Below are 119,574 nucleotides of genomic sequence, written 5' to 3' on the forward strand. Positions count from 1 at the left end.
GCATGTGAAGCTAGAAATGATGATTGGGTCAAATGTTTTTTTAAAAAAAAGTAATGTCTTGTGGAAATTCGGTAGGTACCTATTATTCCGACTTAACAATGCTCATATTAATTATTCATAATAGTCAAAATACCATATATACCAAATAATTATTGAAAAATAAAAATTACATAGATAATCACACTATTAAAAGTTGTAAATAATTCTCCTTCCATTTCAGAATACGAGTTATATTCCACAACAATCTCATGGGTACCAAAAAGAAATGAATAACTCATTAGAATTGTCAAAGAATTAATTTATTTTCTATCACTACTTCTGTTAAGTGTACTCGTATTAGCCAATCCAAAAACAAAATCATTAATTCACTAACCATCTCCTAATCATGACTTATGTTTTAGACCCCATTGAACATCATGTTTGAAATCACTTATAAACACATTTTATATAAGCTGAGACAAAATTTATCTCACATACTTACCTCGTATTTCGTAAATCATGATTGAAAAGCTACTTATATACTTTATTAGATAAAACCATTCTCACATATTTATTTGGTACATCATAAAATTATTTCTCTATAATTAACTCAAAGGGGGGCAAATATACCATATTTAATCAATCATAACCAAAAAAAGTCTTCTCACCCAATGTGCAATAGCTTTCTCTCTCTATATATAATGTATATATATAAAGAGAGATGCAGTGGAAATGTGTGAGAGGGTATAAGGGGAATAGAGCACATGGAGAATGTGAAAAGATGCATATGAAAAGGGAAGAGGCAAAGTTGCATTCAGAAAAAGGATGACAATAAGACACCCAGAGACGAGAGTAGGAAGCAAAGTAGGTACACCAATTTGCTTGTGATTCCCGTTGAACCCGCCTCAATTTATGTTTCTTCAATCATTTATACTTAAATAATATTCCTTATCACTCCTACAATTTCCTCAATTTATTTTCACACATTAATTAAAGCATTCAACTCTACACATATGTGTGCATATTATCTTATAATTAGTGCTCCGAAAATATACTCCTCTGATCCTATTTATAGAGCAGAGAGAGAATATATTTTTTTATTCTATTTATAGGGCATTGAGAGAATTTTTTTTTTGTATGGATGTACAATTTTACCCATCATTTGTTACTGTGTTAACTTTGTTTACATGAGGTATAATGTATAGTAAATTGAGATAAAGTTGGAAAATTATTAAATTTTAAATTAGAGTTAATGAAATTTAAGATTTTTCTTAATCTGTGTGAGACATACTGAAAGTGCCTTATGAATAAAACCATATGAGTATATGAGAAGGTCAATACAATCTTTAGTCTTTAAAATTTAAACTCGTTTTGATTTTGATATCTGAAATCCCAAACCAGTGTTTTTTGTCCTTATAAATTTACTCTATCTATAAACGTTTGTCCCTACAAGTTAAACGATTTTGAATATTACTGATATGAAGATCATTAGTTTCGACGATGTGGCCTATTACTGAGTAAAATAAGCTAACATCTTAGTAGTCACCTTAATAGTTTATGTGGATATATGGCATCCTTATCCTATTGTTTGATGTTTCTAGTTAATTAATAAGTTTTGTTGCTCTTTGTGCATTGTGTTTTGGAGCTCTTGCTCTATATTTTCATATACCCACATAAAGTAAAAGGATACTAAATTATTTTACTTATTCATCAGGTCACATTATCGAAATTGATGGTTTTTGTGTCATATTAGCAATATTTAACACCATTTAACTTACGAGAACTTTATAGACAGAGCAAATTTTAAAGATTAAAAACACTAGTTTTAAATTTCGGTGATCAAAATTAAAATGAACTCAAATTTTAAAATTTAAAAATTATATTAATAACCCTATTTAAAAGAATATATGCCAACTAAAGGTCGATAAATATCTAAAACAAAGGAAAGTGTTATCTAGTTAGTAACCGCAGAGTTATGTCTATGTCATGTGATGCAATGTATAGATATTTGTATTGTTGCATTCAAGAAAACTTTATTGTATTAATGTACGCAAGAAATTTGCATATTAACCCTTTCTATTATTTTTCATGTTTAGACTATTTTGATTAATTACATAAAATAGTTAAACTTAAAAAAAAAATTTGTTTTTTAAAATACTATGGTGGTGGGAAGGCGACAATCCTGAAAATGAAATGGCGAGAGCCGCAAGACATTGCACGTGGTAAGATTTCGCAGGAATTATGTTATTATCAACAGCTGGGCACCAATGCAATTATGACCTGTAAACCATGAACTTGAAAGTTCAAACTGTTAAATTCATAACTGCTACGAAAAGGTCTCTGTCTTCTTCATTTTCATGGGTCCATCATCGATCTACACTCTTCTCTTATTATTTTAATTATGATGATGATGATGGTGATCATTATTATTTTACGTAATTAATTAAATAACAATTTTCATAAGTTGAGTTGTCTCAACACATATCACTATCCAAAAATGATCCACAAATTAAAAAAGCAAACTACATTTTCACTTTATTCAACATGGATATAATCTCTTCTGGGTTTGTTTTGTCCTTTCCAATCATCATAACTAACTTGGATTATCTATCTATTATCTGCTAATGGGGTTCCTCCACGTCAACCGTTGTTGTGGCACTCTCACATACGTTTGTGAGTTCATTTGTAAGAGCATGAATGATCTTTGCGTCCTAACCTAAGCTGCAAGATAATATTTTGTGTACGTGCATGTGTTTGTGTGTAAAGAGAAAGAAAGAGATTTGTGTCTATCAGATATGTTTGTGATTATACATATTGACACAACTTTTTTTCATATGAATGATTAATATCCGTACAGGATAATGCAAGAATTCCATATTCTTGTTGAATTCTAAGATGTTTTTTTGGTCAAAGCTGGGCTTGGATTGCTTGTCAAGGAAAACAGATATTTTATTTTAATATTCTTTTGGTCCTAAATATAAAACCTATTTTTAGTGTAATTTGTATTATAAAACGGGTTCTATATTTAGGACCGGAGGAGTAATATTTTTGAGGAATTTTAAATACAATGTTGAATATGTTTGATCAATGTAACATTGCATCGGCCTTCAAAATTGTGTGGTGATTTGTTTTTTTACTTTTTATGCATGAGATATTTTTCTTCTTAGTTTTGAGTATCTCCCAATGAATTATTATTAATAATGATTCTTTAATGTGAATATTTCTAAAGTGGTTTAAGGATTGAGTAAAATAAATACTTCCCAATCCTTATTATAACATACTCCTCTGGTACTATTTATAGGGTAGAGAGATAACACATTTTTTGGTCCTATTTATAGGGTATTGAAAGAAATTTTTGGTATTGATGTACAATTTTACCCCTCATTTATTATTGTGTTGACTTTGTTTAGATGAAGTATAATATATATTAAATAGGGATAAAGTTGAAAAATTATTATATTTTAAATGAGAGTTAATGAAGTTTAAGATTTTTCTTAATCTATGTGAAACATGCTGGAAGTTTCTTATAAATAGAACCAGAGGAGTAAATATATAAAAATTGATCTCATATAAATAAACATGATAATAAAATTTAAATAAAGATAAATTAAAAAATATAATTTAAAATCATATATATGATACTTATATACTTGAAGATGAAATAGCAACGAGAACAAAATCAATAATGGAGCATGGTTAAGATTGTCAAAAGCTCCTCACATGGTTTTAGGTAAGGACAAGGATATGATCATTGTGCATGAACCCAAAAGAAAAAAGGAATATCTTTTTGCAAATGTAACATTGACTATATATTAGTTACCTTTGTTGTTTCACCTAAACAATAAAGTATTCCTGAAGACTAACTTTATTTTATCTCCATTTTTTTTTTGTGAAGAAAATCTTGCCTAGATCCTTGTATTTGCATATTTTCATTCATGATTGTCTTATTTTATGTAATTTTCCAAACCAAAGGCGCCAAGCCAAATGCCAGCCAAATCAATTTGTCAATATTTCAACGAATATTTCTTAGGTTTGGTCATAGACAGCTCATTCATATAAAAAATACTCCTTCGGTCCTTAATATAAGATCTATTTAATTAATTTGATTAGATTAGAGAAGTTAGGTAACTTAGTTAATTATAAGAAATGTAACACATTTTTCTTAGAATACCATAAGCATCTTTCTTAATACTTCCTCTTCTTCTTCTACTTGATTATGGTTGAGAGAGTATCCATAGGGTTAATTTAGATAAAACTGATAAATATGAGAAATGGATATTATATTTAGGACCAAAACCAACTCAACAATTGGGTCATATATTAAGGACTGGAGGAGTACAAAATTATTGGGGGGTGACTTGGAAATTCCAAAAAAAAAAAAAGGAAAGGAAAAAAAAGAGGGTAAACGTTAGTACTATATACCATACATTTTCAGGGGAAACATTGTTCTGAGTCACACCAAAAGAAACTTTCACTTGCTTTATGATACACATTTGTATGTATTATTAAACAAAGAAAGAGAGAAGGATAAAATTGAAAGAATATATTGATCAGCATCATAATCACATCACAGTAATAACAACAAAGAAACTAAAACAAGTCCCAAAAGTCACTTTGCTTCTTTTCTGTTTAGTCTGTTTGGAGTTTCTTCTCCTGCAATTGAAGAACCAACCTCACTAAATGGTATATACCATCAGCATGGAGACGGAGCAAACCTCAGAGTGTTATGAAACAAATCAAATTCCCACAAATGATTTTGCTGCATAATATTTCCAATGATTGAAACACCAGGCCAGTCGATTCCAACAATCCCAATGCACTTCTGTTCTGGATTCACATCGATCACATAGCTCTTCACTGGTGGCTCAAACCTTGCACCACCTTCAAAGTGAAAAGCCAGTCTAGGCACTAAACTCTCATTGAACCCCTTTGTACTGTAACAATACTCAAATGGTTCAAATGCCTTCATTTTCTTTAACCGATCCAAAGGTTTCACCAGAGCCTCTATGACAGATAGATAAGCAGGCATGGTTAGAAGTGTCAAGGATGTGCCTGAATCAAGTATGACTCCTCCATTAGCATTGAAATCCCAAATCATTTGTGGGATTCTCAGAAGCTGGTCTCCCATGGAGATGCCTACCATATTTAGACCATAATTTGAACCGATTACTACAAGTGGGGTTGTGTGGATTTCTCTCAGGAGGCTTGCTTTTGTAATTACTGTGCCAAAAGTGAGGAAATTTGAAACATTTCTGTGGCTCAGATGGTCAACTAAGCAGTATGAGAACTTGCCTCCGTATTGTGAAGCAGCTGTGGAAACAAATGAATCTTCCGAAAGACCTAACCCTAATAAGCCATCAATGTCCTTGCTGACCGTTGGACCATCAACGACAGATCTTGTGCACCCAATAGCCATGTTCTTCAGTTTGCCTTTTCTCCCATCTGTGAGGCCTACTGTGAAAGTGTCTCTGCCAAATAATCCCATTACTCCTGACCCATCAAGGTAGCTGTACAGCATAAGATCAAGAAGACAGGTCAATATGGTTGCAGAGTAGGATATATTGATTGAAAAACTAGAATGGGTTTCTAGTTAGAGCCTATAAGGTTCATTAATAGCAGAGTATTGCCCATAAGGTTATGTTATGTTTCTGGGTTTGGTGCAGAAATTTGCGTCATGTGAAGCTCACCTACTTGCATTAACTAGCATTTATAACCATTGCTTGAATGCTGGAAAGAATGGTTGCTATGCTATCTGTTTGATAAAGGTCATAGCACAACATTATCTGCAATAATGCTACATGCACATATTGCGGATGTTCCACATGAATCATAGAGCACTTTGTCAATATTGATCATGATGTGTGAATAAGTAAAGCAAAGCTTATAAATACACTAACGCCTTTCAGAAGTATAAATGCACTTTTGTTTCTAGGACATCTATATGGGCTAGCATAGGTTATGAATGATGCTAGTAAACATCACCTTCAATTAAAAAAAAAAAAACAAACTCAAAACGCCAGAAGGACAAAAAGGACTTGTTCCAACTATTTTTGGCTAGCTTTTATATCTGGACTTGGCTACTTAATTTAAACAAGGACATCCCCTCCTAACAGTCGTCGTCTGTCTCCCTCCCCCACAAAACTTTTTCAAAATCTGAGACACAGAAAGACACAATTAATTGGCCACAAAACTTGTTGCAGATTGTATTTCAGAACAATCCCATCAATCTGTTTACTGTAAAAATCGAAACTTGGCCACGAAAATTCATACCTGTAGTCATATAGGCATGGAGCAGAAGTATTAGGACAAGTCCGTAGAGAACTCAGATGGCTGAGATCAGCCTTGCATTCCAGAGATGAACAAGTCACTGGTCGAAAAGTACGAGAACGATGAGGAGAAAACACCCTCCTTCGGCTAGGAGATTTTCTCTTACGACGTGAGGTGAAATTTTGTGGCTTGTAATTGCAGTTAAACCATGTGAGATCGCTTCCTGTATCTGCAATAAGCCAGAATCTCTGAGATGGTGTCCCAACTTTAACTTGCACAAAATACACTCCAGCTCCTAAATCTCTCCCCCCGTGCATTGGCATGTCAAAAGTTTCCCAAGCCTTCCTCCTTGTGTGGCGAATCATGTCTCTGCGAGCAAGCTCTTTGACGCGTTCGAACCTATCAAGACTCTGTTTTCTGCCATGGAACTGAACTCGAGGGTCGTCCCTGTAAATCAACTCAAGCTTCAATGTAGCTGAAGCTTGGTCCTTTAAGCCATGAGCAATGATGGGTAAGAAGAGGAAGAAGCAGATGGGGATGAATGAAATCGGAGGAATCCAGCTCATAGTAGTCGTCTTCTTCCTCTGCTTCATGATGATGCCTTCTTTTTTCTTGTTTTGTGTGTTCTGATTCAGCAGATGAAATGGAAGAAGCTGAATGGGATTGAAGAAGGGACAGAGAGAGGAGGAAGGAGGATATAAAAGAAAATCTGGAGAAAAAAGGAGGCTAAAAATAGTGACCTTCTTCAACTGGTTTCAGTTTTACAGAAGGGTCCATCTTAATTTGGTTGGAAGTTATGACAAGAAAGAAAGACAGATCACAATCTGATATACATCTCTCTATATATATATTGGAAAAAATGTTGCTGCCAGTGAAGAGAAACTAAACTGTGAAAGGAAATATTTTGCCGAGAAATTTTTTTATTCATATAAAATATAAAATTCATGCTAATAATTAAGTTGTGGTGTATTATTATGCAGTCTGTGGGGTCCACCTAGTTTATTTTTTGTAAGTTGGATAAAATATTTTTTTCAGGAATAATTTAATTAATTAGTTAGCTAAAAATTTACGTGAATTTGTGCCCCCCACTTCTGATGTCAAATTTGTCCATTACCTCTCCTACAATTATTTTAGTCCTGACTGATTTGGAGGCTTCTATTCTCTCCCCCACTTTCCAAATATTATTTTGAATTAATATAATTTTTTCTCTTTCAAATTTATTATTATTTTATTTTTTATCCTTCGAATTTCAAATTATAAGTTTTGGTATCCCAAAAAATTTTTATTTAAAATATTAATCCTTATAATTTAATAAAAATTTAGATCTTTTTGCTTTTTAAGAGATCAAAACTTATGATTTAAAACTTAAGAGACTAAAATCAAAATGATAACAAACTTGATGAACCAAAAATTATCTCAACCCTGCTATTTCTGTTATTTTAGGTGTGTTCCTGTTAGTACTACCATGCCGACATCTATGATCTATCTCTTTCTCACATGACTTACCTTCCAAAATTCAACCTCCATATTATCGTTATTATTAAGTTAAATTATACATAGCCCTTTAAATTTTGAGTTATGGTGCAGGTAACTTTCCTAATCCTTTTTTACAATAAACCCCCTCTTATTTATACATACAACTTTCAATACAATTAACTTTGCATGTATCCAAATTAATTATCTAATTCTTATGTTAAGGACTAGAGGTAGTATTAAGTTTTAAACGTTAAAAGATTATTTGTTCATGATTCATGATTTGTGCTATTTAACCTTATTATGATCAACATCGTGGTTATAAGTATTTCATGTTATAATCTATTTTCAATTATTCAAGGAGGCATGATCTATTATGGACTGAGAAAATAATTGCGGAATAAGGGGGAATTTGAGTCATGCTAAAAATTTTAAATAGATTACATTTATTTTTTTTAATTAACGGATTACATTTACTGTTAATTAGGTAGCTAATCCTAATTAAGAAAATTTTAAACTGTTACGAAAAATTTTCAGTATACAAAATTACAAACATAACTTATAGGGTATATCATGATTCATGAAGCAATTTACTTAATTTTCCAGGAAAGCAATTATTTTCAACTCATAAGTAAAGTTTATCAAACCTGCAATTCAAAGTTGGAGAAGTTCAATAAAGTATCATATACTGCGCTGGCAAAAAAAAAAAATTCATGCACTTCACAAGGTGTCTCCATAAACTTAAAAAATCCAAACTCAATTAGTCTCGTCTACTTTGGCCAAAAAAAAAATTAGTCTCGTCTACTAATGGATGAGTTAAATTACCAAGTGGGCGAACGGAGTTCAAATCTTACCTTATTAAAAAAAAAAAAAATCCCTAAAAAGAGGTATCTTTGAGGGTATTTGGATGGCGTAAAAAGTGTTTTTTCAAAACTTTTTTTTAAATCAAGACAAATTCTTCTATATATTTACTTCGTGTATCATAAAATTATTTTTAAACATACGGTTTGATTTTCATGTAAATATCTTTTTGATGACAGAACTTAAATCCAGAAAAAGTACTAAAAACGACAGGTGACCGGTTATAAAAACAAACTTAAAACTTCAAAGAAATTTTGCATCGAATTTTAAACTAAAAAAATTCATTTGCATGTGACTCGAAATTAAGGAAAATTACGTATAATTTAGACATATAAATTAGAAAGGGCTGGCAAAAAAAATCTAAATCAGGAAGGTTTCATTTTTTTTTTTTAATTTTGTGGGTGGAATAATTTTAAGAATACTGAATACATCCAATAAAAGCGTCATGAATGAAACAGTACTGACAAAATTAATAATTGAATTTTTTATTAAAAATTTATTCCTCACTTGAATGCCCCACATTTTCTTGCCTCATGTCCCACATGGATGTATACACTAATTAATTTCCAAGAAATTAGCGTGGAGGTGGTCAGTGTAAATAGCGCGTTAATATTTTAAATTTTAATGAAAAAGATATGAATTAATTAAGTATTTTACCAAAATGGGGTTAGAAAAAAATGAAAAATAAGACAGTTTGTTGACTTCTCAAAAATTGCCAGCTGGCTGTAAGTGAGTGGTTGACAAAAGATATTACGCGTTAATATATAATATAACCTTAGTTTATTCATAGTTGAAGCTGCACACTACTTTTTTCGGTGAACACTTTATTATATGCCATAACCTTTTATCCGTGAAGTTTACTCTTGAATCTTTTCTCTATCTAATTAATATTTATACGGTATTTTATTTTTAAATCATGCAGGTCTCATCTTTTTCTGAAAATATATAGGATTTCTCAAATAAAACAAGCTATATTTAATCTTAGTTTTAATTAAAATCAACATGTTTTTTTATTGATAACCAGTAATAGCTAGGTCTGGCAGAAAATATTTGATTTCTCTAGAATGTGAGCCTTAGAATCTGATAGATAAAGTACTCCTCTTGTCCGATTTATAAGACAGAGAGAGAAGATATCTTTTTGTCCTATTTATAAGGTACTGAGAGATAAAGTATTCTTTTTGTCCGAATTAATAAAGTTTAAAGTTTTTCTTGGTTTGTGTAAAACATATTAGAAGTGATTTATAAAAAAGACTAGAGGAATAAGCAATAATACTCACATCTAACCAAATAACATCGAGTGTGGCATAATCATATAGATATATATATATATATAGATTAATTTTGGGACTTAATATGTTGTGGTAAAAATTGCCTATCACATATTTTTCGTGTGAGATATTTCTTGCGGGGACTAAAAAAATTTTGTTAAATTATTGTCTTAAAAATTTGAAATATTTGTCAATTTTCTTCATTCTGATCAACTCAATTTTACACATGTATGTGGTTTATGATATTGAATAATACATATTATTATATACTACTTTCATATTAATATAAAATTTACTTTGTAACATAATTTGCACTGTAAAACAGATCTTATATTAATAATCGAAGGTAGTATTTTTTTTAGATGTGTTATAATTAACAATATGGAGTAGGAAAAAATTTAGATCGAATTAGTTATGGTTAAATTTATAGTTGAATTGACAGTTGAAGAAATATATTTTAACAATTACTAATGATAAAATAATAAGTATTCATCGGTGGTAAATTTATAAGTGCGCATGTTTATTTTAACAACAAACAATAACAAAATAATAAATGTCCATATGAAAATTCACAAATACTAATTTACATTGTAAGAACTTGTACAAAAAATTACATGTGTTTGTAGGCAAATTCACAAGTGTGTTTACACATTTTAATAATTAATAATAGTGAAATAACAAATGTGATTAAAGAACTTGACCTAAATTTTACCTTCTATATAATATTATTTTCATTCTGTTCACAGTCGGTTATGTGTTAAAAATGATATTGACATTACAGATTTTATACACTAATCACATGCGTTGGCCACAGCTGAGTGCCCAACCATTAAGGTTTTTAATTAATATGATCGGATTAAATTAACATAGTACCTCCGGTCCTTAATATAAGATCTTGTTTGATTTTTATTTTGGTCTTAAATATAAGATTCTAATCTACTTGGTCTCTCATATTTATTTCTTTTTTAAGGTAGCCTTTTTAATAATGGTAGTTCTAGCCAATACACTTGATTAGCAAGGACATTTTAGGAAATACAACACCTATTTATAACAAATAACTAACTTAACTTATTTTCTTAATTTATTCAAATTAGTTAACTAGTTCTTATATTTAGGACCGGATATAGTATTACATATGAAGCATCGGGGTTGAAATAAGAACCGCGTCGAAATTAAGAAAACAAAGTCAAACTAGAAGAAAAACAATGTAAAATAGAATCAACACCACATATTTAGGGGATGCCCACTAATAATAATAAAACTTGCAGAGCATTTCATGGAGGTCGTTGAAGTTGAGCAATTATTATTGATGTTTTAATATTAAATATTAATTAATTAATTCTGTTCTTCACTAAGCAAATATGTTCTTGAGCTGTCACTAAGAATTCAAACACAATCTAAAGGAATATTTGCTGTGGCAGCTGAGGTTATGTATGAATTATCAAGTATAACTCTTCCAACTTTTATTTATTTATATATATAAATTTTTAATTAAGGTTAGGTGGTAAGAAATATTGTTATGAATCCTCTAATACTCGTGTGAATTAAGCAAATTGTCATTAATTATTTCTGTGATTACTTGAACCTCCATATGAATTATCTGGCTTTTACTTGCAGAACTGATTTAGGTACACATATGTATCACTGTTCTACAATTTTCGTAGGTGGGAATTATCTAAAATTGAATTAGTTGTCAATATTTTGAAGTGAAAGTATATAAGGAATAATGTTATAAATTCTTTAATCCCGACACTAGTAATGGTGTAATTTTGAATTGAATGTAAATAAATTAAATTTGTTTTTTACGGTGATATAATAAATAAGTTAGAATAACATTTTTTTTATGATCTTTATATATTATTGCATTTTGAATTCAAGCTTTTTAATAGCAAACAACCTAATATTTTAGAGTTACATTTGACACTTTGCAATGCAGATGCATTCTATTGATTTAGGTGCTTAGTTGGCATAATAAAATAATTTAATATAATTTTGATTACAGCATATATCATATTAGCTAAGATAATACTCTGTTTTTAAAAAAAAAATTTAACAATTATAAACTCTGGGGAGGGGACCCACACATCACAGTATCATTACATATAACTGCTGCTTTGTAATTTGGATTAATGTTCAGGTGAATCAATATATGGATATCTGTACTTTTCATGAATCAACATTTAGACATGCATGCATCTCTTTCATTTTTTAAAACTTTTATATAGAGTTGAAAAGATTATAATCATCGTTTAATTACATCAATTTCCATTATATATAATGATATCTCTCACAAAATTATTTTGTGCACTTACACACATTTGTACTTAAGCCATTCTATTGGTATTTAATTAAGCAAAACCTAAGTCATTCATAACATTTAGAGCCATTAATGCTCATTTGTTATCTCCATTTGAACATATAAATTTGAGATAGAAAGAGAGGATTTTTGTATATGCTATCTTCGGTCCTTAATATAAGAGGTAATTTAACTTTTAATTTGGTCCTAAATTTGATATTTCAATCTATTTTATCTTTCATATTTATCTATTTTTTTTAAAAATAATCATTGTAGTAATTGCATATGTTAAAGGTTATGTCAAATTGTATTTTTAGCTAATACACATAATTAGTATGGATATTCTTAGAAAAATAACTTTAGCTTATTACAAATAACTAATTTAACTAATTTTTTTAAATATCTTCAAATTAGTCAATTAAGTTTTATAATATAATTAAGTGCATGTAAACGTACAAATGTATCAACCCAAGCTTAAAGGTGGAACTTCATCCAAATCACTACCATTGGAACAACTAGTGGTTGACAGGAAGAGAGGATCTAGTGGATCTAGCCAGATGCAGAGCCCTTACTTTTCTTTGATCTAGAGATTATGCTATTGACTGAAATGGGAAGTTTAATTTTCTGCGAAAATGATAGTGAACTTTCCTTCCTATCGTAGCTTGACTTTTGCTACCATAAGCATGTCTTGTACGTACTCACTATGAATAAAATTCAATGCCTCAATTTCAAATTACATCCAACAACTATTTTGTACTTGTGGCTTTTAACTACTTCGTCAAAATTAATATATATATATATATATATAAATTTAAAGTATATTACTTTTCATTTTCCCCTCTGATAAATAATATTTTAAGTACTCATCTTATTTATAAGTTACTTTCAGTATGTTTCATCAAAATCAATAAAAACCTTAAACTTTATTAACTTTTGATTTAAATTTAATATTTTTTTCAACTTAACCTATATTTAATATTCTAACAAAATAATAATATATGCAATAATAAGTAAATGATACAATAGTGCATCTATAACTATTTGATGATATGCCTCATAAATAGAAGGAAAAATTAATTTTCTAGTCCCTATATTTTTCACTAATTTGTAACTCAATCCTTATACTTTGACTCGGTGTAGCTCAATCCTTGTAATTTTGACTCGGTTGTAACTCAGTACCTAAAGTTTGACTCGTTGAAACTCGGTCTATATTCTTTTAATCATTTTAAATAAATTAAATTTTTTTTCACGGTCATATAATAAATAAGTTAGAATAACATTTATTTATTATCTTTATATATTATTGCATTTTGAATTCTAGCTTTTTAATAGCAAACAACCTAATATTTTAGAGTTACATTTGACACTTTGTAATGTACATGCATTCTATTGATTTAGGTGCTTAGTTAGAATAATAAAATAACTTAATATAATTTTGATTACAGCATATATCACATTAGCCAAGATCATACTCTTTTTTTTTTTTTAATTTAACAATTATAAACTCTGGGGAGGGGACCCACACATCACAGTATCATTACATATAACTACTGCTTTGTATTTGGATTAATGTTTACTTGAATCAATATATGGATATCTATAATTTTCGTGAATCAACATTTAGACATGTATCTCTTTCTTTTTTTTTTTGAAAACTTTTATATAGAGCTGAAAAGACTATAATCAGCGTTCAATTACATCAATTTCCATTATATATAATGATATCTCTCACAAAATTATTTTGTGCAATTACACACATTTGTTCTTAAGCCATTGTATTGGCATCTAATTGAGCAAGATCTGACTCATTCATAAGATTTAGAACCATTAATGCTTATTTGTTATCTCCATTTGAATATATAAATCTGAGATGGAAAGGGGGGATTTTTTTAGCATATAGTGCCTCTTACCTCCTGTTCTTAATATAAGAATTGGTTTGATTTTTAATTTAATCCTAAATATAAGATCCTAATCTACTTTATCTTTTATATATATCCGTTTTTTGTAAAATAATCCTTATAGTAATTGCACATATTAAAAGTTTTATCAAATAATAGTTTTAGCTAATACATATGATTAGTAAAGGTATTTTAAGAAAGATAACCCTTATTTATTACAAATAACTAATTCAACAAATTTTTTTAATCTTTCCAAATTAGTCGACTGAGTCTTATAATATAATTAAGTGCATGTAAATATACAAATATATCAACGCCAAGTTTAAAGTTGGGACTTCAGCCAAATCATTACCATTGGAACAACTAGGGGTTGACAGGAAGTGGGGACGTAGTGGATCTAGCTAGATGCAAAGCCCCTACTTTTCTTTGATCTAGAGATTATGCTAATGACTAAAATAGGAAGTTTAATTTTCTGCGAAAATGGTAAGTGAAATTTCCTTCCTATCATTGCTTGCCTTTTGTTACCATAAGCATGTCTTGTACGTACTCACTTTATGAATAAAATTCAATGCCCTTCATTTCAAATTACACACAACGAGTATATATTTTGTACTTGTGGCTTTTAACTACTTCATCAAAATTAATGTATATTAATTTAAACTGATTTATTTTTCATTTTCACCTCTAACAAACAGTATTTTAATTATTTATCTTATTTATAAGTTACTTTTAGTATGTTTACTAAAATCAATTAAAAACTTATATCTTATTAACTTTTGACTTAAATTTAATATTTTTTCAACTTAACCTCTATTTAATATTTTAACAAATAATAATATATGCCATAATAAGTAAATGATACAATGGTGCATCCATAACTATTTGATGATATGATTTATAAATAGAACCTAGAAAGTATTTTTAGGTCATATTAGATTGTGGTTGGGACAGGATATATATAATATAACTCATAAAACTTTGTATTAAGAGATGAGAAATGACTTATATTGAAGATTACAGGCATGTTTGGAATAACTTATAAATAATTCTTTAATCAGGATTTACAAAATATGAGATAAATATATGAGAAGATGCTTATGTAAAACATACTTATAAGTATTTTTAAATGCTATCTCAAACATGTTCTTCTACAAAATGTCTGTTTATAGGCGGTATATGTATATGTATTGAGATCGGGTTACTCTTGAGTAAAATAATTGAAAGTAGTTTTTCTTTTAAAGTTACGGAAAAACAAAAAGAAAGTAGCCATTTTGCAACACGGATCCGAACATATCCAAAGTCGTCATCACTCTTCAACCCCATCTCAAAACGTTTTTAATTTATTGAGTTTAGGTTAATATATGATTATATATAAAATTTACAACACCCTAGATATATATATATATATATATAAATGAGTCTCTTTATGATTTATTTTTCAAATTTTATATAATATCCATAGAAAAGTGTCTGTCTACTTTTGGCTGTATTGGTTTTTAAGCAAGTTGGTGCCTGCGTTTCTTAAATGTATATATACATTGCACATTTGTAAGGAGACCTAAATAAATGTATTGACGGCAAAAATGTGACGTTATAGCAAATGTCAAATTAATTATTATTTTAACACAAAAATTAAGTGGAATGAATTAATTTTTCACTCTAATTAATATATTTTGACTTCAATGGTATCAAAATGATCACTTTACCTAGTTTAACTAGTTTTTTTAATCTTTTCAAATTAATCAACTCGGTCTTATAATACTACTCGGGTACTAAATATAAGAGCTAGTTGACTAATTTGAGGATATTAAGAAAATAAGTTAAGTTAGTTATTTGTAATAAATAGATATTATCTTTTCTAAAATATCCTTGTTAATCAAGTGTATTGACTAAAACTACCATTATTAGAAGGATTATTTTAGGAAAAAATAGATAAATATGAAAGACAAAGTAAATTAAGGTCTTATATTTAGAACCAAAATAAAAGTCAAATAAAGTCTTATATTAAAAACATCAAATATTATAATTAAGTGCATGTAAATATACAAATTACAAACATATCAACGCGGAGTTTGAAGTGGGGACTTCATCCAAGTCACTACTGGTGGAACAACTAGTGGTTGACCGGAGTGGTTGACCGGAAGAGAGGATGTAGTGGAGCTAGCTGGATGCACAGCCCCTACTTTTCTTTGATCTCGAGATTATGCTAATGACTAAAACAGGAAGTTTAATTTCTGCGAAAACTATAGTGAAATTTCCTTCTTATCATTGCTTGACTTTTGTTACCGTAAGCATGTCTTGCGCGTGCTCACTTTATGAATAAAATTCAATGCCCTTCATTTCAAATTAGATCCAACAACTATATATTTTGCACTTGTGGCTTTTAACTAGGAAAAAATAACAGTAAAATACCCTTAAAATTACTAAATGACAAATTAAGATACGTGAATTTTAAAATCTCAATTCAAGTTCCAAATACCATTTTGGAATTTTCAAATCTTGTAAAATAGCAACATTGTCCTTACTGTCGGTGACTACTTCTATATAATTATTGACTACTCTATTTTAACTATTAACTACTTTTGTTTTCAAAGTTCCAGTGACTACTTTTATATAACTATTGACTACATAAGAGTAGTAAATCACATTACCAGAGTAGTCAGTAGCTTAACAAGAGTAATCATTAGAGTTTAAAAGTAAATATAGCTAATAGCTAAAAAAGAGTAATCAGTATATAAGAAAGAGTCGTCACCAGAGCTCTGGTAATCGGTCAACGGAGTTCCGGTCACATGTCGTCAGAGTTTAAAAATAAATGTAGTCAATAGCTAAAAAAAATAGTCAATACATAAGAAAGAGTAATCACTAGAGCTCCGACGATAGGTCACCGAAGTTTCAATGATCAGTCAACGGAGCTTCGGTGGTTGGTTACCGACAGGGTCACTGGTGTTAGAGCTCCAGTGGCCAGAATTGCGGAGGTGACAGTATTTAAAAAAAAAAAGGTCAAAAAAATAGTAAGGGCATTTATGTAATTTTACAAGATTTAAAAATTATAAAAAAGTACCTGAGGTCTGAATTGGGATTTTAAAATTCAGATACCTTCATTTGTCATTTAGTATTTTTTGAGGGTATTTTAGTGTCTTTTTTCCTTTTAACTACTTCATCAAAATTAATATATATTAATTTAAACTGCATTATTTTTCATTTTCACCTCTAACAGTATTTTTAAGTAAGTTATTTTTAGTATGTCTCACCAAAATCAATAAAAGACCTTAATCCTTATTAACTTATGGCTTAAATTTAATTTTTTTTTCAACTTAACCTCTATTTAATATTCTAACAAAATAATAATATATGCAATAATAAGTAAATGATACAATAATGCATCCATAACTATTTAATGATATGACTTATAAATAGAACCTAAAAAGTATTTTTAGGTTATATTAGATTGTGGTTAAGAGAGGACATATATATATATATGTATAATATAACTCATCAAGTGCTGTATTAAAAGATGAGAAATGACTTATATTAAAGATTATAAGCTTGTTTGGAATAGCTTATAAATAGCTTTTTAATCATAATTTACATAATACAAGATGAGTATGTAAAAAAAGTTTTGTCTCGACTTACGTGAAATGTATTTATACGTGTTTTTAAATTTTATCTCAAACGTGTTCTTCTACAAAATGTCTGTATATAGGCGGCATATGTATATGTATTGAGATCGGGTTAGTCTTGATGATTAAAATAATTGAAATTAGTTTTTCTTCTAAAATTACCGGGGAAAAAAAAAAAGTAGCCATTTTTCAACATGGATCCGAACGTATCCAAAGTCGTCGTCACTCTTCAACCCCTCTCAAACGTTTTTAATTTATTGAGTTTAGGTTAATAGATGATTATATATAAAATTTACAACACCCTATATATATATATGAGTCTCTTTATGATTTAATTTTCAAATTTTATATAATATCCATAGAAAAGTGTCTGTCTCCTTTTGGCTGCATTGGTTTTTAAGCAAGTTGGTGCCTGCGTTTCTTAAAATGTATATATACACTGCACATTTGTAAGGAGACCTAAATAAATGTGTTGACAGCAAAAATGTGATGTTATAGCAAATGTCAAATTAATTATTTTTTTCACACAAAAATTAAGTGGAATGAATTAATTTTTCACTCTAATTAATATATTTTGGCTTCAACGGTATCAAAATGATCATTTTATAATAATCTTAGCAGTATTTGGCTTAAGCGACTAGATAGTTGTTCTTCTTAAATAAGGTTTATAAGTTTGAATTGGATGCTTGATTCTTTAATATTAGGAAATATGAAGGTTTTATTCTTATTTTCTTTATGGTCGTACTACCTCCGACCCTAATTATAAAATATTGTTTGTAATCTACAAACGAGGTCTTGATTACAAGGCCTTATAATTAGGATTGATTACAAACGAGATTTTATAATTAGGACCAGAGTTAGTATTAATTTTGATTTAAATGGCTAAAATAAATTAATAATATGAATTATTCACATAAAGGGTGCATTTTTTTAATTAAAAAATGTTGTAAATATTTTGTTGAATTTCAGAAAGGGTTGGGGGCGGTGAGATCCAAGTATAGGAGATCTTGAATTCTAATGTGTGGGATGAATTAATGATAAGACAAAAAATATTCATTAATTAATTTCCGGTTAAAAAAATTTCAATCTATTTTAAAATAGAGAGATAAGTGCGTGAGGCACATAGTTGGGGTTGAAGAAACAGGGAAAAGCACATGGGAGTGTGAAGCCATGATGATGATAATCATTATTTTTTATTCTTTTGACCTTAATATTTTATTTTAATGTGCCAATATTATTGCTTGTGTACAAATAATAAATAAATAAATATATATAGACATTATATACAAATATGTTGTTTGTGGCGTGCAAGCAAGGGACTTCTCAGAAACATTCTTTTGTGTTGAATGCTTCAAAGGGATGATCATACGAATATAAAGAAACTTCTAAAGTCCATCAGATTCGCTTCATTCTTAAGAAACTTAATTTTATATATATATATATATCCTCTTTTTATTCAATGGCAGGTGGATTTTAATTTTGTTATTTGCTTATTTCATTTGAATTAATTGGATTATAAATGAAGAAAATTGTTTGCACCAAATATTTATTTATAAACATGGAAATATATCATGATTTGGATATTTAGATTATCCATATGTAAGTTAATATAGGAGTTAGGTATTGCAAAGATAAAAAAATTAGTTAAATTTGTTATTTATTAAGAGTCGTTTTGATTTCTCTAAAACATCATTTTTAATCATCTGCAATTGAGACACATAGTAGATTGATATCTTATATTTATGATCAAAATAAATTTTCTCATTAATACTTATATTTAAGATGGGAGAGAGTATAAGATACTACTTCGGTCCTAAATATGAGACTCCTTTTATAGTGTAAATTACACTATAAAAGGAATCTTATATTTAGAACTGGAGGAGTGGGATTTAATTGTTATTCATTATCATGTCTAATTGATATTGAAATTGAATTTTTAATGCTTTTTACTCACGAGTGGGCAACATTATGCTCTTAAGTTAGCATAAAGTTTCTGTCCCAAAAAATAAAAGGGTAGTATAAAGTTTATAAAGATTTTTTTTTTCCAATATATGTTTTAAGTATTGCGTGGAGTGATTATTAATGATATGCTTAAGCACTTATATTTTGTTTGATTTATATACCGATCTTAAAGATAAGATCATAATTTTATTTCACTCATGAAACCAAGAAAATGAAAAAAGAAAGAAAGAAAGAAATGCCTTGAACTGAAAAATTAGATATTATATAATTAAACTGTTTTCTAATCTAGTGGAATAATCATGGAAAAAAATAAATAATTGAATTATATATATATTAATAATTGTCTTTCTAGCTGGCTGTATATGGCTTGATGATTGATAGGAATCTAATTTACGACTTTCGAGTTCTGATTTCAATTTTAACAACATGCATTAGATTCGGGCAAAATAGGAATATTCTTAGATTTCTTTTTTCTCACTTTATTTTGAATTTATAATTTAATGAATAATTGGCAACAGCGTTTGGTCAAATATGTCTCGCACGTTGTGCAAGGGAAGTTGCTTCCGTGTTTTGCAATGTTTGTTTCCACTCAACAGCTTTGAGTGTGTTGTGTGGTCAAAAAAAGCAAGTAAATTGTATGATACTCCAAAGCACAAAAGAGAATTAAAATTAAAATTAAAATCCTGTATATAATAAAGGTAAAATTTGAAGATTAATGAATGAATTATATGTAAATCTAAAAGATAGTAAATTTTTCAAAATTTTTTTTTTGTTTCGGTACGAAATCACAATTTAGAAATATTTTGTTACAAAGAGTATTTAATCTTTTTTATTTGTTTGTACTCTGATAATAAAATATCATAATATCGTGAGAATAGGGATCAGAATATGATGAATCCCTCCGCATTGCTTGTAGGCCCATTCGGCCACCAATCTCTTAGGCCCACATTGATCCATGCAATATTTCTTATTTCTCAAACCTAAATATGCATAATGTTAACATGATAAAGTATATTTTTAGTCCTTTAGTCCTTTAACTTTAAAAAATAAATTTTTAGTTCTTTAATCCTAAAAAATGATTATATTGAACTTTTGAATGTTGATAAAACATTACTAACTGCTAATATATTAAATTTAATATTCAAAACAATCATACTACCTCTAGTCCTAATTATAAGAGTTAGTTGACTAATTTGAGGAGATTAAAAAAGTAAATCGAGTTAGTTATTTGTCCTAAATAGGTGTTGTCTTTTCTAAAATATCCTTACAAATCAAGTTTATTGACTAGAACTTTTATTATTAGAAGAGTTACTTTGGAAAAAAATGTATAAATATAAAAGACAAAATGGATTGGAATCTTATATTTAGGACCAAAATAAAAGTCAAACAGAGTCTTATATTAAGAACCGGACGTAGTAATTATTACAAAAAATCATCATTTAAGATCAATAATTTTAGAGTTAAAGGACTAAAAATATACTTTTTAACGTTAAGAGATCAAATTAAAATGTTACATAGAGTTAAAGGACCAAATATATACCTTAGCTATCTTAACATTATATTTAGGACCGGAAAAGTATCTAACTATGGGACCCAAATATGGTTCAAACTAGTCATGGATTTGTTGGGCCTTGTAGCTCAAAAAATATCAAGATCTTCCTTAAAGCTTTTTTTTTAAACGAAAGTGCAAATTATTTAAAAAAAATTTAATGAATACGTAAGTTAATAAGAAAAATTAATCAGAGACTCAGGTTTTATTGGTCTGACTGACAGGTTTTCCACCAACTTACTTTTTTCCCGGTTTGCATCGGATTGGGCTCGTATCTGCAAATCTAGATATGTCAATCTTTTTTTTTTTTTTTTGCCATCCTAGATATGGTCAATCTACTAATATAGACATCTAATATTCACTCTTATTTATTACTATTAAATGTTACCGAATTCTTAATAAGTAAATTATAAAATACTACCTGCAATCCTATTTATAAGACGTTATTTAGAGACAACCAATAGGGTTTTATAATTAGGATGGGAGGTGATATAATATTTCAACTCATTGTCACCCACGCCCCGGTGCTAGCTGCTAATGCCATCAAAAGAAAGAAACCTGATGATACAGAATGAAGAAGTCATTGAAAATATATTGTGAACCGAAGAAGTCACAAAAATAAAATGCCTTATCTCACAGTATTTGACATTTTCTCCTCTTCTTTAACAAGTAGCTTTCCCTCCACAAAATCACAGCACGCTATTGGAACCCCAAGCTGCTTTTGCAGTTTCCTCACAACAAACACTTCTGGCTCTTCACATATTGAAAGCACAGTACCAGACCTCCCAAGCCGCCCTGTCCTGCCAGCTCGGTGTGCATAGTGAATTGAGTCTGTGGGTAAGTCCAAATTAACCACAAGATCACATTCCTCTATATCCAATCCCCGTGCCGATAATTCATTGGTCACCAGCACTCTCACCTCACCATTCTTGAACTTTTTCAGAGTTGTTGACCTAGCAAGTTTCCCAAGATCCCCGTGTAACTCTGCAGCTTTCATCCCACGTGCCTCTAGCTTGAAGACAACATCCTTAAGTTGCTTAATATGGTTCATGAAAGCTATAACAAATTTGGCGTCCAGTGCATGAATACACCTTCTCAAAGTATCAACTTTATGCTGTAACTTCGTGACACAATAGTAATGTTTTAATGCAGGAGGTAGACTCTCTGCTGCCTGCGTAAGGGTAGTAGAGTTAGAATTTGAGGCAGGCGCAGATCCTGATAAATTGACAGGTTTGGAAGGAGAAATGGTTTCAAGCAGGCCGACTTTATTGGCTTGGACAAGAAGGGGATCATGCGCCCAGCTCCGGGCTGCCCTGACAACAGAAAATGGAACAGTTGCAGACACCATAATTGTTTGACGCTCAGCACGTCTAGGAACCGTACTATTTTGTGCTCGTGGTTCAGCTCCTGATCTTCTCCCCACATGTTCTAGTATCCGGTGCATGTCCTCCCGAAAGTTAAATGACAGGAGTTCATCAACTTCATCTAGGACCAGATAACGACAGCCGTGGGTGTGAAGTTTCCCAGCTGCACTGAGCTCTGCTATTCTACCGGGTGTGCCAACAACAATGGCAGGTTTATTTTTCTTGAGAGCTTCTTCCTGCCTGGATCTGTTCGCACCTCCCACAAGCTGTTGAACCACCTTTTTGTTAGCAAGTCCAAGTATCTTCTCAAACTCCCTCACTATCTGCATACCCAGCTCCCTAGAGGGAGCAACAACCACAGCCTCTATTCCCGTTTTCTTCCCACGTTCACCATCACTGTTACCTTCAGAAGTTTTGTTCCTCAAAGGGCCAACGTTAGATAGTATGGGAAGAAGATAAGCCAATGTTTTCCCTGATCCTGTGTAAGATTGAATTATGACGTCATGATTATTCAAGATTGTAGGAATTGCTGCAGACTGCACTTCAGTTGGACTCTTAAAACCTTCATTTTCCAATCTCTCGAGCAGCAAATGAGGGAGGCCAAGTTCAGAAAAAGACTTAGCGGCAAATGGAGCAGATTCTATCTGCTGCTTCTTTGTGGCTCCAACTGCTTTAATTTTATTGATACCAATGGTCTTCGCTCTGCCCTTTGAGGCTAAAGAGGAGGTACCCAATTGCTTCAGTTTATTGACTTTGTTATTCTTCCTAGTTTCATTTTCATTATTCAAATCGATGCTTAAGGGAGTAAGGGGAGCATGCTGGGGCTCTAGCTGACTTAGAGAACGGACACAGCTATGCAAACAAGAAGTACTAGAATTGGGCAAGAACCTTCGCAAGGGCAATGTCTCTCCAGCTAGCAGAACCAACCGTGCAGAGAACAACACAGGCATTACTTTCTTTATGAATTATATCGTCTCGGTTCTTAACGTAGAAGAACAAGAATATGGCTTCCAACAGCCTTGAAAAGAAAAATCCCACCTCAAGCTGCTACATCAAGCAAGAATGAACAGAGAGAATTAGATATTGTATTAAGAAAATACCCTTCAATAAGAGATAAATTGAGAAACTATGCCTTTCATTGGCACTATTTACATAAACAAAACTAATACTCCTCCGGTCCTAAATATCAGACCCATTTTGTAGTGTAATTTACACTACAAAATGGGTTTTGTATTTAGGATCGGAGGGAGTAAATCATCATGATTCAAGAAAATCAATAGCATAAAATAACTCGGATAATCATACATTGACAAATATTAATCTTTCAAAACCCAACAACAAAGGAAACATTGTGATAGAGTCAACCCTTTTAGCCAGACCTATAAAAGGAAAGTCAAGAGACATTAAAGATAGTTGACTGAGGCGTAGGGTGGCTATAGACTGTGGCAACTTAGTAGGTCTCTTTTGGTTAACTTTTACCGTTGCTTATATTAGGAGAAAAGCTTTCTTAGGGGGATACGAGGTTTTCTTTTTTGGAGTGTGATACACTTGTGAGGACTGGTGCTCCCGGGGGCCAGTTGGACCTTGCTTAGGCTTGGTTGGTTCTTCATTTCGATTGCTGTGTTTGTATTAGGGAATAGGATTTTGATCTGAATCATTGAGATTCCATTGTAACACTGATTCAGTTATTTTGTCATTAATATCAAAATCTCAGTCTTTCCCTACTTCCTTGTGTTGTTTCTCTATTGTTCTGCTCGGTCATTGGGCTATATTTTCTGGGTCCTATCATTCTGGTATCAGAGCGGTGTGATCCAGGGGCAGCGGTGATGGAGAATGAGGTGCAAGAGTTGAAAGAAACAGTAGCTAACCTGTCCAAACGGGTAGACGACTTGACTAGAGGAATGAATCTCATCCGAGAGGTAGTGCTGAGGATAGAAGCAGCAAACAAAACCAAAATGAAGCCAGCCTCTGAATCCCATGTTCGCGAAACAGGGGAATCACCTTCTGAGGATGACACAGCAAGCATAGCTGGCGGAGAGAGGGATATGAGGAGACATAGGAAGTTAGAGCTACCACTCTTTGCGGGAGAAGATCCCCTCGGCTGGTTTTTCCGAGTTGAACGATACTTCAACGTCAACTCCATAGCCGAGAGTGATAAGTTGGAGGCAGCCATAGTGTGTCTCGAAGGAAAGGCACTAAATTGGTACCAGTGGGTCGAAACACGAGCTCCTATCCGAAGCTGGTCAGAGTTCAAGAATGAGTTGGTGCAACGGTTTCACTCGGCACACAAGGGGGGAGTATACGAGATGCTTTTCTCAGTGAAGCAAGAACGAACAGTCCTCGAGTATGTGGAGGAATTCGAACGGCACGCGGCTCAACTGAAAGATGCGTCTGAGGAGTGCCTGATAGGTGCTTTTCGAAACGGACTGAAGGTAGAGATTAGGGCTGAGCTCCGCTTAACCCACGCTGCTACGTTGAGGGAGATCATGGAGTGGGCAATGTGTATCGAGGAGAAGAACACGATTCTGGAGGACGAGAGAGTGTCCAGGGCAAACCGGACCCAACGGTTTACTAATGGGCCCAAGCAGGGAGCGGCCCAAACTCATTTCTCCAGAGTAACCCATGTGCCAGACACTGCTAGAGGAGTCACCACGGTATCTACGGCCACGGAAAACACGAAGAAGCCAAAATACCGAGTAGGAGATGCCAGAACGAGCTACAGTGCTACGGGTTCAGCAGCAAGCAAAAAGAGTAGCTCTTTTCGGCGCCTTCCTGATTCAGAAATTGCAAGGAGAAGAGAGCAAGGATTGTGCTTCAAATGTGGCGAAAATTACAGTCCTACCCATATTTGCAGAAACAAGCAATTGCAAGTAATGATTATCGATTCTGAAGAAATCTTCAAGGAGGCATTACAAGAATTTGAGACCGAGGAAGAAGAAGCTGGGAAGGAAGAACGGGCATCTGCAATGGAGTTGTCCATGAACTCGATTGCAGGATTGAATAGCAACCATACGATGAAGGTGAGAGGGAAGATGGGCTCCCAAGAGTTAGTGGTGCTAATCGACAGCGGAGCCACACATAATTTCATCTCGGAAGACTTCCTGATCCAAAATGAGCTACCCACTGAAGAGGTCTCAACTTACACAATAACCGTGGGGGACGGCTATAACTTCAGACGCAACTTGAGATGCTCAGATGTGAAGATGACTATACAAGGTATTGAGTTAAACCAAACTTTCTACCCTTTTCCCTTGGGAGGTGTAGACGCAATGCTGGGAGTGGAATGGCTGAAATCCTTAGGGGAGGTCAGGATGAATTGGAGCCAATTAACAATGAAAATTGGCAACAGGGACAACCAGGTTTGTATAAGAGGAGACCCTACGCTGACTAAGGCCCAAGTCTCTCTAAAAGCTCTATTCAGAACAGTTCAAAAGCAAGGAGAGGCGTTCTTAATTGAATATAACGGGTTGTTAGGAGAAGACTATGGGGACATACCGACACAGATACCTGAAATTCAATCCCTACTGAATACGCATACCTTGGTCTGCAAACCTATGATAGGATTGCCTCCTTCCCGTTTTAGAGACCATGCCATAGTCATCAAGCACGGTGAACAGCCCCCTAACATTAGACCTTACCGATATCCTCATGCTCAAAAAAATGAGATAGAAAACCTGGTGAAAGACATGCTGAAGGCAGGAATTATACAGCCCAGTCAGAGCCCATACTCAAGCCCGGTATTGCTGGTTAGAAAGAAGGATGGAAGTTGGCGATTTTGTGTTGACTATAGAGCCCTAAACAAGATCACTGTACCTGATAAATTTCCTATTCCTGCTATTGACGAGCTGCTGGATGAGCTTAAGGGAGCTACAGTGTTTACCAAGTTGGATCTTAAATCCGGGTACCATCAAATCAGAATCAAAGCAGGAGATGAGTTCAAGACAGCTTTTCGTACACATGAAGGGCACTACGAGTTCAAGGTCATGCCATTTGGATTAACCAATGCCCCATCAACCTTCCAAGCACTAATGAATGAGGTATTTCGAGATTATTTGAGAAAATTTGTGCTTGTATTTTTTGATGATATATTAGTGTATAGTAGTGATTTTTCCACTCACCTCAAGCATCTGGAAGTTGTTTTATCTGTTTTGGAAAAGAACCAGTTAGTGATCAATTTAAAGAAATGTACTTTTGCACAACCAAAAGTGGAGTATCTAGGCCATATTATATCCCAGGAGGGGGTGCAAGCTGATCCCAGTAAAATAGACAGCATGGTGCAATGGCCAAAGCCCCGAAACATCAAACAATTGAGGGGATTTTTGGGTCTTACCGGATACTACAGGAGATTTGTCAAGAATTACGGCAAAATTGCTAGCCCTCTCACTGATCTGTTGAAAAAAGATGCTTTCAAATGGTCAGAAGCTGCTAGTGAAGCCTTTGAGCAGCTTAAAACAGCAATGACAACGCTGCCTGTGTTAGCACTACCAGACTTTTCAGATCCATTTGAACTAGAAACTGACGCGTCGGGGACTGGAATAGGAGCCGTGTTGATGCAGAAGGGCAGACCAGTTGCTTACTTCAGTCAGAAGTTATCCCCCAGAGCTCAAAACTGCTCGGTGTATGAGAGGGAACTTATGGCTATCGTTTTGGCTGTCAAAAAATGGCGCCATTACCTGTGGGGGCAGAAGTTCACCATCCGAACTGACCAGAAAGCCTTGAAATTCTTGCTGGAACAGCGAATAGTAGAGGAGAATCAGCAACACTGGGTCTCTAAACTCATGGGATTCAAGTTTGAAATCATGTACAAACCCGGCAAGGAGAATCGAGCAGCCGATGCCCTCTCAAGAAAAGAAGAAGTTGCTGCTATGTGTGGGATGTCCTGGTGGCAGCAAGATGATGTGGAAGAATGGGCAAGCGAAGTGCAGGCTGATCCTAAGCTTAATCATGTGATGCAGCAATTAGTCACCAACACTGGAAAAGTTGATGGTTATAGCCTCAAAAATGGATGCTTACATTACAAAGGGCGTCTAGTGCTCCCTAAGACTTCTACAAGGATTCCATTATTACTAAAGGAATTCCATAACTCTCCGGTTGGTGGGCATTCAGGATCTTTACGGACCTACAAAAGGCTATCCAATGTGGTTTATTGGGAAGGCATGAAGAAGGACATCCAACACTATGTTTCTTGCTGTGATGTCTGCCAAAAGAACAAATACCAGACCTTGTCTCCTGCTGGATTGTTACAGCCACTTCCCATCCCTCAGCAAGTGTGGGAAGACATTAGTATGGACTTCATCACAGGGCTTCCTAAAGCTAAAAGATTTGACACTGTTCTTGTGGTTGTGGATCGGCTCACAAAATATGCCCACTTCTTAGCACTTTCACATCCTTTCACTGCTAAGGACATTGCTGAGAAATTCATACATGAGATTGTCAAGCTACATGGGTTTCCCAAAACTATAGTATCAGATAGAGATCGAATCTTCATAAGTCAATTCTGGAGGGAGTTGTTCAAGCAAGCTGGAACTCAGTTATGCCTCAGCTCGGCCTACCATCCTGAAAGTGATGGCCAAACTGAAGTGTTGAACCGAGGATTGGAGACATATCTACGCTATTTTGTGAATGAAAAACCTAATCAGTGGCTCAATTGGCTGTCATGGGCAGAGTATTGGTACAATACTTCATATCACAGCGCAGCAGGGATGACTCCATTCAAGGCCGTCTATGGGAGAGAACCACCAACCTTCTTTAAGCTGAATGAGGAGCCATCTCCTATTGAAGCAGTCAATGAACAAATTCGAGAAAGAAATCATATCCTCACGGTCCTAAAGGAAAATCTTAACAAAGCTCAGGTGCAAATGAAGGAGCAAGCCAATAAGCATCGCCGGGATATCCAATTGGAAGTAGGTGACTTCGTTTATGTGAAGATTAAGCCATACCGGTTGAAAACACTGGCAAAAAGACTCAATGAGAAGCTTAGCCCACGTTTTTATGGCCCTTTTCAGATAATTGAAGAGGTGGGAAAGGTTGCCTACAAACTGGAACTTCCTCCCACAGCAAGAGTTCACCCAGTTTTTCATGTTTCTCAGCTTAAAAAATCTGTAAACTCTGCTGATGTATCTCCTACTATTCCCTCAGCCTTGTCAAACACATGGGAGCTCCAAGTACAACCTCAAGATATTTATAAGGCACGCAAGCTCACAAACGGTAATTTAGAGGTGCTGGTCAAGTGGCGGGATCTACCAGAATTTGAGAATTCCTGGGAAGAGGCAGAAACTATCTCAAAGCAATTTCCAGATTTTCCCCTTGAGGACAAGGTGAAGCTTCTAGGGGAGGGTGATGATAGAGTCAACCCTTTTAGCCAGACCTATAAAAGGAAAGTCAAGAGACATTAAAGATAGTTGACTGAGGCGTAGGGTGGCTATAGACTGTGGCAACTTAGTAGGTCTCTTTTGGTTAACTTTTACCGTTGCTTATATTAGGAGAAAAGCTTTCTTAAGGGGATACGAGGTTTTCTTTTTTGGAGTGTGATACACTTGTGAGGACTGGTGCTCCCGGGGGCCAGTTGGACCTTGCTTAGGCTTGGTTGGTTCTTCATTTCGATTGCTGTGTTTGTATTAGGGAATAGGATTTTGATCTGAATCATTGAGATTCCATTGTAACACTGATTCAGTTATTTTGTCATTAATATCAAAATCTCAGTCTTTCCCTACTTCCTTGTGTTGTTTCTCTATTGTTCTGCTCGGTCATTGGGCTATATTTTCTGGGTCCTATCACATTGTAAATCAACAGTCTTAATTCACATCTGCCTCACAAGCGACCTTCCCAAATAGGTTCATAGCTCAACCAATACAGGTAAAAATACATAAAATATAACCTTAATTCTCAATCCCTATATGAAGAATATCTTAGTCAGTGTTTTCTTCCAAATAGTCATATTATTATTTGATGTCCCAAAAGTCTCACACTAATTGATTATTTCCAAGATATTTTTTGGTGAATACAAGATTGATCAAACTCATTAATGATGAAATTGCAGTTTGAACCATTTAATATATAATCAGTGGCAACTATACATACGTGTGTGAATGTATAAACATATGACGATGTTAACTTGAGGAAAAAAATTCCTTTCCTAAGATGTAAAAGAAAAACAGGTCTTGGTTTCTTACCATATGCTGCTCTAGTTTAAGCTCTCAAGCCTCACATTATATTTGTTTAGGAATAAAACTCCTAATTTAATTTAGAAAACCATCCCTTCCTTCTATGCTTATCACTGCAGTCTTTAATCACTCTTACAGTCTTCAAACTCCTTTCACCACCTACTACCTCTCAATACTCTCCTCCACTCCTGTATTCAACATCTTCAAATGTTCTTCTTTTTAAATTACATTAGCATGTCATATACTGAACTAATTATCCCAATTTCAGTTTCCTTACAAGTTAAAACTTTTCAATGTTAGATGACCTCTAAAGTTGATTATTTTGGAGCCACATCCGTTATTTGCTGACTTTTACTCTCAACTACATATACCAAAATAATTTAGCACAAGTACTCACAAGCCATTTCAATACATTTCCAAACGGTTACAAGACTAGATTCAGAGCCAACTTAAGTTGAAAAATTTAAAACAAAGCAAGAACAACCACGGAGTTAACAGATGACGCAGGAAACAATTTCATAACCAGGTTGAACCAATCAATCTCACCGGATTTTGGGAGTAAACAACAAGTCAATCTCACCAAATTTTGGGAGTAAACAAAGCCCTAGGGTTCAAACCTTCTTCACTACTTGAACAACCACGCAGGGCTGACAACGGTGGACAGAGTCCGACAAAGTGCGGGAATAAAGCTCATTGATGCCATATTCAACTCATGAAGTGTAATTCTTTCTATCTAACCCAACACCGCATAGGATAGAATGATAGTAACTTCCCCAAAGCGACAACTATTTAAACAGAAAAGCATGAAGATTTTCACACAATCATTTACCTTCAACTCAAATATAGGCCCAAAATCAAAGCAGCAGGCATTGAACTGGGTAAAAAGATATGCCCGGAAGCTGTCGAGGAGACCGACGAACAACGACGGAATGGAGCGGAGGGTCCGTCGGAGGGACAGATGGAGAACGACAAAGTAGCCGAACGACACTCCACCGTGGTTGCCGGCTGGGTAGGAAAGGATTGCAGGAAATCTAAAGTAGATATTTATTCATCGTATATCATTTTCCCAAAGGTTAAAAGCAAAGGGAAACTGGCAGGAAGAGCAAAACTCGAGCGTGACCAAAAACCGAATCAAATCAAATTTAATTTTGATTACTCCTCCGGTCCTTAATATAGGATCCAATTGTTAAGTTGGTTTTACTCCTAAATATAAGACTCATTTATCATATTTATCAATTTTCTCTAAAGTACACCTATGATACTCTCTCAACCATAATCAAGTAGAAGAGGGAGATGAGGTATTAAGAAAGATGATTATGGTATTTTAGGAAAAAACATGTCACATTTTTTATAATTAACTAACTTACCTAACTTCCTTTATCTAATCAAATTAGTTAAATGGGTCTTATATTAAGGACCGGAAGAGTATTTGGATTTAGTTATTTCAGTTTTTGTTATATATTCAATTCGATTTCAGTGTTCGGTTAGGCTGGTAAAACAAAAATTTGGTTATAACTGAAAAACTAAAATGAATATATTATACATTTATATTTAATAAATATTATTTTAATAAATCTATATATGGGTATATGTATGATTATAATAAATATTATTATAATAAATTATATTAATAGTAAAATATTTATTAATTAATAGCTGTAATTGTGTCTCATTATTATTTTTAATTTAAAATTATTTTTCACATTTATATATTTCGGTTAATCAGTTAACCGAGCTTAAATATTTTAGTTAATTTGGTTTTGATTAGTTTGATTAATCAGTTTTGATTCAGTCTTTAAAATTTATTTTATTCGTTTATTTCGGTTATCACCGAAAAACCGAATACTCACCATTAGAAACTGTAATTTTACCTTTAACCCTACTGCTGTAAAGTCTCCCTGTAGAGTATGTGGCGATATATATGTGTCTGTTTTATATTTTTCTAATAAATAGCTGATCCATTATTTATTTTTCCAAATATATTAGGTATACATTAGTTTTATTGGTTAGTAGTAATAATTTAACCCAGATGAAACAAATTTTGTGAAGGTTAAAACCATTATACTATCTCCGGTCTTTAATATAAGATTTCATTTAGTTTTTATTTTGGTTCTAAATATAAGATTTTAATTTACTTTGTCTTTCATATTTATTCATTTTTTAAGATAGTCTTTCCAATAATAGTAGTCCTAATCAATGAACTTGATTAGTAGGGATATTTTAAGAAAGATAATACTTATTTGTTACAAATAACTAACGTAACTAATTTTTTTAATTTACTCAAATTAACTAACTAGTTTTTATATTTAAGATTGGAAGTAGTAACAGTTACCTTCTCAAATTCTGTCATGTCATTGAAACGAAAATGGAGAACTTCTTACGGAGATTTTCTTACTAATAAGAGAGTGCATGAGATTATTTCAAAAAAAAAAAAGAGTGTGCATGAGATTAGCTCCTAGAGTGGATTGGACTTTCAAGATATGGATGGAAGCTTTGTATAATACTATCTCCATTTTTTACTATAAAAATTAATTTGATATTTAATTTGATTTTAGATATAAGACTCTAATTCACTTTATCTCTTATATTTATTTATTTTTTCAAAATATTTTTTGTAATAGTCACACATGTTAAATATTTTATTATATGGTAGTTCTAGTTATACATCATTAGTAAAGATAATATCTATCTATTACAAATAATTAACTTGATTAATTTTTTTAATCTACTCAAAATAGTTAACTGATTCTTATATTAAGAATAGGAGGCAGAAATATATAAGGCACTGCAATAATCAGACATCTCTGATTCGGGACATCGGACACAGGGTTAGGGAAAATTCAAGCATTTTCTTTTGAAGGGAGTGGCAAATTTAACTTCATTTTATGTGTAGAAAAACTAACGAATATGCCCTTTTTTTAGCATAGATATCTCGTAGTTTTGATAGTAATTTTTGCATCTTTGATCTGCCTCTATTTTTTTGCTAGAAGAGTCGATTGACTTCTCATGTTATAAGCTTATTTCTTTATGCTTGTCTCTTTGAGTAGTCAATGTACTGCTATTCAGTTTAGAATAAAAAGGAATGACAATTGTTTGGGACACTTGTTTCTGTAAATAAATTTTGATTGAGTAGGGTGGATTGAATCGGCTTTTAGGAATTGGCATAGAAGGAGCCTAATCACATGGTGCTAGTATTGAGATTGCAATTCCAAATAATTAGTATATGTAGAACTTAATATTAGAGCTAATTGACTAATTTAAATAGATTGAAGAAGTTTGTTAAATTAAATATTTGTAATAAATAGGTTTGTCTTTCTTAGAATATCACTACTAATCATATGTTTTGGTTAGAACTACCATTTAATGAAATCTTTAATATGTGCAATTGCTATAAGATTACTTTAGAAAAAATGAATAAATATAAGAGATAAAGTGAATTAGGTTTTATATTTAAAACCAAATTAAATGTTAAACTAACTTTTATATTAAAGATCAGAACTAATAGATAAGAAGAAGCTAGTTGGAGTAATATAACAAATGTGGTCACTTTATTTCATGTTTGTCTGCTCTATCCAAATTAGTGTCTTTCTCATGTAAGGATATGAAACCACATTAGGCCTTCTTAGAATGATTAAAGTATAAATTTATTCGGAAAGTTTTTACTTATGAGTTGAGCATTTGAAGATTTTTTTGAAATGCAAATTTATTCATGAAAATTTAGAATTGTAACAATATTCATCTCCTATCATTAAAAAATTAGCATTAATCATTAACGCTTTTAGTGGTATGGGATAACATTGTTATGATTTTAAACTTTCAGAACAGACTAGCATTCACAAAAACTTTTGAATGCACAATATTCTTGAGTGAAAACTTTCTAGATAAACTTTCACCTCAACTCTTTTTAAAATTGATTATGCATTCTCAATTACAAATTGAAATTTGCGAAAACTAATATTTGTTATTCACATTGTTGCCCATCGCTTTCATAGCTTATAACTTTCGTATTTTTCAGTCCATTTTATCATGCCATCTCTTTGTTTTTACACCGGAATTCCCCTTAAACAATAATTTCTTGTCTTGAATCACATATATGTTTTAGTTTAATTATTAGAATAATTTCGTTTCTCATAAAAATGAAAGCTAACAATTTTGTGTACATCTTTCATTAGTTTTAGGACCTGTTTGGCAAATTACACAAATCATGGTTTTTGGATCCAAACCACAGTTTGGGGCAAAAATTTGCTAAACAGGAAGAAAAATCAACAAACTATGGTTTCGGGCTCAACACTATAGTTTTAGAGGAAGTGAATCTATTCTGTTTCTAGCTTAAATTGGGGAGTAAGATTGTGCCTGTCAGAATCTATTCTAACGGCATATGATTTTTACACCATTCAACTATTCATTCCTTGTTTTCATTTTTAAAATCTTTCAAGCAAATTAATATTTTTTTTGTTAGCAAAAAAAATCATTTTTATATAAATATATTTAATCTTATATTTTATAAATATATATACATCTCAATTATTTATTAATTATATTATCTTATATATTATTAATTATGTGGGTAAAAAATATATTATCAACAATTTTATTTTTTCAAATTAACATATTATAAAATGTATCTTCTATGTAATCATCATATTAACTTATATAATTTTTAGTAATTTATATATATAAAATAATTCTGATAATAATTATTCAAACACTCTCACTTTATTAAAATTATTTTTTCATAAAATCTATTTTCTAAAAATTATTCTCCAAACACTCTCTTAATCTGTTTAAAAAATTGCGAGCCCAATTTTGGACCCGAAAACACCTGAGCCCAAAACGGGAAAAAATCTACATGGTGAGATGGGTATATTCGTCATTTACTAAACTAGGGTTTCGTACGTTCTATCTGCAGAACGTGGAGAAGCTCTAAAGCCCTCGGCATTACGGCCTTCTAGTTTTGTGCTGCACCTTCAACTTGAGAGTTGTGCATCTCAAACACAAGAGAGCTCCACGGTAGTTCTCCTGCTCGCAACCATGGCTACCACCACAACTGCCGCCGCTGCTCCTCCGCGTCAGCTCTCCCAGAAGGAAGCTGATATCCAGATGATGTTGGCCGCCGAGGTCCACCTCGGTACCAAGAACTGCAACTTCCAAATGGAACGATATGTGTTCAAGCGCCGCAACGACGGTTAGTGTTGAACTCCCAAATATCTCAATACATCAGTTTATGAGATGGAGCATTTTAATTACAGATTTTTTTTTTACTGAAATTTCATTATTGATATTCGAGCGTATATGTTTCAGAGTGCCACATGTGTTGATGAATTCATAAAATTTCCTTGTATCCATGCATCGATAGTTTGCAATCGGGTTCCAAGTGGGTTCTGTTATGTATTTACTCTCGTGACACCTATGTTGCATTTGAATTTTATATATTTAATGTCTCAGTGTCGCCGTCAATATTTGAGCTTCTTTTCACCTTTTGGTAGGATTAAAATATTTTTGCGGTGGGGTGCTCCGAAAATATTTTGCCTAGTCTCTTCACTGCCTGAACAATTTTTTTGTCGTTTTTTTCCTCATTGTACTCTGGGAATTACGTTCTCATTGGTGCAGAAAGAAAGAAAGAAATAGTGAGTAAGAGGGTTCTTAAGCAGGCCATATGCCTCTATAAATTTATTGAAAAACCAAGGTTCTGTACCTCTGGATAATCAAAACATGTTTTCGTTATTCTTAATATTCAGTTAACCATAAGAACTCTTCTATAGGTATTTAAAGATAAATACTATTTTTTTCGGGAAATGTGAATTAATGGATTGGCAAGGACCTGGGGAGTGGGAACAACTTAATGAGGTAGTAGTGTGATAGTTTACTTGAATTTCAATGTTTCATGATTTTGAAGTTCAAATTTATTTCATCTCAAGAATTTCAATTTTAATGTAGTATTATGATATGATGTAATAGTTTGTGGCAGGTTGCATGCTTTTGTCTGTTACTTTGTTGATTTTGGTTATTTTGATAATCAGGGATCTACATCATTAATCTTGGAAAAACATGGGAGAAGCTTCAGCTTGCTGCCAGGGTTATTGTTGCCACTGAGAACCCTCAAGATATCATTGTTCAGTCTGCTAGGCCTTATGGTCAGAGAGCCGTTCTCAAGTTTGCTCAATACACTGGGGCCCATGCACTTGCCGGGAGACACACTCCTGGTACATTCACAAATCAGCTCCAAACCTCTTACAGTGAGCCTCGCCTTCTAATTCTAACTGATCCAAGAACGGACCATCAGGTCATTAATTCTCCATGTGAATTGTTGAGATGTCATATTTTCGTGAATAGGTTAAACTTCTAATCGGAGTTGATCTTCTTATTATGCTCACATTTTTCTTTTGGTACTGGTTTATGTGCAGCCCATCAAGGAAGCTGCCCTTGGAAATATTCCAACCATTGCCTTTTGTGACACTGATTCCCCTATGCGATATGTTGACATTGGGATTCCTGCCAATAACAAGGGGAAACATAGCATTGGTTGTCTCTTTTGGCTTTTAGCAAGGATGGTGCTGCAGATGCGTGGTACTATTCGTCCAGGGCTTAAGTGGGATGTGATGGTAGAGTATTTGCTGCTTTTATTAGGACCTATTTAGAAGGGATGCAGCTCTGTTTGCAAGTTTCTTTCAAATTCTTGGTGGTCTCAAATTTTCTATTATGCAGGTGGATTTATTCTTCTATAGGGAACCTGAGGAAGCCAAGCAACTAGAGGAAGAGGAGGCGCTTGCTGTCCAAAATTATGCCGCTGCAGATTTTGGTGCCGGTATTGGTGCCATTGCTGATGGCCAGTGGCCTGTTGCAGCTGATCAATCATGGACTGAACCAGTAGCACAACCTATTCCAGCAGTTCCTGGTGTCAGCTGGACCTCAGAAGCTGCAGGTAAATCTTTATAGTTGATTAAAGTTGGCTCCTTACTCATGTTATGTTAAATTTAATGTGTGCTTACTATGATTATTTTAGATTAAATCTATCTTTACCCCCTTCCATGATAGTTGGCCCTGCAAATGTGGTAGTTTATTGATATATGGCCATAACAGTCACAGTGGACTCTCATTGTCTTCACTTTCGTTTAATACTATGCATCTGATAGAGAATTTCTGTTTTAAATTAAATTACGGTGCACATGTGCGTGTTCTATTGTTTAAGGGTCATGAATTCGCATTTGCTGAACCAATTTCTTATTGCAGTAGGGAATTGGGGTGAAGCCGTCCCACCTCCACAAGCACCTGTTTCCGGAGTCGAGAATATTCCTGCTAGCGGCTGGGATTAACTTCATACATAAGTTTTGATTGTCCTTTTTTTGTTTTTGTTTTTTGGGTAGGGAAGGTAACGTTTTGTGGTGCGTCACTTGTCTTAGTCTTAGTGATACACGTGACATTCTCTATTTACAAAATTTATTTTTCTAGGCTGATATAAATGTTGGATGATGGCTTTAGTTCACATAAAACGACGTGCTGAGTATTTTTGTTTATTATTTTCTCGGAAATAAGATTAGAGTAGAAGTTGGTTTTGCATTTCCTGATCACGCGTAACTAAATATTTCAAGTTGTGTTTTGTCCTTCCCAATTCTGCACCATATCACTTAGGAGTTAGATTTGTTATTGATAGGCACCTCTTAAAAAGTTTTGATCAAATCGCGGTCGTATTTTTATTTTTAAAATATTTACAAGTTTCACAAAACAAAAATCACGATTTAACTCAGATGTAAATTTTAAAGCAGCAAAAGGAGAGGGCCATTAAGATCCCATCACCCTTTTGTGACGTTCTTTAGCAAGCCATTCACCTGCTAATTTCGGATTCCTGGGGGTCCAATGAATAATCTAACAGCTATTGTCCACAAATAAACCTTGATTCTCAGCAGTAGTTCTATTTAGGACATTGATGTCCAAAATTAAGCATAAGGCGCCTACAGGTGGCGTTGACTACGCGTCCACGAAGAGAAACAGGATTCCAATTTTATCTCTGAAAATGATGCCAATGACAGAGAATGTCCCTCAAATGGAAAGCACTTTAAGATATCTTCTGGGGGTCTCCAATTGGCACTTCTGGCTACATCGTGCTTCGATTATGGTCACAACTCACAACCATCATTCTCCAGCCATTCGTCAATGGGCCCAAATTCAGTTCGCACATCCATAGCATATTTCAGAAGATATCAAGCAGGGCCTCATTTGAGTTTTAGGAAAAGGATTTTGATGTCAATAAGACCAAAAAAAGCAATCCAGGATAAAAGAAACAACATCATAAAAGGAGAGACCGTTTTGCATCTTGTTGGTACTCCGTAGATTACGGCATTCAATGCACATGAGAGTATAGCTACAAATATTTGTCCAAAAAAAAAGAGAGTATAGCTACATATAAACCATGAAGATGGCAAAAGAACAAGACAATAAAATATTCCTCAGTAAAGGACTTGGTTTCTTCATGAAGCACGTTCAAAAGGAGTAAAAAATGTTGACTAGTATGTCATGATTAAGCTGGCTTAAACTGCTGTCTAAAGAAATATAGAACCATTGGACTCTCCAATGCAAGACTCGCATTCTTTTTCAATATCACCTTCCATAGAATGAGAAAGCTTCAGTCTAGAGCTTCTTCAACGCTGCTTTTAAGTGTGGTTGAAGACCTACTGTATTGGTAGCCATCTGAACTTCATAACAAAGATTGCCATCAACCAGCTGGAACAGTCGTCTTATCTCCATAACCTGTGCGGGATGAGAAAAGATTTGGTATAATTTGCATCATATGAAGGGGGAGAGGAGGGGATATATTTCTGCCCTAAAGTTCCCACTACTATAACTAGCTAAGGCTGATGGCAATCTAATAGTCAATCTAATCTAAGAGAGCATGTGTGTGTGTGTGTGTGTGTGGGTAAAGCCATATGTTAACGTCAGCATGGTTGGATAGTATCTTCCTGCTCAAATAGTAAAGTTCAACACAGAATTATGACACGCTCAAGAAAAACAGAATTATTATATGCTTTTCTGACATATTTGTTGTACCAAACTTCGGTAACTGGTTTATATTTACAGTGAAATCTAAGTTGTAACCGTCACCTTTTTTATCACAAGGGGAAAAACTTGCAAAATATAAGAGATGCAAACTATGCATGAATGAACAGGAATCACTTGCATTGTTGTATTTTTGAGAGTCCAATTTTATTACCTTAGAAGCATTCCCCACTGTCTCACTTTGAAGCTCTATCACCTTGTCCTTTGCATTATATGTCCCTTTCTGGATGACACATGCGAGGGACATATCAGAAGCAAAAAAAAAATACAACAGAACTAAAAAAAAAAAAGATAATAGAAAAATCTTATTTCTAGGATAATTAAGCAATAGTTAAGGCTTTTATGTGGATATAACGGTAGAAAACCAGCCAGCAGGTAGAAAGCAATGTATCAAAATAATTATTGCAAAGCACCTTCGGCAACCAGGAGCATGCTGGTAGTGCGTAATGGAACTTCCGAAGTGTAGATATATGGGAAAATCATACCTAGGTTATTTGACAAGGTAGGAATTAATTCAAACATTAGGCTGCGTCTGATACATGGAAAAAGGATCTAACCAAAGAAAAAACAATTTAAAGCAGAGCCAAAAATGGAATCAAGTGGCTTTCTTGAAAAGAAAGCTTCCCATATTTATGAAATGGAGCTTCTTAGTTTTCATTCTCTCTGTTTTGTTTCTGGTACCAAAAGCCCTTCTATACCGCGAATATTTGTCAAATATTTAACTTGAGCAATCTCCCAGCGTATCGTGAGGCGAGTGTGCCAATTTAATATTTGCATGAGTATTCTTGTGCTGGTTCAGCCAGTATAGACCCACTAATTAATATTAGTCAAACATGATTCAAAACATTCAAGTTCAAACTTGTTAATGTAATTAATTAATCATTTTAATTTCTGTTTCACTCATCTGTGAATGCTCTGCTCACAGATGACGTGGCAGCCTAGGCCTACACAAAAATTCATCATCGCGCACCAGTTAAATACTAAAACTAAAAGTAGAGACAAGTATGAAATAAAGCAGGCAATTTGTCGAACAGTTTATCGGCAACAGACGAATGTAAAAAGGTAAAAATCTCTGTATGGATGTTAAAGCACTCTCATCAATAACAAGACACAGTACCTGAACTTCAACAAGGCCAGTGCTTTGCGCAATCACAACTTCAATAGCACCATCAGGCTTTGGACGCCAGTATCCACTCTCGGCGTGCATTGGCTCGCCAGAGTTGAGTTTCCAAGTCTTCTGGGTATACCCAATGACGGGCTTGTCTCATCTCGTACACAACAAAGAAAAACCCAAGTCAATTCTTCAATTAAAAACAAAATTGTAATCTTCGTCCCCGAGTTTTCACAGATTCAAAACCAAACCCATGAAAAATCCAAGGAAAAAAAAAATCATATAACCGGTTATTTTTTGTATAGGATACCTTATTCCCAGAATGGGAAAACTGAAGTTCTTCGCCATAAGAGAATGAATTTATGGTAGGGAAGCCGCCTTCTCCCTGGCCTCTCCATGAGCCCAGAAGGTAGGAAAGTGGTTCCACTGCTGGGTGCAACACTGGCGGTTCCGGTGGCGGACCTGGTGAGCCCTTGGCTGCTTCCATTTGCTCTGAGAATATTTTTCTGACTGTTGCTCTGTCTTCCTGAGTTTACAAAGCAGGGAAATGAAGATGTCTGCTTTTGCTTTAGGAAGTGCTTGAAAAATGCTGCGCCCCTCTTTACTTTTATTTTAATTTTAAATATAAGATTTTAATTAATTTTATTTTTTATACTTATCTATTTTTTAAGGTAGTTCTTATATTAATAATAATTCTAGTCAATATAATTAATTAACAAGAATATTTTAAGAAAGACAATACTCACTAATTATAGAATCAATTAAAAAAATATTTTTATATAAATTGACACAAAATTTATCTTAAAAATTCAAACACCCCTAAAAGAGTTGCTATGGCGTTCACAACAATTATGTGGACAATGGTGAGATAATAGGGATTAGTGTCCTGAAAATGGATGGGTTGCTATTTACATATAATTTTAATATTTTTTTAATAGCTACTATCTTCAGTCCTAATTATAAGACCTCATTTGTAAATTATAAATGATGTCTTATAATTAGGATCAAAGCTAATAAGATATAATTTTACATATGCTCTTTTGTAATTATTACATGGTCGTAGTAGTTTGTTAACATATTTTTTAACTAGGAAGACATACGCTAGTGCTAAAAAAAAAAACTAGGAAGACATACGCTAATAATTTTTTTTTGGGGTAAAAAAGATACTAATAGTTTGAAGTTATACACAAGATCAAATATATAACCTCTCCTTTACAAAAGCATTCATGTCATATATTACACAATCATTAGCTTGTTAATATGCTATTTGAGATTACAATATGCTAAATTGGATCCATACAAGAAATCCAGCCCGCAAAAGCGTTACTTCCCTGAAGTTACAATACTTTTGGATTTACTAATTAAAAGTACAAGAAATTAGGGGTGTTCAAGAAGGATCCGTCACGGTCGGCCCGTTCCGGTCCCGGTCTTATTGGGACAGGACGAGACACGGGATGGGGTCGTCCCGTCCCGGTCCTTTTTTTATTTTATTTTTTATTTTTTATCCCATTTATATAATATTATTTTTTTCATATTTTTTTAAGATTTGAGACTATTGTATGGAATTATGGATATATTTATTTAGAGTTTTTATATTTGTTAATGATTTGAGATTATTGATGATTAGAATTTTTAGCAAGTTTTTATTGTGTTAAAAGCTTTTATTTGGAGTTTTTAATGATTATTATATGTAATATTTTGAGTTTTTGTTTAAGAGTGCCCAAACAAATAAAAAAAATAAAAAGATGTTTTTATAAGTTTTAAGCCAAAAAAACATAATTAAAAAAATCAGATTTTATTTAAAAAATTTAAAAAAATTTTTAAAAAAATTTAAAAAAAAAAGAGGTTCGGGACGTCCTGGTCCCGTTCCGACCGGAACCAGGACAACCCCGGGACGGGCCGGGACACGGGACAGATTTTCTATCCCGTTACTGTTTATCGGGACGGAACTGGGACGAACCTGTCTCGGTTCCGATCCGTCCCATGAACAGCCCTACAAGAAATCACATAAAGCTGGATTTGAACGTAGACTTTAGATAGATAACTACCAATCTTACGTAAGTTTTATGTTTCACTTTTGTTTATGTTTATTGCAATCGCAAGTGTATTAGGAAACTGTCTCCAATTCGTAGGTGATGAACATTCCAAACTTCAATTACACAACATGCAATTAAACGAATAACTCCCGCCACAATACCTAAGTTGATATTTGCTTGAACCAAAGTGATCAAATTCAAAATTTGTGGTTATTGATTCTTGTACACTCTTCCGATTCTTAATATAGGACTTAATTGTTGAATTAGTTTTGATCCTAGATATAATACCCAATTCTCATAGTTATCAATTTTCTCTAAATTACCCATATGGATACTCCTTCAATCATAATCAAGTAGAAGAGGGAGATAATGTATTAAAAAAAATGATTATGGTGTTTTAGGAAAAATGTGTCATTTTTCTTATAATTAACTAGCTTAACTAATTTTTTTAATCTAATCAAATTAATTAAATGGGTTTTATATTGAGGATAAAAAAAGTACCATCTCTAGAATTCATTTAAATTCTAAAGTATTCCGATTACTATTTTCAAAGAGACAACTTGTATTTCTCTAAGTTAATTATAAACTACTTCTAGGGACTTGTAAATTTCATTAACACATTTAAACTAATTTAGGCCATATTTGTTATTACGGTTGAAATTACTTATAAATATATTTTACATAAGCCGATACAAAACTCTTTTCATGCATTTAGTTCATATTCTGTAAATTACGATAAAAAAATTACTCACAAACTATGCGAACCAATTATTTTATTTTTATTTTTATTTTTTTTATGGACCTGACAAGAAGGCGTTCGCCTCGACTGTGGACTAGTCTCCTCCGTTTTGCTTCCCAGAGTCACTGGCTCAATTCCGAAGGGGCCTCCGCTGTCCCGGAACCATAATACCACCCCATAGGCCACGAGCCGACGACTACGACAAGAACAGCACACCGAACTCAGGTTAGTCGTTCATTCTCTTATCCTTCACCATCAACCTGGGAATCGAATTACTTTGCTTCTTACTTCACATTTCATCTCCATTTTCGCGTATTAGTTTGAAATTCCCTCTCGAATATATTGGAAAATTTGAATTGAGAAAACGCTTGTTCGATGATAAACCTGCAGAATTCACATATTATGAATCAATGTCCAGCTCGGTTAGGTTTCCTGATTGCGGGTCTCTATGGGCTTGCTTCTAATAATTACAAAAAATGTTTGCTTTTTCTTTGTTTGGATGTGGGAATTTATTGGCTCCGAATTTGTAGGGAAATGTTCTCACTTTGCTCTTTATGCGTAAATCTATATAGTAATTTTCCCCTGGTACGTGGATAAGGGCGAGGATGAACAAAGGTGGACCGGCGGGTGGAGGAGTATTGGGGGGTGGGATTGGAGGTGGTGCAGGAAGGGGGCCGACTGCTGCAGCGGCTGCAGCTGCTGCTCAGAAGCAAAAGACTTTGGTGCAAAGGGTAGAAGGTGACATCGCCAATATTGTGGATAATTTCAGCCACCTTGTTAATGTTGCTAGGGTATGTTTGATTACATTCTGCATTTTCACAGCTTTTGTCTCTTATTAAGTCACCCTTGCATTTTGGAAAATTTATGATTGTGAATATTTTTCTTTCTCAAGGTTCTCCATAGATAGGGCTTTGAATTCATTTGATACAATTGTTGATATTGACACACCTGGTCCTCTTGGTTTACTAATGTTGACCTCATAAAAGGAGTTTTTGTAACTATTGGGAATTGTGAATGTATTCGTGTGTGATTGAATGATTGGTCATTTCCCAATGACGTGAGCTGCAGTCTTGGAATCTTAGTTTTTTCCCTCCCAATCACTTCCTAGTATCCTGTGCGCTAAATTTCATCTGTGTGGTCAATTCATGCAATATTTCATTCCTGCAGGTAAATGATCCACCAGTTAGAAATTCACAGGAAGCTTTTATGATGGAAATGCGTGCTGCCAGAATGGTAGGATTGAAATTCTGACTATTTTATTCTTCTGTGCAACCATGGAGTGCCTTTCCTTTCCAAGCAATATGCATCATTGTTTTAACGATTGTTGGGGGCAAAAACCATCTATCATTTTCTTACTTTTGTATTAGAAGTGCCAAGGAGTGTATGCACCCTGAAACTGTAAGCATATATCTCACATATTATAATCAAGTGCCATTATGTTCCATGTTGTAAATTCATAATCGAACTATGGATAGCAATCCAATACGTGTGTGTATGTCTTATTTATATTCAGTACTTTCTGAAACGGAAGTCTTAGTGGTAACATCTTGATCATATGGTTTAAGTTTGTTTGGCAGTTTGACAGTATTAGTGCTAGCTTTTCTAACTTAAGGTCTGATTCTTCCCTCACCGTGTTTCTCTTCTTGCATTGGTCAACGACCCAGGTCCAAGCAGCTGATTCCCTTCTTAAATTGGTGTCAGAGCTGAAGCAGACAGCAATTTTTTCAGGATTTGCTTCTCTAAATGACCATGTTGAGCAAAGAGTGGTTGAATTTAACCAATTAGCGGAAAAGACAGACAGAATGTTATCTAGAATTGGAGAAGAAGCTGCCGCTAGCCTTAAAGAGCTTGAGTCTCATTATTCTTCTTCTACGCAGAAGAATATTGATGCCACGGAACCATGACTGTTATTCTGTTCATCCACCTAGCACTCCTATCTTAGTGAAGAATACTTTCAAGCGCATAAATAGATGAGTTTTCCAGCTTTCAGAGTTCATACAAGTTTCCTTCGTTTGAATTACTGGAATTTAGGACTAGGTTGAAGAAATTGGTATCTCATTTCTGATGTGTACAATGTATGGTAGATCGTGTCACATGGAATGAGGAACAAAATTTAGTCTTGTACACCATGTTTAATCAAGAAACATAATAGTTTGTACCCCAATTCTTTAAGTTATTTTGCTGTATCAAATTTCAATTTCCAAGCAATTAATAATTAGTCTCATACCAATTAGGTTGTTTCTCATTTTCAGACATGATCGATGCTGAGCCCAATTCGAATAGAAGTTTAGGTAATGAAGAAAAATGAAATCAAGATGCTGGCTGATGTCCGCTCGCCTAGTAATGTAAAACCAAAAAAAAAAAAAAATTCAAAGTAATTTAGATCATTAGCAATAACAGATAGATTGTCTATAATACTGCTGGAAAGACAACGACGAGAGACGATGGCTGTAAAGAAAAGTATATTCGTACATATTCTAATATAATCTCACACTCACTGTGACTTTTTCTTGAAATATATAATTGTATGAATGTTGAAAAGGCAAATAATGAAAATGACGATACTGAAATATCAATAAAGAAAGGAAATATTGATATAAATTCTTACTATTTTTTTTTTAAAAAGGTTTTGCTCATCTAAGTTTAAAAGGATCAGCCTAACTTATCCAAAAAGATAAAAGGGATGATATTTTTTTTTAATTTCTTTTTCTGCTTGTAGCCTTGACCTTCTTCTTTTGTGATTAATAGATATACAGTTTCTATTAAAAAAAAATCCACTAACACTACGCACTTATTAATCTATAGGCACGGATGATCTAAATGCGAATAAGTTCCTTATGGGGTCTCTGAAGATTTTTCCTTTCAAAATATTTTTGGCATTTTGCTTTGATGCCTCTGCCAGTGTGCCTATGATGATTATCATATATTTTGTTTCCAGTGAAAATTCTCTCCAACCTACTCGGCAAAACATATCCAGAAAAGATCGTAACTTATAATATCAATCTCATACATTTCATACAATAGCCACCAAGCGGGATATAGATATAGAGTATGGACATTGCAAAGCCAAGATAGGAGAAGAAGTCGAAGATGGAAAAAGATGGAAACGTGGGGGAGTGAAAGATTTGGCTACGTGGAAGTTAGAGCATTTTTTGTGGTTAAAATAGGAATTAAGCCATTATTTCAGAGAATAAGACGCTTATCCATTCGTCTTCTCAGAAATGACCATTTTTTCTCTCTATCTCTCCTTATTTTTGTTTCTGGTTAAAGACTATCTGTTGATCTCAAAACAAAAGTTGATGATCCAACAATTTTTTTGTTTGATATTTCTGTAATAAGTTATGGTTTTTTCTAGTTGTGGTTCTGCTTCCATATTCTTCCCTTTCGCTTCAAAAAATTCCTCAAAAGAACTCTCAATCGTGTTTCTTATGATGCAATCAAGAAACCTGCTCATTTTCCATACCCTCATATGTCATTTCCTCCCTAACCATTAATCAATAGCCTTCTTCACATTTTAACCTTTATCTTTGGCTTCAATTAACGCTTCTCTCTGACTTATTTTTCTTTCTCCAATTCAAAAAGGCTCTTGGTAATTCAAAGCCTGAGCAGTGATCAGGTTGCTGTCATTTTGAGTTCAGGTCTGTCCTAATTTCTCTAAATTCTGTTTCTCACCCGGTGATTCTATCTTGTCCTTCTTACATCAATATCTTTTTTTCCTTTTTTTTTTTTTTAAATTTGTGTATCTTAAGACTTTGAGTTGAAAGTTTCCTTTCCTAAAAATCTTAATGATCTGATTTGCATTCTATCAGTGTAATGCATTTGGAGTTTTTCTTTCAATTAACAACTTTTGGTTGACTTCCAAATATCCATTTCCTATATGTCATTAATAATTCACATGTCTTTGTGTTGATATACATTGACCATAGCACTCCTATTTGCCTGCGTCAGATTTTATTACATGCTCGCCATGAATTGAATTTTCAGTTCTTGCCGTCCTTGACATTTTGATTTGTGCTGTGCATGATCAACAATAAGGACTTTCTTTTTGCCTTTTAATGTGTTTTTTCTTTTTTATTCTTTCGTACATCTTCTATCCTGACAAGAAATTCATGTGCATTAGTCCATGGATACAATACACGCATTCACAATAATTATAGTTGCTTTGCTCATTTGAATCTTCTGAAATGCCATACAAGGGCCCCACCTCAATAAGACCACATTTGTAGAGGTGGGACCCACCCTCTTCCTTTCTTTTAATATTTGAACAGGAGTGAATTATTTCAAGATGTGCAGAGGACTTAGATATCTTATTTATTATGCCTAGTTAAGAATTTTCAATATTTTTACGTACATTTTTCTTTTTCTGCAGAGAATTTCTTGAGGGCTGGTTTATTTGAGGTAAGGGCAGCTACCATGTCTCTTTATTTCAACACAAACATCACCTACTCAAGAACAAAAATATTTCATTAATTAATGGATGCTTGCTTCATTTTGACCAAGGAACTGTTTAATGCATAACTTTCACAGCCATTTTTTGGAGAGAGATTGAAAGAATATATAGTTGGGGGGGGGGGAGAGAGTGAGTGAATTCTAACATACTTCACTCTTGTGTGTTACACTTTTTTGTGAATTTATGGTATCTGCTATTACATAGAAATTAGGTTGGCAAAAAAAAAATTACATTGAAATTAGAATCACAATCTATATATGGCTTCACTTTGGTACCTAAGACATTTTTGCCTGAGAAGATTATTTTAATAGATATTGAAAGAGACTGAACAGTTATTTTAAACTATTAAGCTGTGGCTTTTCATATGGGGTTCTGTTTTGAGATTTTCCCATGTTTTCCACAACTAGTTGTAAACTTTCTTTCTGATACAATTTCTTCCTTGTACTAAGATGAAAGACGATTTGCCAGTGGGTTATCAGATTGATACAGCATGTGGCTCCCCAAGGCATCTCAAAAAGCCAAACCAGGCCGCAAAAAAGACATCTGAATTCCAGAAATTAGAACTACCCACCAAGAAGATGATGTCTGCAAATCCTGATCCTCAAGCTACCCCATCTACAGTAACCACAGGAATCACCAGGGGCTTTCCTTCGCCCTCAAGAACCAATAACCATGGCCATGGCAGTGGAAACAGCTCTCGTAGTGACAGTTTAGAAAGCACAAGTGCGCCCATTAAGCCACATACTGGTGGTGATGTAAGGTGGGATGCCATTAACATGGTTTCTAGAGGAGCCCATCTTGATCTCAGCCATTTTCGGCTTCTCAAGCGAATTGGCTATGGGGATATTGGGAGTGTGTACCTTGTAGAACTCAGAAAAACTAAGACTTACTTTGCCATGAAAGTGATGAACAAGGCAGCTCTTATAAGTAGGAACAAACTACTAAGAGCACAGACAGAGAGGGAGATTCTTCAACTTCTTGACCACCCTTTCTTACCCACTCTGTATTCTTACTTTGAAACTGATAAGTTCTATTGTTTGGTCATGGAGTTCTGCAGTGGAGGTAACCTTCACTCTCTTCGACAGAAGCAGCCAAACCAGCATTTCACAGAAGAAGCAGCACGGTTAGTGAGTAATCTAATTTCATGGTTTCTTAATCAACATATATTTAACTAAGATTTTCAAGTTAATTCGATCTGCGAAAAAATTACCAGATCAGATCAATCATTAAAAGACACGTAACTATATAAACCTTAGCAGTCAAAAACTTCTCACATGTTTGAATCTCCTTTTATACCTTGTTCGCTTTTTTCTTGAAAAGGGCGCCTCTATTACGATAATATAGGTTGATAACCAGTCCACAATTGAATCTGATATACCGTAAAAGAAAATGGGGAAAAAAACAATAGAAGAGATTATTTCCTTAGTTACTCTGATTGTGAAATAACGTGTCTGTTGCCAAGAAGAAGTAGTAGTAGTAGTTCCATGGTATCTTAGATTGTTGGTGAAATCTGTTGATTTGAATTTGATTTCTTTCTTATATTCATCCTCTTATCCAGGGTTCCACAGCATTTTTCTTTCAACTTCCGAAGGGGACTTGTGTCCAAGATTTCCTCAACTTTTCCATTTTTCTGCCTCCTTCTTTGTACACGTTTACCACAGTAAATCAACCATTTTTTTTTAAAAAATATATATATTTGTACTCTTTTGTCCTCTCCCTTTATTTTCCTATTTTGTGTTGTAAAAATATGAGAATAAGAATACATCACAAGTAACTTTCATACGTTGGGCACAACTAGTTAATCTCACGTCTTCATGACTGTAACAAAGTTGACCATCTCTGTTAATCTTCACAAAAGCAAAATTTCTATTTAATTTAAATGATTTATGGCAGCAATTTGATTCTGCTTTCTGATATTAGACTGTAAAAGCAATCTAAGAACTCTGTGTTTGCATTCTCATGTTAGGTTTTATGCTTCAGAGATATTGTTAGCTCTTGAGTACCTGCATATGCTTGGCATAGTGTACAGAGACTTGAAGCCAGAGAATGTTTTAGTCAGAGATGAAGGCCATATAATGCTCTCAGATTTTGACCTATCCCTTCGCTGCTCAGTCAATCCTACACTCATCAAGTCTTCATCTGCACATGTAAGTGGTAGCAATGGCAGTAGTGGTGGGTCTGGGGCCATTTTGGATGACCAGCAAGCAGTGCAGAGTAGTGTGCAATCATCAACTTTCTTCCCGCGCATTTTACCATCAAAGAAAAACCGAAAATCAAAGTCAGATTTCGGCCTCATAAATGGAGGAGCCCTCCCTGAATTCATGGCAGAGCCTTCAGATGTGAGGTCAATGTCCTTTGTAGGGACACATGAATACCTTGCACCTGAAATCATCCGAGGAGAAGGTCATGGCAGTGCAGTAGATTGGTGGACTTTTGGGATCTTCTTGTATGAGCTTTTACATGGGACAACGCCCTTCAAAGGCGCTGGAAATAGAGCTACACTTTTCAATGTTGTAGGACAGCCCTTAAGGTTCCCAGACACTCCCCAGGTAAGTGCTGCAGCAAAAGACCTTATCAAAGGATTGCTAGTGAAGGAACCTCCAAAGCGCATTGCATATATAAGGGGTGCCACAGAAATAAAACAGCACCCATTTTTTGAGGGAGTGAACTGGGCTCTAGTTAGAAGTGCCCTGCCTCCTCATATACCAGATCCTGTAGATTTTACCAAGTATGCTAGCAACGAATCAGCAGAAGCAGCAGACAAGGTGATGGATATAGCAAAAGATAAAAACGGCCCACATGCTCCAGCTGATTCTTCTTACATGGATTTTGAGTATTTTTAACAGAAAAGTAGTCCTATTTTTACAAAGAACGGTACTGTACAAAAGTGTCATCTCCTTTTCTCCCCATAAGAAAGAGTGAAGGAGGAGAACCTGAGTAAACAATGACTGCATGCATATAGATTTGTAAATTTCATCCAAATTATTGTTTATCCTTTTAAGTTTCCTTTAGTTTTAGGTCTTCAGCATGTGTTTTGAACATGAAGGATTGAATTTTTGGATGAGTATTATCCCTACGGAGACTGTAACATATGACATGAGTTCCTGTGATCGAGACCAAAGTAATATGGAAAGCTTGATCTTACATTGGGTATTATGAAGTGTTATTTGGTGTATTTTAATGGATTCATTCTCCTATCTCAACATTTAACTTTTAAGGTTGAGTTCTCCCACCCGCATGAGTGTCCACCATCTTAAAGCTATCGATACTTTCAAATGAGCTAAATCAGGATGCAAAAGATGAACCCTAATATTTCCTTTATTTTTTTTGCCACAGTCCAAAATTGAGTACATATTTAATGTTTAAATAGGTGCTCAGGAACCGGACTGCCTTTGTGCTAAAATATCCCATGGAGAAAGAATTTCAGACGAATACATCTTCCACAAACAAATTTTCTATTTCTCCTACTTTTACCATATTCTACACTGACATGGAGAAAGAGATAAATACACAATTTAAAAGCAGTTTTACAAATATAACTTGTATGCATTAATTTTCCTTTTAAGAAATGTGATGTCAAGGTTAGATATCATAAAACAGGGAACTTTGCATTATATATGACCAGAAAGTTTATTACACAAGACTCCATCACTGAGTCAATTTAATTCTCAGATAGATTAAATAGTCTGTCATTGATCATCACATTCCCCAGTTACCATGATATGGGAGATGAACCAATAGGTAAAATACCAGGTAAAACTAAAGAAAAGGCTTTTCCCACATATAAACCTCTCCTGATCTGAGACCGGAATTGTTGGAAATCTCAGCCAACATCTAGCCTGAACTTTACAGTTTTGCTTTTGTATATAGTCTGGTTCTCAGCTCTCCAGCTACGGCATCAATGAACTCTTCAGTATTCAAATACTGGGACCTAGAAACCCTACAAAAAAGAGAAGTATATGTAATCTGTAACTGTGATTAAGCAGAAGCTAATATTTACCACCCCCCCCCCCCCCCAAAAAAAAAAAAAACAAAACCACTGGCTCCAGTTACTTTGGCCCATGAACAAGAAGCGCAAGATCCTTTGTCATCTTTCCCAATTCAACGGTTCCAATGCAAGCTGCTTCAAGTTTCTCGGTGAAGTCCAACAATCTGGCATTTCCATCCAACTTTGCCCTGAGAAAATCAATTTTCTTTAGATTTTTCATCCCATCTCGGGAAGGAGTCAACATTTTTTTTGTTTTTGGGAGGGAACGGGGAAGCAGCTAGGACAAAAAGAATTGATTAGCTTTTAATAGTTACCTGTGTGCAAGGCCTCGTGACCAAGCAAAAATGGATGCTATACTATTTGTACTAGTTTCACCTCCCTTCTGATGAACCCTGTAATGACGGGTAACAGTGCCATGGGCTGCTTCTGCTTCAATAGTTTTTCCATCTGGGCAAACCTATAACCAAATGTAGCATCTCAAGCTTCTATTTTAGAGGCATAACAGAAGGAAGAAAGAAAAGAAGAAACAAAGAAAGGATAAATCTGAAAGGAAGGAATACTGCAAAGGGTATGGAAAGAGATACCAGTACTGATGTCATCAAGCCCAAAGAACCAAATCCTGTTCAAGGAAACAATTGCTCGGATCAAATTATTAATCAGATTACTTGATCAGGAATTTCTGAAAGCCTTTTCCCTCCCGTGAATTAATTAAAACCCACAAAACTTTCAAGGACCCATAACTAAGCAAAGTTCTCAACTGCATGTAGGTATACACCTTGGGCTAAGAAATCACTCTGGACATCCCCATCATAATTCTTGCAGGCCCATACATAACCTCCATCGCTTTTAAGAGCATATGCCACCATATCATCAATGAGACGATGTTCATACCTAAAAGCCAAAAATATGTATTAAAATATAACTTATCAAGAAGTTTTTGATAAGCAGGACAAGAAAATTATCTGACCATATCCCTGCAGCTTTGAACTTGGAACTCCATTGACTGTCATAGACTTCCTGGAAAATGTCCTTGAATCTTCACAGAAGCAAAGAGAGAAGAAAAGTTAATGGAAGGAATGTGTGACTCCACTTTATCCACACCTCTCCCTCTTAGATTTAGGCCTCCACTAAAGTTATAACACTTATAACCCAAAGATAAAACAAAGAAGTATGATTGGGAGGGAAGTGCTTAAAATAATTTAAACATCTAAAATTACAATCGTATCTCATTTATTCTTCATGAGAAATAAAATACAAAGAAGGAAGATGGACCACAAACATACCAGCATACCTTCCATCATATTTCTTGAGGATCGTATTTTTAGTGCTAAGATAAAGTGGCCACTTCTTCTGGTAAGCAATATTCATTGAAGCCTCAGCAAAAGCTCGAATGGACTGTTTCCAGACCAGATACATTATAGTTATAAATGAAGTCCCATGTTATTTCAAAGACGAAAATAAAAAGAAGCACCACCCCTATGGCCATATGCAAACCTCATCAGTGTTATACATGGACAAAGCTATGCCTCCAGCACCAGTAAATTCATAGACCTCTAACTCATTTGTTTCATGATGTCCATTGGGTACTGTGAAAGTACAGATGAACTTCATAAGATGCTTGTCAAGTGGGGATTAAGAAAGTTGACAATTGTATCAAAATTGAACTGTCAACTAGAATCAGAATTTACCAAACACCAACTTTAGCTTTCCCTTCCCTTTTATTACTGTATCAGTTGCTCGGTACTGATCCCCAAATGCATGCCTTCCAATGCAGATGGGCTTTGTCCAACCTAAAAGACATATGGATTGTAATCCCCAGATACCATCGTAAAGTACAATTCGCATAGGAAGTTTTAGTCATTTACGGACCTGAAACAAGACGAGGGATGTTTCTGCAGATAATTGGCTCTCTGAAAACTGTGCCTGTAGGGTCAAATGTTCCCCAGGGACTCAGCTAATAATTCAGTATATATAGCAAGATTACAAGAAGCATTAGAAAGATTAGTTACCATTTAAAATGTTCCGAATTGTACCATTAGGACTCTTCCACATTTGCTTTAAGTTAAATTCCTTGACACGAGCTTCATCTACGAAAAGCAAATCCCTTGCATGAGAAATTCATTTATGCAAGAAGTTATAATTTCACAGATATGGTAATAGAAACACTTGCACCATTCCATATAAAGTTAATTACAGATACCTGGGGTTATTGTAGCACATTTGATTGCCACATTATACCTGCAAAAAAGAAAAAAAGAATTGCAAGGTAAAATTAGGAAGCTTCAACAGGCAGGGTGGCTTAATTTGGAAAAACAAAAAAACAGAAATTAACATAGCTCCACATCTTCCCAAATAATTTGAAAGACATAAAATTCAAAACTCAAATAAATTCAACTTAACTAGGTTGATATCTGAACCAAATACATCCGCCAACCATACACTACATAGAGTCATAGATACAATTTAGTGCATGCTTCCTTTCTATGTAATCTCACATGTTTCTTCTTCAAACAATTCAATCTTCTAAAATGTAGTGCCTACTGTCAAGCATAACTATAATATCTTATTTGACTTTAAAATAATCTCAACCAATAACAGATTCAGATCTAAGCAAAGCATCCCCATTTGTTTACTTTCTATATCTTCTCACTGTATAGTTTAATGACCTCCGTACCTCCAGAATAATTTCTGTGAAGACAATATTTCTTATAAACTTGCCTTCTGACAGGAAACTATTATGACAAGGTATAAGCAGCCGACATATCACAACAGTAGGAGGATAAGGAAATCAGCAAATATCAGAGACCAAGTAGAAAGAGTAGCATTGATCACAACAGTCAAATGACGTACACTCAAGAGTGAAAATAAGCAAAGAAATGCCCAAGAATGAGAGTACATACTTGAGAGTAGCTTCAGCACTTTCAACAGTAACTCTATCATTAGTAGCATCACGATGAGGAAGGCCCAGGTCAAAATACTTAATTTCCAACTCCAGATAAGGGAAAATAAGCTGCAAAAAGAACAAGGGAGAGAGGAAAAATGCATCTACTATTCAAGAGAAAAGAAAGGAGCCTGACTATTTCATGAAGACAATGGAAAATATAACTACCTTGTCTTTTATCATTTTCCAAATTACCCGTGTCATTTCATCTCCTACACGTGTCAAAAAGGATGTTTAATCACAGATAGAAAGTAGAAACATGATGTTTTCTTAGCACCTATTCAACTACAATGACATAACAATAACAAGCTCGATGTTAGTATTGGCCGTCTATAAAGTTTCAGAAATCAATGATTCAATTCAAGCACAGTAAGCTTCAAGAGAATTCAGAAGACGTAAGTTTTTTGACTGGCACTGAGAGGTTCATTAAGAAAACAGCATGCCAAAGTTTTATAGGAAAATGAAATTGGATAAGTTGACAGCTATCCTCCACTAGACACAGCTATGCAGATCATTCGGCTGTGCATGACCATTTAAATTTCCATATAAGAACTTTCATAGTAATTGCTAAGATTTTTGGTTATGAACCATAAATCCCAAGAACTCGAGAGCCCAACCTCATATAAAAGAAATATAGATTTTATAAACAATTATGCTTTTAAGTTTTGATATAAACATTAAACGGAGATCCCCATATTCTATAAATCCATAACACTCGCACCACAGAAGGAAATGCATCAGGCATATTACGTTCAATTAATGAAACCCAGTCTGCCCAAGTGCCTTGTTTAGAATGAACTCTGTTTCTGCATGTTCTACGATGTTGGATTCAGAAAACATATAAAATGTCATTATGACAAATGCAAGTATGGCAGAACTTGGCCAGAAAATAGTCACAGTAGAAGATAATATCAACAGTTTGCTCAGTCAAAGCAAAGACAAGCAGCGCCCATAATCATGTGAATGACAAATTTATTTGTACAGGTTGGTTGATCCCTCCTCATTGATTTTAAGTACCAAATCACTGGTTAGTCATAATGAACAGAAAGCAGATAAGCAGCAGCCAACGTAATGAACAATTATGCAGCACTGGTGCTTTGTAAACGTAGCGCGAACATGTCTGAGGTATGTTTTACTCGTAGCACATTACACTTCAAATTACAAGAAAAATACTCTATTCTTTTAAGCTTCAACGCCTATATTTTGCTATCTCCCAAAATGGGCAGGGAAATGGAGGAGCTGAAGAATTGAGGCCATCAGTATCTTTTAAAAGGCAAACTATTTAAGCTCTTCACGTTTAAACTATTCGCAGGAGAACTAAAAACCTCATCACGTTTTGGCATCTTTGCTGCTTATAATTCAAATTTCGAGCTTCGTATGGATGAAGCCTACCCAAAAGTTGTTGTTTTGCACAAAATCTTCCCAATGAAAAGCAGAACACCAGAACTTCAAAGGATCAAAACCCATTAGAATTCAATTCCCAATAATAAATTAAAGAACACACTTCTATTGTCACAGCTAATTTATCACTAATTATATGAAAGCAGCATTTCGATCATCATCAGTGACCACATGTACAAAATCAGAGAAATGTCAAAGTGAAAGATGCTTTCTCTTACCGTCCATTTCAACGATGGGGTTGTCCACCCTTATCTTCTGAAACGCCATTCCTATTGCTGCAATTTTCTTAAGGGTAAAAACAAACTGCAGATGAACACAGCAAGGAAACAGCGATGGGAATTAAAGAAAATAAACCCCCGTTTAGTTAGTGCCTTCTTGCCGTCTTCCCCGGCTGATCGAAGCACACGACAAAAGATCTGATCACTTCGTTTTCGGTTTGGCTGAAATACCAAAAGTGTCAATGTTCTTGTTTTTTTTTAATTGAGGTCCCAAAAAAAATTTCCCGATTATTGTCTATCAATTTGACAGTTAATTTAGTTATTCAATGTGTTACGTTGCTGTAAATTTAGCAAAATTGGCAGTATCCAATATGCCATGTTACATAATTAACATGTTTTAGATTTTAGCTTTTCTTTGAAATTTTATAATGGTTATCTAAGTTTTTTTTTAAATAATCAGAATTTAAATAAATGTTTTGTAATGAAAAAGTAAAAAAAAAAAAAAACAGAGAGCTGATTTTGTAGTTTATGATGATGACCGGTGATGAGGATTATTACTTAGAGGATGTTTGAGTAACCTCGGAATCACTTTTCAGAAGCACTTTTTCGTAAATTAAGACAAACTCCTTCATATATTTACTGTTATATCATAAAAGCACTTCTGAAGCCATGATTTTGTTTTTACACAAACACTTTTTTAGATTTAATAGATTCTTGTGTGGTGTGGACCACTAGTAATAGAGTATATGCAATTTTGTAATTTCAAATTTCTTTTTTAACTGAAAGAAATAATATTATATTATACAAAATATTAACGGCACAACAAAAGATATAAGCACTAATCAACTGAGAAAGAGTAAAGATCAAACACAAGATGCAAGACGGAGCAAAAAGACAGCAGAAAATAAAGCAAACTGAAATACCACTCATGCATGTAATTTCAAGTTACATTGTAGCTTTCCAAGCTGAAATAATGCTCATGTACTTTTTTTTTCACTGTAGTAATTTTTTTACCAAGGTAATTGCGACAATTTTATACTATGTTCAGTTCTTAATATAAAATCTAGTTGACTAATTTGGGAGATAGAGATTGAAAAAGTTATTAAATTACTTCAAAGTATTATATTTATTGTTTGGGTTAATATATATTTGGTCTTACCATTCACGTAATGGGATTTACAAAAAACCAGCAGGCATATGACAGCAGTTACGTTACGTAATTGCTTGCCAGTTTTCTAATTTCCGCCTCATCTTTCCGCTTGGTTTACTCCCTCTCTCACCACAAATCCTCTTTCCCACAACCCAAAACCCACCAAATCAACAATCTCTACAGAATGGTGATGCGAAGGATTTAGTTTCGTCAACTGAGGGGGTTCGGTTTCGTGGAGTGGGAGGATTGGTTTCATCGAGTAGAGGGATTCGGTTTCACTGAGGGGAGGGATTAGTTTCACCGAGTAGATGGATTGGTTTCGCCAAGGGGGGCAGTTTCTCTTTCGCCGAGTGGGGGGATTGCTTTCGCTGGGAGGAGGCGAACACAATAAGGGCAATTCAGTCTTTAGGCCAAAAATTAAAATTCAGATTGGTACCTGATGCCTTCTTTGTCATTTTGCTTATTCAGGTCCCTTGGGTGTCTTTTGGAATTCAAGTGATATTTTAGTGTCATTTTCCCAATTTTATAATGGTTATCTAAGTTTTTTTAAAAATAATCAGAATTTAAATAAATGTTTGTAATGAAAAAGTCAAAAAAAAAAAAAACAGAGAGCTGATTTGTAGTTTTTGATGATGACCGGTGATGAGGATTATTACTTAGAGGATGTTTGAGTAACTCGAAATCACTTTCCAAAAGCACTTTTCGTAAATTAAGACAAACTCCTCCACATATTTACTTCGTATATCATAAAAGCACTTCTGAAACATGATTTTGTTTACACAAACACTTTTTTAGATTTTTAATAGATTCTTGTGTGGTGTGGACCACTAGTAATAGAGTATATGCAATTTCTTGTAATTTCAAATTTCTTTTTTAATGAAAGAAATATTATATTTATACAAAATATTAATGGCAACAAAAGATATAAGCACTAATCGACTGAGAAAGAGTAAAGATCCAACACAAGATGAAAGACGGAGCAAAAAGACAGCAGAAAATAAAGCAAACTGAAATACCACTCATGCATGTAATTTCAAGTTACATTGTAGCTTTTCCAAGCTGAAATAATACTCGTACATTTTTTTTTCACTGCAGTAATTTTTTTACCAAGGTAACTGCGACAATTTTATACTATGTTCAGTTCTTAATACAAAATCTAGTGACTAATTTAGATATGGAGATTGAAAAAGTTATTAAATTACTTCAAAGTATTTATTTATTGTTTGGGTTAATATAATGTTGGTCCTTATAGTTATGTTCATTTTGGTTTTGGTCTCTATACTTTCAAGTAATAGGTTTTGGTCCCTCAAGTTTTATTCCATTTATAACGTTAGTCCCTATAGTTTAATGAGGATCTAAACAGTGTTAAGTTTGCAAATGTGTCACTAACACTATTTATTATACTGACATGGCGTGCTAACTAAGTAAGATGACTGGATATGTGATTTTAATTTTATATATATATATAAATATATATATATATATATAAAAGCCATCATCTTCTTCGCGTAATGGGGCTTCTCACTGCGCACCATTGATCATTGTCATCATCTCGCTTTTTTCTTGTAGGGTTGTAATAACTTGAGGAGCCAAGTGTCAGCTCAATCTCAAACTCATACATGATCTCTACCTCATCATTGGTTGATTCTGCAGTGTGCTCCTCCACTGTCCTGTTCAAGATCAAATCTACTTTCAGGCTTTTTATATGCATCTTTTGATGATTAGTGATGTAACATGAACTACTTGATTACTCAATCTCTAAATGATCAATAATTTAAAGGGCAAAATTTAGAAAGACAAGTACTTGCTCCATGAGCCACCTTTGTTTTTTGTTCAAAAAACAGAGATTAACATAGCCATGAACCTGAAAGTTGCAAGCCTAAAGATCTTTGCAATGGCAGAGCAATTGGACCTTGTGGTCCTCGTATTCTTCAATTCTATTTATTTTTCTCAATAATATTACTCTTATAAATTAATAATGACTTAGATAAGATATCTATGTCCCGCGCGATTTGGCTTTCCTAATTGATTGATTTTTTCGAGAGTTAGTTGACATATATTTCATATAAAATACTCCTCCGGTCTTTAATATAGGATCCAATTCTTGAGTTGGTTTTGGTCCTAAATATAAGACCCATTTCTCATATTTATCAATTTTCTCTAAATTACTCTTGTGGATACTCCCTCAACCATAATCAAATAGAAGAGGGAGAGGGAGTAGTAATAAGAAAGATGATTATGGTGTTTTAGGAAAAATGTGTCATTTTTCTTATAATTAACTAACTTACCTAACTTCCTTAATCTAATCAAATTAGTTAAATGGGTCTTATATTAAGGACCGGAGGAGTAATAAATTTCAAACAAATTCTGCAACCTCTTCGCCTCTAACCCACAAAAAACGCCTCATATGAACATATAATTTCAAAACATGGTGATCTCTTCAAAGCATAAACATCCTTCACCCCTTTTGACTTCCCTCCCCAAGTAACCAATTCTTTTCCACGTCTGCTCTCTTCTCTATTTTGGCTTCCCCTTTTATAAGTGAGCCAATGAAGGAGGGCTGAGGAGTCACGGGGGATCATCTTCTTCATCAAGAGGAGGGAGAGAAAGCTGGGAAGAGCTAGACAGAGACACCGTTGACTAGAATGAATCCTCTTCTTCACTGAAGGTTTGATGACATGATCTGTGGAGGGCACCGTCGAAAGAGTGAGTTTTAATCAGGAGAGGAGGGGAAAACACCATTAGAGGTAGCAAAGGAAATGCTTAATGCAATTTTGATGATGACGCTGATGCACAGTGAGAAGAAGATGATGACTTTTTTTTTTTAATAATTAAAATCACATATCAGTCATCTTGCTTGGTCAGCATGCCATGCCAGTAGAATAAACGGTGTTAATAACACATCAGCAAACTTAACACTATTTAGGTTCTTATTAAACTATAGGGACTAACCTTATAAACGGAATAAAACTTGAGGAACCAAAACCAATTGCTTGAAAGTATAGGGATCAAAACCAAAATGAATACAAACTATAAGAACCAAACATTATATTAACCCTTATTGTTTTTTCAAATTAATTTGCCTCACTTATAAATTGATATATAATCTAATAAATTGTATAAGTATTTTAGAGAAATAATAAAAATATGTTATAATTAAGTAATTTAATAATTTTTTTAAATTAATTAATGACTTCTTATAAGGTAGTGTTGAGTATTAGGAAATTATAATTAGTATTGTGAAGTCCAATAAAAACAATAGCTTTTTCAACATGATCACATTAGTTGATTTAACCTTATTCAAAAGAAAAATATTGAGTCATTTTTACTTAATCCAATTGTAATTTGTAAATATTAATCTTATGTTCGTTTTTTCAAATAAAAGTTTGGAAATAATGTTGAAATTTTATTTTCATAGAGAGCAATGATGTGCCATATTAGCTTAGTCTCTATTGAATTTTTAGAGGAAAGGCCTAGCATAATATGAGGATGATATATACTATACAGTCAGATAGATGGAATTTATCTAAATTTTTTTGAAACTTGTGAATGTAATTTATACTTTTACTGGTTTATATATGTGTGTGTGAAATTTATCTCAAGACAAAATATACTTTATTTCATTTTAATTCTAAACTTCCTGACCAAACTAATTTCATCATTTTGCTAACAAAATAATTCTGATCAACTTAAATACATGTGTTATTTTTGTATTCGTGCATGTTTAAATAAAATATATTTGTCTTTTTTTTTTGCCAACATTTGTCTGTTTGGATAAATTGAAGAAGCAAAAAATTAAAATCAAATTAAAGTTTATATTTTAAAATAAAATAATTTTAATAAATATTCTTACTTGACCAAATGACAACGAAAAATATCACAGGCTTACTCAAATCCCTCTAGCCAAGTCACTGGTCGTCTTCCTCTACTTGCCAATAGCAAAAACGTCTGAGCAAGCTTAGCTTCTTCACTTTCACTCTGTTTCGCAGTCTCTCACATCGCACCTGGCCTTCCCCACTTCTTCCTTCCTGCAATGGCAGAGAAGCTCTCTGTGCCTCTACTTCTTCCAAATCCACCGCCATCCAGGCCTCTCTTCCCCAGTCATCCTCAATTTCATCCCACGTCACCCTCGCCTCCTCCAACACCGCCAATGACTCCTCGTCTCCAAGACCTCCTTTTGAACAACAATGATTCCACTTCTTCGCAACACCAACACAATAATGCTCGCCACCCAGATGAGCCAACCAGAACACGAAGCCGAAGCCGCATCGGCAAGTCCTTTGACTCCAACCGCGGCAAGCCTTGGTCGAACCATCGACTTTCAGCTCAAGGTGAGCGAATTCTCCAAATCTTAATTGACCCATCATTTGATTCCGAGCAATTGGATGAAACTTTGCGTCAATTTTTTGGTTCTGGTGGGGGCTCACTGTCTTCAGATATATTGGGCATAATTAAAGGTTTAGGGTTCAACAATAAACTTGACTTGGCATTGAGTGTTTTTGAATGGGTTCGTAAAAGGGAAGATTATGTCACGCTTTTGACTGGTTCTTCAACTGCTGTGATTGTCAACCTTCTCGGTAAAGCGGGTCGGGTTTCATCTGCTGCCTCTTTGCTTCACAATCTGCAAATAAATGGGGTTGAAATAGATGTCTATGCTTATACTTCTTTAATAACGGCTTATGCTAATAATGGGAGGTATAGGGAGGCTGTGATGGTGTTCAACAAGATGGAAGAAGAGGGGTGTACCCCTACTTTAATTACTTACAATGTGATTTTGAATGTTTATGGAAAAATGGGCATGCCTTGGAGTAAGATTATAGCGCTTGTTGAGGGTATGAAAGTAAATGGGGTTGCCCCGGATTTGTACACTTACAATACACTAATAAGTTGTTGTCGCCGGGGTTCTTTGTACAAAGAAGCCGTTGAACTTTTTGAGGAGATGAAATTACATGGATTTACACCTGACAAGGTTACATACAATGCATTGTTGGATGTTTATGGTAAGTCCTGGCGGCCTAAGGAGGCCATGGAGGTTCTGAAAGAGATGGAGAGTAATGGATTTCCCCCTAGCATTATAACTTACAATTCATTGGTATCTGCTTGTGCTAAAGGTGGGTTGTTGCGGGAAGCAACAATGCTTAAAAACCAAATGATGGAGAAAGGGATCAAACCTGATGTTTTCACCTATACCACCCTTTTGTCCGGATTTGAGAAGGCTGGCAAAGATGATTTTGCAATGGAGGTTTTTAAAGAAATGACAGTAATGGGTTGTAAACCTAATATATGTACATTCAATGCTCTTATTAAGATGTATGGCAACCGAGGAAAATTTGAAGAAATGATGAATGTTTTTGAAGAGATCAAGTTGTGCAGATGTTCCCCTGATATTGTTACTTGGAACACACTTTTAGCTGTATTTGGGCAGAATGGAATGGATTCTGAAGTATCAGGGGTTTTTAAAGAAATGAAGAGAGAGAGCAGATTTGTGCCTGAGAGGGACACTTTCAACACCTTAATCAGTGCATACAGCAGGTGTGGTTCCTTTGACCAGGCAATGGCCATTTACAAGAGAATGTTGGAAGCTGGAGTGACTCCGGATCTTTCAACCTATAATGCTGTTTTAGCAGCATTGGCACGAGGGGGGCTTTGGGAACAGTCAGAGAAAATCCTTGCAGAAATGAAGGGCGGTAGGTGTAAGCCTAATGAGCTATCATACTCTTCTTTGCTTCATGCATATGCCAATGGCAAGGAGATTGAGAAGATGAAAGCTTTTGCTGAGGAGATATACTGTAGTTCAGTTGAAAAGCATGCTGTGCTTTTGAAGACCCTTGTACTAGTAAATAGCAAGATGGACCTCCTGATGGAAACAGAGCGAGCTTTTATGGAGCTACGGAGAAGAGGGGTTTCACCTGACATAACTACTCTGAATGCGATGCTATCAATATATGGAAGGAAGCAGTTGGTGGCCAAAACCAATGAAATTTTGAACTTCATGTATGAGAGTGGATTTACTCCAAGCTTGACTACTTATAATAGTTTGATGTATATGTATAGCCGTTCGGGGAACTTCCAAAAGTCAGAGGAAGTCTTGAGGGAAATTCTGGGGAAAGGGATCAAGCCTGATATAATTTCATACAATACAGTTATTTATGCGTACTGTAGAAATGGTAGGATGGGGGATGCTTCACGGATACTATCTGAAATGAAAGATAATGGCCTTCTTCCTGATGTTGTAACGTACAACACTTTTGTTGCAACTTATGCTGCTAATTCTATGTTTGTGGAGGCGATTGATGTGGTTCGATACATGATCAAGCAAGGGTGTAAGCCAAACCAGAGTACTTACAACTCTATAGTTGATGGATATCGTAAGCTCAATCAACTGGACGAAGCTGACAATTTCGTTAAGAATCTCAGGGACCTTGATGCTCACATTTCAAAGGATGAAGAAGGCAGGTTATTGGAGCGGATTGGAAGGAAACGGTTGTAACTTGTTTGATGATTCTCCTGTGCTTCATGGCAATGCTTCTGTAGCTGCTAGTGGTCACATGTTCTTCCATGTGGTGTAGTATTCAGGGTTCAAATGTAATCCTGAACTTTGTCCAAAAGCCACACATAATTGCTTTACTTCGTCCAATAAAGACATAACATGTAGAGAGATTTTTTTTTTGTTTGAAAATACTATTGAGTTGTAAAAGATCTCTCCTTGTCATGTTTTTATTAAGGAATCTTGTAGCAAACGTGTGGAAGCCGCTCCTAAGTTTCCTGATTGAGCTCATAGGAAAGATCAGTAATACGTCTGATGGTGATGATGCAGAGATGGTGTGGATGTACAGGAACATGAAATTCCAAAGGAAGTGGGGTGGATGGTGAGATTTTGTTGTGATGATATATAATATTGTATAATTATTTACTTTTTAGCAACGAAATCAAAATCTCTCCGTGCAGTTAAACTTCTCTTGTTCTTTGATAAGAGCACTTCTGATGATATTTTGTAATCAATGTATCTAATTTGAAATATGATTTTGTATGATCTTGATGTAACTATCTTTTTGCACCTCCAAAGAAGTATGGCTTTTCCTTTCTCTTAGTTCCTTGAATGTCTAATTACATTTTTGCAGGATGCTTCGTTAGAATATGAATTCAAGTTTATCCTTGAAAAAGCGAGATTGAACTTGTCCATAATGCAATCAAATATCTATTTTATTTCTTCTTACATTGAATAGTTTAAAGAGAAGCAATCTGTAATTTGTAATGATAAAAAATTAAAGATGTAGCGCCCACAAATGTAAAGAGACTTAAATAGCTATTCTTTATTTATAACATATTTTCTGGAATTTTTTATTTTGAAAATATGTCTTGAAATTTACGTAGCGTTGTATTATTTACTCCCTCTGGTGTTTTTATTATAACTATATGTAAGACCTTTTTTAAAAGAATTTTTTTCTCTTTTATAAGATCTTATAATAATTTCAATGAGCATTAAATATTTTTTCCCATATCTGCCTATATTCAATAAGGGTAGTGAGAAGCCGGCCAAAATTGTGCATTTAGCTTTCCAGATAGAGGGGACCTAACGAGTGAAAGGCGGACCATGTTCTTGATGCATTCCACCTTCTCTGGTCTTCCTCCGTCACTGATCTCTTCGGTCTCATCAGGCCGTCACAGAAATCCTATTATTCACCATCAACTTCCCCAACATCGTCTCAGAAACCCCAACGCTTCTACCTTCAAAGTTACTTGTTTTGCGGCTCTATCATTCGATGACATCGTTCAATTAACCCATAACAAGGTGCCCCATTTCGACATTCAATCGTCAACCCTTATACATGTTACGGGTTTATCTCAATTTTCACGTTTTGTCAGTTTCACTCCTTTTTTGTTTTGATCTGATTTATGTCGCTGAAATTGTAAGTATCTGCTACGAAGGTTCTGATTGCAGCTGGTGCTTCTGCGGCAATTGGGCAGATTTCGAAGCCCTTTACCTGTGCGTTTCTATATCGGAAAGAGTTTGATATCAAGGCGTTTATTCAGGCTGGAGGGTTTCCATCAACACATTCATCCGTACGACTCTGAACCCCTATCCTCTGGATTAGAGATAATTATACAAGCAGCAGCTATCCTACAATCAAAGAAACAAAGTATAGGGGAGACTTTTTCTTAAGCAACGCCGAAATCTTAAAGAGAGAACAAAAATCTCTGAAATATTGCGTGAACTAGTTTTATTTCTACGAAGTAATGAATGGACGAACTAGGTTTTGTTCATATGACATGCTACACTTTTTTATGTTCAACATCTTTGAATTGCTTTACAAGATGATCATGTGATAGTAGGGATAGTTTTTTTTTTAATTGTTTTTTATTACCTAGCCTGCTCTTTGTTTTCTGCGTTATCCTAGGATTATTTGATAAACAGAATGGAAATTAGTAAAAGGGCAAGTAAAATGAGAAAATAATTTTGTGCACGAAAAACATTTAAAGTCCTCAAATAAAAGCAGTATTAGAACTATTGTTGATTAGTACTAATAGTAACACTATAACACACATATTATTTCATGGCTTTTTTCATGTGTAAAGGACAGGAAATCTCCTTCCCTTATGCCCCATTTGATTGCAATAAAGAGAAACTATTTCCTTTTTCTTGCGCAGAAGATGAGCTAAGCAATTTTTATTATACTTCAGTTGTTGTTACTCAACAATAATTATTCTTTTTTTTTTTTGTGATAATAATTATTCCTTTTTGTTACCTTCCAGGAGCACAGGAAATATTTTTATCCACAAATAACGAATTTTCATTTCATTCCATGTGGCAAATAAACCCTAACTTACCCAATGGATAGAGGGTCGAAACTCTTAAAAGTAGCTTAGCTCAGAACATGGCAAAAGCTTTGGCTATGGATTCTGGCCCATGGCTGGCTGAACGAACTATTCTGTAACTCTCTTGAGAGAGAGAAGGCCAGCTTAAAGCTTTGAAAATTCACTTTTCTCAGGCCCCTAGTCATAAAAGACCAATGCTCACTGAAAAGACCAAGTCTGAGGCTAAATAGGCGCATAACAAATCAAGAATTTTTTTATTAGTTTGCCCTAAAAGGTATATACTTGTCATATTTCAAAACAGAAAATTCTGATAGCAAAAACCTAATAAAAACTATACCTGAGTTTTGTTGTTATCCAAGTTTTATCTACATCACTTGAATGGTTGATTATTAATGATCCTGTTGGGGCTTTGGGTTTCAGAGTCAATCTCACAAAGTTATTTGCATTTTCCTGTGGTAGGCGACAGTGGCTTCTGCAACATTCCTTGGTCTTAATAGGTAAGAAGATTGGTTATGTTGTGCCTGCTAGGTGTTTGGTTCATTGCAACTTTCTCTGTTTTATGTATTCTCTTGAACTTCAAGAATCAAGCATAGAATTGTATAGGGAAGTTTATTTTATTGGGGGTTTATTCTAATTATATAATTTTGAAATGCAGAGGCTTCTCTGATCCCCTTTTTGGTTTATCAGTTGTGTATGCTGCCCTCATTATGTATGATGCTCAGGTATGTTATTCTTTTGTCAAATTTATGTCAAAATTCTTGTGTATTTACGCAGGACTTGAGAATTTTAAGTATCGTTTGATAGTTACCAACGAGCAATCGAACTATTTGATGTTGATTTCTGACTGAGATGGTGCAAATGATCACATTTCAATGGGATTTCCTTTTGTAATTTTACTCTCTTTATGCAAGGTGCTATAGATATTGCGGGAAAAACGTTATATCATGAACTCTCTATCTTTTGAGCTTGTGTGTTGTGATAGATCAAAGAGGAATTTTATCCCTTATTCATGTACTTTGACCTTTGAGTTCGCCATATTATGAACTTAAAGTACATAGAAAACTTCATAGCAAGGAGATAGAATTTGATTAAAAAAATGTAAAAACAAAATTCTTTGTTCTTGGAAGATTGGAATTGGGGCATTATTGTTTCAATTTGCCATGCCAGAAATGTTGTCGTAGGTGGATTCCAGCTTGCTACTAAAGCGGTGAACTTTGAAATCAATTCTGAAACGTGTGATTTGATTGAAACTTTCCAGTCTGGTTCAGATGAATGAAAGACATAGAAAAGAACATTTCTTTCCAGGACAATTTCTGTAGGCCGAACTGATATCATGGAGATTGAGGAGGCGTCATATGATATTAATAGGTTGGTGTTGCATGTCTGGGAAATGGGGGAAAAAAATTCTACTGTCTCTTGCTGTAGGGTTATATCTTCCTTTGGAACCTTTGTTGTTTTAACCCAAGTAGTTAGTTTAGTGATAGATAAGTAGAAACGAGTATCTGTCATGTGATTACATGTACATTCTCTCGTTTGAATCATAGCTTTGCCAACATCTTGGGACCATAATGCAAGAAAATTTATTGTGAATTACCCAGCCATGATATTGATGACTTGCTTCCCCTAGGCTGGAGGGGTAAATCAATTGAAGTTCACACAAGCTGGCTTTATCACCGCTTGACCACAATGTAGAAATATACTTTGTTCTTGGTTAGCAATGCTAATTGTATAACTAACATCCAAGGAAAGAGTATTTCATAAACAAAGCAAGCCATATCCTGCATGTGTCACGCTGGTGGTAGACACCACATTGCATTTAAAAACATTGAAGCAGTGCATATTTTATCATCTCTTGGTGTCCTCATTATGCCTTTCTCGTATCCATGTCAATATTTGTGCTTCCTAGAATGTTGAGTGTGGCTTTGGATTTTGCAGGGGTGTGTAAGGAGAGAAGTAGGGAATCATGCCAAGGTATTGAACAAACTACTCCAGATGCTAGAAAATTCGGTAGATTCCAAAGATAGAGATGATAGGTTGATCAATTCCCAGCTAGGAACATCAACTTCTATGAATGGAACAAGCCTAGACAAGTTCCTTGTTCCCAAGAAGCCAATTCCTTGGAACACAAACAAGGAATACATCGGTGTTGGTCGAATCTGACAGATTTTTCTGTTAGAACATAATTATCCTCATATTAGAAATATCATTGAGGTACTGTTAAGCACTAAATATGTGTATTTCTCACAACAAAAAATTTAAACATTGGTTCGTCACGTTTTGTAGGATTAGCCCTTTTCGCTAGACTCAACTACCATTGGTCTTTTCAATGATTTTTTATTGTTAAGGTATGCTTTTTTTTTTTTTGCTTGTAATTTGGTCTTTTTGCAGAATAGTTTTTTTTGAAGTGCTGTTAACTTTCAAAAACCCAATGAAATAAACAATAACCCTCTCGTTTTATTTATAAATCACTTTTAATATATTTCACATAGACTTAAAAAAAACCTTAAACTTTATTAACTCTTATTTAAAATTCAATAATTTTCCAACCTTTTTTTTTAACAAAAGAGATATATTAAATAACAGAAATATTTACGAGAGTATTACAGAAAGGCCTTTAAGAGACGAGAATTACAAAAGGAGCAGAAGTCAAAAGATGCAATTCATTGTTGTTTCTGAACTCTTGCACATGTGATCGGCTAACGCAATAACTTCATTCACAACACGGTGGGATTGGAAATCTTCCTGGTTGAAAAGTTTTCTATTACGAGTTGACCAAAACTTCCAGCATAGTAGTCCAAAGAAGACGCTCCACGATTTACCAGTCTCCTTAGTAGCAAGGTTATCTTGAAGCCACTCTGTAAAAGGCCTTGACATAAATTGTTGTAAACGTTCATGGGGAATGATGAGGCTCCAGCACATAGAAGCATGAACACATTTACGTAGCACATGGTCCAGGTCTTCTAATCCATCAGCACAGAGTTCAATTATACCATCATGGGTCATTTGCATACGTGCACGTTCAACGTTGGTCAACAGTTTGTTACTTAGCATCGGCCAGAGACAAGATTAGATCCTTTGAGGACCCAGCCATTTCCAAGCAAGATTCCAAAGGGATTGTTGAGCATCCCAGTTTATCTCCATGATTAGCTTATAGGCAAATTTGACTATAAATTCATCTTTGTTGTCGGGGCTCCAAAAGCATTTGTCCACAGTGATGGATTGGCTTGGAGGTTGCATGTTTCTAATTTTAGTGAGAACAGTGCGGGGTAGATTTGATTCAAAGGCTGCCCACTCCCAGCTGTCATCTAGGGTGACAAAATTGCTCAAAGGCTTGTGCAGATCATTTGCTGTTAGGGGAGTGTAGGACAGGTTGCATAAGGGTCCTAAGTCTTGGATCCAATTGTTAGACCAAAATCTAATCCGTGTACTATCTCCTATTTTCCACTGCAGACCAATATTCACATCTTCCATAACTGAAGCTAAGTTTCGCCAAAGGTGAGAAGTGTTCCTTATTATAAGGGGTTGATCCGAGGTATTTGGCCAGGCATATTTATGCCTAAGGACTTGAACCCAGAAAAGGCTAAGTTGATTAACAAGTGCATAGGCTAATTTCATAAAAAAGCTGAGTTTTGACCCTGTAGATCCTTCACACCACATCCTCCACAATCCTTTGGTTGACAAATTGTTTCCCATTTTACTAGATGCATACTTTTGTATTGCTCAGTGGATCCCCAAATAAAGCTACGAGTTATAGACTACAGTCTTGAACACAATGAAAATGGTAGTCTAGTGGATTGCATGGCATACAAGGGAATTGTGCTTAGCACAGATTGTGCAAGTGTGATTCTTCCAGCTAGGGACAAAGATCTCGCCTTCCAGTCAGAGAGTTTTGCCCTCACCTGTTCCTCAATATAGTGATAAGTATCTTTGGTGACCCTCTTGTGGAGGATAGGAACCCCTAGGTACCTGCCCAAATTGTTAGTTTTCCTAAAGTTTAACTGGCTGTTGATGGAATTTGCAGCTTGGTTATTGACATTTTTAGAGAAATAGATACAAATCTTTGTGGGACTAACTCTGTGGCCCGAATGACAGCAGAAATTGTCCAAAACCCTCTTAATTAGAGGTGCTTGCGAGGGAGTAGTTGAGCTGAAAAGGACTAAGTCATCTGTGAAGAAAAGGTGAGAAACAGTAGGCCCTTTTTTCCCATTCAGATCGATTGCCAATTTCCTTTATCAACTTCAGTGTGAATGTTTTGAGATAATCGTTCCATGTACAAGACAAAGATGTAGGGGGAGAGGGGATCACCTTGGCGAATTCCCCTTTGAGGTGAGAAAGAGGCAGAGGCCTTCTTGTTCCAGAGAACTGGCATCGAGGAGGTGGTAATACACTTCATTATTAAGCATCTAAGCTTGGTTGGAAACCCTGCTATCTTCATCGTATCATTAATAAAACCCCATTGAAGTCTGTCAAAAGCCTTTTCTAGATCAACCTTAATTGCCATCCATCCAACTTTGCTTGTTTTCCTTCTCATTGAGTATATTGCTTCTTGGGCAACAATGATATTATCTATAATGGAGCTCCTTTTAATGAAACTTGATTGGTATGGTAGAATAAGGTGAGCCATGAGTGGTTTGAGTCGGTTTGCTATGATTTTTGTACAAGCTTGTAAACCGTGGTGCATAAACTGATTAGGTGAAACTCCTTTAAAGTTTGATGGTTATCCACTTTTGGAATCAAGACTATCTGGGTTCTGTTAAAGCTTGTGTCGATATCACCACCTCCCATTGAGATTGAAAGAAAGCAATATGGAGACCATCAACTCTAGGAGATTTGAGTGGATGCATGTCAAAGAGAGCACGCTTAGTTTCTTTCTTAGTTACAGGACAATCCAGTGAGAAAAGCATGTCATCAGTTAGGAGTGGGAATGAACCTGTATAACTGGAGGGAACAGGATGGGTGTGGTCATTTAAGTAGATGCCTTTGAAATGGTTTAGAGCCATTTCACATAGCTTTTCTTGGTCAGATTCCCAGTTACCATCCTCTGATTGAAGGATTAGGATCCTATTTCTCTATTGCCATAGCAGGGCTTTAGTGTGGTAGTGTTTTGTGTTCCTATCTCCATCTTTGATCTATTTGCATCTTGCTTTTTGCAACCATAAAATTTCCTCATTATGGCATATTTTCTCATACTCATTGATCAATGATCCTTCTAGGTCCAAATAGCTCTGCAGGAAAGGTTGTTGTTCGAGTGCCCTCTATACACCCTGTATCCGCTTTCTTAACTCAGCTTTTCGCTTTCTAATGGACCCATAGACCTCCATGTTCCACGTGTGGACTTCTTTAGTGAAAGATTTGATATTATTGGCTAGGCTCTATTCATTACTCTAAGATTTCAGAACTAAATTATGAAAGTCTTCATGAGAGGCCCAAGCTGCTAGATAACAAAATGGTCTCTGGTTACAGTGGTCAACTTCTACTTTCTTAATTAGAATTGGTCGATGGTCGCTTTGAATTCTGGCAATATGCATGATTGGAGTAGTGGGCTGGGCTCTAATCCACAGATTGTTACAAATAGATCTGTTAAGCCTTACCATTAGGTTTCCTCTTTGTGAGGTGAATCTGGGCCTTGAGAAGTCGAGATGCATTAAGCCTATTTTACTAAGGAAATTCTTGAAACTTTTGCACCCAGAGTGTGAATGACGAGCTCCCCCCAATCTTTCATCATCTGAGATGGTGGCATTGTAATTACCAGCAAGGAGCCAAGGAATGTCAACGTTGTTTGCTATTTGAGGAAGTTTCTCCCAGAGCTTCTCACGAGCATTGGGTTGTGGACTACCATAGATAGCTGTGAAAAGAATCGGTTGGGCGATTGATTAGCACTAATTGAAGTATGAACAAATTGTCTATGATTTTGTAAGACATCAACTATAACACTGTCTTTCCATAATAGCCATATGCCTCCTTAAAAACCCATGGCTTTGATTCGATGAGAGTTTGAGTAGCCTTTGCACTTTATAACTTAATCAGTCTTACCTTCTGAAATTCTCGGTTCTATTAATACCACAACATCTAGTTTGTAGCCTTGTAAAAAATAACTCAAGGCACATTGGAATCTGACCGAGGCAGCTCCTTGGCAATTCCACACCAAAAAAGATTTATTCATAAAAGGAGAGATGTTAATGCTCCCTCTTAGAGCAGTTCAAATATGGCTCTTCATTTAGATTTGATTCATAAGCTTCCAAAAATAAGGCATCTTCATCAAAAGCAGTGGTGGAGCCTAGAGCTCTAGCTAGCGCCTTTGTTAGTTCCTTTGATGGGCCTCCAATGGCATCCCAGAACTTGGGTTTGACGCTTTTAACCCACATTGGATGTTGTACTTTAAAATACCATTTTGGATAGGCTTATGTCTGGCGCTTTTTTAAGGTTGTTTTCCTTACTAGCTCTTGTTGAGCCCATAGGTCTCCCTACTGTGCTTCTACTCTCAGTTATAGGCTTCCCCTTGATTGGCTCCAAAGAAGGACACGATTCTGTCAGCGTAATGACTGTGTTTTTAGCAGGGTCAAGATTAGTTGGTTGGTGGGCTTCCTTATAGGTTGGGACATCGAAGATTGTGTTCTTGCTTAGCTTTGCCTTTCCAGTCAATTTATCCGTGTTCCTCTTACCTGTTACCTGTTACCTTTTCCTTTCAAGTGGTTGTCTTTTCCACCCTTTCCTTCCCCTGTGTCTCTTGGGAATAACCATCTCTTGGCTCAAAGTGTTAGCTTTCCTTGCTTCTTTGCCGGGATTACTGCTATGGTGATTATCTTCTTCATCTGCAGAGTGGAGTACTTTGAACCTATTGCCTCCCCTGTCATTTTTGCTCGCTACATTGTTAGATGGCCTTTTGTAGCCTTTCCTATTTTGCCAGGCTCGAGACGGTACTTGCATCCAGGGGCCAAAGATGTGATTGTCACGCTCTACCACTTCCCGTGCCTTGGGCTCCTGATCAAAGGCAGCATGCTCAGTCTGCACCGCTGCTTGTTTCAGTGAGGTAGTTGTTGGCTCAGTCATCTTCTGCTGGCCATGTTTAGTCGGAGATGATACTTCTAGAAGACCATATCTTCCACAGTGATAACAGATTGTTGGTAGGCTCTCGTATTCCACTATTTGAGTGACTCCATCTAGCTTAACCATGAAAACTAGCAGTTTCGTGAGATCAATATTTACTGCTAGTCTGGCAAAACGAGCCTTATCCACTCTTGCCATATTATAATCTATCTTCAGAACTTGAACAATGACTTCTCCAATAGCATGAAGAACATTTTTATCGTAGTAATGATAGGGAAGACCAAGTAGCCTATCCTACCCATACACTTGCTTTATTTTGAGGTTCTGGGGAGAGAGTGATGGTTCCCACGGATGCACCGTCAAATAGTGTCCCAACACCACCTAAGGCTCGTTGAGCATGGCATTCTGGTAGTCTATTCCATTTTCAAATTTGACCATGTAACACCCCTTTCTAGCTCAGTGAGTTTGAAGTCTCCGATAGGTCTCCACATGCTAATGATCTTGTTATACAATCTGTCTTGCCTGATATACCTCCCAAGGATCTTGATCATGACAGCATATCGCATGTAGCTCGACTTTATGTCCTTTACCCGTTGTGAGAAATTGATGACTGGTACGAGGCCCTCCAGATTAATCGTAACATCACCTTTCTCGATAGTAGTTTCTTCTTTCAATTGATCAGGTTCTTATGGGGAGCCCGTTCCTAGGAGCTTATCTCTAAAGGAAGGGACATTTTGGGCGTGAACCGACTCATGGGGGATCACGAGAGTGTCATCATCCATTGCTTCTTTAGCTTCCCCTTGAAATAGCTGCTTTTGGATAGGGGAATATTCTGAAACGTCTTCTCGGCTCTCTGCCACATGTTCTTCATTATCCATATCAGTCTCTGCCTCATCCTTCTCATTTGTTCTTACCTTCTTCTTTGTCCTATTGTCTTCAGCGCCAGGAGTTTGTTCTCCTTTGTTAACAAGGGGTATGTTGATGGTTTGCTCCACTATTGATTTCTTTACTCTAGTGTTACTTCCATAGTGGGTGGAAGTATGAAATTCTCACCTTTCTCCTTTGTTGCAGTGGGCAACAGAGGTCTCTCGCTCATAGGGGTTTGCTCCAAGAGGCAACGTGGGGTCACTTGCATGATAGCCAAGAGAGAGTGTCTTTCTCTTGTTTCTTTCTCTTACCAGTATCCTTATCCTATTAACTTTTCAACTTTTTTCCTATTTAATATACATTATACTTTATATAAATAAAGTCAACATAATAATAAATGAAAGGTATAATTATATATCCATACAAAAAAGTCTCTCAATGCCCTGTAAATAGTATTAAGAAATGTTTTCTTCTCTGTTCTATAAATAGAGTCGGGGGAGTATAACATAAAGGAAAAAAGACCTGAAATTCAGGCACAATTTGCAATGGTTTGAAAAGAACAAATAAAAGGTGACAGGCTGTTCTCGTTAGGACAGGGACGGGGCCATCCCGGTCTCATCCTGTCCCGTGAACGCCCATAATAAAAATAATGTTGAAGTATACTTTTAGTTATTTAATGTTATACAAAGTTTTAATTTTTTTAAACTTTAAAATGTATATTTTTAATCCTTTAACCCTATTAAGTTTAATTTCCAAAAAATTTATGATTTTTATTAAAAAATTATCATTTAAAACTAATGATTGTAGAATTAAAGGAAAAATATGCTTTTTAAAATTAAAAAAACCAAACTAAAAATTTGTATAAAGTTAAAAGACCAAATTACTTAAAGATAAAATATAAAAAGTAGAGGAGTAATTATGTTACATAAGACGTTTATATTGTTTTAAGAAGATAAAAGTCTTCGGGCAAAAAAAAAAAAAGAAGATAAAAGTCTACATAATTAAAGTAAAATAAATTAAATTAATTTTCTATCAAATAATAGGTTTTTTCTGGAAAATATAGTTTATTTTAGCTGACCAAATAACCTTTCTCCTTTGTTTGGATATAAAGAAAAGTTGAGAGGAAAGAAAATGAGAAGAGAGAAAATGAAGAGAAGAGAAAATTAGAAAAAAAATATTATCACATTTCATGTTTAGATGGACAAGAAAAAATAGAAAGGAAAAAAAATAAGTAAATATCCAAATGACTAAAATACCCTTTCTGTTATATCAAAATATATTTTGATTAAAATCAAATTAAATCTCATAATAAAAAACCATATTTATATTAACACAATCATATACTTTAAAATCAAATTATTTGATAAAAATATATTATCATGTTATTATATTTTAATATCAAATAATTTTGTAAAAGAAAAAAAAACATTTTGTGTAATGTAATACTAAAAAAACTAAAACAACAACTCTATTTATTTTTCCTTTCAGTTCATTTTAGAAAGATTTTTTTAATTTTAATTATTTTATTTTTCAATCAAGCAAACACAAAAGAAAAACTTGATGACAATAAATAAAGTGAAAAAATAATAAAAAATAAATAGGTATTATTTGCTGGAAAAATATATGTAAGGGTAGAGAGAAAAAATATGTTTTTTTTTCTTATTTTCGCTCCATATATGAAGAGAAAAGTTGGAAAGAAAATGTATTGTGAGACCTATCTTATTTTCTCCTCAACTTTTCTTCCCTCGCATTTTTTTTTTAATCCAAGAAAAAAACCATTTCTTCTCTTATTTTTCTTCGTAGTTTTTCTTTCTTCCTTATTTTCTCTTCATCCAAGCATTCAAGAGGAAGGAACGTCGACAGCGATACTTCGCCTTGCCAGTAAGTGGGAGGCATAGCTGCAATCCCACTCATCAGTATTAATTGAAAGATAAGTAAATATTTTTTGTGAAAGAAAAATCGATGCTTGATGGCAAATCAACTCTATCTCTATGCGTATAGCCCTACCTACGGAGGAGCTTCACCGCCTTCCGCCGCCGCGGCCACCACAAGCACTGCCAGTACCCTTTCTTCCAGCCGATATCTTTCTACCGATATGTATTTTCCTCAACGCAAAGACTCCATTATTCGATACTCTTCTTACGCCGCTTCCGATGCCGACATTGCTCCACCTGGTGTTTCTACCAGACTCTCCAGCGCTGCCTCCGGACAAACAGCTTCAACCGCTACTCAGTTGCTATCTCAAGCTTCTTGGCCTGCTGCTATTGCTGCAGCTGCTGCAGCAAATGCTGGGTCGGCTGCATTGGACTCGATTGTTAACCTGAAACGCTCTTCTGATGGTTAGTTTAGTTTCCCTCTTTCATTCTTTTTACGGGTTTCTTCTATGCAGATCGATCTTGTAGATTCCTTTACGCTACTTAAATGCGAAGTCTTTATAAATAGTCACCAAGTCTAGAGGTAAAACCATGTATGAGAGCTGGACTTCGGGCTTCTGAATCTGATGGTTCAAGTTCATGGATCAAATTTAGATGCTTCACTCTTTGTCTGTGGTTGTTGGGCCAATTTTTCATAGTTTTCATGAACTGATGATAATGGGTCGGATGCTGGATCTTGTTTTGCTTTCTAACGATACATAGCATCTCCATTAATTTATGAGTAATAACTGCATATTTATTTGATAATAAAGATGAAATGTCTTCTCTTCTACTCAACTTGCTTGAGCTTGTATAGTCTATCATCAATATATTCTCTAGAATAATACTTGAAAGGTGTTGTATCCATTGACTTGAGAAATATTAGACATGCATGCTCAAAGAATATGCCGTTGAACTTAATCCAGATTTTCTAGTTTGAAAATGTCTTAAATTGTCAATGAATATATATATTGAATTTATACTAAAAATTTCTTGCAAATAAGCTTTTGGTAGGAAGCACAAATGGATGCAGTGGTTTTGTCTCTACTTATGCATTTTAGCAGCAATAATAACCTAGGAGGGGTAAAAACGGTCTAATCGGATCTTGCACTCATGAAGATAAACTCAGGACGTTTGTTTGGTTGTAATTAGTTCTTGTCGATTCAATGGAGCATTTCATACCCATGCATGAACGTTGCAATTATTTAGATCAAGAGGAAATCATGATCTTTGATATGTTTTGTCTCTAATTATGGTTCTAGTCCCCTCCCCTTCTTGCCAACAATTATGGTTCTGGTTGCATGAAATTTACTAGGATTCAGGTGTTTTTTTTTCTTTTTGTTTTTTTTTTTGGGGAGGGCCTTCAAATGAGTCATTAGTGTGGCAAATGAATGGATCTTGACTAAATAGTTTTACCCTAATTGTTCTTTCATTCAAGACTTAAGCGATACTAATAGAGAAGGATGCTATATCAATAATCCTACTTTATGTTGGCTTCTAAGATCTAATGCTTTCTGATAAAGTCAATTTGTTTTTTCTGATTTCAGAGAGTGCACAGGTTTGCTATTATATATATTTATATATATATATATATATGAGCGATATTAACTGTCATTTTCCCCATATAACGTTAGTAAACATATATTCGTACGCTTATTCATTAGATGCATTATTTGCAGCTTAAATAGAGTTCATCTCATTTTTGCTATGATGTATATTCTACGCATTTGCTAAGTGTGTGCTCTTGATTCAAAATTATTTTCTAAGTCAAACTTATTGAGTAACATATATTCGGTTTGGTTTTCTTGTACATACTTGCCTATTATGTATTATAGCGCTCTACCATCCAACTGTTTTGCAAACCCATAACACGATTGGGCAAAGTGAAGCTTGGTATTCTACAAATTCATTAACAAAGCGCCCTAGATACGAGAGTACAAGCAATTTGCCTATATATCCTCAGAGGCCAGGAGAGAAGGATTGTGCACACTATATGCTCACAAGAACCTGTAAATTTGGAGATGCCTGCATATTTGACCATCCTATTTGGGTTCCTGAAGGTGGAATCCCAGATTGGAAAGAGGTGACCGTTTATTGCCATTATTTATGTGACTGAAATGTATATTTTATTTTATATCATACATTTATTATTATATACTGAAAAGTGACTTGTATACTATATTTAGATATATGACTTGAATATATATGAACGAATTTATGTAAATTTTGTATACTAGTTTAACTGAGGCCAGCTCTTACCATTTAAGTTTATTATATATGGCTGTTTTCAATGTATGTAAAAAAAAATTATTTGTATGATACTTATTTGTATATGATGAATTGAAATTTCAAAGTTTGAAGGAAACATTCTTAATTGTTTTAAAATTTCCTTTTATATAGAGTTGCTTGGTCATACAATAGACAGCAACTCTTACTAATTTTAGCGCTACAGAGTTGATGGTGAATGTAGGAGGCTTGGCCTATGGTTGAGCTGGAAGCTTGTAATTATACAAGCTAATTGGCGTTTCTCTACATAGTATGTGGATGGCAATGTTATCAATATTGCTGATATGGCATCCATTTGAATTAGTAAGATTTTGAAGCTTCTTGGGGGAAGCTGGCGCTAACCTTTACCTAGTGCTGGTGATTTACAGGTCTTCTTACCAGCTACATGGTAGCTCTTGTTTATTACTGTATAATGTCATAGACGGTGTATGTAAACTAATTTGGGAGTATCATCCTGCCCTCAGCTAGTGTTCTGTGCCTGCTTGCTAGGATGTGTAGATTGAGGTTGTTGCCTTGTGCCTCTTACTGTTCTGGTTAGCACTTTGAAATATAGTTACTGGGGACTAAAAACTGGTGTAATGGTTCTAACAACCGCATGATGGAGTCTCTACACACGAGATGCTTTCTGCATGCCATGATTTTTTGCATTTATCACTTGCTGCTTTGATAGGATTTTTGCAAACGTTTCCTTCTTCAATTTGAAGATATTATGACCCTTACGCATGATCATAGATCTTTTCATCTCATATGCCGGCAAACACCCCCCTAATTTTCCTCTCTCCTAATAAAAACAGTTTTCTCCTGTTTCATGTTTCAGTAACCTTGATGAACACTTATTCTTGTCTATGAGTGGAGATGGGAACTGAGATGAAGACACTGCATCTGTTCACCATGTCGGTCACCTATAAAATAAATATTTCTTCTGAATATGATTCTAAATTTTTAAGCAAAATTTATATACTTCTTTGTTTCAAAAAGTTGAGGCAAAGAAACTAAATAAGTTGGGTCTATCTGAACCTTAAAGTTGGCCAAGTGCTTGACCATAAAGAATGTGTTATCTACCAAGAAATGAAAATAAGACAAAGAAGAATATTTTTGCTGTAAGTGGCGAGTCTATTTTTCTTGTTTGACTATCTCACATTTCTTTAACGAATGAATGAGATATTTCTATCCTGAAAAATGGGAGGAGTGTTTGATATGGGTTTGAATCTAGTGGGGCTGCTTGGTATGCTAGACTAGGTTTTGTTCTCATGGATTGATCAAGGTGAAATATGTTCGTAAAAAGATTTTAACACCTCAAAATGAAGTTGCTGGTTTCCACTATTAAATATTTCATTTATATGTTTTTTAGGTTCCAAGTGTTGTTACAAGTGAGACTCTTCCTGAAAGACCAGGAGAACTGGATTGTCCAGTGAGTAGAATTTCCACTTATTTGCCTTTCTCTTACTTCAGATGCGTTAGGAACATCTTCTAATTTGTTGTGGTTTCCATTTGTTGCAGTACTTTCTTAAAACTAAGAGATGCAAGTTTGGTTCAAGGTGCAAGTTTAACCATCCCATGCATTTGTTTGAAAATGCTGATGTTTCCACCTTACCTGAGAGGCCTTCAGAGCCCCCATGCGCGGTTAGATATAATATCTTTTAGCTTCACTTGAAGCATTGATAATCTATAACTTACTGTATTTTGCATTTATGCAGTTCTACATGAAAACTGGAACATGTAAGTTTGGTATTACCTGTAAATTTCATCACCCAAGAGACATACAGATTCAGCTATCTGAAGAACAGAATGGTGCTGCTGGGCAGACCTACTTGACCCCTAATATAAAAGGGGCTTCAGGAGATACACAATTATCTAATCTTTTTAGTTCGTACACTGCTCCTGTATTGCATAATAGCAAAGGGCTTCCTGTAAGACTGGTATTTATCTGTTTTGGTATTTATTCTCTGCTGATGAAAAAAATGTTCAAGACATCCTAAAAGGAGAATACAAGTATCGTATTTTTCCCCCATTATATCTGGTCATATAAACTATTATTCATTTGTGACACTGCTGAGAAACTCAGTTTCCAAGTTGCCTCAACGGATTGGTCTTGTCTGGTTGTGTGATTTAAAAGCTTTTGCTGACGTGTCATCTGTGGTCATATATTGTTGGCTGAGGTGGAAAAAACCTTGATTCTATCTTACATTTTTTTGTTTAGTTACAATACTTGACAACAAAGGATATCTATCAAATTACACCTGACTGCATTGTATGAATTTACTGCTTTATTTGCTTCATATTTTGAAAAGCCTATGTGCAAATTTCTTCTGACAGGGTGAAGTAGATTGTCCATTCTACATGAAGACTGGCAGGTAAATATTCCTGCTTTGATTTTGGTAGAGTTATTTAATGGATAAAGGGTTGCTGATATTCTCCATTCATATGAATCAGTTGCAAATACGGTGCTACATGCCGCTACAATCATCCTGATAGGAATGGTATGTATATGATGTCGGGTGTTAATAATGTCATGTTTCGTGAACTGTCATTTTATATGGCTGTAACTTTGGTGCAGTAATTAACCCACCTGCTGCTGGGTTAGGCCATTCTGTTTTGACATCATCAGCTGCTAATCTTAACTTTGGAATAGTAAATCCAGCTGCATCAATTTATCAAGCTATTGACCCCAGATTGTCAAGTGCTGCGGTAATTTGGAAGTTGTTATTTTACTTATTTTAATTTGATAGCACTGAATGATGCAAATTGCAATGAATCTAATCCATGTGCACTACTTCTTTTGGGGGAAAAGGATAGGGCTGAAATTGCTTCTTGCGTGCACGAAATACAGGGTCTAAAATAAATATTTTTCTACTGATGTTGAAGGAAAGCGTTGGCTTGATGTAGTGAACAGGATTAGGGGCCATACTATTATTAATTTATGAAAGTCAAGGTACTAAAAACTAGACCGGCAGTTGAACCGGTCAAGACAATGGGTCAAGGGTCAGTCAGTCAGTCACCGGAGTCAAACTGAGGGTCAAACCGATGAGAAATAAAAAAATAAAAAATAATTTAAATCTTCACTGAGAACTAGATGTCAATTTAATATCTTGAATCACTAGTAAAATAATCACATCCTTACAATTTCTAATAATATCATACTACTAAAATCACTAAATATTCATTCCAACAAAATATCAAAGTAGATATATGATAACAAAATATTTCTCCTTATAATTATTCAATTACTAAGTCCTAATTATCAACAACTTTTTTAAAAAAATCATCAAAATATATATTTTTTTTAAAAAAAGAGGGACCGGGGTTAACCCACCAAATTGGGCGGATTACCTGGGTCATTACTGGGTCACACTGGTTCATTCCGGATCACACCGGGTCAAAGTGACCCCGGTTCATAGGCTCAACCGGACCCGTTCCCTGGCCGGTTCGCCGGTTTCCTATCAGAACTAGCTGGTCCGGTTCGGTCTGGTTTTTAATACCATGATAAAAGTTGTGCCTTTTCAATGCTGTGAAATGTGGATTAGTGATGGGACCTATACATATTAGTCAAGAACTGATCTTACCACTTGCAGCATGTTTCAAGTTTCTCAACATCAACCTAGATAGAGGTTCTGATGGGCACTCAAATGGGCTTGGGAAACTTCCTTCAAAAGCTGGTTATTGATATAGAAGAACCAATTCATTTAAGTAAACCATAGAACTGGTGTTATTACTCATTTTGAGGCTAAACATCCTATAGACTTTGGTCTCTACCAATTAGCTACCTTTGGAATGCTGACAGTTTTGTTGTTACGCTCAGCAATATTTTGCTTGGCTTTTTAGTCAAAACCATTCACAGGAAGTCCACAGAGCTGCCAACTACTGGCTTTGATGCCAATTAATGGCACCTAAACACAATGTAGGTGCTTTCTCCAATAGTGGTGAACCAACTCATTTGTGCACCCCATAGAAAAGTCCCTGCTACTTAATGTGGGATTAGGTATCCCATGCTATCTTGGTGTCCATTAGATTGGCTTTGACACAACTTGTTCGCTTTTGGGTAAATTTTTTAATTTCCATAGAAAAATACCAGAGTATGGAACCGGAATCTGTACTGTCGGGGTACTATATCGAATTAGTATGAATTAATCAATTTTTTATATGCCAGTGGTGTTACTTATTTTTCCCCGATTTTGGTTCTCCTGACAATCTGAAAACAAAGACACTGCCAAATTATCTGTTTGTTTGATGTATATTGTTCAGTCTTAATGAATATCAAGTGAATTATAGTTTTTGTGTGGTTGTATTATGAAACCTGTTGGATTCTTTTGGAATTTTTCTTTTGAATGTTCAGTCTTAATGAACTCAATTGGGAGTAGATATCCTTATCAGATATCAAATATCAGTTTTATAGACATTCAGATGAAATATGAATTGTTTTTGTGGGGAAGATCTGCACTATCAGATAATGCTATCTTTTTCTGTGTACGGCTACTTTTTCCTCCTCTTTGAAAGAGCTCTTATCGTTGGGGATACTTCAGAGATCCTATCTTTTTCATTCTAACCTCTAGAAGTAGAAGTGCAATATTTGGATTTTAAACCCAAGCCTTGCCCCATTGATAGTATCAATCACAAACAAGATTGTTGAAAAACGAATGTGCTTGTCATTAAACTCGTGGAGAAGATCTATACTCTACTTGAATTCTAGTTATTTTCTCGAGGTATGACTGTGGTCATATTCAGTCCAACTGATCCATGTAACTTGCTTGCCAGTCCCAGGTGGGAATAGCACCAACCGTCTATCCTCAACGACCAGGACAGATTGAGTGTGATGTAAGTACTTATTTTATTCCTGTTGGGATACAATCTTTAGTTTCAGTTGCCTGGGTTACTCGGTGTTAAATAACCTATAATGTCAGGGCCTTAAATTTGTAGTTACTGGTGTTCTTTTAGATTCAGGCAACTAATATCAGATTGCTACTGCTGCTGCTGCTGCTGTAATATTAGACTGTTATGGAACATTAGTCTTGATATTATGAATTCATAGTTTTAATTTTTTTTCCCCCAACTGATAAGGCCGTAAGGTTAACAGCAAATTGTCTAGTAGCTAAATCATTGAGATAATGTAAGTGGTTAACTTTTGGTGAATATGTAAATTCAAAATTTTATCTTTCATTTTTTTATCTCCCCCATTTGTATGAAATCTAGGGAGAGGACAATCATCTTTTCTCTTCAGCAATGGCTTAATGTGGATCCAACATATCTATAATACAATGTACAATGTTTCAGTACTACATGAAGACTGGAGAGTGTAAATTTGGAGAAAGATGCAAGTTCCATCACCCAATTGATCGCTCAGCACCATCACAATCAAATTCAGCTGCACAACAATCTATTAAACTCACTCTTGCGGGATTACCGAGGAGAGAGGTTAGTTTGGTGCTCCACATTGCATTCTTTGAAGCACTTGTTCTTGAAAATAGAGCTGCTTCGTGTTTGATGTGCATTAAATATAACCCAGTACTTCAAAGTTCATATTGCCCATAAGCACTATATTTTTTTGGGTTTGTGTCATTTCATGCCTCATTTGCATTTCTCTACAGCATTCTTAGCTCTTAGGATAACATTGTCAGAAGGGGTTCTTGTAAAACTGTTTGGTTATATCACGATTGATGAGATAAGGGACTAGTTTGTTTAAGATTATAAAATAAAGTGATTTTGTTATTGGGAGCACAGGGGAACCTTAAACAGGACGAGGTATGAGGTAGGAGAAAAAAAAAATTTCAGCTTATTTTGATAAGCTATTCTATTCCAAATAGCTTATCAAAATAACCTGAAAACAGATTCTTTTTCAAACGAAACCTTTATGATTAGCTTAAGGTTCTCCCAACAATTCCAACTTGATCCCAACAACTTCCTCATGTATAACTAACCAAAATCACTTTTTTTTTTTTTAATAATTTTAAACAAACCGGTCCAAATTCAAGTTTGGAAATTAAATTCTGCTGGAATTTAAATAATTGCCATTTGAGATGCATCTATCAATTGGCCGAGTATTAGTAAGTAACCTTAGCAGGCTGCTGATCATTAAGTCCGCTTAGCGGACATATCCAAAAATATATCCAGGCAGGTAAGATTCATGTTGTGGCTTTTCTGGCAACCTAGGGCTTCTCCATTAATGTCCATTTGTCTAGTTTCGCTTGCTTTTGACAACTAAGGAGCCATGATATTTCTGCGCTATTGGCAGATGCAATTTTTTCACCTCTCTGACTGCCTTTGAGCCTGTCTTGAGGCAAGCTGGGGAAAATAAAGAAAGTTGTTTCTCTTAATTAGAGTTTTTTTTAAAGGTTTTATATGTTTATCAAGACATAAAAGTGTACTGTCAAAATGATAGAAAATCGTTGGAGCCCAGTAACTCCCAAAACCTAAAGAACTGAAGTGAAAAAGTACTTTGAGAGTGACTTCGATTTTTGAAAAGAAAAATGTTTTAAAATCAGCAAATATAACAATTGTTTTATGTTGACAGGGTGTTGTAATCTGTCCATATTATTTGAAAACTGGCACCTGCAAGTTTGGTGCAACCTGCAAGTTTGACCACCCTCCTCCTGGGGAGGTTATGGAGATGGCGAAGACGCAAGGAGCAAATGAAACCGATGGAGAGGAAGCAGAAGCTGATGAAACACAGGGTGATTCTGTTCAGGAAAAGAAGTGAGATCTTGCAGGAACCATATAAAGTCATTGATCGGTCCTTTAGTTTTAGCCATGGCTAGTAATGTCTAAATTGCTTGGTTTTAGATAATCACCTGTTCTTGACTCTTTAACCCGTAGTTGACTTGCACAATGCAGTCTACTCGGATAATGTACTCTTGATGTTCTGTAACTATTTTGCAAGTGACAGGTCAGAGTAGAAGACTAACATCAACGATTGTGGTTCATGTAGTAGAAAGAATGTTTTGATGTAATTTACTTTCTACTGTGATCATTTTGTCTTCTAATCCTGCTCATTTGACTCCATTTTTGTGATCTCACATGTCGCATTTTCCCCTTGGCCTGCCTGAAATTTCACAATTAACGCTTACATAGTTCGTTCTATGACTAGACTTTGGTCTTGCTCATCCCGCATGGACCCAAAATGACAAGCCATATTATTCATGACTAATGAATTATGCAACTTATTTGCTGGTAAAAAAAAAAGAAAAGGAATTATGCAACTTATTAAAACTTCTATATTTTATATTCATTTGTTTCATGACTATTTAATTAGATTAGATGTGGATTTGATGCATTTTATATGAGTATGACGAGCGAGTTGTGTTATTTATGATGTAAATATATTAAATTATTATAGATTTTATATCTTACGGTGGTAGTAATGATTATTGATTAATAAGATAATTTTAATGATTCTAGAACAGAATCTATATATAATTAATAAAAAATAAGCTTATAAATAAAACATAAATATTAATTTAATGAAGCCTTCAACAATGAGGCTTCCAGCCAAACCCAACGCCAAATCAAAAACTATCAAATGAACAAACAGATGGAAGGCAAATGATCCCTGAGCTCCATGCTACTCCAGCCTAAATATATTGCTATATGATGATGAATTAGAACATATTTGAGGGATGATAATCCTAATCAATTTTCAAAAGAGACTAGTTCTATGACGGGGCTTGAATTTTCAAATTGCTTCCCAAATGTCATCTTTTCTATTCTTAGCTCTATTACTACTTTCGATCCTTAATATAAAACCTTGTTTGACTTTTATTTTGATTCTAAATATAAGATTTCAATCTATTTTGTCTCTCATATATATATATATTCAAGATAGTTCTTCTAACAATGATAATTCTAATCAATACATTTAATTAGTAAAGATATTTTTGAAAAAACAGCACATATTTATTACAAATAACTAATTTAACTTCTTTCTTTAATTTCTTTAAATTAATCAACTAACTTTTATAATTATGACCGGAGGTAGTATTATTAATTAAGCATTTAGACCCTTTGAGTCATTAACTTTATCCATTTCACACCAAACGCATCCCTTTCTTCGAGGCACTGTTTGGTTGGAGGATTGTTGAGGGGAGAGGAGTAGAGGAAAAGGAAGGGAATGAGATAAGTGTGTTTGAATGGAAAAAATAAAAGGAAGGGAAAAGAAGAAATTTGTCTTTTAGTGCTCCTCTTCTTCCTTCTTGCTCTGCTCTAAATTTGTGGATTTTTAGAGAGGAGAGAAATATTATGTTTTATATTGATTAAACTACCCATGACAGCCTTTTAATATTCCAAGTTTGCCCCTTTTAGAAACCATTTTCTCACTTCTTTCTCTTTTCAGCCGCTCCTGATTCTGTGCTGCGTGATCCTTGCTCTTGAAGCCGTCGCTGCCTGCTCCTCCAGCCGCTGCCGTCACTGCCGTCTGTTCTGCACAATTTTGGCTTCCTTGTATTTATCTTTCCCAAGGTATGATCGTTATAATTTCTATTCAGAAATTTCATTTTGATTTTCGATGATGAATTTTTCTCTCTGATTTTTGAGTTTTTTTTTTTTGACACGCATATGAAAGATTGATTCGTTTCTCCCATTGCGTATATATGGAGAAGCTTTGATCTTGCTGAAGTGCATTGGTTATTGGGGGGATAAAGCTAATTGAAGGCGGAAAAGGAGAGAATCATCTTATCTCTGCATCAGCAAATCCATTTAATGCCCAAACATGAAGCTAGAATGCTGCGGATTAGCAAGTTGATTTGGGGCTAATTATTTGCATACATAGAAACAAAACCCTTTTAATCTGCCATTAATATTCAAATTACTCCAGGCCTGGAAGTGAGGATTTTTTTGGGGGGGGGGGTGAGATGAGAGCACATTGTAAAATCAGATTAACATGTTCTAAAGACGATACTGCATGAAGTGATTTAGAGACAAAATTAGATCTGACTTCAAAGGTGCAACTCTCCAAATTGTAAACAGGGTAAATGTCCGTACTGCACCATATCTACTAAAACTTGCATGATAATGCCAGCTGATCACCAAGAGATTCAGCTTACATGATTCAGCGTCTTTTAATTTAGACATCACATGACAATATTGTAGTTCATGCATCGGTTGTTCATGCAGTGGTCACTTGTATAAATATCAGCAATTATACTTGAATGAGCAGAAATCAACATATATTTATAAAATGCATTTTTCCTCCTTTCTGTTGGGGGTTGGAGGAGGGAGTGAAAGGTGTAAAAGAAATAATAATTCGCTAACCGACAGTGCCTGTTCTAAGCTCAAGGTAGCGAGGTCTTTGCCTTTCCTTCGCTCCTTTTCCCTTTGATGATTGTTTTATTGATTTATTCCCTCTATCTCGTATTATAACCAACAACAGTATCTCTCTCTTGTCTCTAAATATAAATAATATTTACAATTTTTTAAATTTTTTAGCGAATTCTCTATTTTGTCCTCATTAATGATTTATTTTAATATTTAATATATTATTATTTATTTTTCAAACCATTATCTCTCTATCATATATTCTCTCTCTTTTATAATTTTTTTTATTTTTCTTTCTTATACTCTCTCCTCATAAATAAGAGCATTTTAGTGAAAAAATTTCTAATTTTTACACATTTATTATCTTTAACTAATTTTAACTAACATTTTAATATGCGTGATTACTTCTTAATGATGCTTATAATATGGGACAAAGGGAGTATCATTTTGCTCGAATTATTGTACTGTTATTCGAGCATCTGTCCAAAAACAGTGTTCGATTGGGAATAAAATGTAGTTGTGTAATTTTGCTGATTTTAACACAAAAGCCAAAAGCGACTTCGCAGCAGAAATGCAGGTTGTTTGAAATGCGTATCGCTCTTCATGTGCATTCTTGAGCTAAAGAAACCTTGCTCTGCATGTCGCTCTTGAAATGCAGATGGTTTGAAAGTCACAAAAAAGAAAAAGAAAAAATAAAAAAGGGAGAGAAGTCCGAATTGAAGATGATAAATTCTTGAGCTACAAAGGAGAGCATAATCGAAAGAGCGGAAGGCAACCAATTAGTTAACACGGAGATAGACAACGGAAAACAAAAATTACTATGACCGATTCTAAGTCTGGACCACTGTCAAATTGAGCGGAGATGCCTCTTTCATGTAGTCCGTCTTCGTCTTTATTAAAAGAGCAGCAGGCCGCACTGGGGTTGCAGCCTCGATCTTTTTGACCTTCGCGGACAATGATGACGTCTTTGAGCATATGGACCCCCCAGAATGGATAAGCTGTGCAGCAGCTTTCTAGCAAAAGAAATATTCTTCTGGGTTTGTGGCTATATTGAGGTCAGGGCTTCTCGTTGGTTTATTGAGTTATATATTATCATTCTCATAGTTGGTATATCATATTGTACTGTATCAAATATGGATTCCTATCTATAAAATTGTATGATACTTGATGGGCCATTGAGTTTAGTATGTTGGCAAGCTTTCGATTACCATTCACTTTGATCCAGGCTCTTAAGGTTAATAGACTTCTACTCATAAATAACCTAATTAGGTGGAGATCTATGACCGGTCTTTCGGGCAACTCGCAAGCCATCGTTTTCTCTGAAAAAGGGGGTGCAAATTTGGAAATGAAACATTCTAATATCTTAATCTCAAATCTCTGCAAGGAAGGCAGAATAGATGAAGCACGCAAGGTGTTTGATGAAATGGTTGAGCGGGATGTCGTTTTATGGACAACTATGATAACTGGATATATTAAATGTGGGATGATGAACGAAGCAAGGAGGCTGTTTGATAGAGTAGATGCCAAAAACAATGTAGTCACATGGACTGCCATGGTCGCTGGTTATATAAAGTTCAATCAAATCGAAGAATCTGAGAGGTTATTTTATGCGATGCCTATGAGAAATGTTGTGTCTTGGAACACAATGATCGATGGATATGCACGAAATGGCCAAATTGAGTTGGCTTTAGATTTGTTTTGGAGAATGCCTGAGAGAAATGTAGTTTCATGGAATACTATCATAACAGCTTTGTCTCAAAGTGGGAGAATTGAGGATGCATGTCGGCTTTTTAATCAGATGCCAAAAAGGGATGTGATTTCATGGACTGCCATGGTTGTAGGATTGTTAAGAAATGGTAGAATTGATGAAGCTCGTGCTCTTTTTCATAATATGCCTGTCCGTAATGTGGTTTCATGGAATGCAATGATTGCTGGTTATGCCCAGAATAAAAGGTTTGATGAGGCTATCGAATTGTTCGAGAGAATGCCTGAACGGGACACATCTTCTTGGAATACAATGATAACAGGTTTTATTCGGAATGGGAACTTAGACACGGGTGAAAAGCTATTCAATGAAATGCCACGAAAAAATGTCATTTCTTGGACTGCTATGATGACGGGGTATGTGCAGCATGGGCGAAGTGAAGAAGCATTGAAAATGTTTAAGAAAATGCTAGCTGTCGATGGGATAACACCCAACACAGGAACCTTTGTAACTGTCTTGGGTGCTTGTAGTGACTTGGCTGGTCTTTGTGAGGGACAACAAATTCATCAACTAACAAGTAAAACAATCTATCACGACAACACATACATGGTATCTGCACTGATAAATATGTACTCAAAGTGTGGAGAGTTACATATTGCTAGGAAGTTGTTTGATGATGATTTATCAGGCCAAAGGGATCTGATATCTTGGAACGGGATGATCGCTGCATATGCACACCATGGAAGTGGTAAGGAGGCAATTAGCCTATTTAATGAAATGCAAAAATCTGGGCTTCACGCTAATGATGTCACTTATGTGGAATTGCTCTCTGCTTGTAGTCATTCTGGTTTAGTAGAGGAGGGGTTGAAATTCTTTGATGATCTATATAAAAACAAGTCCATCCAAGTCAAAGAAGATCATTACACATGTTTGATTGATCTTTGTGGTCGAGCAGGAAGATTGAAGGAAGCTTTTGATATCATTGAAGGGCTTGGGGAAAAGGCATCACTTTCCATTTGGGGTGCCCTACTTGCTGGATGTAATGTGCATGGAAATGCTGATATCGGTAAGCTAGCTGCAAAGAAGATTTTTAAAATCGAGCCTGAAAATGCTGGAACTTATTCATTACTATCTAACATGTATGCATCAGCGGGAAAGTGGAAAGAAGCTGCCATCATGAGGATGAAAATGAAGGACAAAGGATTAAAGAAGCCGCCTGGGTGTAGTTGGATAGAAGTCAACAATAAAGTGCAAGTATTTGTTGTTTGTGATAAGTCACATTCTCAATTGGAGGAGATAGACTATATACTTCTTGATCTGCATCCCAAAATGAAGAATATTGGGGACATGCCAGATGATGATTTATTTGTTCATTGTGGAAATTGAGTAGCATGAAATCGTATTGCCTGAAATTTGAATAATCTGGAAGGGATATGAAATGCAAGAAAGATCATTGGTGCTTGTGATTGACGTTGTTAAAGAGATATTAACAGGCTTCTAGCCCAAATAACTTTGCATGTGAGGGAGGGTCATACATATCAAAAACACCATTCTCTTTTGACCAATCAGCAAAAAGTTTGATAATTGGCTCTTTAATTCTTAGAATTATATATATTATAAAAATTCTAACAAACTGTCCTAGTCATGAATTATGAATATCACGGCTCATTTTTCCAGACTCAATAGACCCATGCTAGTTTTAGGAAAAGATTAACTGGTATGTGTAAGTGGTGATGGTAAATATGTTTCAGAGTTCAGGAACATGATTCTTGGCACTTGAAGGCTGGAGCCTTTGAAATTGTTGATTGTGAGAGCTCTGAGACCATGTTCAGCACAAATTTTTCCCCAAAACTTATTTATGCTTTTGTAGGTCTAATAAATTACTTGTAATTGTATATGCATGCTTTCCTCTCTTTCAGATTCTCACACTCACTGACGCCACCATACTATAATTTCCTTTGCAAACATCATATGCGTTTACTATACTGTAGGTGTGCATTTCCCCAAAAAGAAAATGAGACGCAGACGCCAAGGTTTAAATATTCCTGGTAGAATTACCACCTCATTAATTATTTAACTGACTTCTGGGTTGAATTTGTATACTTTCAAACCTGTTGATCTCATGCGTATTCATAGACTTGGTCTGTTTCAAGTTTTAGCGTGTTTATTATCAAATAATTTGATTCAAGAGTGATAAGCATCTTCAAAAATTTTATTTTGCTGATGCGTGCCAGCATGGAAATAATCTAATAGAGCACTGCTAGCTAAACCGTATAAAAATTCACATTTAATGATGAAGTGACAAGCATAGAAAGAAAGTGACGGAGGCATGGTGGCAGTGGCATAGCTGAAGAGGAAGGCTGGCATAGCGCAAGTCATGATCCCAAAGCAGAAAAAGAGAAGGAGATGGAAAGCATTTAGCAGAGCAAAGCATGTGAACAAGCTTAACCAAGGTATCTGATCTATAAACAAAAGCAGAGTGAGGCCCAGGGAAAGAAGAGGGGAAAGTGAAATAGAGTGAGTAAAATTGAGAGTGAGAGGAGAATGGGGTTTAAGGAAGTGAGTCAATCGGAGGAAGAGAAATAAAGGGCAAGGATTTAGTGAGGACCTTTGTTAGAAGGGAGAAGGGAATATATATTGATGTGAGCCCCCCCCCCCCCCGGGGGGGGAGGATGCTGTGAGACATTGAAAAACATGCGGGGAAGATGTTGAAGGAAATGAAAGGGGAAAACACTCGAGAGAAAGGGCTATTTGCCTATTTCCCATCTATTCTTTTGCCTCATGTTCTTTTTGTTTCCCAATAGTCATGATTCTTCTTGTCTAGTTTCTGGGCTGTTGCTTCATTGATGAGGAGCAATTGCACATTTTGTGCCTGGATTCTCTTTGGGTATAGAATAGCAGAGCTTCATTCAAGATGTCTGTTTTGCTCTTTCATGTAGTCTTGCTGTTGTTGTTTCTTCTTCGGGTTGGTTTATTTCCTGTCCACGATCTCATGGATATACTGCACAACTTACCAAGGCCCTGTTTCTGTGCTTACCTCAATAAAGCTTGAAGCCACATGATTATTGATCCTGCTTGACTTTTGTGAATTGCTAGGTTTTCATTTGTTCTATGACTAGTTTTGATATGTTATCTGCACATGAGATTCAGTGATATGTTTATGGTATTTCTGAGTTGGCAGTTAGAGTATGCATCGGCTGGGTAGTTTGTTGTATGGGTATGAAAAAGTCTGAGAAGTTGTTTCCCTTTGCTTAGGGTATGCTCCATGAAACCTAGTTTATGCCATAGAATAATACTATTTCAGAGCTGTGTTTCCATCAAAGGTATTTTTAAAATCAAACATGATGATCGTGTTTTCAGTGGCAAACTATCTGCTGAACTGGGATGAGGTGGGGAGTTGCTTCATGTGACTTTATTATGTGTAAACTGTAGAGGGAGATTTGGCTTAGCTTATCATATGGTTAAGGACGTAAGCTTCTGTTTGGGTTCTGATTATGTGGCTTTTATTCATGGCTAGCCTTTCTCTTTGTCCATTTTGCACTTGAGTTACACTTGGGGGGAGAACAATTTTAAGAACCTTATCTTGCATTTTGGCACTTTGATGACGGGTGAGTTCTTAGACTTGTAGAGTTTGGATTATAAAAAATATTGTTGCCAATGAAGATCTGTGTAGGGTCCATTTTTGGTTGTGAAAAGGGGTCCTCAAAAGAAGGGTGTTGTAATCTGTCCATATTATTTGAAAACTGGCACCTGCAAGTTTGGTGCAACCTGTAAGTTTGACCACCCTCCTCCTGGAGAGGTTAGGGAGATGGCGAAGGCACAAGGAGCAAATGAAACCGATGGAGAGGAAGCAGAAGCTGATGAAACACAGGCTGATTCTGTTCAGGAAAAGAAGTGAGATCTTGCAGGAACCATATAAAGTCATTGATCGGTCCTTAGTTTTAGCCATGGCTAGTAATGTCTAAATTGCTTGGTTTTAGATAATCACCTGTTCTTGACTCTTTAACCCGTAGTTGATGTTCTGTAACTATTTCTCAGGTGACAGTTCAGAGTAGAAGACTAACATCAACGATTGTGGTTCATGTAGTAGAAAGAATGTTTTGATGTAATTTACTTTCTACTGTGATCATTTTGTCTTTCAATCCTGCAGACAATCGGAGTTTCGTTCTCATTTGACTCCATTTTTGTGGAGGTCTCACATGTCGCATTTTTTCCTTGGCGTACGTAAAATTTCACAATTAACGCTTACATAGTTTGTTCTATGACTAGACTTTGGTCTTTGCTCATTTAGTATGGACTCAGAATGATTGGTCATATTATTCATGAATAATGAATTATGCAACTTATTAGAACTATATTTTATGGGGAAAATGGCAACAGCAAAAAAACTGCCAAAATAGAATAATTGTTAATTAGTACCCATTATGGGTTTTCACAATAATAGTGTGAATTTTGATAACAATTTTTGTAAACGGGTCCTGTATGTAATTTTTCTATTTTAATGATCTTTTTTCCTCCCTATTTTTCCTATTTTATATACATTTGTTTTATGACTATTTAATTAGATTAGACGTGGATTTGATGCATTTTATATGGTGTATGATGAGCAAGTTATATTATTTATGATGTAAATATCTTAAATTATTATAGATTTTAGGGAGAATTGCAATTAGGTTCCACTCAAGGGAATTAAATGCAAAAAGGACTCTTGAAATCATAAAATTATTCTGAAGTCTTAAGAAATCTTTTTGTAATAAATTTTATTTGTTTAATTATCAAATTATCCTTTTTTTTTAATTTGCATTGACAACTAAAAGAGCAGTGGTTGACAACTCAGGGTGTAAGGATTGACAACTATCGCGACTGGTTTAACATCATAAGTTGTCAAACTAGTCGCGATAGTTGTCAATCCTTACACCCTGAGTTGTCAACCACTGCTCTTTTAGTTGTCAATGCAAACTAAAAAAAAAAGAAGGGTAATTTGGTAAGTAAACAAATAAAATTTAATGCAAAAAAAATTTTGAAACTTTAAAATAATTTCATGATTTCAAGGGATTTTTTTGTATTTAATTCCTTTGACTGAGACCTAATTGCCATTTTCCCTAGATTTTATATCTTACGATGACAGTAATGATTATTGATTAATAGGATAATTTTAATGATTCTAGAACAGAATCTATACATAATTAATAAAAAATAAACTTATAAATAGAACATAAATATTAATTTAATGAAGCGTTCAACAATGAGGCTTGCATCCAAACTCAACGCCAAATCAAAAACTATCAAATAAATAAACAGATGAAAGACAAATGAATGAATGATCCCTTAGTTCGATACTATAGCCTGAATCTATTGTAAATGATGATGAATAATACTCCTCCAATCCTTAATATAGGATCTAATTGTTGAGTTAGTTTTGGTCCTAAATATAAGACTCATTTCTCATATCTATCAATTTTCTCTAAATTACCTCTATGGACACTCCTTTAACTATAATCAAGTAGAAGAGGAAAAGAGGGTATTAAGAAAGATGATTATGGTATTTTAGAAAAAACATGTCTCATTTCTTATAATTAACTAACTTATCTAACTTCTTTAATCTAATCAAATTAGTTAAATGAGTCTTATATTAAGGATTGGAGAAGTAGCATTTTAGCGATGGTAATCCTAATCAATTTTCAAAAGAGATTAATTCTATGACGGGTCTTGAATTTTCAAATTGCTTCCCAAATATCATCTTTTAGCTCTATTATTATTAATCAAGCACTTAGACCCTTTGGACCATTAACTTTATCCATTCACACCAAACACGTCCCTTTCTTCAAATGTTGTGAGAGATAAAACACACACCCCCCCCCCCCAACCAAAAAAAAAGGGGAACTAGCAAGTTATGGACCACAAAATTCCTTAGTTCAAATTCTATTTCTCCGTCATGCAAAATAAGCTACCAACTGTGTACTGTAAGTCATTAGCCCAGCATGCTGCATTAGGTTTCAAAGAGAACTACAGCATGTTTGGAGCCACACTATATGTAATTTCAAACCGCAGTTGATCTAATAATCAACTTTGGACGAATGAGATTTTGATCATCCTGAAATCAAACTGCCCTAACAAAGAAATACTATATCCGGTCCTAATTATAAGAGCTAGTTGATTAATTTGAGAAATTCAAGAAGGAAGTTGAGTTAATTATTTGTCATAAATAGGTGTTGTCTTTCCTAAAATATCCTTACTAATCAAGTATATTGGCTAGAATTACTATTATTAGAAGGATTATCTTGAAAAAAATACATAAATATTATAAACAAAACGGATTACGATCTTACATTTGGGATCAAAATAAAAGTAAAATGAAATCTTATATGAGAGATCTCTCAAAATAAAAGTCAAGCTAGTTGATTAAGGACCGGAAGTAGTATTATGTTTTTTGTCCACTTGTCAATGTCGTTTACTTATGAGAGATCAAATCCTTCGTCTTTTTTTTTTTTTTTTAATTATGAGGCAAGCACTAGGCTGAAATGAGAAAATTGAAAAACAGACTATAGAACGACAAGAGAAGAAACGAGCTAAGCCACAAGCAATCCTTCACTTTCATGATGCCCTTCAAATGCCGAGACAAAAAGGATCTAAAAACCAGTTATGCCTCTACAAGGTCTGAGCAATACTAGGGTAGTCAATATGGCCAAGAACAATCCTCCAAAATCACTGCGGCACCCCAAAAAAAAAAAAATTAAATAATAATAAAAACTCCAAATCTGTTTAGCAAGAACAGCCTTATTATATCCTATTTTCTTAAACCAAGGCCCCTGCAAGTTTTCTAATCTTTGCATTATAAGATCGAGAATATTAATGCTACTTTTTTTCACTAAAGCTAGATATCCTCCTATTGGAAGTAATCTTATTCGAGACATTAGTAAGTATTAAATTTGAAAACTTTTTATAGTGAAGATTTGAATCTTAGTTCTTCACACAGTGAGAAACTAACTTTTTCTACTTAACTCACTGTCTATTGTAATTCATCCTATTTTAATAAGCTACTTTTCCCTTTTCCGCTACTTCCTGGCTGGAAAAAATTCTGTCTCTTGCCACACCACATAGACGACAATTAAATTATAAATTAAAAGAAAATGGACGAATAAAATAATTTAAACAAAACATATAAATATAATTCTCTCCTTCCCGTGGCAATTTGTGGATCGCCAGCAAATCTACTGTATGGATAATTCTTCAATAATCTATTTGCGGCTCTCAATTTGCGTCTTCACTCTTCACAGAGCAAACAGGGTCTTAACTCATTAAACACTGAACAGCAGTCTCAATTGAAATTTGGAAGTCATCTCACTCAGACTCCACGGTATCCATAGCAAAGGAGGAGGATGAGAAGAAGAGTAGATTAGATATACAGAAGAAAGAAATAGTTTTTCATACAATTTAGGATCCAAATAAGAAATCCTACAAAGGAAAACCAAAATGGTTTTGCAGACTCAACAAGCACACCTTCTTTCGTTTACCTCCACTTGTAATCACAACTTTCCATTCTACAATCATCTGCATTTCCCTGTTCGTTTTCGTGCTTCCGCTTCATTTTCTGAAGTGCGCATCTTGAGAAGCAAGCCTGAAAGGAGGAGGAATTGGAACAACCCCATCAGGTGTTCTGCTTCTTCTTCTACCCCGGTAACTACGACTCCGTTGCCGCCAGACCCAGATAAGGTCTTCTTCACTACGTGCTATTTCTTCAGTAAATTACAGTTTTTGTCTTTGAAAATTATGAAGTTCTCAATTTAGTCACTTCCAATAGTTTCTCCTGTGTCAGTTTGTTGACATATGCGGACTTTATGTGTCCGTTATGGGATGAAATGGTCATGCTTAGCGTCCAGAAACGCTGCAGAAAAAAAACTTATTGACCACCTGCTATTTTGGCAAGGAGGAGGCACCGTTTCATCGTTTTAAACAGTTACAAATGCATTCTATTGATATAGACTAGCTAGTAAGTCTACAGGGTCGAGATAGACCTACCCTTTGGATAGCCAAATTGGGAATTTTGTGATCTTTCAAAGATGAAAATTGTAATTTGCTCAAGTTTCTTTGTGATTTTTGCTTGGAATTATTGAGAATGGAGTTAAAAAGTAGGACGAATGTGTTGAAGTGCAGCAACAGCAGCAGAATAAGGATCAGGATATACAAACTCTTTTTAGAAGGTTTTGGAAAGTGGCAGCTCCTTATTGGTCTTCAGACGACAAAGTTCAAGCGAGATTACAACTTGCTGGGGTTTTTGCTCTCACTTTGGCTACTACAGGAATCAGCGTAGGCTTCAATTTTCTTGGGAGAGACTTCTATAATGCGCTTGCCAGTAAGTTATCATATATATGAGTGCTCAAACGTTCTCATATTATTATCCTGTTATGAATCGCTTCAGAGTATATAATTTTAGAATTCCTGTCCTTGTTTGTCATTTACCATTGAGAATTAATAAATTAGTTCTTAAATTGTTAGACTTGTCTATATATAATAAAATATGCATGAAACTACACTATTCATAAGTTATAGACTATGAGGCTCATTTTAGACTCTGCTAAACTTGGGGCCCATAGTCTAGTTTAGCTTTAATCTAAAATAGCTGGCAAATAAACAGGTTACTGGCTACACCTACACGAGTTTTTTATTTTCATGTTCTAACTCTTGCACTTAGAGTGACGAAAGTTAAATGGGCATATAAAAATCCAGGAATCAAGTCTTAGTTTACCAATTATTTACTTGATCTGGTCTGAAGTGGCAAAAACTAACTGAAATAGTTGAACTTTATTATTTCAAGACAAGGACCAGGAGCAATTCACGAGGCAACTACTTTACTACTTGGGTGGCTTTGCTACGGGAATCCCGGTGAGCATCTAGCTGCACTTCCTAGGTATAGCTCTGCTAGACTTTGCTTTAGTTCTTCCAATGATGATAAACTGATAAGCATTTTCTTCTCAAGGAGCATGGAGCTGAAAAAGAAACATAAGATGAGAGAGATACAGAATAAAAAACATAGATGTAACTTTAATTGTTACCTTTTTTTTTTTTTTTTGGGGGGGGGGGGGGGAACGTAATAGTCACATTCAGCAATATTCAGGCCTTTGCCTGCTGTGTGAGGACCTAAATATCATCATTGCTTTTCTCTACCTTTACTGAAGTGGACTTCATCAGCATTTAGTTTTGGAATGAATAAATTCTAGCTTTCATACTACAGAAATGAATTTTTTATCCCCTGTTAAGAAAGAAAAATGTATGGGAACTACATGAGCATAAGTCGATTTCAGTATGAAGCAATAAGATTATCTTTTCATAAGTTTTCCAAGGTACTTTGCAAGTTCTCTGTAATCAAACATGTACACCTACGGGTAAATCCAAATCTAAAAATGTAGTATAAAATATGAGTAGTATGGATGGCATCCTTTTTTGGCAGGCTAGAAAGAAGTATGGATGGCATTGTTCTTAGTGTTTTTTTTTTTTTTTTTTTTTAAATTCTTGTACAGATTTTTTCTAACCTTGTTCATCATTGTGCCATAGTTTTTTGTACTGAGAGACTATGCAAGAGAAACTCTTTCTTTGAGATGGAGATCTTGGATGACAAGCTTTTACATGGAACGTTATCTTAAAAATCAGACATTCTATAAAATTCAGTCACAATCAATCATTGATAATCCAGACCAGCGAATTGTTGATGATCTAAGTTCTTTTACTGGGACAGCCATCGCCTTCTCTCTGACATTCTTTAATGCTGCCGTAGACTTAGTCTCATTCAGTAATATCTTGTATGGAATCTATCCTCCCCTCTTTGTTGTTCTTCTTGCATACTCCATTGGTGGGACTGCTGTCAGTGTTTTTCTTGGAAAGGTATGAGTCTTTTATTTTATTTTATCTGCACTTGATAGTTTGAATTTTAGGGGAAAAGCTCTAAATCCGCACTTCCTCCCCCAACCCAATGAAACAACTAAAAATGTGGAACTTTAAAATACTGCCATTTTTATTAACGGCAGATTGTTACAATGACAGGGATTGGTTAACTTAAATTTCTTGCAAGAGAAAAAAGAAGCAGATTTTCGTTATGGGCTTGTGCGAATTCGAGAAAATGCTGAATCAGTTGCTTTCTATGGTGGTGAAGAAAGTGAAATGAAACTTCTTCTGCAGCGCTTTGGCAGCGCCTTTGAAAATCTAACTGTAAAATATTCTTCTCCTTCTTTGTTATAATTTTGTCCAGGACATCATAGGCATTTTATTGAGTAAAACTTGCTTTGCTTCTTAGGTTTTTATAACCTAATGCTTTGTTTCTCCTTCGTACACTGCTTGAATCAATGTAAGTCATAAGTGTAATTTTTCAGCATTTAGTGTGGCAAAAGGTAAGCCATTTCTACTGTTTCATGTGTACTGACTTATACTCTAATAAAGAACTTGCTTACTGTTGCTTACCAACCAAGAACTTATCAGACTATATGTCAGTTACATGGACTTTTGACATGGAACCTGAGGCACCCTAGTTGAGCCTTTAATCCTCAAGAGTTCCTTTTCTGATTGAACAATTAGTTCCTTTGGAAGAATTATGTTAAGCGGAAGCCCTAATCATTTGCAGTTGGATAATTTGAGCTGATTGGAATGCAAATATCAGTTTGCTATTGTTGAGTTATATGGTGTGGTGCTTTTCATTATTGATAGAATGGTTTCTACTCTAACTCTCTGAATGCGGAATGCAACCATTTAGCAGTGCCATGTCTCCTTTTATCATTGATAATTATAACATTCTCATGCTATAAGCTACGCAATGCAGTTTAACTTCTTAGCTATCAATAATTCAATAAATAACTATAAGTTAATTGTTCCTTGGATTTCAGGAATTGTTGATAGCTTCTAGAAATCTGGAGTTCTTCACCAATGGTTACCGCTATCTCATTCAAGTTCTTCCTGTTGCTGTTATTGCTCCCATGTATTTCTCAGGAAAAATTGAGTTTGGGGTCATTAATCAGTCAGTTTCTGCTTTTAATCATATCCTTGGAGACTTTTCCCTCATCGTGTATCAGTTTCAAGCTATTAGTGCATTTTCTGCTGTTATAAATCGGCTAGGTACTGCATCATTTCCATTTATTTCTTTTTTTTCCTAGTACAATTTGCTGTGTCTGTAGACAAAAAGGAGAAATCCTATGAAAGTATTATAAGTGGCCTTTATTTTTTATGTCATCCAACCAATGTTCACCATTTTTATATCATTCAAGTGAAATGTACCATGGAGACAGTGACAATATATTGTGGATATTGCTAGGAGTCTTTGTCTTTTTCATTGATTTGTGTGTGATCGCTTTCCCCTTGTATCTCGTGGAAATGCTTGAAATATTCATCTATTCCATCTCCAAAATTTCCCCTTTAATCTGTCTATGTACTTGTAAATTTATTAGCTTTTCCCTCTCAAATTGTTTGAATGGTGCGATTGATCAATCATGCTATATGCTGAACCTGAGAAATGAGATGCTTGATTAGGTGAATCCATTTGAAAACACCTTTTCCTTGTATATACAGGTGAATTTAATGATATTCTGGAAACTAGCAGCAGCTCCAAATCTCTTGCTGATACGCTGGAAAGGATATGTATTTCTTACAAAAATGTTCAGAGTTCATCTGTACTGGATTCCAATGGATCCACACCCCCAGATAAATGCGAAACATTACTGGAAATAGAAAACTTGACTCTGAAAACACCCAGCAAAGCTGTTCTTGTTAGAGATTTGTCATTGACAATCAAGGGAAAGGATCATTTATTGGTAAGCAGTTCGTTTAAATCTCACACCCAAGTTAATAATTTGGCATTGCCATGTTGGTGAGGATGTTAAAATGAACTTGCAATATAATGAATTCAACAGATAATGGGGCCTAGTGGCAGTGGTAAAACTTCTTTGCTAAGAGGTCTGGCTGGTCTATGGAATACTGGAACTGGAAAAATCACATACTATGTGAAAGATGAGGAAGAGCTGCAGCAGTCCAATTCCTTAGATGTAAATACTCCCACAGTAAATAAGGACTCTGATGCATACGAAGAACATGGAAAATCCTTGAGCAGAATTTCTGGAGCTTTTTTTCTTCCTCAAAGGCCATATATGGTTTTGGGTTCTCTTCGTCAGCAATTACTTTATCCAACATGGGCTGATGATGTTGTACCTGCATTGGATAATACTAAAGCAAGAAGTATGCCATATCTAATTTCTTTTCCTGCACCATCTCAATATGCTATTATTTTCTCCTACGCTTGCTGCTTAATTTTGTTTTCTTATTCTGATGCGCATTTGTTTCTTTTTTCTGTGTTATGTCTAATTTCCATTTGATCTACTGCAATTATTGAGACAAATAATAGTTTGTTCTTCTAAAGTATTGCTTCCATCATAATTATAGTATGTGCTTCTAACATGGTGAATGCCGAATGAGATCCTCTATGGTCATGTAATTTTGCATTTGGAGAGAGGATAATATAGAACAGCATAACCATTTGATGTCTACTCTTTATACTCATTTTTTTCTTTCTAAATGTACCCTATGACGTCATTTTTGTGACTACGGAGGATTCAAATTGAGTGAATACTTAAATCATATCAAGGGACTATAGGTATGCCAAGAGCACCATATATGCTCGTGTAGTTGTTTGTAGGATGCTTTGTAATGATTCAATGTAAAGGGGGAAATTCTGTTCTTAAGGAAATGTTTAGTTAAAAAGAATCTTTTTAAATTGGAAACATGTAAATTTTGATTCAAAGCTTTGTTCTTTTGGTGGTAAAACTGAATTTTTTGTTCGACCTTGGTCAAGTCAGCTGTACCAACATAACTTATATCCAAAGCATACTAAACCAGCATGTACGTATAAATGCACTGAGAATGGTAAACTCTGGTCAATGAATTAAGATTGCAAGGACAAATCCATGATCTGTCTTTTTCTTCTGAGTATTGCTGTACCAAATTTTTAGTCATTTAAAAAATTCAACTTGTATCATATGATTAGGAGATTACTGAGTGAATCTATTTTCACTTGTTCTGCAGCTATATTGCCTTTCTTGATGAAATCACCAAACTCAGATAACAAGATTGAAAAGCCTGAAATGCCAACACCAGATGAGCTTATAAAGGTCTTAGAGGATGTCCGTCTAGGTTATTTATTGGCTCGGTTTAACTGGGATTCAATACAGGAATGGTCTAGTGTTCTCTCTCTAGGAGAGCAGCAACGCCTGGCTTTTGCCCGTCTTTTGCTTTCAACACCAAAATTGGTTCTGTTGGATGAATCTACAAGTGCACTTGATGAAGCCAATGAGGTATATTATCAATTCCCAGTTTAGCTTACACCTTCTTTTTTTTTTGGGCCTGAGACACACGCACAATGAAGGGTATGCTCTTCAATTGTGGGCTATAATTCTTCAAGCAAGGATTTATTATTTTCACACAACTTAAGCATTCAACCATTGAAGACTTGTCTAGATAATCCCCTCTATTCTTGTGTGCATAATGAGTACCTCCTTTGGACTTTTATCATGGACAAAGCACAGACCTGCCATGCTTTGATCTGAAACTAAAAATTAAGCAAACGATTCCAGCAAAGCGTGGGGCCTCAAACTGTTACAAGTTTGAGCTATTAAGTGAATCCTGGGGCATAATGTATTACTATCCCTATTGGTAATTGATTAAGTGGCTAATTTATTAGCTGCTGATGTCGTCTCTGCTGGTTACACATCACATCTTTTATATTTTTGGTGGGGAAGGACAAAAAGTAAAACGAAGAACTTAATCCACAATAAATGATTTTGTTGGAAGGATGAGGGGGGGAAAAACCCGTTTGGTAGAGGAAAGGTTCCCTATCAATCCTCATTTTGTAATGTCGTTTATGAGGTTTTCTCTGATTACTACCCATACCCCATCCCATCATAACCATCTAGCTAGACCTAGGTGGTTATAGTCTTGTAATTTATTGTTCATAGGTTTTATCCTACGTCTTTCTCTTACTTTGCAAAGTAAGGACTCCATAGTATTTTATTTCCTCAAAATCACATTTTCTTTCCATTCATGTTTATTCTTATATATCAAACAGGCAAAGAAAGGTCAAATGGCATTTGATTTAGGTCCTTGTGAACTGCCCATCAAAATTGCATGGCTCTTAAATTTGTGTAATCAACGGACTGTATTAGTAATAACTGCTATTTCTTACCAGACCTTCTGCTAGGATCTAAAGACGCTAGGCTTGTTATTCCAATAAGCAATGAGTTGATCTTTATTTTAATATCATCTTGTTACGTTATGGTTTGCAGGCTTTTTTGTACCAGAAGATTAGTGCAGCAGGTGTAACGTATATCAGTATTGGCCATAGGCAAACCTTGTGCGAGTATCACAACAGGATTTTACGCATATCCCCCATTGATCCTAACAGTGACAGGATAAATTGGTCTATTGAGTGCACTAGGGGCAAGTCTTCGGGTTTTCCAAAACTAAAATTGTAGGTGGCTTCAAACCCTATTTGCCTATGTTCATTGTAACATTTTTGTTTATTAATATATCTTCCATAAGGTTGTAAATCTGTAAATTTTTCTTTCCTGCAATATCTGCTGTACTACCTCCGGTAATGAGGTCTTATAATTAGGAGGAGGTAGTATTATTCAAGTTTCATAGTAAGATAGATAGGGATTATTAAGGAATTCTGAATGCGTTAATGTCAGGGTAACAATGAGGAAAATTTTTTCTTCTTAAACGCTGAAAATAAAATTATAATCACTGATTCATGAGAGCTAAAGATCTTAAAAATAAAATTTCTCTTTTGGATCATGTAAACAAATTATTATTAAGACTTCATTAAGTTGCCATTCATACTCCTTAAAGGTACAACTTGCTCCTTTTTTTTTTTTAAATGTTACAATATGCTTCTCAAGATTACCAGAAATGTTTCCCATCTTTCTGCTGTCACAAGGATGTCATGAGTTTATGGCTTCTTTGGCTGAAAATAACTTTATTAACATTTGGAAGGCTAGATTTAATTTTAAACATGAATGGCAACTATAAGAGACACTAGTTACGATTTTGTGATCATCGAGAGAAATTTGAGTTCATTAACGGTCATTGATACTGGTAAGGGATTTTTAGGTGCAATCTTCTATGTTCTTGCAGTTTTGGAAAAATTAACTGTTGTTTTGTGAGTTTTTCTGAATTCTGATCGAAGAGTGAAACTCTCAGCTATCATCGTGCTTGCTGCAATGTTTTTTTTTTAAAAAAAAAAAACTATTTCTAACAAATCTTGAGGAAAAACTTGGTTACTTTTTAACAACAATTATTTTAAATTGATAAATGTTTATATTCATATTGATCATACTAATTCCTTCTATAAGCTTTGGCGGTGGCTATACTCAATTGGAATATTTAACAATCTAAAATTAAGCAGTACTGGGATGGAGTTGTGAGAAATGATAACTCAATTAATAGTTCTCATTTAGATATTTCCCTCTTAAACTAAACCATGTAGCCTATTTTAAAAAAAACAAAAAGAACACAGTTTCCAATTGTTGACTAGACATGAATTTTGCATTTAATCTTGGAGTCTACTGGAAGAGGAAAAAGACGAAGGTATAAAGAGAGAAACAACCTAGCAGACAGAAAAAGTACGAATTTATCTGGTTTTTCAATCTTAGTAGTGCTGACACAATAACAGGTAGCAGCGGCTAAGAATATGTTTCATCATGCACGGAAGCTATCACTTCTGAATCTGAAAATAGCAAAACAACAATTTTGGCTCCATATTGATGCAAATCGAATCTCGGAGCCAATATCAAGTTTTCTGTTCAGATGCTTCAATTTTTAGATTTTTCCAATCATGCTTCTTTACTTTTTTTTTTTTTTTTTGGCTTCCTTTAGTTGAGATGATGTGTGTGTCTCTCTATATATATATATATTTTTTTTTTTTTTTGAGGAAAAGGCATTTCGTTTACTTGTTTTATATAAACACCCTGCAAGTTTCTCTTAGAGAATCCAACTCAACAGAAGCATGACATGTAAAATGCAGTTTTGCAGAGTTATTGTGTGTGAAAATCTGATAACAAATTGACTTAATTTATCCAACAATACAATTGAAAAAATCACAAGGCAAAGTGGCCTGTGCAAACCGAGTAACGAACGGCAAGATCCTGAGAACTCAGATATATCATTTCATTTTCCTTGTGAAAAAAATAGCATTAAACAGCAAAATCCAAATTTCATAGTTCTCACAACATTATATCTAGGACTGCGTACATTCTCTCTAAGGCCAACAATAGCCACTCAGAAAAGAAGACACTTTCAGTTGAAGGAGGAATTTTTACCTTCACCCGGTCAATTAAAGACTCCAAAGCTGTTAGAAAAACTCTGTTTCATGCTTTAGATAAAATCTCCTTGAGAGTTAAAACAACTAACCCCACTCAGTAACTGTACAGAGTAACCGAGGACAACCGGATTAACGTCCTACAGGTAAGAAGCGGCAAACACAGGACAATTACCAACTCCCATCGACGTATCTACCATTGCCGTTGGTATACACGCCGTTTAAGGCACCATTGGAAGGTTTTAACATGTTTCCGTTGTGAAGATTTGCTTTTGTCTTTGGTAAGTGTCCATTGCATACCCCATTAGATAACTTATGGACGAAACCATTTGTTGGCAGAACTGTTGTCCTCATTTCACACGCTGCAGCTATTAATCCTGTCGAAATGAAGTATTTAGTATATATTTCCGAAATGAAGAAAGAAAATTACTGGTGGATATGATATCTAGAAAATGGGAAAACGCCAATGAGCCGTTCAACCTCTCTGCATATCGGATGAAGTGAATCCCTTTATGTAAACTCGTGAAGAACACCAAAAAGATATGTACTAGGAGATACAAGGCCCCAAAAATGAAGCATTTAGAACATAAATTTTCACTCGTCCCCAAGAGAGTTTCTATCATGTCAATATGGCTCATGTTTCTTGGAACAAATTATTGAAAGAACCCATAAAAATCCCTTTTGATTAATCAAAACCCCTTCCTAAACTGTACGGGCTTCTTCCAAAGCGTGTGTGTGTGTATAATACAATGAAGCACTGCATGAATGGATATGTAGAAATCCAAATAGGCCGAATCACTCAAGTTATGATCTACATCCTAGGTCTTTTAAGCTATTATATCATTAGCATCTCAGTGTAACGCAAGAGATACGATTCCAAGGGCAAGATGCGCCACTGATAAACAAAAGAATGCCATGCATGCTTCGGATGCATATTATATGGAAGAAAACCATCATTATCGCCAAAAGAGTTCTAAAACAAATCAAAAGAGCAATGACAATTCTATCATCAATAGTATGATTATCAGAAATGCCTGTACAAACATAAACTGGATTACAGGTGTATTTCATAATTGCATAAAATATATCAGTAGAAGAGTATGGATAGTAAAAGATATATAATAAGTATGAAGCAGATACCTAGAAAGGGTGGAGAAGGTTTCCCTGGTCTAGACTTGAACTCAGGGTGAAACTGGACGCCAATGAAGAAAGGATGACTAGGCAGTTCAACTATCTGCAATTGTGGAATTCACATGAATAATTACTATGGCTGTAAATGATTAATTTTTGAGATAATCCTAATACATTTTCTTAGTGTTTCAAGTTAAAATATACCTCCATGCGCTTCCCGGTTTCATCTTTGCCAACAAAAGATAGACCAGCATTCTCTAGCTGTGATATCATGTCGGGATTAACCTGCACAGTGTGACAACTATTTTAGCTGAATCTTTTTTTCTTTGTGTATGCAAGTATTTTCTGCATGAAGACTTGTTTTACCTCATATCTGTGACGATGCCGCTCATCAATATAGCTCACATTGCCGTACCTATGAAAAAGTCCATAGTATAGTGTCAAACATAAATCTCAACTCTGATGTAATTGAGGAGAATCAGAAAAACCATCTTTAGTTGCGTCTTTTGTGATGCATGCAATGAAGAATTACTCTTGTTTTCTAAACACGGTAAATGTTTTCCAAGAAACTAATACCAAGTGTGACAGCACATCTCTAAGTGTGGTTAAGTGGTAATCCATTAGGAGATACAATGTATGATCACGTGAATTTAGATAAGCTTGAGTTCAGTTCTTAGTTCTTACAACTTCACAGATTTGCAGTTGGCAACTTGGAAGTAAGTCCTTCGTGAACCAAGACGCATAGTTCCTCCCATATAAGTCTTTGAACCCTGGCAATTAAAAAAATCCAGCTTAACAAAATTTTTAACAGGCTATTACCAACTCAGGTATGTGGGACAATATACCTCTGGCATAAATATGACACAAGGGCTCTTGGTTTCAGGATCAAACTCTGTACTAGTAGCATCATGCACACCCAAAACAGACCGTGCAAATTCGATGACAGCAATTTGCATCCCCAAGCAAATACCAAGAAATGGTACATTGTTTTCTCGAGCATACTTAGTAGCAAGAATTTTCCCCTGCACTCCTCTATCACCAAAACCTCCTGGAACTAGAATTCCATCAGCACCCTGCAATGAAATAACGTTCAGCTCACGCTTGAAAAGATAATCTCACATTTAAATACATTTAAACAGATACACATTATTAAGACCAAACAAAAAAATGGAACTGTAGATATGCAATCAACGTGGAGTCCAGCTAGTAGGAAGATGACCTTCAAAAGATCCCAAGCAGCTTTATATGCATCTGGAGTCTGCAAGCAGTAAACTAATCATTAGAGGTCTGGCATGGAGTAAAACAAAAGGTTAATTACAATCTGTGGACATGAAGGTCAGTAATCACCTCTTTAGAACTGACATCTTCAAGATCACCAGCTGGAACCCAGTCCACAACAAGTTTACGATTTTGGTCAACAGAAGCATGCAAAAGTGCCTGTACAGAAAAGGCAAGCACATTAAGGGTTACAATATGTAGGGGTTCAAAGTTGGAATACAGGAAGCCAATACTTTATACCATATAATTCATAATTGAACAACATTTTTTAGAGCTGAAGCACAAAAATGCCAGCCGCAGAAGATTGTAATTAACAGTACAACTAACAGATAATAATGTACCTTCAAAACAGAAAGATATGCATCTGAAAGGCCAGTATACTTTCCCACCATTGCAATTCTAACCTGTTAAGAGTATCATAGCCGTAAGCTCACTAACAGGCCATAGAGAGAAAATATATGTATTCTATTCATATATTGAAGGTGTGAGACCTACAGCTTCGCGCAATTTGGCATAAACTTTAGTCTTAGTGGTCCATTCCAGCATGTTAGGCTCTGTAGCATCACTGCAAACAGCAGGGACGTTATTAGAATGACAAAACATTAAAGCTAACTGCTGCAGCATATATTACTTAACATTGCCAGAGAATTGGTCCTTCACAACAGAAACTGAGGGGGAGGATTTATAAAATCAAATAAAGAATGAGTTTTTCAAACAAACCCTAGAAGGTTTAGTGCTTTCAAGATCGCTTCATGCGCGTTCTGATCCTGTTACAAAGATGGATAAAAAAAAAAATCAGGTTTGGCATGAGTTAAATCACTCACGGAAAGAAAATGAACAGGAAAAGTAAGTCAACTACATAGGGAGACAACAATAAACAGTTACACAAATGCCATTGGATTACTTACTTTCAATAGCAAAGGAATATGCCAAATATTTGGAACATCATGCAGGGTAACAATATTTGATAACTGCAAACACACAAGATTGATTATGAAAGATAAATGAGGCCGTGGTTTTTTTTTTTTTTTTTTTTGGGGGGGGTGTGGAGTAAGTAAATGTTAGTCATTACCGGCACATGGCAGAATTGAGAAAGTTTTGCTTTAACATTGTCCTCAAGTTCCTGTTATGGAAAATAAAATATAGAATATTTAAACCTTTGTTACATCAGAACCAATGGCAATATTAGAAATAAAAAATAAAAATAAAAAGAAGGGGCACACCTTTGAACTACGGCAAGCTAGAATATTAGGAGTCAATCCTAATCCCCTAAGTTGACGGACACTGTGCTGGGTTGGCTTTGTTTTCTGCACATTAAAGCTTGCAATAAGTAAAAGATATAAACTGATCAACTTCCACATCGTAGATGCATATGTTCAATCGATTACACTGTCTCTTTTTAGTGAAGGATAGATCAATAAACAAAAGTGAAATTTTTCTTACTTTGTCAAGTAGCCTAAATTTCTTTTCTAAATTACATTTATTTCTTACAAGCCTATATAATGTTGTCTCAACCATACTGATTATGCAATATACCTGTTCACCAACAACATTGAGAACAGGCACCAAGCTGACATGAACCAAACAAAAGTTTCCAGGGCCTGCATGAACAATAAAATCAGAGAAACTTATTAACTGGAGAACTGGAGTCCTACAGAAAATAAATGATTAACCCACAGGGTCTGAAGCATCAGAAACATTACCTACACGATACGAAAATTGGCCAAGTGCCTCAATAAAAGGCATGGATTCAATATCACCTACATTAAAAAGGATTCAAAATATAAGTAAAATAATTACAGAGCTTTCAAATTACCTAATAAATCATATAATTTCCACAAAATTTTCCTGATGAAAAGAAAAGCTGAATTTCTGCATTCACCTCACCCATGATATGATAAGATAATAAAACATGAAAATTTCTCATGGAATTATAATAGTTGGAAAAATTAATACTGCTTACTTGACCAATAGTCAGTTTTAAATGCCAATTTACCTATAGTTCCACCTAACTCAATGACACAGACATCAGCTGGTCCTTCTTTTCCATCAACTGGTGTCTTTGCTACACGCTCTATCCACTCTTGGATTGCATCTGTTATATGAGGAACAACCTACAAATTGACCAGAGGTGAATAAAAATCAAGAATTCATCGACCATACAGAGTGTCATGAAAAATAAAATATTACTAAGATCAACAAACCTGGACAGTCTTTCCAAGATAATCACCTCTTCTTTCCTTTTCGATAACAGACTATAGAAAAGGCAAAATAAAATGTTGTAAGACACCACATGTATGGTTAGTTGGAAAATCAACATACATTTCACAAACGAGATAGATACTTCAGTTACCTGGAAAATTTTTCCAGTAGTAATATTATTATCACGGGTTAGCTTTATGTCCAAAAAACGCTCATAGTTGCCAAGATCAAGGTCAACCTTCGAAACAAAAAGGAAAAAAATTAAAACTTTAAACTAACAAAAGAAAATAATATAGATGCCTCCGCTTGAATTACTCTAACCAGTCACATCTCAGGAACCAAATGATAAATATTTGGGTTAGCTTTCAAGTAAAATGAAAATACGATACTGGGATGGCGGATGCCATATAAATGAAAATTCACATGATAGATAATGATAGTACCATTTAAGATTTAAAAGCAATGATTACAATCATAAGCTAGAATTTGAATCTTGCAAAGGAAATAGCAATTTCTATCGACTGGTTTTTTTTTTATTTTTACCTCACCACCATCATCTAAGACAAACACCTCCCCATGTTCAAAAGGAGACATTGTTCCAGCATCAGTGTTTAGGTAGGGATCTGCAGGCAACAGATAAGCATAAATCTAATAAGAACAACTAAGAATAAATTACCATCAAAGAATAGTTTCATAAGGAAGACTGTGTTCCGATTAAACATGCGGGTGAAAACACACGGCCTAAAATTGGTACTGCCCTCTTGTTCAACAATAAAACTAGTTCTTCTAACTGGAACCAGACAATCTATTGTGTCAGCCATTCAAACGAATGACAATTTTATTAACTAACTGAAGTGACGTCGATATGGGGAAAAATGGATTCTTCCTCTGTTTTCTATGATCTTTTCCAATTATATCCTTCTTTGCTTATTTTTCACCTTAGAAAACATCATTGAGTAATAACAAAGCATAGTGAGATTTCTGTTCCAAAAAAAAAAAGGGGAAAAAGAAAAATAACACACGATTGTCAATAGTGCGTAGGCGTGCATGTGCTATTTTTCTTCTTCGTTTCTTTTGTCTTCCAGATTTAAAACCCTCTTGCTTTAGTTTTACCCCTTCACAAATAAAAATTATTAATACATATAGTGAGATTTCAATGGGAAGAAGAAGAGGAAGAAGAAGAATACCAGTCTTAATTAAAAAATACCAATCCAAAAACTCAAAATAAAGTAAAGTAGCATCCCCCCATATTTTTTCAACAGCTTTCTCCAGTTAAACCCCTCTTGCTTCACTTTTCTTTTCCTTCACAAGCACCATCCATTAATTTAAAAAAGTTAAGTTGAGACATGAGAGTTCAACGAAAAAAAGAAAATACCAATCTTAATAGAAGTGACCCGAAGACCACAGGCCTTAAGAAGGACTCCAATACTGCTAGCAGTAACTCCTTTCCCAAGTCCACTCACAACACCACCGGTCACCAACACGTACTTCATTCTTCTGCAAGAAACTAGCCTCTTCGCTGGTCCTGGTCAAAATGCACAGACGCAGGAGGAACTCCGGATATCAGAAATATGGAAAAACAAAGACAAAGCAAGCTTAACTGACAGAGGGACAGAAATCTTAGCAGTACCTACTCTAGTACTTATACTAGGTGAGACACACTAACCTTGGCTCTGAAAAAAACTAAGAATGATGACAGCAATACAACAAAAAAAATGTCTAGTGACGATATCTGGCATGAAAAAGAAGTGAGGGATGTGGATAAGAGGGAGGAGGATAGACAGGTGGAGGGAATGACTGACTATACATAGATATCATAACGAAAAAAGAAAATTACAAAAAACGAAAAAGAATGAGGAATTTTCGTGAGACTAAAAAAGGGAGAGAATAATGAGGAAAACCTTGTTCACAATGACGGGGTTTACAAGGTTCTTCTGTCACTGCTTTTCTGCAATCTCGCTATATCTCTATATCTCTCCCTTTATCTATGTGTGTATATGTATAGACGTCGAGGTTTCTGCTCTTTATAGCCCCCAAAACAAAGAGAGAAATATGACTCTGTTTGGGTTAACAATGACTCAATCAAGCAACGAATGGATAATATTGAGCGGATTAGGCAATATATATAAGAGAAAAAGCAGAAATTTTCTGATAAAGAAGATGTTTTTTGGCCCTATGAACCCAAAATGCCACCCTAAAACGCTGCCTCCCTCGTTCTTGTTTTCAGGCGGCGGTGAACAAGGCAGCTCCTTTCTTCCACCCTCCTAGTTCTTTTGTTTTCCTCCAACCACCCTTCAACTTAAAAAGGAAGCAAAACCTACAACAGCAAATTAATTAATAATTAATAATTAACTAATCGCAAATTATTCATTAGTTAGTTAATTAATTATCAAATTGAAAAATTGTATCAACCATAATTAATTTCTCTTGACTCTTTCTAGGGTTATCGATTTTTCTTTTTCCCCTGAAGATTATAATAAAAAAATTTAATCTTTTTTCAACCCAACACGAAAATTTCTGCTATCTTAAAACAGTAATAGCAGTGCTAGAAATTTTTGCTATAATATATTAGTTATTGTTAAATGAAAACTACTAGCAATCTTTACATGAGAGCCTTTTTTTTAAATCTAAACTAGTAGGACTTGAATCTGGACAATATTCTACACCTTAGGACCATCCAACAGAATATAGAAACGGAGTTATGCAATATAGGTATTTCAATGGTATCAGGGATGTTTGGGTAAAAACAAAATTATAGTTTTAAAAGTGTTTTTATGATATACTACCTCCGGTCCTTAATATAAGACTCTATTTGATTTTTATTTTGGTCCTAAATATAAGACCCCAATCTACTTTGTCTTTTATATTTATACATTTTTTTCCAAAGCAATCCTTCTAACAATGATAGTTCTAGTCAATATACTTGATTAATAAGGATATTTTAAAAAAGACAACACTTATTTAGGACAAGTAACTGACTCAACTTACTTCCTTAATCTCTTCAAATTAGTCAACTGGCTCTTATAATTAGGACCGGAGGTAGTACGAAGTAAATATGCGGAAGAGTTTGCCTTGATTTATAGAAAAGTGCTTTGAAAAATATTTTGGAATACCCAAACACCCCCGTAGTGTAATAAAAATAAAAACTTTTCTATGAGTGAGATCGGTAATATCAGATTATTATTGTCTGCCTCTTTGATTCAAAATACAAATATTCAAAATTCTAATATGAAATTAATAAACTTGAAAGAGTATAGTAAATAATAATAACTAATACAGATGTATATATAAAAATCATTTGTGTGATAATGTATTAAATACTGGACCTGCATTTTCAATATTGCTGAGGAGTTTTGTATCAGATTCTCTGAGATCTGCGCAGCATGGGGAAGAATCTATCTGGAATGGCATCCATGAAAGGCTCCTCTCAATCAGCAAGAATCAAATAAAAGGAGAGAAAAGAAAAGTGGTATGCTTGTTTCCACCATAGCCTCATTGATGCACGCCAGACAAATGTGTGCTTTAATAAAGAGCAGTAAAGAAATTACCCACAGAAACGACGCTGCTTTGACGCTCCTTCCTGCTCTTTCCCCGTGTTTTTTTGTCACTTTCATATGTTCATTGCACCCAGAATTTCAATTTTTAATTATTAATCGGATACTTAATGTAAGAGTTAATTTGAGTGTTAAATTTTGCGCTAAAATATAAAATCTTAATCTATTTTATTTATTATAATTATCATTTTTCCAAACTAACTTATATAACTTTCAAATTGACATATAATGTTATGTAGTTATATTTTAAAAAGATCATGTCACGTTTGTTATAATTAACTAATTTATCAAACTTTCTTAATCAGTCTAAATTAGTTTAGCAGCTCTTATATTAAATATCTGAAAAGTATTTGACATCTAATACTGTCGATCTTTGATATAAAAGTTAATTGGAGACTAGATTTGATCATAAAATAAAGCCTCAATAATTTTTTCTCAAATTTATCATGTTTTCTCTAAAATTCTCTATTAATTGTAAGGAGTTTTCACCAAGAGATAGCTCTAACATACAAGATTAAAAATGGCAGTTTAAAAAAATCAATATATATTTGTTATAACTAAATAACTTAACTAATTTTTTCAATCTTTTAAAATTAGTTATCTAGTTTTCACATTAAAGATAAGAGGTAATATTATAGGATTATATTCAACTATTGTAACTTGTTAAACTTAAGTAAGGATATTGCATTCACACCAACTCAACTATCATATGAATTCAGTGCCTTTGAAGCAAACGAAAATAAAAGATAAAAGGAAAAATTATACATGTTTTATAAGAAAAGTGCACTTCGTGCGCTGACCAAAAAACAAAAGTGCACTTTGTGCATCTCTCTCTTTTTTATCGCATATTCGATATCTGATGCCCCATGATGGGATTCATGAACTCAATATTTTGCATTTCTTCATTTTTTTTCTACTCTTTTAATTCTTAATATATGATCAATTTTACAATATAATTTTATATTACAAAGTAGCTCATATATTAAAAACCGGACTAAATATTTTTAAATAGTATGTTTACTATCAATTGCCACCATTTACAATTTTGCATTTTTATTTATATCCTGCTGCTTTTTATGGTTAGTTAAAAAAAACAAAAGAACGAATGAACATGGTGCATTAATCCACTTCCAACCATTTCCGAGTAGGGATATCAAGTCCAGGCATGGCATTTGAACTAATGAACTATATAAAAAATTTAAATACAAATCAATATTATTCCTATTATCCTAAATATAAGACCTCTTTTGTAGTATAAATTATACTCCAAAAGAGGTCTTATATTTAAGACCAAAAGAGTAGTATTTAACATAAAATTTGTAGAACATTAATAAGTCATCTTACTAATTAATTAAAACCAACTTTTTTTGTGCTGGTAAAAAAAAACCAGATTTTTGTCAATGATGTCGGAATTACTGAAAATAGCTAAAAAAATAACTACTATTATCTCAGTGGCTTCTGTTTTTGTAATTTTTTTATCTGGATCAGTCTAAACCTGATGCAGGTTTTCCATATTTTTTTAAAAAAGAAAAAAGATGAAGATTTGTTAATAAATAAGACAAGGGAAAAAAAAACATTAGTCCGGCTTGAAACGAGAAGCCAGGCATGCTTTATGGGTCAAGAAGACCACAGTTTTCCTGAGATTACGTTGATCTTGTTGCATATATTTTATATTATCCCTCAGGTTACATCTAATCCTATATTAATCTAATATAATTATCATTTGCCCCTCAAATATGATAATATTACTGTGAAGATAGATTTGATTTCACTTGCCTTTTTCTTAATATTTATATTCACATTTTGGTGGTTAGAAATTCGGAGGCATCAAAATCAAAGTGATGGAAGAAAAACACGAGATGGTCCCCATAAGGGCCATAGAAAGATAAATGGTAGGTACCAAGGGATAAAATTAAAATGACCATAAAACTTTATCCTGTCATAAATGAAAAAAAAAAGAAAAAAAAAACTTCCTCTGGTCTGATATTACCTCAATTCCACTACAAACTAAATCTTATATTTTAAATTAAAAATATATATTTATTGTTTTTAACTAATCTTAACTAATATTTTGATTTATGTTCTCCGTCCAATTCACAATATTAGTCACTTTAATTAATTTATTATGAAAAAATGATAGTTAACTCATTAAATTTATATGAAGTTGAAATTTTTATTTTTATTTTTAGCTTCACCTATATCAAACGAGGTCACGAAGAACAGAAAGAAATATAAGGAGTCACATTTAAGTTGCTTATATCGTAAATTAAATTTTTTTGTAAAAGTGACTTATACTACCTTTAGTCATTAATATAAAAACTAGTTGATTAATTTGAGTAGATTAAGAAAATTAGTTAAGTTAGTTATATATAATAAATATGTGTTGTCTTTTTTAAAATATCCTTATTAATCAAGTATATTAGTTAAAACTGCTATTATTACAAGGACTATCTTGAGAAGACTATATAAATATGAGAGATAAAGTGAATTCAGATCTTATATCTAAAATCAAAATAAAAATTAAACGAGCCGTTACATTAAAAATCAGGTAATATTATGACTTTGAGAAAGTAATTTGATCCGTTGTTGTTTATACACAGGACCGGAAAAACTAAAATAAGGTGGTCAATCCCAAGAAGGGTTTTGTCTTGTAATATGTATTGAAGATTCGTCTGTTAATCTCTCAATTTGTTTTATCGATGAGTCACATTTTGGGGCTAAGACAATCCACATGCAACTACTGCAATTTCTTGTGTTCTCTGCCTCTGACTCACATGTGAGTCTGCATTACGTTGATACTTTTTACCATCTTCCCTCCCTCTCTCACATTTCTTTAAATCTCAACTTGGCGCCTCCCTCCCTTACCCAATTAATTTTAACGATAAAAACGAGCATGTCTTTGTCTTTTCTCCTATTAACCTGCACGTGGGCCCACATATGACAACAAATGTTGGTAATGACTTGTATATGTACGCACATATATACACTCTTCATATGTGTGTTGATACCAAATGAAGTATAGAAATAAAAATCAAGGCATCATTACTGTTGTCATGGAGCCATCTGCTAGCAGAGTTCGCTCTTGAAGGAATATTTGGGAACACCCAGAACTGTTTCTGAAAAATATTTTTTTTACAAATCGAGATAAACGCCTCTACATGTTTACTTTGTATACTGTAAAATTACTTTTAAAATTATAATTTAGTTTTCATCCAAATACCCTATAATCGTAGAACTAGTCTAATCTTTTTAAACAAGTATTTTCATGCATTCTGCTTGTTATGAATTTACAACTCTAACCCTCTTGATGTAGTTTTAAGAACTATGCTGTCAGTCACTTGCATTCACAACAGATACATCTTCATTCCCACCTTCCAGCCATCTTTCTTTTAGCAAACATTATTTGGTAGGATATTTATCTCTTTTATCTGATTTCTCTTCTTAATTGTTGTGTTCATGTTGTTTGCTTGCCCACTTTTTCAACTCTAACGCCGCTGATATGTTGAAAAATGTAACTGTAATAGTAATAGGTTTTGTGATATATATTTTTTGGGTTATAAATATAAAATATTAATTTATTTTGTCTTTCAAATGTATAAATTTTTAAATTGTTCCTATTAATTGTATATTATAAGGGATATTCTTTTATCAAAAAAGTAGTTTCCAATATAAATAATTAGAAAAAGTAGTTAGTTTTGCACATTTTATACAAAATTATTTTTTAAAATTTGTATTAATTAGTTATCTAGTTTCTGTACTTAGATATTAGTCCTATATCACATGAGAGCATACCTTCAAGTCTCACATTTGATAAGGATCCTAGTAGGCGATTTGTAAATATCTATATACGTGTTTTCTGAATTATAACGATGCCTACTCTGACTCTTAATAGTTTTCAGACCAAATTCAGTAAAACTTTGCATATTCATTACTGCTAACTAAACGCCGGGTCCTATTAATTTCATATATGCCAAGAAAAATTTCTCAATTCCAATATTTTGCAAGTTAACTTATATTAATATTTTTTTATTTATATTAGAAGGGTTTGATTTTTTTTCCCTTGTTTTCCTAAGTAATATGCAATAAAGTTCTAAACTTCTACTCCTGTCTCACCATATTCTTACCACCGAAACCATGTGCGGCTAAGTTGGACCAATATTTTGCTTTTGCTAAATTGGTCTAAGCGTCTTTGATCGATTTGATTGTACCTTGGCATAAAATTTAAAATTAATGTATGAGCCGTGAAATTAACAAGTTTCCATAAAGTATATAATTGATTAAAAAAATACTACCTCCAGTCCTTAATATAAGAATTTATTTGACTTTTAATTTGGTTCTAAATATAAGACCCTAATATATTTGTCTTTCATATTTATTCTTTTTTTCAAGATAGTCCTTATAATAGTTATACATGTTAAAGGTTTCATCAAATGGTAATTCTAGCTAATACACATAATTAGGAAGGGTATTTTAGGAAAGATAATGCCTATTTATTATAAGTAACTAATTTAACAAACTTCCTTGATTTACTCTAATTAGTTAATTAGTTCTTATAATAAGGATTGGAGGTAGTATGAGATTAAGAAAATATTATAAGAATGCACCCATAAAAACATGGAAAATATTTATATAATCGCAAAGGAATGTAAATAACTGTTTCTAATTTGTACTTTAAAATTGCTTAATCATCACACAGCTTTGGGATGCAATGAACATTTAAAGTCTACGCCGCACTTGGTAAGAAAAGTCACAACCTATCATTATTAACAAAAGATTTATTTATTTCACCTCTCATTTTTTGTTACATTTTCTTTTTTCTTCTTTTCGAATGCATCCTTTACTTTTTTTTAATATAAATGATTCAGCTTGCAATTTGTCTTCATTCATGATTGAGGTTAAAAATATCATATTATCTCTGATCTTTAATATAAAAGCCAATTGATTAATTTGAGTAGATTAAGAAAACTAGTTAAATTAATTATTTATAATAAATATGTGTTGTTTTCCTAAAATATCCTTGCTAATCAAATGTATTGGTAGAATTACCATTATTATAAGAACTACCTTTGAAAAAAAATAGATAAATATAAGAGACAAAGTGGATTGAGTTTTATATTTAGACTAAAATAAAAGCAAATGAACTTTTATATTAAAAACAAGAAGTAGTACCCCATACTCTCTTTTTTCCCCAGTAACTCGTATACCTATCACCAATCATATGGTACCATAAATCATAAATAAGATTAGGTACTGGATATAACTGAAAAATAACATCAAGATACTAGATGCATTAAAAAAATAACATAAGAATTATCACTGAAGGGGAAAAAAAAAAAGCATAAGGATGATGGATACATCATAAATAAAATTAGTGTACATGTTTAGGTGTCACTTGGAAATAATATATATCAGAGTACTGGATGCTGCTTTATCCTAATAATAAATTGACCTGTGAGAATATTCTTGTATAACCTGAATGGTTCAATAAAACAATTTCTCTTTCTGACTAAAATTTCACTCTAGATTTGCGACTTGAAGATGGAGAAAAAAACAAGAGGAATATAATATTTAAAAAAACCTGAAATATAATTGAATAACACATGGTACGTGAATTAAAATAAGAGGACCACATGGGCTTTGAGGTACACCAAACAAATACTAAATAATAAAAAGAATAATAAGAAAGGCATAAGATATAAAAATGAATGTGGGGTGGGGGGGTAATGTGAGGAGCGTGGGGTTGGAAGATGACAGGAGACAGTTGAAGAGAAGGGCGCCATTTTCGGCAAAGAGTGTGTGATGGTTGATCTTCGTTAGTTGATAGAATATCTTCACATGTGCAACCCCTATCACCCAAGTGCTTGTCAGTATCAAATTCCAATGCCAATTTCATTATTTCAGATTCCCTAAAGTTATTTATAGCTTTGTACATTTCTCCTTGAACCAAAAATTTTATAACTTAAGTGACATGAAAGTTTTCTTATAAATAGAAGGTCATGCTTGTAAGCTCAGAAGGTTAGTATCTGCCCTTCCTTCTAATTAATAAATCCCTCTTAAATATGTTGTTAGGGATTGATGTATTATGTATATGGACAGTACTACTGATATTATTTTTTTAGTTACATCCAACAATATAATTTTATTATAGTTTAGGGTTGTGTATCTACTATGTAAGGTGTTAGTCAGGCAAAAAAAAAAAAAAGATTACAGTGTTAGACGCACTAAAAAAAAATACAAGATGTTGAATGTACTATAAATAAGATTAGAGACAACTGGGAAATAAGATCAAAGTGCTGGATGCTATTTTATCCCATCATAAACCCCTCAATTATCTTACATATTATGATTGGTGGAAATAATTTTATTAATTATTGAGTATTAATTATGTGCATGTAAAACACTAT

General features: G+C 34.5%; 14 protein-coding genes and 1 long non-coding RNA gene across 22 annotated transcripts; 9 read left to right on the forward strand and 6 right to left on the reverse strand.

Moving 5' to 3' along the window:
* Window positions 1–4,372: 4,372 nt before the first annotated feature.
* Window positions 4,373–6,839, reverse strand: LOC114730447 (aspartic proteinase NANA, chloroplast). Its single transcript, XM_028917531.1, has 2 exons — window positions 6,250–6,839; window positions 4,373–5,486 (listed from the first exon to the last, which is right to left on the reverse strand). Exons 1-2 carry the CDS (start codon window positions 6,837–6,839, stop codon window positions 4,673–4,675), a joined length of 1,404 nt encoding a protein of 467 aa, XP_028773364.1. The 3' UTR covers window positions 4,373–4,672.
* A 14,896-nt stretch (window positions 6,840–21,735) lies between these two features.
* On the reverse strand, window positions 21,736–30,764 carry LOC114730415 (DEAD-box ATP-dependent RNA helicase 47, mitochondrial). Of its 2 annotated transcripts, none has more exons than XM_028917471.1 (2): window positions 30,530–30,764; window positions 21,736–23,581 (listed from the first exon to the last, which is right to left on the reverse strand). In XM_028917471.1, the coding sequence occupies exon 2, from the start codon at window positions 23,485–23,487 to the stop codon at window positions 21,802–21,804; it is 1,686 nt and encodes a 561-aa protein (XP_028773304.1). In that variant the 5' UTR covers window positions 23,488–23,581; window positions 30,530–30,764; the 3' UTR covers window positions 21,736–21,801. The 2 variants fall into 2 exon arrangements, with proteins under 2 accessions (XP_028773304.1, XP_028773305.1); XM_028917472.1 differs by having other exon boundaries at window positions 21,736–23,584.
* Window positions 30,765–34,623: 3,859 nt separating this feature from the next.
* LOC114730417 (40S ribosomal protein SA) lies at window positions 34,624–37,214 on the forward strand. Its single transcript, XM_028917474.1, has 5 exons — window positions 34,624–34,885; window positions 35,721–35,983; window positions 36,105–36,302; window positions 36,406–36,622; window positions 36,931–37,214. Exons 1-5 carry the CDS (start codon window positions 34,732–34,734, stop codon window positions 37,011–37,013), a joined length of 915 nt encoding a protein of 304 aa, XP_028773307.1. The 5' UTR covers window positions 34,624–34,731; the 3' UTR covers window positions 37,014–37,214.
* Window positions 37,215–38,011: 797 nt separating this feature from the next.
* LOC114730418 (UPF0678 fatty acid-binding protein-like protein At1g79260) lies at window positions 38,012–40,405 on the reverse strand. The gene is made up of 4 exons (XM_028917475.1): window positions 40,173–40,405; window positions 39,869–40,009; window positions 38,906–38,974; window positions 38,012–38,445 (listed from the first exon to the last, which is right to left on the reverse strand). The coding sequence occupies exons 1-4, from the start codon at window positions 40,347–40,349 to the stop codon at window positions 38,326–38,328; spliced, it is 507 nt and encodes a 168-aa protein (XP_028773308.1). The 5' UTR covers window positions 40,350–40,405; the 3' UTR covers window positions 38,012–38,325.
* A 2,580-nt stretch (window positions 40,406–42,985) lies between these two features.
* Window positions 42,986–44,867, forward strand: LOC114730419 (mediator of RNA polymerase II transcription subunit 22a). The gene is made up of 3 exons (XM_028917476.1): window positions 42,986–43,428; window positions 43,805–43,870; window positions 44,302–44,867. Exons 1-3 carry the CDS (start codon window positions 43,243–43,245, stop codon window positions 44,539–44,541), a joined length of 492 nt encoding a protein of 163 aa, XP_028773309.1. The 5' UTR covers window positions 42,986–43,242; the 3' UTR covers window positions 44,542–44,867.
* Window positions 44,868–46,005: 1,138 nt separating this feature from the next.
* LOC114730416 (serine/threonine-protein kinase AGC1-7) lies at window positions 46,006–49,967 on the forward strand. The gene is made up of 4 exons (XM_028917473.1): window positions 46,006–46,275; window positions 47,007–47,035; window positions 47,537–48,210; window positions 49,054–49,967. The coding sequence occupies exons 3-4, from the start codon at window positions 47,537–47,539 to the stop codon at window positions 49,928–49,930; spliced, it is 1,551 nt and encodes a 516-aa protein (XP_028773306.1). The 5' UTR covers window positions 46,006–46,275; window positions 47,007–47,035; the 3' UTR covers window positions 49,931–49,967.
* Window positions 49,968–50,658: 691 nt separating this feature from the next.
* LOC114730414 (isocitrate dehydrogenase [NADP]) lies at window positions 50,659–55,799 on the reverse strand. Its single transcript, XM_028917469.1, has 15 exons — window positions 55,636–55,799; window positions 54,185–54,228; window positions 53,976–54,085; window positions 53,276–53,313; window positions 53,085–53,162; window positions 52,945–52,998; window positions 52,764–52,865; window positions 52,570–52,661; window positions 52,367–52,470; window positions 52,043–52,111; window positions 51,851–51,966; window positions 51,660–51,694; window positions 51,390–51,532; window positions 51,141–51,263; window positions 50,659–51,027 (listed from the first exon to the last, which is right to left on the reverse strand). The coding sequence occupies exons 1-15, from the start codon at window positions 55,682–55,684 to the stop codon at window positions 50,934–50,936; spliced, it is 1,251 nt and encodes a 416-aa protein (XP_028773302.1). The 5' UTR covers window positions 55,685–55,799; the 3' UTR covers window positions 50,659–50,933.
* A 4,923-nt stretch (window positions 55,800–60,722) lies between these two features.
* On the forward strand, window positions 60,723–63,875 carry LOC114730458 (pentatricopeptide repeat-containing protein At5g02860). Its single transcript, XM_028917544.1, has one exon. It carries the CDS (start codon window positions 60,819–60,821, stop codon window positions 63,273–63,275), a length of 2,457 nt encoding a protein of 818 aa, XP_028773377.1. The 5' UTR covers window positions 60,723–60,818; the 3' UTR covers window positions 63,276–63,875.
* A 479-nt stretch (window positions 63,876–64,354) lies between these two features.
* LOC114730455 (uncharacterized) lies at window positions 64,355–67,765 on the forward strand. Of its 5 annotated transcripts, none has more exons than XR_003738838.1 (5): window positions 64,355–64,577; window positions 64,715–64,849; window positions 66,023–66,099; window positions 66,258–66,324; window positions 66,861–66,960. XR_003738838.1 is itself a non-coding variant. In XM_028917539.1 (5 exons), the coding sequence occupies exons 1-5, from the start codon at window positions 64,380–64,382 to the stop codon at window positions 67,760–67,762; spliced, it is 660 nt and encodes a 219-aa protein (XP_028773372.1). In that variant the 5' UTR covers window positions 64,355–64,379; the 3' UTR covers window positions 67,763–67,765. The 5 variants fall into 5 exon arrangements, 4 of the variants coding, with proteins under 4 accessions (XP_028773372.1, XP_028773374.1, XP_028773373.1 ...); XM_028917539.1 differs by lacking the exon at window positions 66,861–66,960 and adding an exon at window positions 67,542–67,765 and having other exon boundaries at window positions 66,062–66,099; window positions 66,258–66,325; XM_028917541.1 differs by having other exon boundaries at window positions 66,062–66,099; window positions 66,861–66,958.
* A 4,509-nt stretch (window positions 67,766–72,274) lies between these two features.
* LOC114730449 (uncharacterized) lies at window positions 72,275–72,847 on the reverse strand. The gene has a single exon (XM_028917532.1). The coding sequence runs from the start codon at window positions 72,845–72,847 to the stop codon at window positions 72,275–72,277; it is 573 nt and encodes a 190-aa protein (XP_028773365.1).
* Window positions 72,848–75,409: 2,562 nt separating this feature from the next.
* Window positions 75,410–84,689, forward strand: LOC114730453 (zinc finger CCCH domain-containing protein 37). 2 transcript variants are annotated; one of them, XM_028917538.1, is made up of 11 exons: window positions 75,410–75,855; window positions 77,265–77,512; window positions 79,067–79,126; window positions 79,216–79,338; window positions 79,413–79,625; window positions 80,032–80,069; window positions 80,149–80,195; window positions 80,273–80,403; window positions 82,468–82,527; window positions 82,984–83,124; window positions 84,221–84,689. In XM_028917538.1, exons 1-11 carry the CDS (start codon window positions 75,486–75,488, stop codon window positions 84,404–84,406), a joined length of 1,617 nt encoding a protein of 538 aa, XP_028773371.1. In that variant the 5' UTR covers window positions 75,410–75,485; the 3' UTR covers window positions 84,407–84,689. The 2 variants fall into 2 exon arrangements, with proteins under 2 accessions (XP_028773371.1, XP_028773370.1); XM_028917537.1 differs by having other exon boundaries at window positions 75,411–75,855; window positions 79,413–79,634.
* A 1,393-nt stretch (window positions 84,690–86,082) lies between these two features.
* LOC114730454 (uncharacterized) lies at window positions 86,083–86,879 on the forward strand. Its single transcript, XR_003738837.1, has 2 exons — window positions 86,083–86,160; window positions 86,264–86,879. It is a non-coding gene; the product is annotated as an uncharacterized LOC114730454 (long non-coding RNA).
* Window positions 86,880–87,445: 566 nt separating this feature from the next.
* On the forward strand, window positions 87,446–90,189 carry LOC114730452 (pentatricopeptide repeat-containing protein At2g35030, mitochondrial). Its single transcript, XM_028917536.1, has one exon. The coding sequence runs from the start codon at window positions 88,142–88,144 to the stop codon at window positions 90,044–90,046; it is 1,905 nt and encodes a 634-aa protein (XP_028773369.1). The 5' UTR covers window positions 87,446–88,141; the 3' UTR covers window positions 90,047–90,189.
* A 5,708-nt stretch (window positions 90,190–95,897) lies between these two features.
* On the forward strand, window positions 95,898–103,284 carry LOC114730450 (ABC transporter D family member 2, chloroplastic). The gene is made up of 10 exons (XM_028917533.1): window positions 95,898–96,373; window positions 96,815–97,013; window positions 97,476–97,543; window positions 98,213–98,539; window positions 98,699–98,863; window positions 99,532–99,760; window positions 100,211–100,452; window positions 100,552–100,873; window positions 101,717–101,985; window positions 102,973–103,284. The coding sequence occupies exons 1-10, from the start codon at window positions 96,134–96,136 to the stop codon at window positions 103,159–103,161; spliced, it is 2,250 nt and encodes a 749-aa protein (XP_028773366.1). The 5' UTR covers window positions 95,898–96,133; the 3' UTR covers window positions 103,162–103,284.
* A 1,546-nt stretch (window positions 103,285–104,830) lies between these two features.
* Window positions 104,831–111,867, reverse strand: LOC114730451 (CTP synthase). 2 transcript variants are annotated; one of them, XM_028917535.1, is made up of 22 exons: window positions 111,518–111,867; window positions 110,992–111,141; window positions 110,160–110,239; window positions 109,768–109,854; window positions 109,619–109,669; window positions 109,411–109,528; window positions 109,118–109,174; window positions 108,951–109,015; window positions 108,638–108,721; window positions 108,487–108,537; window positions 108,323–108,385; window positions 108,135–108,181; window positions 107,910–107,979; window positions 107,756–107,818; window positions 107,484–107,573; window positions 107,356–107,394; window positions 106,982–107,209; window positions 106,821–106,906; window positions 106,503–106,551; window positions 106,341–106,421; window positions 106,146–106,239; window positions 104,831–105,382 (listed from the first exon to the last, which is right to left on the reverse strand). In XM_028917535.1, the coding sequence occupies exons 2-22, from the start codon at window positions 111,107–111,109 to the stop codon at window positions 105,177–105,179; spliced, it is 1,827 nt and encodes a 608-aa protein (XP_028773368.1). In that variant the 5' UTR covers window positions 111,110–111,141; window positions 111,518–111,867; the 3' UTR covers window positions 104,831–105,176. The 2 variants fall into 2 exon arrangements, with proteins under 2 accessions (XP_028773368.1, XP_028773367.1); XM_028917534.1 differs by lacking the exon at window positions 111,518–111,867 and adding an exon at window positions 111,283–111,494.
* Between the last annotated feature and the right edge of the window lie 7,707 nt (window positions 111,868–119,574).

This window comes from Neltuma alba, unplaced genomic scaffold, assembly GCF_004799145.2.
Source record: "Neltuma alba isolate B1F8T4 unplaced genomic scaffold, ASM479914v2 tig00012732_pilon, whole genome shotgun sequence".
Classification (NCBI taxonomy): Eukaryota; Viridiplantae; Streptophyta; class Magnoliopsida; order Fabales; family Fabaceae; genus Neltuma; species Neltuma alba.

What these genes read in the sequence shown, in the direction of transcription:
- LOC114730417 (XM_028917474.1), top strand. Translation starts at nt 34,732, where the DNA reads ATGGCTACCACCACAACTGCCGCCGCTGCTCCTCCGCGTCAGCTCTCC. An exon ending in GTTCAAGCGCCGCAACGACG is followed by an intron (nt 34,886 to 35,720) that starts GTTAGTGTTGAA and finishes TTTGATAATCAG; the next exon opens with GGATCTACATCATTAATCTT. An exon ending in ATCCAAGAACGGACCATCAG is followed by an intron (nt 35,984 to 36,104) that starts GTCATTAATTCT and finishes GTTTATGTGCAG; the next exon opens with CCCATCAAGGAAGCTGCCCT.
- LOC114730455 (XM_028917539.1), top strand. Translation starts at nt 64,380, where the DNA reads ATGTTCTTGATGCATTCCACCTTCTCTGGTCTTCCTCCGTCACTGATC. An exon ending in TTCAATTAACCCATAACAAG is followed by an intron (nt 64,578 to 64,714) that starts GTGCCCCATTTC and finishes TCTGCTACGAAG; the next exon opens with GTTCTGATTGCAGCTGGTGC. An exon ending in TTCCATCAACACATTCATCC is followed by an intron (nt 64,850 to 66,061) that starts GTACGACTCTGA and finishes TTCCTGTGGTAG; the next exon opens with GCGACAGTGGCTTCTGCAAC.
- LOC114730447 (XM_028917531.1), bottom strand. Translation starts at nt 6,839, where the DNA reads ATGAAGCAGAGGAAGAAGACGACTACTATGAGCTGGATTCCTCCGATT. An exon ending in CCATGCCTATATGACTACAG is followed by an intron (nt 5,487 to 6,249) that starts GTATGAATTTTC and finishes TATGCTGTACAG; the next exon opens with CTACCTTGATGGGTCAGGAG.
- LOC114730418 (XM_028917475.1), bottom strand. Translation starts at nt 40,349, where the DNA reads ATGGAAGCAGCCAAGGGCTCACCAGGTCCGCCACCGGAACCGCCAGTG. An exon ending in CTGGCCTTGTTGAAGTTCAG is followed by an intron (nt 38,975 to 39,868) that starts GTACTGTGTCTT and finishes TGTGTCATCCAG; the next exon opens with AAAGGGACATATAATGCAAA. An exon ending in CAGTGGGGAATGCTTCTAAG is followed by an intron (nt 38,446 to 38,905) that starts GTAATAAAATTG and finishes CATCCCGCACAG; the next exon opens with GTTATGGAGATAAGACGACT.
- LOC114730415 (XM_028917471.1), bottom strand. Translation starts at nt 23,487, where the DNA reads ATGCCTGTGTTGTTCTCTGCACGGTTGGTTCTGCTAGCTGGAGAGACA.
- LOC114730449 (XM_028917532.1), bottom strand. Translation starts at nt 72,847, where the DNA reads ATGGCAAGAGTGGATAAGGCTCGTTTTGCCAGACTAGCAGTAAATATT.
- LOC114730419 (XM_028917476.1), top strand. Translation starts at nt 43,243, where the DNA reads ATGAACAAAGGTGGACCGGCGGGTGGAGGAGTATTGGGGGGTGGGATT. An exon ending in ACCTTGTTAATGTTGCTAGG is followed by an intron (nt 43,429 to 43,804) that starts GTATGTTTGATT and finishes TCATTCCTGCAG; the next exon opens with GTAAATGATCCACCAGTTAG. An exon ending in AAATGCGTGCTGCCAGAATG is followed by an intron (nt 43,871 to 44,301) that starts GTAGGATTGAAA and finishes TCAACGACCCAG; the next exon opens with GTCCAAGCAGCTGATTCCCT.
- LOC114730450 (XM_028917533.1), top strand. Translation starts at nt 96,134, where the DNA reads ATGGTTTTGCAGACTCAACAAGCACACCTTCTTTCGTTTACCTCCACT. An exon ending in AGGGAAAGGATCATTTATTG is followed by an intron (nt 100,453 to 100,551) that starts GTAAGCAGTTCG and finishes TGAATTCAACAG; the next exon opens with ATAATGGGGCCTAGTGGCAG. An exon ending in GGATAATACTAAAGCAAGAA is followed by an intron (nt 100,874 to 101,716) that starts GTATGCCATATC and finishes CTTGTTCTGCAG; the next exon opens with CTATATTGCCTTTCTTGATG.
- LOC114730453 (XM_028917537.1), top strand. Translation starts at nt 75,486, where the DNA reads ATGGCAAATCAACTCTATCTCTATGCGTATAGCCCTACCTACGGAGGA. An exon ending in CCTGAAACGCTCTTCTGATG is followed by an intron (nt 75,856 to 77,264) that starts GTTAGTTTAGTT and finishes TATGTATTATAG; the next exon opens with CGCTCTACCATCCAACTGTT. An exon ending in CAGGACAGATTGAGTGTGAT is followed by an intron (nt 82,528 to 82,983) that starts GTAAGTACTTAT and finishes ACAATGTTTCAG; the next exon opens with TACTACATGAAGACTGGAGA.
- LOC114730416 (XM_028917473.1), top strand. Translation starts at nt 47,537, where the DNA reads ATGAAAGACGATTTGCCAGTGGGTTATCAGATTGATACAGCATGTGGC. An exon ending in TTCACAGAAGAAGCAGCACG is followed by an intron (nt 48,211 to 49,053) that starts GTTAGTGAGTAA and finishes TTCTCATGTTAG; the next exon opens with GTTTTATGCTTCAGAGATAT.
- LOC114730451 (XM_028917534.1), bottom strand. Translation starts at nt 111,355, where the DNA reads ATGCCAGATATCGTCACTAGACATTTTTTTTGTTGTATTGCTGTCATC. An exon ending in TAGTTTTTTTCAGAGCCAAG is followed by an intron (nt 111,142 to 111,282) that starts GTTAGTGTGTCT and finishes CATTTTGACCAG; the next exon opens with GACCAGCGAAGAGGCTAGTT. An exon ending in ATGCCAAATTGCGCGAAGCT is followed by an intron (nt 107,819 to 107,909) that starts GTAGGTCTCACA and finishes TACTCTTAACAG; the next exon opens with GTTAGAATTGCAATGGTGGG.
- LOC114730414 (XM_028917469.1), bottom strand. Translation starts at nt 55,684, where the DNA reads ATGGCGTTTCAGAAGATAAGGGTGGACAACCCCATCGTTGAAATGGAC. An exon ending in ATGTGCTACAATAACCCCAG is followed by an intron (nt 53,163 to 53,275) that starts GTATCTGTAATT and finishes TGCTTTTCGTAG; the next exon opens with ATGAAGCTCGTGTCAAGGAA. An exon ending in GAGTGATTTCTTAGCCCAAG is followed by an intron (nt 51,695 to 51,850) that starts GTGTATACCTAC and finishes TTCCTTGAACAG; the next exon opens with GATTTGGTTCTTTGGGCTTG.
- LOC114730452 (XM_028917536.1), top strand. Translation starts at nt 88,142, where the DNA reads ATGTTGGCAAGCTTTCGATTACCATTCACTTTGATCCAGGCTCTTAAG.
- LOC114730458 (XM_028917544.1), top strand. Translation starts at nt 60,819, where the DNA reads ATGGCAGAGAAGCTCTCTGTGCCTCTACTTCTTCCAAATCCACCGCCA.